This window comes from Salvelinus alpinus, chromosome 12 (assembly GCF_045679555.1).
Source record: "Salvelinus alpinus chromosome 12, SLU_Salpinus.1, whole genome shotgun sequence".
Lineage (NCBI taxonomy): Eukaryota > Metazoa > Chordata > Actinopteri > Salmoniformes > Salmonidae > Salvelinus > Salvelinus alpinus.
Window position 1 is genome coordinate 113,368 of NC_092097.1, and position 144,179 is coordinate 257,546.

General features: G+C 41.5%; 4 protein-coding genes across 6 annotated transcripts in view; 2 read left to right on the forward strand and 2 right to left on the reverse strand.

Moving 5' to 3' along the window:
* abraa (actin binding Rho activating protein a) overlaps positions 1–764 on the forward strand; it is a 6,569-nt gene extending 5,805 nt beyond the window's left edge. Inside the window, exon 2 of the mRNA XM_071334629.1 lies at positions 1–764. This exon is cut by the window's left edge and continues 1,362 nt beyond it. The gene's annotated coding sequence lies outside the window, so the exon portion shown is untranslated.
* A 3,629-nt stretch (positions 765–4,393) lies between these two features.
* Positions 4,394–54,995, reverse strand: rims4 (regulating synaptic membrane exocytosis 4). 2 transcript variants are annotated; one of them, XM_071334632.1, is made up of 6 exons: positions 54,317–54,995; positions 37,510–37,648; positions 10,548–10,660; positions 10,125–10,226; positions 9,691–9,830; positions 4,394–8,270 (listed from the first exon to the last, which is right to left on the reverse strand). In XM_071334632.1, exons 1-6 carry the CDS (start codon positions 54,453–54,455, stop codon positions 8,052–8,054), a joined length of 852 nt encoding a protein of 283 aa, XP_071190733.1. In that variant the 5' UTR covers positions 54,456–54,995; the 3' UTR covers positions 4,394–8,051. The 2 variants fall into 2 exon arrangements, with proteins under 2 accessions (XP_071190733.1, XP_071190732.1); XM_071334631.1 differs by having other exon boundaries at positions 54,302–54,995.
* Positions 54,996–99,347: 44,352 nt separating this feature from the next.
* LOC139535330 (14-3-3 protein beta/alpha-1-like) lies at positions 99,348–122,599 on the forward strand. Its single transcript, XM_071334636.1, has 6 exons — positions 99,348–99,527; positions 118,834–119,134; positions 119,470–119,593; positions 119,927–120,090; positions 120,391–120,486; positions 120,617–122,599. Exons 2-6 carry the CDS (start codon positions 118,841–118,843, stop codon positions 120,671–120,673), a joined length of 735 nt encoding a protein of 244 aa, XP_071190737.1. The 5' UTR covers positions 99,348–99,527; positions 118,834–118,840; the 3' UTR covers positions 120,674–122,599.
* A 7,056-nt stretch (positions 122,600–129,655) lies between these two features.
* Positions 129,656–140,093, reverse strand: tomm34 (translocase of outer mitochondrial membrane 34). 2 transcript variants are annotated; one of them, XM_071334637.1, is made up of 8 exons: positions 139,989–140,093; positions 139,437–139,576; positions 132,229–132,328; positions 131,609–131,761; positions 131,317–131,471; positions 131,036–131,183; positions 130,733–130,859; positions 129,656–130,645 (listed from the first exon to the last, which is right to left on the reverse strand). In XM_071334637.1, the coding sequence occupies exons 2-8, from the start codon at positions 139,564–139,566 to the stop codon at positions 130,544–130,546; spliced, it is 915 nt and encodes a 304-aa protein (XP_071190738.1). In that variant the 5' UTR covers positions 139,567–139,576; positions 139,989–140,093; the 3' UTR covers positions 129,656–130,543. The 2 variants fall into 2 exon arrangements, with proteins under 2 accessions (XP_071190738.1, XP_071190739.1); XM_071334638.1 differs by having other exon boundaries at positions 139,832–140,003.
* Between the last annotated feature and the right edge of the window lie 4,086 nt (positions 140,094–144,179).

Here is a 144,179-nt window from a genome sequence, read left to right on the forward strand (position 1 = left end):
GATCCCTGGCTCTGACCCCACTCTCAGGTGGAGTAGGATACGCAAAAAACAAATGTCCAATTCACAAGTGTGAAATAGGAAAAATGCAAGTGTACATTTTGATTTCTTTCTTTCAGCATCTTGAAAGAATGTGAATGTGCAGTTAGTGACCGACCTTCTGTAGAGGTGCTATTTTTATCAGCATCATAAAAGCTGATGCTATTTCAACCACATAAAATGTGGCTCCAAGCAGAACTGAAATCTTATCAGTGTCAAATGACCAAATCTTATTTGGTCATTTTCACAGCTTTCTATTTCCTTACGAGCGTGCAATGGCTAAGAACATACTTCCATTTTATTGCATTTTCTAGATTGTAGCCTTCATTCTATCGATGTATTACATCATTCTTGTCACGCCCTGATCTGTTTCACCTGTTCTTGTGATTGTCTCCACCTCCTCCAGGTGTCGCTTATTTTCCCTAGTGCATTTATCCCTGTGTTTCCTGTCTCTCTGTGCCAGTGTGTCTTGTATGTTTTCAAGTCAACCAGCGTGTTTTTCCTGTGCTCCTGTTCTCCATTCTCTTTTTCTTGTCTTCCCGGTTTTGACCCTTGCCTGTTTTTTCTGGACTTCGTACCTGCCTCCCTGACCCTTCTGCCTGCCCTGACATCGAGCCTGTCTTCCACTCTTTACCTCTTGGACTCAGAATCTGGTTTTTACCTTTTGACTGTCCACGGCCATTCCCTTACCTACTCCTTTTGGATGAAATAAACAACAAAGACTCTAACCATCTGCCTCCTGTGTCTGCATCTGGGTCTCGCCTTGTGCCCTTATAATTCTGGTCCACAAAGGTTAATTTTGTCTTCTAAGGCAACATATTATAACAGGAGAGATGCTGCATGTATCTAGTTACAGACAAGTTGACTAACAAATAGTCAAAAAATCGTTCTGCCGTCTCTGACTAGCCTACAGCGCATTTTCAATATTTCCTGGTTAGAGTCAGGTGCGGTCAGATTTTCACTTCGTCACATATAGTTGGGTGGTTGCGGAGGTTTAATAGCAAATGCGGGCGGGTGCAGGTGAACAAACAGCTGACACCACTAGAACACACGCTTGAACAAGTCACATCTGAAAAATGTCACGTGGATATTTTGTTTACATGAGTAAGATATGGTTTTCCGGGGTTTCACATGGATTTTCACATGTACATTTGTTTGTACATGTACATTTGTTTGTACACAAATAATCATTTGCAAAATGTTAACTATGCAAGCCATTGGCAAATGGATACAGTTCTTCATCATGCAATAATGATAGCCATTGAACATGAGTAGAAAAATCAAGGGAAAGTCAAGTCTGAAATTTCAAAGTGGAAATTACAAACTTCAGAAGCCTTTTTAATCCTTTAATACGCTACAAGTAAAGAAATTCCTGCATTGCATGAAAGTGCTCCTGCAACATGGTGATCAAATTAAGATCCTACATCTGTATTGGACATGAGTAAAGGACACTTGTGGTGTTCCACAAGCTAACAGTGGTGGTTGCAGTTCCTGAGTTTCGATTACCATTTATGCTAGAAGCTGGTTTTAAATAGAGCCTAACGATGCTCTATTAGATAAGGGAGGCAATCTTGAGTATGCTGAACATGATATGCTAAACATTTAAAACAGTATAAGATCATGTTACTGGAACGTACAATAAGCTATCAGCAATCAGTGTAGTTTTTTCATTCCATGATTGAAATATGATATTCAAGAAACAGCTCACATCTTTATATTGACAGGGATAGTTGCTTAACGTGAACATTTATTTCAAAATTAAAGCATGTAAGTCTTCTTACAGTAAGTCAATTTGTACATTTTCAGATTTGTATACAGTGATACAGGTTATTTATTTGTTTGTTCTTGACTGTATTATATTTCCCCCAAACAGCTGTATTTATAATGAAAATATTTTTCTGTTATTGGAAATATGTTTTTGGTGGGGAAATGTTGATTTTCCTCTCTTTGATCATCTTTGACTTGTGGGTGACTGGTCTTTGGTTGTGAGCCAAAAGCCCCTTTATCTAAGAATTGTGTGTGTGTGTGTGTGTGTGTGTGGGTGGGTGGGTGCATGTCTCTATGTACATACAGTACCAGTCAAAAGTTTGGACACGCCTACTCATTCCAAGGGTTACTATTTTCTACATTGTAGAATAATAGTGAAGACATCAAAACTATGAAATAACACATATGGAATCAAGTAGTAACCAAAAAAGTGTTAAACAAATCAAAATATATTTTATATTTGAGATTGTTCCAATAGCCACCCTTTGCCTTGATGACAGCTTTGCACACTCTTGGTATTCTCTCAACCAGCTTCATGAGGTCACCTGGAATGAATTTCAATTAACAGGTATGCCTTGTGAAATGTTTTTCCTAAATGTGTTTGAGCCAATCAGTTTTGTTGTGACAAGATAGGGGTGGTATACTGAAGATAGCCCTATTTGTCCATATTATGGCAAGAACAGCTCAAATAAGCAAAGACAAATGACAGTCCATCATTACTTTAAGGCATGAAGGTCAGTCAATCCGGAAAATTTCAAGAACTAATATTTTGTCAAGTGCAGTCGCAAAAATCATCAAGCACTATGATGAAACTGGCTCTCATGAGGACTGCCACAAGAACGGAAGACACAGATTTACCTCTGCTGCAGAGGATAAGTTCGTTAGAGTTACCAGCCTCAGAAATTGCAGCCCAAATAAATGCTTCACAGAGTTCAAGCAACAGACACATCTCAACATCAACTGTGCAGAGGAGACTGCATGAATCAGGCCTTCATGGTCAAATTGCTGCAAAGAAACCACTACTAAAGTACACCAAAAAGAAGAGACCTTCTTAGGCCAAGAAACACGAGCAATGGACATTAGACCGGTGGAAATCTGTCCTTTGGTCTGATGAGTCCAAATTTTAGGGTTTGGGTTCCAACCGCCATGTCTTTGTGAGATGCAGAGTAGGTGAACGGATTATCTCCTTATGTTTGGTTCCCACCGTGCAGCATGGAGGAGGAGGTGTGATGGTGTGGGGGTGCTTTGCTGGTGACACTGTCGGTGATTTATTTAGAATTCCAGGCACACTTAACCAGCATGGCTACCACGGCATTCTGCAGCGATACGCCATCCCATCTGGTTTGCGCTTAGTGGGACTGTCATTTGTTTTTCAACAGGACAATGACCCAACACACCTCCAGGCTGTGTAAGGGCTATTTGACCAAGAAGAAGAGTGATGGAGAGCTGCATCAGATGACCTGGCCTCCACAATCACCTGATCTCAACCCAATTTAGATGGTTTGGGATGAGTTGGACCGCAGAGTGAAGGAAAAGCAACCAACAAGTGCTCAGCATATATGGGAACTCCTTCAAGACTGTTTGAAAAGCATTCCAGGTGAAGCTGGTTGAGAGAATGCCAAGCGTGTGCAAAGCTGTCATAAAGAGGAAATATATTTTGATTTGTTAAACACTTTTTTGGTTACTACATGATTTCATATGTGTTATTTCATAGTTTTGATTTCTTCACCATTATTCAACAATGTAGAAAATACTCAAATAAAGAAAAACCCTTGAATGAGTAGGTGTGTCCAAACTTTTGACTGGTACTCTATATGAGGTGTGTATAGTCAGGTGTGTGGATGAGTGTGACCTTACTGTACTACACACTAATCTAATCAGAGGAAGTTGAAGCGGATCATAAAAGAGAGGGAGAGCCCAGAGGCTGCCAGACACAAGCAGAAGTCTGTTGTGTTGACATTCACACGAAAAAGGACGAGAGGCCGAATTATACCGTGACCTTCGGAGGTCTATTCAAACAATTCAAACAAATCAATTCAAAAAGTAAGTTACTCCAAAGTAATTCCAGCATCCAAACTGCACTGTGCACTCGCGGCATTTGATTTACTGTGTAACAGCTCAAAAAGTGTAATGACATTCAGCAATTGTCTTTGGGTTTACACTCTTGTAGCCTGAAATAATTGATGTGTCTTGCTGACAAAAGGATATTTTTTGTTGAAAGAAAAGTTGGGACACCTGAAGAGGGGCTGAGATACTGTACTGGGATGACATGTGCAGCCACATGGAATTCATTTTTTAAAACCATGACACAGAGTAATGTGCACTCTGCAAAGGACAACCAACAACCAGGCTGTGCTCTGTCTATGACCGCCATGGAGTGCCCTATACAGTCTACAAATGCTGTAGGTAACTTTATTCTACGGCCAAGACACTGAAAATGCAGAAAATATGACTTTAGGCTAGGTTGCATTGTTTACATAATCCGTTCATAAATAATTAACATTACTGTATCGGTATAGATTTTATTGCTTACCATAATCTGTTGATTTCATGTTGTCTGTCAAAGATACACACAGCAATGTTCACAACATGTTGTTACAAATAGGACTAAACGATTTTATTGACAGTTGGAATAGAATAATAATTCACCAAATTGTGCATTACTCAACAATTAGTTTGAAAGAATTTCAAATATTCATGTTATAAATTATTGTGAATAAACCAAGGATCCACATGCTTAACAGCATCAGAAAGGATGTGCTCCCCATTTCATCCCACACCTCTGCACAAGAAAATGATATGCTCTGGGTCTAGTTGAAACACACCCATGTATTTTATGAACATAAAACAGTGCTTTCCTCTTTTAAATACCCAAACCCGCATAGCAACAGAGACGCCAACATGGGGCAAATGAAACTGTGAAAAAATAAGCATTGGACAAAATTGAATTCAAAATAAGTTGAGACATGGGAGAGAAAAAAACTGTTCACATTTTCACACTTTTTTTGCTCCTTGAATTACATTTTAGGATTGTTAAGTCATCTGGTATGATTCTTGTGTTTTTAAGGCCTCTACTTGCATCACAATTGATGGTAATGAATTTAGATGTGCATGACAGATACGAGTAAAACAAAAGGGATAGGGATTCTGATGACAGCATATTTTTGTGTTTTTGACATTCTCCACCATTTAACCATATTGAAACATCTCATTATAACAAACTCAAAGTCACACACCACTGCATCAGACCCATTAATTAAACTGTTGGATAGGCGATATCATACCTCTATGGCTGAGATATATGAAACAACCACAAGTTAAATTTGAAATCGGGTTGCACTTGTAAGTAGTTACATGGTTAATATTTTGAGCATTCTTCAAACATTTCCTACAATACCAATGTGTTTCATTCAATCATAACATTTATTTTTTATTATATCACAGTTGGTCAATTTTACAATAAACCATGTTCCTTTCATTTTGGAAATCCAAAATGGTACACTGAAGTACTAAAGTAGGTGAATGACAACCATGCAATGTCAATATTATTTGATTTGATTAATTTTTCATATAGCTACTTTAAATTGATTTTGAAAGTAATGGTATAAGGAACAGAAGCCTGGGAGGTATTATCTTTAATTGATAAAGGTTATTCCTCAAACTAAAACCTTCCATCAGTTTTAAAATGGAGATAGATTATTTAATGCCATGTGTATCTTTCAGTTTACATGGTACTAAATAATATCAGTTATTTTTGAAAACATAGATTTTTCCCAAAAGGTTTGTTTTACATATAAAAAGAAAATACTTTGGCACAAAGAAATAACAAATACAAAAACATTCCAGTTAAGATAAGTAGATTGATTTGATCTATACATTTGATCAAAATATTTTTTTTCATGTGTGAAATTTACAAAATACAATCGTACAGTACAATGCACTTTTTACAAATGTTTTAAATCCTTAACTAGTTTTTCCAATATTCTTTAATAATATGGCATCTTTCTTTTCATGTCTATTCTATATAACATGTTCAGGCTAGTAAAGGTTCAATCCAAATGTTTTCTTTTTTGATTGTAAACTTGTTACAATGTGGTAAATGAGTTTTCTGGTCAGACTGTGAGTGAAACTGATTCTCATACTATCACCAACTCTGTTTAATCTTGTCCTATTGTACCACCCTAATGATGTAGCATTTGTCAGTTCATACACTTATACACTCACACACATGTGCGTGGTGCGTACGCGTATAAGTGTATAAGTGTATGCATATGTTTGAACTGACAAATGCATGCATACATACATACAGTACATACATACTTTACACAGGTGCTAAACTTATTGTCTACACTGGATTGCATATAAATTACTTACAGGTTGTATTAGCTTAATTATAGTTTTAGCCTTATACATCACACTTCGAGGGACAAAACATGGAGGTTTGTTGTGGATTGTTGTGGATGGGTGCTGCTACTTATTGCTTTACAAAATGAAGATATTGGTTGGAAAAATACATGTTTCAAAACAGTAAGTTTTAGTATCATATTCCTGTACCAGTGCTACCTGCTCTAGTGAGCTCTAATCTTTACCACTTTGATGCTGTGCCTACAATTTAATGTTCATCTTAAGACTTGAATTTAGTCTTCAAGTTAATTCAGCATTTTCAAAATGTTGTCTCCATATTTTATATATATTTTTTTACATTTCATAAAAATGTTGACTTAATGCATTATACACAACGTGTAGGCTCATTCTAGCTAGATCCAGGTGTTCTGTATAGTACTTAAACGGACCAAATACACTTGTTTCTTAATATTTAATACAGCTATTCTGTTTTCGACAGTAGCACATAAGTCAGAATTGCAATAATCTTCATAAATCTGAATTTAACTGCTACATGTTAAGGATAATACACAATGTTCCAGTGAATGGTTAAAAGCCATGGGTGTCCATCCTATCCCCTCTGACCAGAACATTGGCCATAATCTTCTGTTTATTTCCCGACCATTCTACGTTGAACCACTTTTAACTGTTCGTTGGCACTGTGTGTGTTTTGTCGTTTAGCTCCTCAATCAATGTACAATTTAGTTTTAACCAACTTGTGCTGTTTCACATTCCCTTGTAATATCTCATGCTTACTATTATTCTTTTGTGATAAGCTAATACGGTATTGTGTCATGCAGATGCTACCACCTAATGCTACAACCTTACTATGCTACCAAGTTCTGCATCTCTGCCCTTTGAACATGAATCAAATAAATCAAAAAACACACTTTGGCTCACTCAAGACTAACATTCATAAAAAAAACATCTATAATAAAGTGGCCAAATAAAATACATGTTATTTTCATTACCCTACAGCTCTACAATTTTCTGTAAATTCATTTGATTTAATTATATATCTGTCATATTTCCTCTCAGACCTTTGTTGATGATGAAAAAATATATTTCAAGCTTTCCTCACTGCTTCACTTGTGGAGTTGTGTTAATCACTACCTGCTTTGACAGTGTCATAATGATGATTGTAATTTAAAAAAGGGCAGCTCTAACTGAAGCTTCAGTGCCTCTGTCACGAGCTGTAATCAGATGTTTCCGTTCCAAAATTACCCTTTTGAACAATGGCACAAGCCACAAAGTCAAGACACTTACTGGTAAATTGGCACAGTTGAAACTGTTAGAATGTTAGCCAAGCTTCAAAGACAATCTTAAATCTATTCAAACAACACTTAAGCTCAATTTAAATTTGAATTCTCAGCTTGGCTTATTTTATTGTAGAGATAATCTGCTTCCCTTGGTGGTAGATGTCTAGAACTTGTGTTGGCTTGTTTGCTTCTGTACCAGCTACATTATAACCATGATATTGCACATTCCCCTCTGTGTTGCAACCTTCAGCTTCAGACCCAATGGCTGCCACCAGAACACAGGAATGAAACCTCCCCAGAAGAGGTTTGCAAACTTCTCTCTTGCTCCCATGACACGCACTGACATATTATCTGGGGCCATGTAAAAAAAAAACAGCCCAAGTCAAGAGTAAGAATAAGGAAATCCTATTCTCAAAGTCTTTCTAGACCTATGGTGCCCCCTTTATCTGCTGTTTTCTTCTGAAAAACAGTGCAAGGCCAGTGTCACTAACCATCTCAGAGCAGTACACTACGGTCAGTATATGTCCCTCTGAAGGGGTAGTGCATTTCTTTTGGGTGGCACACAAAGGGAAGGGTGTGTTCAAAAAGAGCCAGTAAGCAAAGTTCTTAAGAGCGCTCAAAGGATGGGCCCACGGTGCTCTCCAAGGACAGTTGGGAAGAGTGCCGGATCAACGGTGCCATCGTGGGGTCCACCATGGACGAGGTGGGGAAAAGCTTGTACCAGCCAATCACCATGCTCGTCAAATCCAGCTCCTCCAATAAGATGCGGGCGACACCCATGAAACATTTACGATCCATGCGTCCGTAGTTTCCCCAAACAATCACCTGTTGGAGAAATAAAATGGGAATGTCAGTGAGACAAACAGAGATGCTATTTACTGCAGGACAAAATAATCAATGACCATAATTGATTTCCTCTGGGACTCAGTAGACAAATCACCTCTACTGATTTCTCTCAATCTTTGGAATGAAAGATTGTTTCCCTGCCTCGGCATCCATTACAAATATGGTTCCTCCTCAACCTCAGGTTTCCAGAGGACATTTTGCAGAGGGGCTGGGTTCTGTTTAAGCCTTTAATGCTTGTTATGACAGAAAGGAGTAAATGTTCTCCTCTGAAAATGTTATTTCAGATGAATGTTCAACATCCCCTTTCCTCTCTAATACCAGAAAACCAGGCAGTTTATCCCTGTGTTCCCATGCCAAGTCTCCTAGAGGCAGAAATGTGTCTGAACAGAATGATAAGGAGGGAGGTGCAAAGATCTAATTATGCAGTGATAGGACACCAAATCATTGCTGGGATTATTCACAAGCTGTCGAGTAAACAGTGACTGTTTTGAAAGGCTATTAACCTCTCTGTTCTGTTCTAACTGCTAGGGCATGACTTTAGTTAGCCATATCCATGCAGAGCCCTTTTGAGGCTTCAATAGAGAAACTAAACTTGGGATATATAGAGCCTGGCTCAAATGGATAAGGCTATCAAAATATGAAAATAGGGCAGTCACTATACTTTATTCTTTCTTTGGCACAGTCACTAATGTATGTCGGTGGAGTAAACTCAGCATGCCTTCAGTCCTTCCATTGTGCTTGTTCTCATAGCCGAGTGGGCCAGCCTGATCCCATACTAATAGAAACCGATTTTGTGTGTCTGTACGGCCACAGGTGTGTGTGTGAGAAGTAAACAGGAAGAAGGTGTGAGAGGGAGCAGGGAGGAAAGAATGAGTGGAAAAAAATCTCCTGTGGACTTGTATATCAGGCTTCCTGGAGCAATCGTACAAATGAGCACTTTCCATCATCTGATTGCACCTTTGGGGCAAGGAATTTGTTCCACTGGTAATGGTAGATGGTAGATGACTCTACACTTATAGATATACTTTACATGATGTTGTCTTTACATCTTCATAGGCTAGTCTACATAATTAGAAAACAACACTAGTTAACATTAGCCCGGTGTCCTGCATTTGAGGTTTTAATGAGTATTTAAGGAGTAAATATTCAGAGATATCTTTGATTGCCGCAGTCACTGCCGTTGTAATTATCGTAGAGACCGCCAGGGCCATGTTCATTGGGCACCAAGCGGAAGAAAACAGATGGAAAAGGGGAAGGACTACCTGGACCTGGATGCTCATGATCATTTTCTGTTTCAAAACATTTTTAAACGTTTTCAAATGCGTGCCCTTATGAACATGAAACTGATGAACATCTACGTATATGGAGTGAATGGTGACTAAAGTCTGTTTTTACTTACCTGAACGACTTTCGCCTGTGGACTCTCCGAGAACACCAGCACTTGGTTATACAGAGGGTCCAGGGATTTCCTAACCGACTTTGTCTTCTTTTTTGCAACACAGATCCCCTTTTCAAGTAGGTACACTTTAATGTAAGCCGCTGGCAACAAGAGAAGACAGGTATTATTGCATTGTGTGTCTCTAGGGAACGCATAATACCTCAAAGCAATCAGATCACACAGATACGCTTTTCATCCCCCATTTCAGATTACAAGATTAAAGATTAGACTTTGACATCTTGAAATCTACCATGAGGAACAAGGTTTACAGTGTCTCAAAAATTGTTTTGTTTCTTCCCCCACTGTAGCAATATATGGTTTGTTTTGAGTACTGATTGGATATCATCTCCCAGAGTACTAAAGGGATTAGATGATGGTTGCAGCTCCTTGCTCACCTGGAGGTCCTTTGGATCCAGGTTTCTGTGTGAGTCCTCTGGCCTGCACAATCTCCACCTCCAAACCACCATTTCGCTCCAGCAGGCCTATTTCAACATCACCTGGATAATTATAAACATATCTATGACTATAGTCACTCACACTCACAAACTTTACTACTATTGAATGTTGGCTGTATGGTTCATACACATTACATCATTTTAATGCATTTCCTAACTCATGAAACCACAGAAATCTTTTTACTTTAAGACAAACAATATATATTTTGAGCATGTGGTGAGGTGTGGCCCCTTCTGTCCATTACTGCACAATATATCTGTCCAGTTAAATAAAGGTTGAATAAATAAATCAAATCAAATCAAATTTAAGGGACCTCTTTTGGCTCCAGAGCTATCTCAAGCACAGCGTTTAGTAACTCTCACCCAATGATGTTGTGGCTAATGTCTGTCGCCCAACAAACTGTGCAGGGCCCATCCCATCTAGGAAGTCACTGAATTGGGCGTCAGAGGCAAGGCACATCCCACTGTAATTTAGACTGGCAAAAAGGAGAAAGAAAAATAAATGGGAGAAACTGTTAGCTTTGCTTCTCTAAAGAGCAATCCTAGTTAGGCTTTATTTAATAACGCTTGGTTTTACAGCTCTCTGCCAGGTAGTTATGTAGGAATTACATAGTTAAAGCAGTAATTACCTAATAATTGTATAGGAATTACATTTTGGTTTCTTTGAGATTCAGTGAAACAACTTTTGTTGAATTCTTAGTTAATACTTTGTAAATAAAAGATAAGTATGAGTAACCACCAGTGTTACCCTTTATTTTACAAATTGTTACCATTTATTTTACAGTACTGTTTCAGTAAGAATTTGCTTGGTGTTTATTAAAGACCTCTTAAGGATCAGACCTTTTTTTCAATTTTTGCCTAAAATGACATACCCAAATCTAACTGCCTGTAGCTCAGGACCTGAAGCAAGGATATGCATATTCTTACCACCATTTGAAAATAACCACTTTGAAGTTTGTGGAATTGTGAAATTAATGTAGGAGAGTATAACACATTAGTAAAAGATAATACAAAAAATATCTCTGGGACCCACAGGATGACAAATAAGAGCTAGATTACTGAATGTAAGTACATTATTTACCTTCAGAGGTGAATGTATCAAACCAGTTGCCGTGATAACAGTTTTTTGTTGTTGTGTACTCTCCTCAAACAATAGCATGTTATGTTTTACTGTAATAGCTACTGTAAATTGGACAGTGCAGTTAGCTTAACAATAATTGAAGCTTCCTGCCCATATAAGACATGTCTATGTCCTGGGAAATGTTCTTGTTACTTACAAGGTCATGCTAATCACATTAGCGCACAATAGCTCAACCGTCCTGGTGGAGGGACATCGATCCCATAGAGGTTAAGACATCTACTTTGTGCATGACACAAGTCATTTTTCCAACAATTGTTTACAGACAGATTATTTCACTAAAATTCACTGTATCACAATTCCAGTGGGTCAGAAGTTTACACACACTAAGTTGACTGTGCCTTTAAACAGCTTGGAAAATTCCAGAAATTATGTCATGGCTTTAGAAGCTTCTGATAGGCTAATTGACATAATTTGAGTCAATCGGAGGTGTACCTGTGGATGTATTTCAAGGCCTACCTTCAAACTCAGTGCCTCTTTGCTTGACATCATGGGAAAATCAAAAGAAATGAGCCAAGCCCTCTGAAAAAAATTCTAGACCTCCACAAGTCTGGTTCATCTTTGGGAGCAATTTCCAAACGCCTGACGGTACCACGTTCATCTGTACAAACAATAGTACGCAAGTATAAACACCATGGGACCACGCAGCCATCATACCGCTCAGGAAGGAGACGCGTTCTGTCTCCTAGAGATTAACTTGTTATGGCTGCAGGGGGCGTATTGAAAAACTGGAAAAAGGTGCCCATTTTCAAACGGCCTCTTACTCAATTCTTGCTCGTACAATATGCATATTATTATTACTATTGGATAGAAAACAGTCTCTAGTTTCTAAAACCGTTTGAATTATTTCTCTAAATGGAACAGAACTCTTTTTACAGCCCATTTCCTATCCGGAAGTGAGATTTCCAAAATCGATGTCTCTCTTCAAGAGCTTGTCTATAAAAGGGCATGTCACTTAGGACTGTAGAAACACGTCATACGCCTTCCCCTGGGTGTCATGCAGAAGTGAGAGCAGAAATGACTTGATTATCTCGTCCTGGGATTGAACACAACCTCATGGAGTGAGATGTGCACACTTTATTTTTTTTCCTGGGCGCGAAGTTGGACCTGGACTCGGCTCCTGGAAAACCCTCGTTAAAGGTGAATATGATCTCTGGCTTCGATTTTATTTGATACATGTCACAATATCATCCTAAAGTATGTTTTTTCAATATAGTTTAATTATATTATTGACATTTATTCTGGACTTTAGACGTGATGCGACGCAAGAATTTTGTCAAGAAGGAGAGGTTAGCGCCGCACGGCCAGTGTGCTTGCTAATTCAAGAGGGAAATCGTTCGTTCTGGATCCAAATAAAGACGGTTCTGAACAAAGGACCCCTTGGAGAACATTCTGATGGAAGATCAACAAAGATAAGGACCCAATTTGGGATGCTTTTTCATATATCTGTCGAACTGTGCTATCGCTACCGTTTGACTAGAATCAATGCTGCTGTGTGCTAGCTATTGTAGTAAGCTAATATAACGATATATTGTGTTTTTGCTGTAAAACACTTCAAAAATCGGAAATATTGGCTGTATTCACAAGATCTTTGTCTTTCATTAGCTATCCACCATATATTTTTCTGAAATGTTTTATGATGTGTAATTAGTAGTTGACGTTGGTGTCTGTATTTTCTCTGGCTACTCCCGTGCGATTTCTGACTGTAGCTATGATGGTAGCAGTAATGTAAAACTGATTTATAGCTAAAATATGCACATTTTTTTAACAAAACATAGATTTATTGTGTAACATGTTATAGGACTGTCATCTGAGGTAGTTTTTTCTAGGTTATTTAGGTTGGTTCTAGGTTAGTTAGGTTGGCTTGTGCATGCTACTTGCATCCTACTTGTGCTGTGAAAAATGTCTGTCCTCTTTTTTATTTGGTGGTGAGCTAACATAAATATATGTGGTGTTTTCTCTGTAAAACATTAAAAAAATCGGACATGTTGGCTGGATTCACAAGATGTTTATCTTTCAAATGCTGTATTGGACTTGTTAATGTGTGAAAGTTAAATATAAAAAAAAAATAGATTTTGAATTTCGCGCCCTGCACTTGAGCTGGATGTTGTCATAGGTGTACCGGTGTCGGGCTGCAGCCATAACTTAATGTACTCTGGTGCGAAAAGTGCAAAACAATCCCAGAACAACAGCAAAAGACCTTGTGAAGATGCTGGAGGAAACGGGTATAAAAGTATCTATTTCCACAGTAAAACGAGATCTATATCGACATAACCTGAAAGGCCGCTCAGCAAGGAAGAAGCCACTGCTCGAAAACTGACATAAAAAAGCCAGACTACGGTTTGCGATTGCACATGAGGACAAAGATTGTAATTTTTGGAGAAATGGCCTCTCGTCTGACGAAACAAAAATAGAACTGTTTGGCCATAATGACCATCGTTATGTTTGGAGGAAAAAGGGGGAGGCTTGCAAGCCAAAGAACACCATCCCAACCGTGAAGCACGGGGGTGGCAGCATCATGCTGTGGGGGTGCTTTGCTGCAGGAGGGAATGGTGCACTTCACAAAATAGATGGCATCATGAGGGAGAAAATGATGTGGATATATTGAAGCAACATCTCAAGACATCAGTCAGGAAGTTAAAGCTTGGGCGCAAATGGGTCTTCCAAATGGACAATGACCCCAAGCATACTTTCAAAGCTGTGGCAAAATGGCTAAAGGACAACAAAGTCAAGGTATTGGAGTGGCCACCACAAAGCCCTGATCTCAATCCCATAGAAAATTTGTGGGCAGAACTGAAAAAGCGTGTGTGAGCAAGGAGGGCTACAAACCTGACTCAGCTACACCAGCTCTCTCAGGAGGAATGGGCCAAAATACACCCAACTTATTGTGGAAAGGTTGTGGAAATCTACCTGAAACGTTTGACCCAAGTTAAACAATTTAAAAGCAATGCTACCAAATACTAATTGAGTGTATGTAAACTTCTGACCCACTGGGAATGTGATGAAAGAAATAAAAGCTGAAATAAATCATTCTCTGTACTATTATTCTGACATTTCACATTCTTAAAATAAAGTGGTGATCCTAACTGACCTAAGACAGGGAATGTTTACTAAGATTAAATGTCAGGAATTGTGAAAAACTGAGTTTAAATGTATTTGGCTAAGGTGTATGTAAACTTCCGACTTCAACTGTAAAATGTCTGTTAAAAAGCATATGATAATTAGCTTTGAATAAAATGACTATATTTTTCCTCCTTCACCCCCCCCCTCACTCAACCACAGCGATTGGAGAGGCACCTGAGCTCTTGTACTCAGCTCATCCCCTTTTCCTTTGTATTTTATTCCGTCAGAGAGAAAATGCTGCCAAAAATCACACATCAAGTAATTCCCTTAATTCTGCCTCCAGGCTGGTGGTTTAGCTGCTCCTCAGTGCTGGCCTGCCGCCAGAGGACCACTCTGTGCTGCTTCCTGCCATAGACAGGCCGCCCAAACTCCAGCCTCATTGTCAGACACCATTAAGCCAAAGCTGCCGCTATTATATAAGAGCACTGAGTTCCACTGCACCAATACAGTGGCAGTTCTCTATCGAATGTTTCATTGACATGAACCCACAGGGGTTTGCCTTGAATATTGGAGGGGGTAAGGCTGATGTTGTGTTGAAGGGAGGTGTATGAGGAGGGCATTTGTTACCGCTTTACTAGGGGTGGCCATTGCTATGTTTAGATGTTGTCATTGAATAACTCAGTCCATTACAGGACATGGCAACTAACATACTGTAATAAAGTGTAATGCAGTGTGTGTTGTTGTGGCTCCCAGGTCAGTGTTACAGACTGCTGACATTGTGACTGCATATACAATTATTGTTCTAGGTTCACAAGTGCATTTGATTTTACTGTGGTATTTACATTTCACTATATGTACACCTTTGCAGCTTTGAAATCTATTAAAACATGTACCATCCCAAACATTGGTACCCAGTTTGTTTTTGTTGAAGTACCAGAAATGTGATGAATTGTTACCACTTAATGAGTTGGACGCAAAGGATATAATTTTGCCCCCAGACAAGGCCCAAATCCCCGTCATTCACATGAAGAAAATAAGAAAATACAGGGGGAGGAGATCAGGGTGCTTTGTGAGAATTCGTCGGCGAGTGGGTAACCGCCTCTACCATCCGTTCTATTATCCAACGTGCAATCACTGGAGAATAAACTGGATGAGCTCCATTCGAGACTATCCTACTGTCATGACATTACAATCATTCATCTGATGACTGTTATTTATTTTATCAACTAACTATGTTTAATTGATGCTCTATTCAATTAAACATAAACACACATACACACATGGTATAGGTTATCGATTACTAACGTGATACAATGAAAACAGGTCCCTAGTGGACTAACAAAAGCATGACCGTTTGCTTACACAAAGGGAAACGAGGGGTAGGTAAGGAGAGGGAGAGACAAAGTGAGTCAACTTATTGTACATACACCACCGTTCAAAAGTTTGGGGTCACTTAGAAACGTACTTGTTTTTGTAAGAAAAGCACATTTCATGTCCATTAAAATAACATCAAATTGATCAAAAATACAGTGTAGACATTGTTAATGTTGTAAATGACTATTGTATCTGGAAACGGCAGATTTGTAATGGAATATCTACACAGGCGTACAGAGGCCCACTATCAGCAACCATCACTCATGTGGTCATCACTCATAGCGATCATACACTGTTTACCAGGGGGCAGGGCTACCGACGTTAAGGCTAATCTGAAGATGGTGCTGGCTAAAGCTAAAACTGGCGAGTGTAGAGAGTATAGAGATATTGTTATCCACGTCGGCACCAACGATGTTAGGATGAAACAGTCAGAGGTCACCAAGCGCAACATAGCTTCAGCGTGTAAATCAGCTAGAAAGATGTGTCGGCATCGAGTAACTGTCTCTGGCCCCCTCCCAGTTAGGGGGAGTGATGAGCTCTACAGCAGAGTCTCACAACTCAATCACTGGTTGAAAACTGTTTTCTGCCCCTCCCAAAAGATAGAATTTGTAGATAATTGGCCCTCTTTCTGGGACTCACCCACAAACAGGACCAAGCCTGACCTGCTGAGGAGTGACGGACTCCATCCTAGCTGGAGGGGTGCTCTCATCTTATCTACCAACATAGACAGGGCTCTAACTCCTCTAGCTCCACAATGAAATAGGGTGCAGGCCAGGCAGCAGGCTGTTAGCCAACCTGCCAGCTTAGTGGAGTCTGCCACTAGCATAGTCAGTGTAGTCAGCTCAGCTATCCCCATTGAGTCTGTGCCTCGACCTAGGTTGGGCAAAACTAAACATGGCGGTGTTCGCCTTAGCAATCTCACTAGGATAAAGACCTCCTCCATTCCTGCCATTATTGAAAGAGATCGTGATACCTCACATCTCAACATAGGGCTACTTAATGTTAGATCCCTCACTTCAAAGGCAGTTATAGTCAATGAACTAATCACTGATCATAATCTTGATGTGATTGGCCTGACTGAAACATGGCTTAAGCCTGATGAATTTACTGTGTTACATGAGGCCTCTCCTCCTGGTTACACTAGTGACCATATCCCCTGGGCATCCCGCAAAGGCTGAGGTGTTGCTAACATTTACAATAGAAAAATGACTGCGTTTTCGTCTTTTGAGCTTCTAGTCATGAAATCTATGCAGCCTACTCAATCACTTTTTATAGCTACTGTTTACAGGCCTCCTGGGCCATATACAGCGTTCCTCACTGAGTTCCCTGAATTCCTATCGGACCTTGTAGTCATAGCAGATAATATTCGAATTTTTGGTGATTTTAATATTCATATGGAAAAGTCCACAGACCCACTCCAAAAGGCTTTTGGAGCCATCATCGACTCAGTGGGTTTTGTCCAACATGTCTCTGGACCTACTCACTGGCACAGTCATACTCTGGACCTAGTTTTGTCCCATGGAATAAATGTTGTAGGTCTTAATGTTTTTCCTCATAATCCTGGACTATCGGACCACCATTTTATTACGTTTGCAATCGCAACAAATAATCTGCTCAGACCCCAACCAAGGAGCATCAAAAGTCGTGCTATAAATTCTCAGACAACACAAAGATTCCTTGATGCCCTTCCAGACTCCTTCTGCCTACCCAAGGACGTCAGAGGACAAAAATCAGCCACCTAACTGAGGAACTCAATTTAACCTTGCGCAATACCCTAGATGCAGTTGCACCTCTAAAAACTAAAAACATTTGTCATAAGAAACTAGCTCCCTGGTATACAGAAAATACCCGAGCTCTGAAGCAAGCTTCCAGAAAATTGGAACGGAAATGGCGCCACACCAAACTGGAAGTCTTCCGACTAGCTTGGAAAGACAGTACCGTGCAGTATCGAAGAGCCCTCACTGCTGCTCGATCATCCTACTTTTCCAACTTAATTGAGGAAAATAAGAACAATCCAAAATTTATTTTTGATACTGTTGCAAAGCTAACTAAAAAGCAGCATTCCCCAAGTGAGGATGGCTTTCACTTCAGCAGTAATAAATTCATGAACTTCTTTGAGGAAAAGATCATGATCATTAGAAAGCAAATTACGGACTCCTCTTTAAATCTGCGTATTCCTCCAAAGCTTAGCTGTCCTGAGTCTGCACAACTCTGCCAGGACCTAGGATCAAGAGAGACACTTAAGTGTTTTAATACTATATCTCTTGACACAATGATGAAAATAATCATGGCCTCTAAACCTTCAAGCTGCATACTGGATCCTATTCCAACTAAACTACTGAAAGAGTTGCTTCATGTGCTTGGCCCTCCTATGTTGAACATAATAAACGGCTCTCTATCCACCGGATGTGTACCAAACTCACTAAAAGTGGCAGTAATAAAGCCTCTCTAGAACAAGCCAAACCTTGACCCAGAAAATATAAAAACTATCGGCCTATATCCAATCTTCCATTCCTCTCAAAAATGTTAGAAAAAGCTGTTGCGCTGCAACTCACTGCCTTCCTGAAGACAAACAATGTATACGAAATGCTTCAGTCTGGTTTTAGACCCCATCATAGCACTGAGACTGCACTTGTGAAGGTGGTAAATGACCTTTTAATGGCGTCAGACCGAGGCTCTGCATCTGTCCTCGTGCTACTAGACCTTAGTGCTGCCTTTGATACCATCGATCACCACATTATTTTGGAGAGACTGGAAACCCAAATTGGTCTACACGGACAAGTTCTGGCCTGGTTTAGATCTTATCTGTCGGAAAGATATCAGTTTGTCTCTGTGAATGGTTTGTCCTCTGACAAATCAACTGTACATTTCGGTGTTCCTCAAGGTTCCAATTTAGGACCACTATTGTTTTCACTATATATTTTACCTCTTGGGGATGTCATTCGAAAACATAATGTTAACTTTCACTGCTATGCGGATGACACACAGCTGTACATTTCAATGAAACATGGTGAAGCCCCCAAATTGCCCTCGCTAGAAGCCTGTGTTTCAGACATAAGGAAGTGGATGGCTGAAAACGTTCTACTTTTAAACCCGGACAAAACAGAGACGCTTGTTCTAGGTCCAAAGAAACAAAGAGATCTTCTGTTAAATCTGACAATTAATCTTGATGGTTGGAAAGTCGTTTCAAATAAAACTGTGAAGAACCTCGGCGTTACTCTGGACCCTGATCTCTCTTTTGACGAACATATCAAGACTGTTTCAAGGACAGCTTTTTTCCATCTACGTAACATTGCAAAAATCAGAAACTTTCTGTCCAAAAATGATGCAGAAAAATTAATCCATGCTTTTGTTACTTCTAGGTTAGACTACTGCAATGCTCTACTTTCCGGCTACCCGGATAAAGCACTAAATAAACTTCAGTTAGTGCTAAATACGGCTGCTAGAATCCTGACTAGAACCAAGAAATTTGATCATATTACTCCAGTGCTAGCTTCCCTACACTGTCTTCCTGTTAAGGCAAGGGCTGATTTCAAGGTTTTACTGTTAACCTATAAAGCGTTACATGGGCTTGCTCCTACCTATCTTTCCGAGTTGGTCCTGCCGTACATACCTACACGTACGCTACGGTCACAAGACGCAGGCCTCCTAATTGTCCCTAGAATTTCTAAGCAAACAGCTGGAGGCAGGGCTTTCTCCTATAGATCTCAATTTTTATGGAATGGTCTGCCTACCCATGTGAGAGACGCAGACTCGGTCTCAACCTTTAAGTCTTTACTGAAGACTTATCTCTTCAGTAGGTCATATGATTGAGTGTAGTCTGGCCTAGGAGTGTGAAGGTGAACGGAAAGGCTCTGGAGCAATGAACCGCCCTTGCTGTCTCTGCCTGGCCGGTTCCCCTCTCTCCACTGGGATTCTCTACCTCTAACCCTATTACAGGGGCTGAGTCACTGGCTTACTGGTGCTCTTTCATGCCGTCCCTAGGAGGGGTGCGTCACTTGAGTGGGTTGAGTTACTGACATGATCTTCCTGTCTGGGTTGGCGCCCCCCCTTGGTTTGTGCTGTGGTGGAGATCTTTGTGGGCTATACTCGGCCTTGTCTCAGGATTGTAAGTTGGTGGTTGAAGATATCCCTCTAGTGGTGCGGGGGCTGTGCTTTGGCAAAGTGGGTGGGGTTATATCCTTCCTGTTTGGCCCTGTCCGGGGGTATCATCGAATGGGGCCACAGTGTCTCCTGACCCCTCCTGTCTCAGCCTCCAGTATTTATGCTGCAGTAGTTTATGTGTCGGGGGGCTGGGGTTAGTTGGTTATATCTGGAGTACTTCTCCTGTCTTATCCGGTGTCCTGTGTGAATTTAAGTATGCTCTCTCTAATTCTCTCCTTCTCTCTTTCTTTCTCTCTCCCGGAGGACCTGAGCCCTAGGACCATGCGTCAGGACTACCGGGCATGATGACTCCTTGCTGTCCCCAGTCCACCTGGCCTTGCTGCTGGTCCATTTTCAACTGTTCTGCCTGCGGCTATGGAACCCTGACCTGTCCACCGGACGTGCTACCTGTCCCAGACCTGCTGTTTTCAACTCTCTAGAGACCGCAGGAGCGGTAGAGATACTCTTAATGATCGGCTATGAAAAGCCAACTGACATTTACTCCTGATTATTATTTGACCATGCTGGTCATTTATGAACATTTGAACATCTTGGCCATGTTCTGTTATAATCTCCACCCGGCACAGCCAGAAGAGGACTGGCCACCCCTCATAGCCTGGTTCCTCTCTAGGTTTCTTCCTAGGTTTTGGCCTTTCTAGGGAGTTTTTCCTAGCCACCGTGCTTCTACACCTGCATTGCTAGCTTTTTGGGGTTTTAGGCTGGGTTTCTGTACAGCACTTCGAGATATTAGCTAATGTACGAAGGGCTATATAAAATAAACTTGATTTGATTTGATTCCAATGGCACGTTGTGTTAGCTAATCCAAGTTTAGCATTTTAAAAGGCAAATTGATCATTAGAAAGCCCTTTTGCAATTATATTAGCACAGCTGAAAACTGTTGTTCTGGCCTTCTTAAGACTAGTTGAGTATCTGGAGCATGGGATAGATAAAGGCTCAAAATGGCCAGAAACAAAGAACTTTCTTCTGAAACTCATCAGTCTATTCTTGTTCTGAGAAATGAAGGCTATTCCATGTGAGAAATTGCCAAGAAACTGAAGATCTGGTACAACGCTGTGTACTACTCCCTTCACAGAACAGTGCAAACTGGCTCTAACCAGAAATGAAAGAGGGTTGGGAGGCCCCAGTGCCAAACTGAGCAAGAGGACAAGTACATTATAGTGCCTAGTTTGAGAAACAGACGCCTCACAAATCCTCAACTGCCAGCTTCATTAAATAGTACCTGCAAAACACCAGTCTCAACGTCAACAGTGAAGAGGTGACTCTGGGATGCTGCCCTTCTAGGCAGCATTGCAAAGAAAAAGCTATATCTCAGACAGGCCAATATAAATAAAAGATTGAGATGGGCAAAAGAACACAGACACTGGACTTAGGAACTCTGCCTAGAAGGCCAGCATCCTGGAGTCTTCACTGTTTTGAGATATTGCTTGCCTGAGGTAGAGTACCTCATGTTAAGCTGTAGACCACACTATCTACCAAGAGATTTTTCACCAGTGGTGTAAAGTACTTAAGTTTTTTGGGGTATCTGCACATTAATTTACTATTTATATTTTTGGAAACTTTTACTTTACCTTCACTACATTCCTAAAGACAATAATGCACTTTTTACTCCATACATTTTCCCTGACACCCAAAGTACTCGTTACATTTTGACAGGAAAATGGTCCAATTCACACACTTATAAAGAGAACATCCCTGGTCGTCCCTACGGCCTCTGATCTGGCAGACGCACTATACACAAATGCTTCGTTTGTGAATTATGTCTGAGTGTTGGAGTGTGCCCCTGGCTAACCATCAATAATAAAAAGCAAGAAAATTGTGCTGTCTGGTTTGCTTAATATAAGGAACATTTACTTTAGATACTTAAGTACATTTTAGTAATTCCATTTACTTTTGATAATTAAGTATATTTAAAATCATATACTTTTAGACTTTTACTCAAGTAATATTTTACTGGGTGACTTTCTCTTTTACTTGAGTCATTTTCTATTAATTTTGTAAAAACTTTTACTAAAGTATGACAATTGAATAATTTTTCCACCACTGGTTTTCATCTATATTTTTTGTAGCCGTCTATTTACCACCACAAACTGGGACTAAGACCGCACTCAGCGAGTTGTATAAGGCCATAAACAAACAAGAAAATTCTCATCTAGAAGCGGCGCTCCTAGTGTAGAGTGTTTAACACAAAATCTGGGGAGGGGTCAGCTGAGTTTAAGACTGCATCATCTGCATATAAATGTATAAAAGAGCTTCCTACTGCCTGAGCTATGTAAATTGAGAAGAGCGTGGGCCTAGGATCGAGCCTTGAGGTATGTAGATGTTCTGACATTATACACTGCACTCTTTGAGAGAGGTCAAATCAAATCAAATCACATTTTATTTGTCACATACACATGGTTAGCAGATGTTAATGCGAGTGTAGCGAAATGCTTGTGCTTCTAGTTCCGACAATGCAGTAATAACCAACGAGTAATCTAACCTAACAATTACACAACTACTACCTTATACACACAAGTGTAGGTGTAGGTGTTAGCAAACCAGGCCAAAGACCCCTCAGAGACACCAATACTCCTTGTTCGACACACAATAATGGAATGGTCTACAGTATCAAAATCTTTGGCCAAGTCATTAAAAATAGCAGCAAAACATTGCTTAGAATAAAGGGCAATGGTGACATCATTGAGGACATTTAAGGTTGCAGTGACACATCCATAACCTGAGCAGAAACCAGATTGCATACCAGAGAGAATACTATAGACATAAAAAAAGCCAGTCAGTTGATTATTGAAAAGTTTTTCCAACATTTTTGATAAACAGGGCAAAATAGAAATAGGCCTATAACAGTTAGGATCAGCTTGATCTCCCCCTTTAAATAAAGGACGAACAGTGACTGCCTTCCAAGCAATGGGAACCCCCCAGAGAGAAGAGCCAGGTTAAGAAGGTCAGAGATAGGCTTGGCGATTATAGGGGCAGCAACCTTAAAGAGGAAAGGGTCTAAACCATCTGACCCAGATGTTTTTTGGGGGGTCAAGTTTAAGGAGCTCCTTTAGCACCTCGGACTCAGTGACCGCCTGCAGGGAGAAACTTTGTAGCGGAGCAGGGGAAAAAGAGGGAGGAGCATCGGGGTTTGTCACATTAGAAGGGTGGGAGATGAGGAAATGTTGGACAGGCAAGGGGGCATGGCTGAGTAAAATAGGAATCCTGACATAATGAAGTGGTGATTTAAAAGCTCAGCCATGTGCTTCATGTCAGTAACATCAACATCACAACTTTAAGGGACATGGGCAGCTATAAGGAGGAGGGTTTATTCTCCAGGTCTTCTACTGTTTTCCAGAACTTCTTTGGGTTAGAACCCCAGAGAGAGAACTGCTCCTTAAAGTCACTAACTTTGGCCTTCCAGGTAGCCCAAGTGCACTTATTTCTCATTTGCTTGAACGAGAGCCAGTCAGACTGAGTATGCGTGTGCCGAGCATTTCGAGAATTTGCAATTCTTGAGGTGGAGTAACTCTGCAAGAACACGGTCGAACCAAGGGCTGAAGCTGTTTTTAATTCTCATGTTCTTTATGGGGGTGTGTTTGTTAACAATATCACTGAAAATATCCAAAAATAATTTACAGAGGCCAGGTCATGAAGGAAGGCTTGCTCATTTAAAAAACATTGCAATCCCACAAGGTACAAATCAGGACAGGTCGTTTCAGCCATTATGAACACAGGCTGTAAAACAGTGATCACTAAGGTCATTACAGAAAATACCAGACTGATACCTATCAGGATTATTTGTGAGGATAACATCGAGGAGAGTAGCCCTTTCTTGGTGTTTGGAGTCGTACCTTGTGGGATTGGTATTAATCTGAGAAAGATTTAGGGAGTCCCATTGCTTTAGGACTTGGTCAGGTGGTTTAAGCATGTCCCGGTGTAGGTTACCTAGCAGGACAAATTCAGGCATAGTGTAAGGGGCCAGGAGAGAGCTTAGGGCAGGTAGGGTACAGGCCGGTGCTGATGGAGGACAATAACACCCAGCAACATCAACAAAGAGCTTTTTTAAAGTTTAATGCTTAAAACTAACAAATCAAATTGTTTCGGGACAGACTTGAAGAGTCTGAAGGAGACAACTGAGCACTTAAGGTGATCCTTGGTAAAGATTGCCACTCCCCCACCTTTGGAAGATCTGTCTTGCCGAAAAAGGTTATAACCAGAAAGGTTTAACATCAGTATTCAAAACACTCTTTCTTAATAACCACGTCTCAGTAATGATCAACACATCTGGATTGTAGCTGTGAACCCACACTTTCAATTGATCCATTTTAGGTAATAAGCTTCTAGTGTTAACGTGCAGAAAACCCAGGGTTTTACGAGAGCAGAAATGAGTGAAACAGATATCAGAGCACAAATCAGAATTGAAGTTAGCAACAGAAGATGAGGCCAGGGTGTACTTGCACATTTCCAGATATCATCAACAGTAATACAATCAATGCACGGCAGAGGACAGGGAGAGCTCTGCAGTGTTGATTTATGACATTTGAATGTGCATTAGATGGCAACAAGATCATATTATACAGCAATTTCATCAGGTAACATGAATACAAAGCTGGCGAGAGGTGGATAGAAGAGGCCAAGAGTCCGTGTAACCAATATAGAGTCACCGGCTCTGACGCTCGTCAGATATGGCAGGACTTGCAAACTATAACGGACTACAAAGGGAAATCCAGCCATGAGCTGCCCAGTGACGCGAGCCTACCAGATGGGCTAAATGCCTTTTTTGCTCACTTCGAGGCAAGCAACACTGAAGCATGCATGAGAGCACCAGCTGTTGTGATCACACACGACTGTGTGATCACGCTCTCTGTAGCTGATGTGAGCAAGAACATTCACAACAACGCAGGACCAGAGGGATTACCAGCACGTGTACTCAGAGCATGCGTGGACCAATTGGCAAGTGTCTTCACTGACATTTTCAACCTCTCCCTGACCGAGTCTGTAATACCTACATGTTTCAAGCAGACCACCATATTCCCTGTGCCCAAGGAAGTGAAGGTAACCTGTCTAAATGACTACCGCCCCGTAGCACTCACGTCGGTAGCCATGAAGTACTTTGAAAGGCTGGGCTTGCCTCACATCAACACCATCATCCCAGAAACCCTAGACCCACTACAATTCGCAAACCGCGCCAACAGTTCCACAGATGATGCAATCTCAATCGCACTCCACACTGCCCTTTCCCAGATGCTGGACTTCCTGGAGGGCCGCCCCCAGGTGGTAAGGGTAGGCAACAACACATCTGCCATGCTTATCCTCAACACGGGGGCCTCTCAGGGTGCGTGCTTAGTCCCCTCCTGTACTCCCTGTTCACCCACGACTGCATGGCCAAGCACGACTCCAAAACCATCATTAAGTTTGCAGACGACACAACGGTGGTAGGCCTGATCATCGACAACGACGAGACAGCCTCGTTGTCAGAGACCTGGCAGTGTGGTGCCAGGTTAACAACCTCCGATGAGACAGCCTCAGAGGTCAGAGACCTGGCAGTGTGGTGCCAGGATAACAACCTCCCTTAACGTGAGCAAGACAAAGATGATGATCATGAACTACAGGAAAAGGAAGACCAAACACGCCCCCATTCACATCAACGGTGCTGTAGTAGAGCAGGCCGAGAGTTTCAAGTTCCTTGGTGTCCACATCACCAACAAACTATCATGGTCCAAACACATCAAGAAGGTCATGAAGAGGGCACAACAAAACCATCACAAATTTTTACAGATGCACAATTGAAAGCATCCTGTTGGGCTGTATCACCGCCTGGTACGGGAAATGCACCGCCCACAACCGCAAGGCTCTCCAGAGGGTAGTGCAGTCTGCCCAACGCATTACCGGAGGCAAGCTAGGACACCTACAGCACCCGATGTCACAGGTAGGCCAAAAAGATCATCAAGGACATTAACCACCCGAGCCACTGCCTGTTCACCCGCTATCATCCAGAAGGCGAGGTCAGTACAGGTGCATCAAAGCTGGGACCGAGAAACTGAAAAACAGCTTTTATCTCAAGGCCAACAGACTGTTAAACTTCCATCACTAGCACATTAAAGGCTGATGCCTATAGGCATATACTAGGAATTACTGGCCACTTTAAGGAATTGGAACAGTAGTCACTTTAATAATGTTTATATATCTGGCATGACACATCTCATATGTACAGTGGGGAGAACAAGTATTTGATACACTGCCGATTTTGCAGGTTTTCCTACGTACAAAGCATGTAGAGGTCTGTAATATTTATCATAGGTACACTTCAACTGTGAGAGACGGAATCTAAAACAAAAATCCAGAAAATCACATTGTATGATTTTTAAGTAATTAATTTGCATTTTATTGCATGACATAAGTATTTGATACATCAGAAAAGCAGAACTTAATATTTGGTACAGAAACCTTTGTTTGCAATTACAGAGATCATACGTTTCCTGGAGTTCTTGACCAGGTTTGCACACACTGCAGCAGGGATTTTGTCCCACTCCTCCATACAGACCTTCTCCAGATCCTTCAGGTTTCGGGGCTGTCGCTGGGCAATACGGACTTTCAGCGCCCTCCAAAGATTTTCTATTGGGTTCAGGTCTGGAGACTGGCTAGGCCACTCCAGGACCTTGAGATGCTTCTTACGGAGCCACTCCTTAGTTTCCCTGGCTGTGTGTTTCGGGTCGTTGTCATGCTGGAAGACCCAGCCACGACCCATCTTCAATGCTCTTACTGAGGGAAGGAGGTTGTTGGCCAAGATCTCGCGATACATGGCCCCATCCATCCTCCCCTCAATACGGTGCAGTCGTCCTGTCCCCTTTGCAGAAAAGCATCCCCAAAGAATGATGTTTCCACCTCCATGCTTCACGGTTGGGATGGTGTTCTTGGGGTTGTACTCATCCTTCTTCTTCCTCCAAACACGTCGAGTGGAGTTTAGACCAAAAAGCTCAATTTTTGTCTCATCAGACCACATGACCTTCTCCCATTCTTCCTCTGGATCATCCAGATGGTCATTGGCAAACTTCAGACGGGCCTGGACATGCCCTGGCTTGAGCAGGGGGACCTTGCGTGCGCTGCAGTATTTTAATCCATGACGGCATAGTGTGTTACTAATGGTTTTCTTTGAGACTGTGGTCCCAGCTCTCTTCAGGTCATTGACCAGGTCCTGCCGTGTAGTTCTGGGCTGATCCCTCACCTTCCTCATGATCATTGATGCCCCACGAGGTGAGATCTTGCATGGAGCCCCAGACCGAGGATGATTGACCGTCATCTTGAACTTCTTCCATTTTCTAATAATTGCGCCAACAGTTGTTTCCTTCTCACCAAGCTGCTTGCCTATTGTCCTGTAGCCCATCCCAGCCTTGTGCAGGTCTACAATTTTATCCCTGATGTCCTTACACAGCTCTCTGGTCTTGGCCATTGTGGAGAGGTTGGAGTCTGTTTGATTGAGTGTGTGGACAGGTGTCTTTTATACAGGTAACGAGTTCAAACAGGTGCAGTTAATACAGGTAATGAGTGGAGAACAGGAGGGCTTCTTAAAGAAAAACTAACAGGTCTGTGAGAGCCGGAATTCTTAATGGTTGGAAGGTGAGAGAAATACTTATGTCTTGCAATAAAATGCAAATTAATTACTTAAAAATCATACAATGTGATTTTCTGGATTTTTGTGTATATACTGTATTCTATACTATTCTACGGTATCTTAGTCACTTAATAATGTTTACATATCTTGCATTGCTCATCTCAAATGTGTATACTTTATTCTATACTATTCTACGGTATCTTTGTAACTTAATGTTTACATATCTGGCAATACTCATCTCATGTGCATATACTGTTTTCTATACTATTCTATGGTATCTCATTCACCTAATAATGTTTACATAACTTGCATTACTCATCTCATATGTATATACTGTTTTCTATACCATTCTACTGTATCTTAGTCCGTTCTGCTCTGACATCGCTCATCCATATGTATATAGTCTTAATTCATTCCTACTTAGATTTGTGTGTATTGGGTATATGTTGTGTAATTTGTTAGATATTACTTGTTAGATATTACTGCACTGTCGGCGCTAGAAGCACAAGCATTTCGCTACACCCGCAATAACATCTGCTAATCACGTGTATGTGACCAATAACATTTGATATGATTAGATCAGATTTTTCCACCTCAGGAGACTGAAAATATTTGGCATGGGTCCCCAGATCCTCAAAAAGTTATACAGCCGCACCATCAAGCGCATCCTGACTGGTTGCATTCACCGCCTGGTATGGCGGTGAGTAAGCATTTCATGGTGGTCTACACTTGTTGCATTCGGCGCATGTGACAAATAAATGTGATTTGATTTGAATTATGGCCTTGATTATGATGAAGCAGCTTGACAGGAGGTTGGTGGCACCTTAATTGGGGAGAACGGACTCGTGGTAATTGCTGGAGCAGAATCAGTGTAGTGGTATCAAATACATCAAACATGGTTTCCATGTGTTTGATGGTATTCCATTTCCTCCGTTCCAGCCATTATTATGAGCCGTCCTCCCCTCAGTAGCCGGCTATATAGCGGCTATACGACTGAGCTGATTAATGATTAATTTCTACTCATTAGCGGGTAATCCAGGACTCACTTTCTATAATTAGGAACGCTGTAGTTACTTATTGTTAGATAATAGGGACATTTTGATGGTACATGTGTCCAATTAATTCAGTACAAACAATTAAAGCCACAATCTGTCATTTCAACTGGCTGACCCTGCCACAATGTTTAGTAAGTAGAGGGATGGGGGTGTGGTAATGTAACCACTCTCAAATTGATTGCTATGGGTCACTGAGTATAAATCATAACCTGATAGTACAAAGATGTAATGTGCCTTCAAAAAGAAAGTAAAATGTTCCACATTTTGTTGTGTTACAAATTGGGATTAAAATGGATTACTTTTTTTAAATATTTTTTTTTACAATCTATACAAAATACTCTAATGTCAAAGTGGAAGAAAATAAACTATTAATGAAAAATAAAACACTAATATATCTTCATTAGATAAGTTTTCAACCCCCTGAGTCATTACATATTAGAATCACCTTTGGCATTAGAGCTGTAAGTCTTTTGGAGTAAGTGTCTAAGAGCTTTGCACACCTGGATTGTACAATATTTGCCCAATATTGTTTTTTAAACTCTTTAAGCTCTGTCAAGTTGGTTGTTGATCATTGCCCAGACAGCCATTTTCAAGTCTTGCCATAGATGTTCAAGCCGCTTTAAGTCAAAACTGTAACTAGGCCACTCAGGAACATTCAATGTCGTCTTAGTAAGCAACTCCAGTCTATATTTGGCCTTGAGTATTAGGTTAAAGTCCTGCTGAAGGTGGATTTGTCTCCCAGTGTTTGTTGGAAAGCAGACTGAAACAGGTTGTCCTCTAGGATTTTGCCTGTGCTTAACTCTATTCTGTTTATTTTTATGGTTAAAAAAAAAACATAGACCTTGCCGATGATGAGCATATCCATAGCATGATGCAACCACCACTATGTTTGAAAATATGAAAAGTAATATTCATTGATGTGTTGGATTTGACCCAAACATAATGCGTTGTACTCAGTACAAAAAGTCAATTTCTTTGCGACTTTTTTTGCAGGATTACTTTAGTGCCTTGTTGCAAACATATGCATGTTTTGGAATATTTTTTATTTTGTACAGTCTTCCTTCTTTCACTCTGTCTTTGTGGAGTAACTACAATGTTCTTGATCCATCCTCAGTTTTCTCCTATCACAGCCATTAAACTCTGTAACTGTTTTAAAATCACCATTCGGTCTCATGGTGAAATCACTGAGCAGTTTCCTTCCTCTCCGGCAACTGAGTTAGGAACGACGCCTGTATCTTTGTAGTGACTGGGTGTAATGAAACACCTTCCAAAGCGTAATTAATAACTCCACCATGCTCAAAGGGATATTCAGTGTCTGTTTTTTACCCATCTACCAATAGATGCCCTTCTTTGCGATGCATTGGAAAACCTCCTTGGTCTGTGTGAATTTTTTCAAAAATCTAAATTTCACTTTGACATTGTGGGTTATTGTGTGTAGATCAGTGGCACAAAATCAAAATTGAATACATTTTAAATTCAGGCTGTAGCAAAAAAATGTGGAGAAAAAAAATTAAGGGGTGTGAATACTTTCGGAAGGCACTTTCTGAATATTCAAATGAAAACAAAAGCACTAGAACAAGCAACACCCCCCCCCCCCCCCCCCCCCACCCCCCCCCCACCCCCCACCCCCCCACCCCACCCCACCCCACCCCACCCCTGTACCGACCTTGTTCATTGAGCTGAACATAGGTGCTGAAGACTCATAATGAATTTCCTCCCTGTGTTAAAGTTATGACCTCGATTCCTCGTTTTTTTCCCCTTCTCTCTGGTTCTTCGCTGATCTATTTTTAAAGCACTTCAGGGACAGTCCAAACCAGCTGCCACACATTTGGACAGGCAGTCTTGGGAGATTTCTCACCCTATCTCATCTATCTTCTGCCATCACTCTCGACTCAGGTTCACTGTTTCTTTATCAAATGTGCTTGAAGAAACACGGCCATTCTGGGTAATGAGCGGGATAACAAAATACAGACTGACCCAATAACTATTTTGCTCTCTGTTGCTATTATGCATTACATCCTGTTCCACTGAAATTAAAGTTTTACTCTTGATAAATGAAAATGATTACCCCTAATGTACCGTATATTCTAATAGGCAATGTATGAACACAAAATATATTATAATTTGACTAACAGGTCTATTTTCATGCATTAATAATGATCCTGTGCCCATTACCTTATTAAAATACACATGCTCAATCATCATGCTTCATTACTTTGCCAGCTGAAATATGCAGAGGTACACTACATGACCAAAATTATGTGGAAACCTGCTCGTCAAACATCTCATTGCAAAATCATGGGCATTAAAATGGAGTTGATCCCCCTTTACTGCTATAACAGCCTCCACTCTTCTGGGAAGGCTTTCCACTAGATGTTGGAACATTGCTGCGGGGACTTGCTTCCATTCAGCCGCAAGAGCATTAGTGAGGTTAGGCACTGATGTTGGGCGATTAGGCCTGGCTCGCAGTCTGCATTCCAATTCATTCCAAAGGTGTTCGATGGAGTTGAGGTCAGGGCTCTGTGCACACCAGTCAAGTTCTTCCACACCGGTCTCGACAAACCATTTCTGTATGGACCTTGCTTTGTGCACAGGGGCATTGTCATGCTGAAACAGGAAAGGTCCTTCCCCAAACTGTTGCCACAAAGTTGGAAGCATAGAATCGTCTAGAATGTCATTGATGCTGTAGCTTTAAGATTTCTCTTCACTGGAACTAAGGAGCCTGAACCATGAAAAACAGCCCCAAACCAGTATTTGTCCTCCACCAAACTTTACAGTCGCACTATTAATTTGTTCTGTGAGCTTGTGTGGCCTACCACTTCACAGCTGAGACATTGTTTCTCCTAGATGTTTCCACTTCACAATAACAGCACTTACAGTTGCCCGGGGCAGCTCTAGCAGGGCAGAAATGACTTTTTGGAAAGGTGGTATCCTATGACGGTGCCACGTTTAAAGTCAATGAGCTCTTAAGTAAGGCCATTCTACTGCCAATGTTTGTCTATGGAGATTGACTGGCTGTGTGCTCGATTTTATACACCTGTCATCAACAGGTGTGGCTGAAATTAACGAATCCACTCATTTGAAGGGGTGTCCACATACTCAATCACATTTTAGACTTCCATGTTTGTTTGTTGTGACAAAATCTAAGTCAACATATTTCAGCGACACTGAAACAAATACTATGGTCAAATCCTGCGATGTGTATCTTAATGTTGTACGTCAGGCATGGGTATGTTTTGGGATTATGTACATATTTTTGAGAAAACGAGAGCCAATCTCACGCAACCTATGGTATATAAAATAGCTTTTGAAATTAGATTGGGTGAGTTGACTGAGAATACATTCTCATTTGCAACAACGACCTGGGGAAGGTTACAAAACATAGGCTTAGTTACATACAAGATCTAAGCAAGCAAAAAAACACAACACAATACAAAATAAAAAAATCTTAAGATCTAATCATAGAAATATAAAAAACAAACGCATTATTCCTTAAAAAGGTCCTCACATAGCTGTCTGACTGCATCAGAGGCACCAATTCATGACATTTAAACCATTCCACAAGCAACGTGCAAAATAGATAAAGACAGATTTACCCAACTCTGTCGAGATCGAAGGAACCTCTAGAGTTTACCGTTCCTGAGATCTTGTCTGATAGCTTGTATCTCTATAGGTTACCAGAGAAGTCAGGTAGGGTGGTAGTTTACACAAGAGGGCTTTATAGACAAAAAGAGCTCAATGCATAGATCTGCGAGACTTCGAATAGGGCCAGCCTACTTTCTCATACAGAGTACATTGATGTGTGCTGAACCTACAGCCCGTAATGAAGCATTATGCACTATTATATACAGTGTCCAGTGGCTTCAATACAGTGGCAGCTGCATTTATATAAATTATATTGCCATAGTCTAAAATCGGAATGAATATCGACTGAATTATTTGTTTTCTGCTATTTACCGTAAGGTAGAGTCTATTCCTGTAAAAGAAGCCAATTTTTATACTTAACTTTTTAACAACTCATCAACATGTGTTTTGAATGAAAGCCTATTGTCAATCGGGATGCCCAGATATTTATACTTCGTTTAACTTGCATTAAACACTAACTTCAGTTCAACAAAGGCCCTCTGCAGGGCAATAAAGACAGACTGAAAGATTCGAAAGAGCCTGGTCAGCCGTGGGGGCAATAGCATACACAAAAGTATCGTCTGCATACAGGTGAAGGTTGAACGCTTTTACAGATGAACCAATATTGTTCATATAAATCCTGAAAAGAACCAACCAAGACTTTAACCTTGTGGGACACCTTCTGTTATGTCCACAAAACACGATTTAACACCATCAGTAAATACACAGTGTTCTGTCCTATGAATAATTTTCAAACCAGAAACATGCAGCCTGGTTCAGGCCAATTATTGGAAGTCTCTGAATAAGTTATTGAGTGTTGACAGTGTTGAAAGCCTTAGACAGGTCAATAAAAAGGGCCACACAATGTTTCTTCCTATCCAAACAATTAAAAACGTAATTTAGCAGAAGCAGATATGGTGGTGTACATTTAGAATACATCTTATGGTTAAAAAGGATCTAAGTTGAGTATTTACCAAAGATTCTAAAATGTTTGCTAGGGAAAAGGGCTGGTAATTATTTTGGTCACAAGGGTCACCACCTATGTGAAGGGGTATATGTGCTGCCTTCCAGACCGTGGGGATGATACCAGAAGTAATCGTAAGGGTACAAATATGTGTTAAAGATTCTGCAATCAGAGCAGCAGAAAGCTGCAGCAAGAAGGGATCACGTAAATCTGCCTCAGTGGATTGTTTTTACATCAATCTTCAGCAAGGCATATAGCACATGACAAGTAGAAAGTTGTTGAAATGAAAACAAAGATTCACCAGAAGTTGCCTGATCCTCCATCAAGCCAACCGGGGGCTGGGAGAGGGAGGAGCCATCTACTGACTGACCAGGGTCAGCTAAACCAACATTTCTTTCAAATTAAAATTGTACTGAGATAAAATCATGATTAAAAGCATCACTTATTTAATTTTTCCCAGTAATGATGCCAGAGTCTGACAGAATTTGCTTAGGCAGGGAAGGAGGGGAATTCCCACGCTTCATTGCATTTACTGTTTAAATTTTTTTGGACGGATCACTAACAGTCAGAAATAGAACTTAGAAAGTAGCTGGATTCAGCTTTCTAAATTGAGGAAGTACATTTATTTCTCAATTGTCTGAAAAGCTGCCAATCAGCTAACAAGTCTCTTTTTTTGTCTTTGCTCAGGCCTGATTTCTCATCATAATGAGATCTGAAAGTTCTATAGAGAATCATGTATTAGCTATATTTGTTACTCTAAGGTGTTTAAAGGGGGCGTTTGTCTCCCTGAGATATAGAAAGAGATGAGAAAATACCTGCTATAAACAAGTAACCAGAAATTCAAAACTTTTCGGGAATAGTGACACTTAGGGAACATGATGCTACAAGAGTCAATTTCCCATACAGTACCAGTCAAACGTTTGGACACACCTACTCATTCAAGGGTTTTACTTTGTTTTTACTATTTTCTACACTGTAGAATAATAGTGAAGGCATCAAACTATGAAATAACACATATGGAATCATGTATTAACCAAAAAAAGTGTTAAACAAATATATTTTTGATTCTTCAAAGTTTTGCATTGACAGCTTTGCACACTCTTGGCATTCTCTCAACCAGCTTCACCTGGAATGCTTTTCCAACAGTTTTGAAAGAGTTCCCTCTTATGCTGAGCACTTGTTAGCTGCTTTTCCTTCAGTCTGCGGGTCCAACTCATCCCAAACCATCTCAATTGAGTCCTCATCTGAACCGGAGCAGAGGAGGATAGTCTTGTTTGGATTGTATAATGCACTAAGAAATTGCACCCATTTCTTTGCCTTTCAAGCATGAACTTTCAGGGAGAAAACCAAATCAAGGTAATAGCCCATTTTTCCCCCGCCGGTCGGCCCCAAATCTTTCGACGGCTTGTTTATGTAAAGATGTTATGTATTCTGTTCATGAGATCCAATAAAATATGGTGAACCATCCTCTGTGCCAAAAAAGTAATCCCGACTGTTCAATTCCCTGTAATCCAGCTTCAATGAGGTTGATTTCCCTCCCTGATGCTGTTTCCCCTGTCGGAGTGGCCACAGATGTTACATAACACTACAGTGTGCATGCAGTGGTCATCCCTGGTCCTTTGATGATGGCTCACTTTGCAGAGTACAGAGCTGGCTCACGTTTAGTAGTGCCTGGTAGGCGGCTGTCAACAAGGGAAACTTCCATAGAGGAAAGAAATACTGTATTTTCCTCTTACTCGTAATAAAATGAAAGCAAAAAAGGGCACCGATACTGCCACCCTTTTTTCACTTCTTTGATGTAATGTGTGTAAGCATTGTTCTTTTAATAACACCACAGGACTAGGACGCTGTTACACCAGCTACCATCGGTGCTAGTCTGAGCCAGCCAATCCACATGTTTTGTGTGGTATACATCAAAATCACACTGCACCTATCCACATTACATTCCCTATGCTTTTGAAAAAGAACAGCAACATTGGATACACAAAGGCTTAGCAGAGGCCGTTTGCATTCTGACTCTGGATTAGTACTTGTAAGTGCAAATAACTTGTATTGAAATCACACAGTCGGTTCATAACAATTCTTCAGGAATATTTATATTATAATGCCATAAGCCACAAAAATGTTTTATGTTTTCTTAATTTTAGGCATGAAAGAAGAAAATCATCCAGTGACATGACACTTTATGTTCTGCTTGTTTGTATTTTTATTTATTTTCAAATTGTTTTTGGGATGTTTGTAAATCGAAGCAACCATGATGTCACAATGTAGGCCTGAAATCCAGAATCTGTTTTGTGCTGACATTTCACTCCTCTTACCCCGTGTCATTGCCAAATAGTCTGGCCTTTCTGCAATCTCAACGTTCAATATGCAGCTGGATTTTGTGCACGATCCCTGATTGGTTGTTAAACATAACATAAATAATTCCATGACAATCACTGCACCAAATACCCTAGTTTCAGTCTCCTAACTAGTCTTTCACCTCTGAAGACTAGATACTTCTATGCCAACTTTGGTGTTTTATCTCTGAACACTCAAAGCTTGTTTCTCCACCGACTGTTGGTGGGGAAGTATGGGGTATTAACAACGTTCGGTGGAGACTAGAGATCCTGACCGCCAATGTGTCTAGGCTGAGACATGCCATGTACTGTAGATATCACCACATTCACACCTGACCATTGTTACGGCCCCCATCTCCCTTTATGGTCACAGCCCCCCACCTCTCCCTTTAATGCCCCCCACCACCACCATACACTAATTCTGTCATCAATTCAAGGAAAAGTCACGTGTTTACTATTTAAACATTTAAACATGCTTTTTTTTGGTCAAAAACGAAGAACAAGTGTTCAAAAGTCAGATGATAAAATACAGCATCTTTAATTAAATAAACATTTCAAAAAAATAAGTGTACAAGGAAAGCGAAGAAAAAAATTATCCCAAACCCCCTTCCAAAAAAAGAAGTAATGAAATAACAAATAACTGTCAGCTCATAATGGTGCAATACACATTTATAATAAAAGCAATACACATTTATAATAAAAATGCACAATATTAAGACATTTCTCAAAAAAACAATAAGGAGTAAATAGTAAAAAGGGTAATGTTCTGTGTGTGTGTGTGGTGTATACATTATATATATATATAAAAAAATATATATATATATATATATTAGTTTGGATACACCTATTCATTCAAGGGTTTTCCTTTATTTTTACTATTTTCTAATTGTGTAGATACCAAACTATGAAATAACACATATGGAATCATTTAGTGACCAAAAAAGTGTTTCCAAATTCGCCTACAGTTTCCAAATTTGCCTACAATTTAATTAGGAACTATGTTTTTCATTTTTGAATGTTGGATGCTTGGGAATATTAAAATTGTAATGTGAGTTCCGCAACCTACAAGACAGGTCGGTTGAGGGATGAGTGGTGACGCTCATGAGGAGTGACGCCACCTGTCGGAAGACAATGCTATTCTCCTCGTTCATTAATGATATGTTTATATTGGAAGATTGCAGAAAGGCCAGTCTGTTTGGCATGACAACGAGTGGCAAAGGGTGAAATGATAGCGGAAACAAATTGGTACCCAGGCTAGGCCTTTCTCGGCCAATTTTGAAACTGTAGAATGATTTCCCAAAGTCATATCTGCTTCTATTCCATTATGCGCTGTAATTTAAATGCATCATAATGGATGCATCATAATACTTTTGGTAAAAACCTCAATGATCAAACTATCGCAGGTGTTGGAGGTATAATGTGTCCACTCCCAAATCAACAACTGCATTTCATGGCCTATAGCTGCTCTGTTTTACCCTCTAATCCTTACTAATAAAGCAAGGTTCAAAATATAGACATCAAACGTGAGCTAGTAGATTAGTCAGCCCACACTGGGGAGAGGGAAGTTTGACACATTGCATTTCCAAGAGAAAGACAGTGCCATGATTCCACAGGATTTATGGGAGTTTTTTCAATGATCCGGAGTTGAGCTTATCAGCGGCATATCCAGACACCAAAAAGCTGAACAGATAAACAGATTTTTGAGGAGGGGGGAATTGCATTGAATCAAATGATTAATTACCAATGATTTACCGCCCGTAGGGGCGGGTGCCACTAGTAACAATATACTTCACTATACTATACTTCACCTCACTTAGCAGATGGTTTTATCTAGAGGGACGTACAGTACAGTAAATGCATACACTTTTAGTATGTTTATGTGATTTGCGCTGGAGTGGACCCACAAGCTTGGCTTTGTTAGCGCCACACGCACACTAACTGATCCACACAGAACCACTGTGAATCAGTGGGCGCCCCAAGTGCTAATGGTGCTAGTTGTGTTTCTGTACTCACTTGCCCTCTGAGCCGTAGCTGTTCATGCTGTCTTCAATGGACTCGTGGCTGGCCTGGCGTACAGTGCGGCTGGGCATCTCTACAGCCAGTCCCGTCTCAGTGCTCCTTTGGATCCCCTTTAGCCTTCTACCCTCAGCATCTACAATTCACACAGGGAATAGACATGTTTGGTAAACAGAGGTAACACTTTACTGGCTAACTCTAGAGGTCCCGTTGATCTCTAGAGAATTAAGTAAATCTGCATTCAGTTTTTTGGCGCCCCGTAAATGGAATGATCTGCGGAGTTCTCTGCACCTTGACACTCTGGTGCATCTAGGGCAGTTCAAGCTATTAATGAAGTACCTCATTGTTAAGGAATGTGTTTGTTTCTTAAAGGTCAACTGCCCCTTAGAACCAATCTCTCTGGTTTTAAACAGCCAATGTGGCATTGACATGAGTCAGAAACATTCATTATAGTGTAAAAATGTACTACAAACGTGTAAATAGGATCATTTTGTTTATACAGTCAGCCTCGTCCAAAACAGATTTTGGTAACTGACTTACCTGAGGGTTTGGTTTGGATTACAATTATGTCATCAATTTATGCTCCCTTTTACCTATTAATATGTGGTGGCACCGTGTTTTCTGGGAAAAGCCTGGGAGATTTCGATTTGCATGGCCGCAGAGCTCTCCTTAGGAGAACCAATGGAATGGTTGAAATGGAGCAAACCCCGCCCACCCAGCTTGATTTGCAATGCACATATTGATCGGGAAATAGCTACTCTAGTGAAAATGGGATTCCGTAAAGTTCAACAATCAGATGGCCAGGATATGGATTACATCCAACGCTAGATACAAGTTCTGCGGGCTGTCAACCGTCAAGCTTGAGACTATACGTGGTGTTGTTGGTGATGGTCAGTTGGTTACGCATGTCTTGTGGGGTATGCATGGGTGTCTGAGCTGTGTGCTAGTAGTTTAAAAAGACACCTCGGTACATTCAGCATGTCAACACTTCTTACAAAAACATGTAGCGATGAAGTCAACCTCTCCTCCACTTTGAGCCATGAGAGATTTACATGCACATTATTAATGTTAGCTCTCCGTGTACATTTAAGGGCCAGCCATGCTGCCCTGTTCTGAGCCAATTGTAATTTTCCACGGTGACTCTTTGTGGCACCTGACCACCCACGACTGATGGTGTGACAAAACTAAGGCCTGTAGGACCTGCCTTGTTGATAGTGTTGTAAAAAGGCAGAGCAGCGCTTCATCATGAACAAACTTCTCCCCATCTTAGCTACTGTTGTATCAACATGTTTTGACTATGATAGTTCCAGGGTTACTCCAAGCAGTTTAGTCATCTCAACTTGCTCAATTTTCATATTATTTATTACAAGATTTAGTGTTGAGTCATCTGCATACATAGACACACTGGCTTTCTCAAAGTTAGTGGCGTGTCATTAGTAAAGATTGAAATTAGTTAAGACCTGGATTATGTTGGAGAGGCTTCTATAAAGAACAACCTCTCTTTATCCACAATATAGCAGGGGGTGTAAAGCCTAACACATACGTTTTCCCAGCAGCAGACTATGAACGATAATGTCAAAACCCACACTGAAGTCGAACAAAACAGCTCCCACTATATTTTTATCATAAATTTCTCTCAGCTAATCATCAGTAATTTGTGTAAGTGCTGTGCTTGTTGAATGTCTTTCCCTATAAGCGTGCTGAAAGTCTGTTGTCTGTTGTCTATTTTTAGTTGAATCCTGGAATTTAAACAATAGCTATTGATGACTTCCCAGATGCTATATAGGCCTAAATAGCAATATTGATGATATATGATTGAAAAAGTATGGTTACATTTCATTTGCTCTGTTAAATCTAACCTTTGGAATGACTTCGATAGCAACGGTAAATCTATTAAATGGAGATCTCTCAACAATCAATCTCAGGATTGCACATTGATAATAGTCAGTTATAAATATGAAAGCTAAGCAGTGCTGGGCTTGGTTAAAACCCTGGACGGGAGACCAAGGGGATAGCTATAGACAGATCAACTCTCCAGTAGAAGGTGCAGCCCAGCCTATTGTTTTCTTGCTTATAGTGGATATTATGTTGAAGATCTGTTGTTTCAAAGGTACAAATTCAAGTTATAGAGACAAAGGTAGATGTTTTTTTCTATTTCCAATTCTCAGTAAATACAGCACATATAATCAGATGTTCACAGTAGTAGCCTCGCCTACCTAACATTTCTCATTCTAAGCAAGAGACACTTTTTTATGGAGTGCTCCAACAGGCTTGATAAAAAGTCTTTGACATCGTCAATCTATTATTAAGGACAGGAAAATGTCCCATTTTTACAGCCTGATGGAGCAGACAGAGTGCAATATCAGTTTCAGGTCATCCTAGTCTATGCCTTCATGTTAACTTTGTACTGTGCCATTGTCTCACAGCCATGCAGTACAGTCCTGAACACTATAAACACCTTGCCCAAAGATACAGAGAATTGGTCCATAGTCTTCTGTGCAATAATCATACTATTGAGATTTGATCATTTGCTGCGTGTAAAATAACTGTGATATCTGTACATGGCCCAGTCTTTCATAGCAACTCCAGTAGGGGGTGTCAGGGATTAGGTTTTTAATATTGCTCAGATGTGACCCAGAACATTGCTATTTTCATGCTGTTCACTGGGAAATTAAACATAGGCATATTGGGGTTACTCAAAGACTGGTTTCAAATAATTGTGCATTGATACGCATCCTGTCTGCAGGTAACCGAATTCCACTCATTAAGAATGGGAATACAATCATGTTCAGCATTCAAATGCTGAATCTTAGACACATTTTATATACTACCTGTTCATGCTGTCTGAAACCATATCAACCCGAGTGTATTATATAAAAGCAATGAGCAGCATGCTGTCCTAACAACTTCTCTAAAGCTATGTCTGAAAAAGGACATTCCGCCACAAGAATTACGAAAAGGATGTTGTTGCTATGGGAGACCACACCAAAGACATTCTGGAAGTGTGTCCCGTGGCTTTGAAAATGTTTTAACCCTGTTAACATTTTAGAGAAGGATCATTATGTCTTACTTATATTCTCTTAGAGTGTAACACTATTTCACCTTTCCAGCAAGATCCAGCTGAACAATAGTGTTATGCACAGCAGGTAGGACTATAATGGTTCTTGCAAGGTTGAGACAGATGTACAGTACAAATGGAATAAGAATTCATATACCATAGAAAGGGACAATAAACGTTCAATAAACCCTGAACACAGAGACCTGTTCTGTTGCAAATAGTATAATAAATGACTTGCCATTAAAAACAGTGCTGTAACCTGAAGTAAAATACACAGGCTCATTGATTTCTCATCATAAAAAACATTATTGGTACAATTTTATATGTGCTCTAGTCTATGAACATTCAATTATCTGGCAACAGCTCTGTTGGACAGTCCTGCAATCAGCATGTCAATTGCACACTCCCTTAAAAGTTTAAATATCTGTGGCATTGTGTTTTGTGACAAAACTGCACATTTTAGAGTGTCCTTTTATGGTCCCCAGCACAAGGTGCACCTCTGTAGTGATCATGATGTATAATCAACTTCTTGATATGCCACACCTGTCAGGATGATGGATTATCTTGGAAAAGGAGAAACGCTCACTAACAGGGATATAAACAAATTTGTGCACAGAATTTGAGAGAAATTCCTGGGATCTTTTATTTCAGCTCATGAAACATGGGACCAACACTTTACATTTAGTGTTTATATTTTTGTTTAGTATAGCAGTAATATAACACATTGATCATGTATACCGTATTTAAAGACATTTCCATTCTCTGTAACAAATATACACTAAAAAACAGACTCAGAAAGCAATGCTTTTCAGCTGATTACCTTGTTTTGTCATTTCAACATAGGTTTGTTTTCAAGCATCTGCTTTTTTTTTTACATGAAAAGAGACTTTGTCTTTACTTAGAGGCCTCTAGGAAACCACCAATCTACAATGTTTGCGTATGAAGACAAGAATCGGGACCGTATGACACACATACCTTCCCATCAATGTGAACCAGATTGATAACTTTGGTGTCCAGTCTAATGTAGCACATGCACAAGTAGGTCTCATTACAGAGGTCCCTCGTGTGGGGATATAAATGAAATAGAGCACATTGATTAAGTTGGCTGAATTCATTTAGCACATAAATTTGAAACAGGGAAAGGGAGAGAAGGGGTATTTTTAAAGCACCTGCTGATCACTTTGCTTATTAAATGGTTCACAAGATAGCAGTAGCGGTACATGGGTAAAATCACTGCTGTGAAGCCAAGCCAAGCCTATGTTGTGATAATTGCATTGTTTGCTCTTTAACCCATACGTTCATACGCCACCATGATATACAATAAGGCCAAGACAAGAAAAAGACAACAGTCACACAGTGGCGGTTTTGTGTTTCATTACAAAACCCGGAGAGCAACATCTGTCCAGTGAAGTCCACAAAGCAAATATCTCATGGTCGAGCAACTTAATGTTTTCGACAGTTTACTAAACAACTACTGATTTAGAACAACGAAGTTACTGCAAGTCAGCACAAAGAACACTGCCGCAGCTATTCCAGCACCATTTCAACTTAAAAATCATCAAATCAACAAGGCTTTATATGCTTAATTTAATACAGTGAAAACAAACTTAAAGATACTGAAAACTATTTAGTCCAATCAATGTTCCTAAATATTATGTGGCTGTCCATGGTACTGATTTACCTGTGTGTGTGTGTGTGTGTGTGTGTGTGTGTGTGTGTGTGTGTGTGTGTGTGTGTGTGTGTGTGTGTGTGTGTGTGTGTGTGTGTGTGTGTGTGTGTGTGTGTGTGTGTGTGTGTGTGTGTGTGTGTGTGTGTGTGTGTGTGTGTGTGTGTGTGTGTGTGTGTGTGTGTGTGTGTGTAGACTACTTGTAGACTAGTTGAACACCAATGCCATCCTCCTCACTTTCAGGTTGGCAAAACGGTCTATGGCTCTGTCATACAGTACACTTTTAGTTTTTGTTGTCATAGGCTACCTAGCTTAAATGCTTGCAAGCGTAACTTCCTCGCATGGGAAACAATGAACCATCTAAGTTAGCTAGCTAGGTAGGCTACATCTAGGCTACATATTGAACATATCGTCTCAGGCCAGTGGCACAATATATGATTCAGGCACTTGTGAATTGAAGGAAAATTATCCAAACAGTCTTTTGTCTGCAATGTATTTTTCGTTATGTGTCGGACCCCAGTAAGACTAGCAGTCACTAATAAGGATCCTAATAAAAACATATAAAATATATACATTATTTTATCATCTTTATTTTTTATTTGTCAAATATTTGGGGATATTTGGGGCTTTCCTTGGCATCCTTGAACACACGTCACTGCAAAACAGGCACAGGCCTTGTAAATGCCTTTGGTGTGATAATCCCATTGATTGAAGAAATACATTCTAGTTTTTTAAGTTGACGAAACTGAAAATTGTATTTCTTATCTTCAAAATCTCATGCATCAGAAACAACATGTTTTATCACTATCTCTATCAACATCTGTATCTGCTTCTCCTCCCATAGAGAATGGCTTGTGAAAGGGATATTTTCTAATGTTTTAATATAATTAAATGTACCATTCCTATCACCTGGGGTGTTATCGATCCCAAACCCCAGTCGTCAATGCTCTTTTTAATTCTGATCATTGATTGGGCCATCATATAGCACGTCATTACTCACTCTGCCATTAATTAACCATTAAGCAGGTGATGGATTGGTGGTACCTGTAACTCATCAATCCCTAATGATTTCAAGGAATGGTCTGCCAGAGATAAGGGTATTGCTGTAGACCACTCTGCCTCTGGGGTGTCTTCTGTGTTAGATGGTTTGATCAGATGACCCAGGTCATGAGGTTTGAAAGTCACTGAACAGAATATGCAATCCTACATCTGATGAAGGATATACACAGGGTTTCAGATGTCTGTGATGAAACAGACTCTGATCCTTTGTTGGGAACTCCTCCATACACAATATTACAATTTCCCAACCTGTGCAACTCTATTTTGTTGTAACTTGTCTGACTTGATATAGTCATGCTGGTCAATGGCATCTAAATCAAATACCACGAGTAATAACATCCCATAATACACTAGAAATGAAACTTGACATTGATGTGGAGGATACAGATGCCCTAATAACAATGCTGCAGTAAGGCCAATGGGTTTGGAATGGGCTCATTGTGTTAAGCCCTAAGTAGTCCCATTTTGCAAAGCCGATAAGAGCATGTTATGTAAATGCCTAAAACAAAACAAGCAGCCATCCTAATAGACATCCAAGAGAAACATATGATTTAGGTCTGTCACACAATCCTGGGCCACATTCAGTAGGCAAACGTGGAACATTGAAGATAGAAATGTCATGAATAGGGCCAATATGATTCCTCATTCCACATGTAAGAGAGGCATGTTTGTTCTACATCATATATTTATATCTGAATGTTCCACAGCTCCTGTTATAGGCTAGCTCCGAATGGGGAGGTGTAGCTGTAGCACACATTTGCTTAAAGGTCAGATCAGTGCTTGTTCTGTACAGACCTTGCTTTCATAGAACACATGTTTGTGCATATCCACAGCACTGTATTAGCAGGAACAAAGCAAGCAAAGAAAGGAGGACGAGGTGGAGGGGTTGAGGCAGGCAAGCTGCATGAATGGGCTTTACATGGCCAACAAGAGAACATCAATAGATTGCTAACAGGGTTACTTCATCTCATCTATCTCATGTTTGTGTAAATCAAATATGGATTTGCCATTTTTAGAGGATTGCTCTAGGATGAAATCTCATACATAGTGACAGATTATATAAATCATGGAGGGATTATACACTTGATAAAGCCTAAAAAAGTCACATTGCCACTGAGTAACTTCAGATACACATATTTTTTAATTCAAAGTCCATTAGGTACTAAGGGATATTTACCCCCTACACACACATGACAACTTGACAACTTTAATTCCTCATTGTTTAATACAATGCAGACTGCAAGTGCATGGGTATGGGAACTCCATTTCTCGAGACACTCTCTCTCTCGTTCTCTCTATTTCTCTCTCTCTCAGTCTCAATAATATTTTGAGAGGCAACATCAAACCAGGCTTGACAGTGAGGGACTGGTAAGAAGCATAGGAAGTTCTGAGATTTTTTTCAATAGATCCCAGTTCCTCTCCTGGAGGCGCTAGAAAACAGGCTTGGCATATAGATCCTCAGTAGTGCGTCAATACGAGTGGTAAACACGAACATTTGAAGCAAAAGATGATACTTTAAATACATTGGGAGAAGGTTGTGCGGTGGGTTGGATCTGAAGACACATTTCTTACATGTAGTCCATTATGGGACCCTATGAACACAGCTTAGACACTGACCTTGTGAAAGGTAATAGATACTTGACCTTTGAGGCGTTGGTTGAGCTGAGGACCCAATAGAGAGGTATGCATTCATGCCATGAGGCTATGAAGTGAACATGGAGATAACTGTAAACTGACCCAGAAAAGACAATGCATTTCTGAATCGGGATGACAGTACTTCTAGGTCTCAGGATGGCAGTAGTGATGCACTTAGCCATCAACCACACTTTGGCCTCATCCAGCAGCAACCCCAACAGCAAGATGAAACCCGACTGTGTGATTTGAGTCAAGTGCAACAGGGCATGAACTCACAACCTTTCGCACCGTAACATAACATACCCAAGAAGCACCATTACATTTACATTTAAGTCATTTAGCAGACGCTCTTATCCAGAGCGACTTACAAATTGGTGCATTCACCTTATGATATCCAGTGGAACAACCACTTTACAATAGTACATCTAACTCTTTTAAGGGGGGGGGGGGGTTAGAAGGATTACTTTATCCTATCCTAGGTATTCCTTAAAGAGGTGGGGTTTCAGGTGTCTCCGGAAGGTGGTGATTGACTCCGCTGACCTGGCGTCGTGAGGGAGTTTGTTCCACCATTGGGGTGCCAGAGCAGCGAACAGTTTTGACTGGGCTGAGCGGGAACTGTACTTCCTCAGAGGTAGGGAGGCGAGCAGGCCAGAGGTGGATGAACGCAGTGCCCTTGTTTGGGTGTAGGGCCTGATCAGAGCCACCATCAATATCACTGACCCCGAAAAGCCAAGGCATTTCTGTTACCGCAACAACAGTACTTCTAGGTGTCATGAAGGCAGTAGTGATGCACTTAGCCATCTGCTGCATAACCAGAGGCGCCTGAGCAATGGAGCCAATGGAGCAGCTGCACTTCCACTTTCAAAATAAGGGTGCAAATGTATTGTTTTGCAGATTATCATACTCCATTGGGAAATCTGTCATTTTTAAAAATGTGTAATGTTTTGAGCTATTCTGTAATACTATAGATATGACAATTTTATATATGATATAAAAATTTACAGATTCCATTTTTGCACCCCCTCCCCCAATGGACTCAAGATGAATGGTTTTGGGCACTGGAAAGTTTTGCTTCCCTCCTGTGTGCCACTGTTTTAGTTTAGTTAGAAAGGGGTGGCAGGTAGCCTACTGGTTAGAACGTTGAGCCAGTAACCAAAAAGTTGCTAGGCCGAATCCCCGAGATGACAAGGTAAAAATCTGCCTTCCTGCCCATGAACAAGGCATTTAACCCACTGTTCCTAGGCCGTCATTGTAAATAAGAATTTGTTCTTAACTGACTTGCCTGGTTAAAAAAAATGCACTAGTTGCACCACTGGTATTTATAATGAAAAGGCACCTGCAAAATAAAATGGTTTATAAATTTTTTTGTGCTGTTGTTACATTTTTATTGATGGTGTTGGTCCAATGGTGCTGTTACATATAATTTGAGCTGCGTGCACCACCAGCAAATTCATTGTATCGTTTCACTTTGCCTGTTAGAACCAGACAGACTCTGACTCTGAGTAGCCTTCCATCAGCCTATCAAAGGTTGCACCTGAGCAGAAAACTGCCTGTCCGGTAGCTCGCAGGCTGTCAATGAGTAGCTCGCAAGTAGATAGTGATATTAGGCCTAATATTACATAATTAAATCAGTTAAATAATTTTCCTCCCAAGCTGTTTACAGGTATTTAACAGCATTCTGCATTTTTGCCATCTACTGATGATTATTTTAATGATTTTCATGATTATGATGTTTCTTCAGCATTTGTTAACAGATATGTAGCCTACTCACGGTGGTTATTGTTCAAGAGGCCACTATTAAACAGAACGACAATTTAACAATCATTTGAAAATCATTGATAGTAGCCTTGTCCTGCAGGGACTATTCAAACCAGTTTGTTCTCTCTTAAAAAGGCAAGATTCGCAATGTCGGCTACAGTAGAATGATTTTTGTAAAAAATGTGTGGTTTTAAGAACCAAAATGCAATTAAGTTATGAATGTTCTTTGTTTTTAGTCATCAAATTTGGCCTACACAATAACAAAATATGCAAGCTGTATATGATTAGCTTGCGAAAACATGTTTTAGTATGAAGTAGCTTTTATGAAACAAAAGGTTGGAGAACCCTGCTCTAGCCCAAACTGTTCAAATATGACCCATATTACCGGAGCAACATTTTATTATTTCTATTGCAGATTCATGGGCCGCAAGTTATGGATATTTATATAGTTGCCCCAAAAAATGCTAATTGGATAATAAAAAACGTATAATATCTTTGCAATATTATTTTTATGTGAACATAATCAATTACCAAATTTAAATGCAAAACCACAGTTTGCATTTTCAAGTTGACAGTTCTTGTTCAATGCCCTCACATGTTACACTACCTTATTTAGAAAGAAAATTTAAAAAAGTTTTTTCTTAACCTACCATGGACAACATTCTAATTCAAATCCATTTTGGGTAAAACAATATTATTCCTCCCATTTACTATTTAATTTTTTCAATGACATGCATTATCCTGGCAACATTCTTAATAGTTTGGCCTGTCATAGATCACTGTAAGTGGGATTGTCAGGGGAGGACCAGGATATTTGTGAGAGTCACAGAGTTGGTAGGGTGTCAGACCTGTCAATCGATCACTATGGGTGAGATATTCAGGGAAGGGTGTAGATTAGTAACCTAGTCAAAACACTTTTTCAATATAATTTTTTTGTGGGAAAATCTAAGAAATATTGTTGTGCTCTGTTCATAAATATGGATTCCCCCTGTTTACACTCATGGAAATTGTGCTAAATAAAAATGTTTCTTAAAGAAGAAATATGAAATGCATATAGAAAAGATGGCGCTGACAGAGAGGGCTGCCTCGCTTTTAGTCCTTAGGAAACTTTGCAGCATTTAGTTTTTTTATGTATTACAAGCATTTCGCTACACTCACAATAACATCTGCTAACCATGTGTATGTGACCAATAAAATTTGATTTGATGCATAACCATGGTAGCTATTGAAAGGGAACAGTTTCGAGATTATGGGGACACAACAGTTCACCTGACACAAGACTGAATCCAAACATTGCGCTGTTGATTTGATGTGCATTTCACATTTACTATACTTTTGTTGGTAGCGAAATCTAAAAGTACTCTGGATACATTTAGTAATATGATAAGAATGTTCCTGGAAAATGTGGGGTAGGTGCAACATAAGACCAAAACATTTCAAGGGGTTGAGTAAGAGGACTAACTGGGGTCTTCAAGTGGCCACACACCTCTCCAATGTGTGTACAGTTCTTAAGTTCCTAAATAATCCTAGCTGTACCGTTGAGGACCTAGAGCAAGCACACGTGTAGCTGTTTTGTTTGGAACACAAGCCTGCATCCCTGCCCTCACACAATTACTGTTGTTGTTTACAAAATCCAAAAACGGTCCATGATATATTGCAGTCTGGGTCAGGTGGGCGTAATTTGAAAGGCTTCTATATTGTCAACATGACTATCTGAGTTATAAAATACGATAATAAAGTGATATTAAGGCTTTCACAATTCAATTAATGAAAACAGAAAGGAGTCATGGATGCATTTAGGTGCGTGTGCCATGGCAAATTTTCTTCATAATAGTGATCATAAACGTTGAGTTTTATGATATGGAAATGTGAAGTGCACATCTGGACTCACGGGTGTTTGGCTTGCTTGTATGACATCAAAGCAGTATTTATTATAATTCTCAACGTCTCATCTTTCGAAATACATGGGGCCCTCTTAATTTATGGCATTTCCCTCACTCAGACAATAATCATTTGCAGAAGTTGCTCAAATAGCGGGAGGGATGGGGGCAACTTCTTGTCATGCGAGGTGCTCAAGTTCAGAATGGCTGTCAGTCAAAACCCATACAGTGTTGTGAAGTGCAGAGCCAGAGCTCTTAACCATGACAAGGTAACTGGGTATGTGGCTGAATACAAACAGTGTAGTTATTCCCTCCGTAAGGCAATCAAACAGGCAAAACGTCAGTACAGAGACAAAGTGGAGTCGCAATTCAACGGCTCAGACACAAGGGTCTACAGACAATCACGGACTACAAAGGGAAAACCAGCCATGTCGCGGACACCGATGTCTTGCTTGCGGACAAGCTAAACACCTTCTTTGCCCGCTTTGAGGATAACACAGTGCCAACAACGTGGCCCGCTACCAAGAACTGTGGGCTTTCCTTCTCCGTGGCCGACAATTAAGCGTGTTAACCCTTGCAAAGTTGCCAGCCCAGACGGCATCCCTTGCGGCGTCCTCAGAGCATGCACAGACCAGCTGGCTGGAGTGTTTACGGACAAATCTCTTCAATCTTCAATCTCTCCCTATCCCAGTCTGCTGTCCACGCTTCAAAACGTCCACCATTGTTCCTGTACCCAAGAAAGCAAAGATAACTGATCTAAATGACTATTGCCCCGTAGCACTCGCTTCGGTCATCATGAAGTGCTTTGAGAGGCTAGTTAAGGTTCATATCACCTCTATCATATCACCTCTACCTTACCTGACACCCTAGACCCATTTCAATTTGCATACCGCCCCAATAGATCCACAGACGATGCAATCGCCATCGCACTGCACACTGCCTTATCCCATCTGGACAAGAGGAATACCTACAGTATGCAAGAATGCTGTGCATTGACTAGAGCTCAGCATTCAAGACCATAGTACCCTCCAAGCTCATCATTAAGCTCAGGGCCCTGGGTCTTAACCCGCCCTGTGCAACTGGGTCCTGGACTTCCTGACGGGCCGCCCCCAGGTGATGAAGGTAGGAAACAACACCTCCACTTCGCTGATCCTCAACACAGGGACTCCACAAGGGTGCGTGCTCAACCCCCTCCTGTACTCCCTGTTCACCCATGACTGCGTGGCCATACACGCCTCCAACTCAATCATCAAGTTTGCAGACGACACAACAGCAGTAGGCCTGATTACCAACAATGACGAGACAGCCTACAGGGAGGAGGTGAGGGCCCTGGGAGAGTGGTGCCAGGAAAATAACATCTCACTCAATGTCAACTAAACAAAGAAGCTGATCATGGAGTTCAGGAAACAGCAGAGGGAGCACGCCCCTATCCACATCGACAGGACCGCAGTGGAGAAGGTGGAAAGCTTCAAGTTCCTCGGCGTACACATCACTGACTATCTGAAATGGTCCACCCACACAGACAGTGTGGTGATGAAGTCGCAACAGCGCCTCTTCAACCTCAGGAGGCTGAAGAAATTTGGCTTGGCCCCTAAAACCCTCACAAACCTTTACAGATGCACAATTCAGAGCATCCTGTTGGGCTGTATCACCGCATGGTACGGCAACTGCACCGCCCGCAACCCCAGGGCTCTCCAGAGGGTGGTGCAGTCTGCCAAACGCATCACCAGAGGCAAACTACCTGCCCTCCAGGACACCTACAGCACCCGATGACACTGGAAGGCCAAAAAGATCAAGGACATCAACCACCCGAGCCACGGCCTGTTCACCCATTATAATCCAGAAGGCGAGGTCAGTACGGGTGCATCAAAGCTGGGACCAAGAGACTGAAAAACAGCTTCCATCTCAAGGCCATCAGACTGTTAAATAGCCATCACTAGCCGGCTTCCACCTGGTTACGCAACCGTGCACCTTAGAGGCTGCTGCCCTATATACTTGGAATCACTGGCCACTTTAATAATGGAACACTAGTCACTTTAATAATAACTTTAATAACATACTGCTCTGCTCATCTCATATGTATATACTGTATTCTATGCTACTGTATTTTAGTCAATGCTACTCTGACATTGCTCAATCTAATATTGATATATTTCTTAATTACATTATTTTACTTTTAGATTTGTGTGTATTGTTGTGAATTGTTAGATACTACTGCACTGTTGGAGCTAGGAACACAAGCATTTCTCTACACCCGCAATAACATCTGCTTAATCTGTGTATGTGACCAATCAAATTTAATTTAATTTGATGTATAGCATGTTACTGTACAGCTTCTGCATTCCAATTTAGGCATTTATCAGTGCCCAAATCTGCCATTTTCAACCCGTATACTGGAATGAGTCTAAAGGGTTAAGAAAAACAGTGTAGAAAAAACATTTAAAATGCAAAAATAGTCTGGGTGCACCACCAAGCGTTTTCACCCCCACTTTCAGACAGTCAGGCGCCCATGTGCAAAACACAATGTTAATAATGTTAGTACTGTTACATTTTTAAGCCCACCCTTAAGGAAATCAACTCTACTAACACTGAAAAACGATGCAATGCAAAATATCACAGGAATCGGTAGATATAATGTACAGTATGTTCTTCAATGGATTGCCTCTTTTCACCACTGACTAGACCTACTTTTCTGCAAATAAACTTTTTATTGGTGACTTTTCTGGGTTGTTTCTCCAACATGGCCACCAAGGGAACCTTTTTTCCTCCATGTTCTAGCCCTGTCTAAAACATAGACCTGACTGATTGAACAACATAAAATGTTCAGTTTCCTCTGGATATAACTGATGTGTAATTAATAGCTTTGTCATTACCTGCACATTTATAGATCACCAGAACCAATACAACAGTCGTTTCATTTTTTCATAAATGTGTTTTGTTTCTATATTGTGCCCAATTTCTCCTCTTAGAAATTGATTTATGTTAGGTATTAGTAGGAGGGTGCCCTGGGGTTATTTCCTTAATTAGTCCAATGTTGTTGGTTTTTGCTGTTGTTTCATCCAATGTTCTGTTAGAAACGTCACAGCGTTCTTCAACTCCTGTTTTAGGTTAGTTTGTAGATATTTAGAAATGCTGTTTTACTTTTCTGTCAAACCAAATTTGACAGATTTGGTGGATTTAGAAGCATCCCTCATCCATATGAAATGGCTTATAGTACTGCATCTATATGACAGTATCAAATATTATGAAACAGGATTCTTTCTATGACCTTTTAATTTCCCCCGTCACTCTGTTTTTATTTGTTCCCCATTTTCCTCACTTTTGGCATTAAAATGCTGCTCGTAACAATTGGGCCCCAAATATAATCCCAAATACAGTATATTCATATTTATTCACTTCTTCCCCTGGCTGAGACATGGTGACAGGGGTCAGCGATGGTTTTCAAGCTGTAATCAAGGCTGAGTGCCAGTACATGTCTCAACAGGCAATAATCCTCCCCTCTGGCTCCCAGCACCACTAGGTCCGCTACACTATAGCCACAGCAATGCATTCTGCCAGCATTAGCTTCACAGTAGCATCACTACCATATGCTCACCTGCTGCATTCTATTCCGGTGATTCTTACAGTACACGCAAGAAAATGACCATGATGAAAAGTCTATGTCTGCTGTCTGACAAGATTAAGTCTAATGAGATGCGAGTTATGGAAAGCTGATGAGATCCTGAGATAGAGATACATATAATACATGTAGGCTACATACGTAGATCAGTGACCATGGGTTTTAACTATACATGAAAGGATTCAATCATATAATAAAACGTCTGCCGTTTAATCGAGTGTAATGACATACTAGCATGGAAGGGCTGATGATAAAATCCAGAGATTTCTATCTGTGATAGATCTGTGACAACGGGCTGCTGTGTGTGACTCTTCTGACTGTACGTAGAGCTAGAGCTTGACGGGGAGGTGCAGTCTGATGTGCTGTTCCTGTTGGCGGTGAGGTTTAGCTGGGGAGATGTGATGTCTGGCCTGGTAGCACTTTGTCTCACATGCAGATCCCCACAGGCTGACAGTCAGAGAGGGGAGAGGATATGGAGACATACAGATACTGTATACCTGTACAATGCCTTCAGAAAGAATTTACACCCCTTGACACATTTTGTTGTGTCTTTAAAATGGAAAAAATGTAGATTTTGTGTCATCAAAACATCAAAGTGGAATTATGTTAGATTTTTGGGGGGGAAATTAATATAAAAGGAAAAGCTGAAATGTATTCAACCCCTTTGTTATGGCAAGCCTAAATAAATTCAGGCGTACAAATGTGCTTAACAAGTCACATAATAAGTTGTGTGGACTCAATCTCAATAATAGTGTTTAACATGATTTTTGAATTCATCTCTGTATCCCACACATACAATTATCTATAAGGTCCCTCAGTCAAGCAATGAATTTCAAACACAGATTCAACCTCAAAGACCACAGAGGTTTTTAGATTCCTCGTAAAGATAAAAAATAGCAATTTAATAAATGTTGAATCCAGGCTGTAACAGAACAAAATGTGGAAAAAGTCAAGGCGTATGAATACCTTCTGAAGGCACTGCATACAGTGAAAGAGAGGGGGAGGTAGAGACATACAACCGGGGAGATTATGGAGATTGAGATATACAATGAAAGAGAATGGGAGAGAAGGAGATGGAGACAGTGAAAGAGAGGGGGAGATGGAGAGTGAAAGAGGGGGAGATGGAGTCATGGGGGAGATGGAGAAAGTGAAAGAGAGGGGGAGATGGAGAGAGTGAAAAAGAGGGGGAGACGGCGACAATGAAAGAGAGGGGAGATGGAGACAGAGCACACACAGCGAAAAGAGAGGAGAGATGAGATAAAATAGCGACAGTAGTGATCTCACAATCAATTCTCTCTACCTTCACACTTTTGGCTGGCAATGTGCACCAGGGAGAGTCCAAATCAGCCTAAATATAATGACAGCGATAGATTGAATGAGAAGTGAAATGATGAGGGCATATTTGTGGCTCAACTCAACAGAGGAGAAATTAACCTGTAATCAGTGGGTGTTGAACTTGAGAAGTGTAGTTTGTCAAATCGCAAAGGAATTAGCATTTCAATTGCGCATTCAGACACAGACCTACTACTCTCTTTTCCATGCGTCCGTCTGATTACAGTAGTTAAAGTAGCCAAATTTTGTGTGTGTGTTGGCAGCAGTCATGGGAATAGTTGGGCTTATGCATCCAGCCATTTATAATGAGATTGGGGTGGATAAATAATTTCTCAGTCAGAGAGAGATTGAATTTCTTTGTGCTCAAAGCACCACATTAAAATGGCAGTTCTAATATTTGCAATGCATCAAGTTGGATGACACCTATAATATTCCTTTTGGAGCTGTTAACAGTCACCCATCAGCCATTTGCAAATGTATTACACACTTACATGGTGGCAACATTTGATCAGAAGCTATGTTCACTATACGTCAAAATATCTGCCCAAATGGTTTATTAGACATGTAAACCACCACTAAACCATAAGACTCACAAATACACTTGAATTGAGTTCAAGAGAGGGATACCGACATGCATAACCATGCTCCTCTCACAAACTTTCACAACCTTGTCTACCAACCTGTCACAACAACTATGAACTACTACGAGAAGCCCACGAGCAGCGAAGATGGAAATGATGGAAGTAGTGAATGAGGAGGCCCGTGGAGGCTGCTGCTAGCACCTTTAGGCTGCTTACCGACATCGTCCTCATCAAAAGAGTTCATGCAGGGGAAGTAGATGGCCAGGGCCTCGAAGGAGGCCGACAGGCTGATCCGACTCTGCGAGCGCTCCATGTAGAGCCCAGGTGTTGGTGCTGGCTCAGCCGGCTTGGCCATCCTCGCCTGGGCATTCTTCACGCGGAGCACGGCACGCGGCGTCTTGACAGACTTTCACAGACCCACCAGAAGAGAGAAAAATCCCCAAATCCCCTCTTTCTCTCCCCAAATGTCACTCTCTCTCTGCACTGGAAGGCCACCGTATATCCGGCCGTATAGATAGGCTTCTCTCCAAAGTTGATAGGTTTCCACAACTTTTGTTTGGTCAGACTGGGGTGTCCTGGTGTGTTGTGGGAGTGTCTGCTCCGAGGGTAGTCGCTGAGGAGAGGAACAATGCTGTCCTAGAATGAGAAAATAGAATAATTCTGGGGAGAATTGAAAGGAAAAACAGACTCTCAGTTCAGTGGAGTCTGTTGTTTTGTTGAAGAGAAGGTATATTCCTACGTAGCATGCTCTATTGATGTAGCTTCACCCAGGGTAGGGTTCTCCTGTGCACTGCAATGGCGTCGGTGTCTGTCTGGTTGCTCTGGGTGATAAAGATCGGAGGAGAGAGGCTTTTACTATTTCAACAGCTTGTGCTTGACTCAGTTCATTCACTGGTAAGTCCTTTGTGGAGAAAGAGAGGGGAGGAGAGAGAGCAGGCTGTTGCTGGGATTTTGCGGATCAGCCAATAGGAAAGCCGATGTGGGAAACTGGGTGTGGTTTAGTGCTGTCAGCAGAACTCCCCCGGCACAATGGGGCTGCGCAAGTTTATTACATCCCCTATCCATCTTTCGCTCTCACTGGCTCTCTTTTTTTTCTCTCTCTCTCTCTGCATCTGTCTGTCTTTCTCTCTCACTCACCTTCTCTCTCTCTCTTTTCTGGACTTCCATTTGTGTCTCCTTCTCTCTCTCTTGCTCTGTCTCTCCTCTTTCTCTCTGTTACTATTTTTTAGTACCTCTATCTCCATCCGTCATTGTTCAGCCCAGTGTTGCTCAACCACCTCCATGTCAACATTCAAACACCGCGCCTTCACTTTCAAAATGTTTGCTCCGCCGAATAGCATACCACATCCAATCATCCGCCTAGCGTTGGCTCTTCCAGCAGCAGCCTAACGTGTCACATGTACAGTCCATTTGGAAAGTATTCAGACCCCTTGACTTTTTCCACATTGTTACGTTGCAGCCTTGTTCTAAAATTGATAAATAAAACAATTTCTACATCAATCTACACACAACACCCCATAATGACAAAGTGAAAACAGAAAAACCTTATTTACATAAGTATTCAGACCCTTTGCTATGAGACTCAAAATTGAGCTCAGGTACATCCTGTTTCCATTGATCATCCTTGAGATGTTTCTACAACTTGATTGGAGTCCACCTGTGGTAAATTCAATTTATTGGACATGATTTGGAAAGGCACACACCTGTCCATATAAGGTCCCACAGTTGACAGTGCATGTCAGAGCAAAAACCAAGCCATGCGGTTGATGGAATTGTCCGGAGAGCTCTGAGACATGATTTTGTTGAGGCACAGATCTGGGGAATGGCAACAAAACATTTCTGCAGCATTGAAGGTCCCCAAGAACACTGTGGCCTCCATCATTCTTAAATGGAAGAAGTTTGGAACCACCAAGACTCTTCCTAGAGCTGGCCGCCCAGCCCAACTGAGCAATCGGGGGAGAAGGGCCTTGGTCAAGGAGGTGACCAAGAACCTGATGGTCACTCTGACAGAGCTCCAGAGTTCGTGTGTGGGGATGGGAGAACCTTCCAGATGGACAATCATTTCTGCAGCACTCCACCAATCAGGCCTTTAAGCCACTCCTCAGTAAAATGCACATGACAGCCCATTTGGAATTTGCCAAAAAGCGCCTGAAGGACTCTCAGACTATGAGAAACAAGATTCTCTGGTCTGATTAAACCAATATTAATATTTTTGGCCTGAATGCCAAGCGTCACATCTGGAGGAAACCTGACACCATCCCTACGGTGAAGCATGGTGCTGGCAGCATCATGCTATGGGGATGTTTTTCAGAGGCAGGAACTGGGAGACTAGTCAGGATCGAGGGAAAGATGAAGGGAGCAAAGTACAGAGAGTTCCTTGATTAAAACCTGCTAGGACTGTCTGGGAGTGGTCTGAATGGGGAGGGGAAAACATAAAATGTGCTGTTTTTGACAGAGAGGTTAGGAACTCTTTCTTATTGGTCTATTAACTTATTTAATAGACCAATAGACCAGTCTTTTCAAACAGCTCTACACTAAAATTGTATTTTAGTGTGTAAATATACACTGAGTGTTCAAAACAGTAAGGACACCTTCTCTTTCCATAACATACACTGACCAGGTGAATCCAGGTGAAAGCTATGATAGCTAATTGATTTGTAATTTGTTTTATCCACTTCTATCAGTTTACTGTAGATGAAGGCGAGGAGAAGGCTTTTTAAGCCTTGAGACCATTGAGACATGGATTGTGTGTGCCATTCAGTGTGTGAATAGGTAAAACAAAATATTTAAGTGCCTTTTAATGGGGTATGGTGGCAGATGCCAGGCGCACCTGTTTGTGTCAAGAACTGCAATGCTGCTGGGTTACTCACGCTCAACAGTTTCCTGTGTGTATCAAACACAGCAGGGGTTCAGACTGTGGATCCCAGTTCCTACATTTAAATATAAAAATCGATTTTATCACACAAAACTATGCTACATTTTATCTCTGTGACCCTCAGGATGACAAATCAGAGCAAGATTACTGAATGTAAGTACATTATTTACCTTCAGATGGGATTGTATCAAACCAGTTGCCATGATAAAAGTGTTTAGTGCACTCTCCTCAAACAATAGCATGGTATTTTACTGTAATAGCTACTGGAAACTTCAGTTAGATTAACACGAGCTTTTAACGACTGAGGTTGTGATGTGACAGTTTGTGGGCAACTGATGAGCAAATGACCATCTGTGAAGTCCAGGGGAAAATGGGTTCGTATTGACATACCTTGCATAATGGAGAAGATCTGATATCCTTCTTTCCAAAGTCCCAAAATACTTTATTTTCAAGGGGAGCCATATACTTAACAAAGATTTGATTTTGACACGGATGCTGGCTCATTTTGACCAACTACTGTCTGACGCCAGCATCTGCAGTGCAGTTGTGCTATGGCACAGTGTCACTCATACCAATGCAGAATCCAATTAAAGGATTAGGTGAACATTGTGTCCGTTCACTGGCAAATCCTCCAAACAGATTTTTCTGTAGTAACAGCAGACCAGGAGCTTTTGGATTACTCCTGGCCTATGTACCTGGTTACCAGCAGGTCCCTTTCATCCTCCCAATGAAATTTCAATGGGACTCCGTAGAGCGAGTGGAGTAGAGGAAACTCAGCTAAGATTTACAATGTGCAGGTCCATTGTCTGATCCAAGTCTTTAAGGGCCTCTCCAAAACCACAGAATGCTCAGTTCATCAGCCAACACTGCCCCTGTTTAGCCTGTGGGGATTATGCAATGAAATGTTTGTTATTTCCAAGTAATCCCGACTCTGTCGGTATTAACATTCCAACTGTTATATGTATGTAAAGCAGTTCAACAGTTTTTTTTGCAACATTGGGAAATGGTAACCTGCAGGCTTACTGCAATGTTTGGTTCAGTACAAGATTGTTATTGTGTATGTACAGTGTAGTATGTTAAAAAAGTGCCATTTTGGGTGGCACAACACGATGCGATTGGCTACATATGCAATTTTCAAATTCCTCTAACATTGCAAGACAGTCAAGTAAGTTTTGATACAAGTTGCAAAATGCAAGGAATGTACTGTAGAACATCTGCATTTCCATTGGGGACAACATTTAGGGTAACACATGAAGGGTAACAAATAGAGCAGGGCAACTGTAGGCTAGCATTTCAATAGGATCTTGCAAACTCACTTAGATTCTTGACATTTGGCCCAAACATGAAATTGGATACGTCAAAACTGGCACAAATGTGAAATTGCGAGGCTGTCAAATGTTTGTGCACGAAAGAGGATGCAAGATCCTCAAATAAGGTTAGGCAAAAACCCCTAAATGGCTAAGTTATGGTACTCTTAAACCTGCAAGCCAGGTTTCTAGAAAACAAATCTGCTACAACAAGGTGCTCGGCCACCCTCTCACGGACGAACTGCCTCTTCGTGTCCCTACAATACGTAAAACGACCTTAAAACATCTAAAAACGCAGTTTAAAGTTCAGAGACTAGGATTTGCATTGGCCTGCGCAATTGTTATTCAAGGGGGACCACATCAACACAAATGCTAGTTACACCATCTACATTTTTTAAGGTTTAGTTTATTGTCATGGTCAACAACATTGGCGGCTAGGAGCTGCATTATTATTTTTTGCCCATGCTACAAACGGCTATATCGGTCTGCTAATAATTCGAGTAATATTTTTTTTCATTATTATTATTAAAAAAATTCGGGGGGTGCTGCAGCATGCTCAGCATCCCTACTTCCCGCGGCTATTTATTTGATTTTATTTCACCGATATTTAACCAGGTAGGCTAGTTGAGAACAAGTTCTCATTTGCAACTGCGACCTGGCCAAGATAAACGCATAGCAATTCGACACATACAACAACACAGAGTTACACATGGAATAAACAAAACATAGTCAATAATACAGTAGAACAAAAGAACACAAAGTCTATATACAGTGAGTGCAAATGAGGTAAGATAAGGGAGTTAAAGCAATAAATAGGCCATGGTGGCGAAGTAATTACAATATAGCAATTAAACACTGGAATGGTAGATGTGCAGAAGATGAATGTGCAGGTAGAGATACTGGGGTGCAAAGGAGCAAGATAAATAAATAAATACAGTATGAGGATGAGGAAGATAGATAGATGGGCTGTTTACAGATGGGCTATGTACAGGTGCAGTGATCTGTGAGCTGCTCTGATAGCTGGCGCTTAAAGCTAGTGAGGGAGATATGAGTCTCTAGCTTCAGAGATTTTTGCAGTTCGTTCCAGTCATTGGCAGCAGAGAACTGGAAGGAAAGACGACCAAAGGAGGAATTGGCTTTGGGGGTGACCAGTGAGATATACCTGCTGGAGCGCGTGCTACGAGTGGGTGCTGCTATGCAAGGCACTTTATACAGCAGCACACTTTACCATACGCAGCATTTACTGTGAATGCAATATCTGCAAACATTGTGGAAAAGGGTGACTGCACTTCCTGATTTGGCCTCGTTTTAGATTTGGTTCATTAAGAAATTCTAGCGGCCATGACTGAATTCAAACGTGAGTTGGTTTTGGGGTGTGGTCTGATGTGGGTGACTCGTGTGTGTGTTCGCACGTGGGAAGAGTTAGCCCAATTATTTAGCCAATTAGCTTTAGCCGGCTGGTGTGCGATCGTGGCAAAGTTGGCTTAACTTTGGATAGCCTATCTCCGGGGCTAGTTAGGGACCATCAATAAATTATTTATTTATTCATTTTACCTTCATTTAACTAGGAAAGTCACAATGTAAATTAGACAATATTTTCATGTTGCACACCTTTTTGTTTTCTCATTAATAAACGCTTTCAATATTTGTATATGAATTTCTACAATTTATAGATGGTTTGATGTTTTTAAGTCATTGAAATTTGGAGCTATTGTAATTTTGACATGTTGTCCCATGAACATTAGTTCCAACCTTCATTTAAATTGTGACATACTCATGTATTTTTTTAAATTGTATTTAACCTTATTTAATTAGGCAAGTCACAATTAAGAATAAATTCTTATTTACAATGACGGCTTACCCCGGCCAAACCCTAACAGCGCTGGGCCAATTATGCGCCGTCCTATGGGAATCACGGCCAGTTGTGATAAAGCCTGGAATTTAACCAGGGTCTGTAGTGACGTCTCTAGCACTGAGATGCAGTGCCTTAGACTGCTGCGCCACTCGGGAGCCCTATAAAAACTAATCTCAGACGAGACTAACTTTAATGACCAAAATGATCCTATTAACACTTTGTAGTAAATAGTTACAATAGAATGAATGTTTCTGACTCATATCGATGAGCCTATACATTTTCTAAATGACAAGTTTGTCTTTAGGGGCAGTTGCTCTTTAAAAGGTGCAATGTTGACTGTCTAGTGCACTGCTCCAGAATGTTCCTTAGATTGAATCCCGGCCTTGATAAATTAAACTGAGTGACGACTGTGTGATTAATTAAATGTAAAATAATAACAAAAAGGCTAGTATGCACCAGAGGAGGCTGGTGTGAGGAGCTAGATGAGGACAGGCTCATTGTAATGGCTGGAATGGAATTAATAGAACTTGTGGTTTCCATGTTTGATGTTTTTGATACCGTTCCATTTAATTCAATTTCAACCATTACAATGCGCAAGTCCTCCTATAGCTCCTCCCGCCAGCCTCCTCTGGTATGCACCATACTTCGCCCCCTGCAGGTAACAACGTCCTGAAATTAATTCATTGAGAGAGTAGCGTTTGTCCTTCTTTAAGGACGAGCCTTCAGTGGTTTATTGTTCAAATGCCAGGCATGTTTGACATTTTGGCTAGGCAGTTACGTAGTTTTTTTATGTTGGTTCTCGCTGTGCTCAGTGACTCAGCCATGGTTACAGGCCTCAGGTAAATTCTACCCAGTATTCTTCCTTTAGATGCTGTTTGACATCTGAGACAGGCTTTAATTCTGGAATCATAGCTGACTCTATGCTTTGTCACAGTAGCTGCAAAACAACCCTGTCATTGTTGCATAAATCCTCCAGCCGACTTGTGCTGAGTGTCACCTGTGTATAAAAATGAATGGCATCATATAATATTCCACTACTTTTTAATAACTTTTTCATTAGTAAATGCTGTCCATGTGCGTGTTTGTATTTCTAAGCATCCTTTCATTCTTGGAAGGGTTTCTATTTTTTTGGGGTAAATTATGTGAATAATACTTATGTAACAGCTACTGGCATTCACAACCATTACTAAATCAAGGAGTACTTAATCCGGAACTACTGGTTTGCCCCGATTTTGAATATTCTAATTTGTTGTTTTAGAATATCTGCTGTTGGTGAGACATGCAGAGCTTTATGGGGGGCAAAGTTGTAATCATATTTCTGTGGCGCCATTTCTCAGGGATGTTTTACCTGTCCTGTTTAGTATGGCAATTAACACTGTCAGGGACGAGTCACATTTCAATAATGTCATTGAAATGTGAAAATCATAGATCATTCATTGACAGGACAGTTGTAGACCACTCCACAATACCCAGAGAAAGCAAGCAGCCACAGACATCCTGTATTTTCCAAGCTACATTTTTTAAACTGAAGTCTGCCCATACTGTAAAGAGCTCTGTAGAAAACCATTTTGGACCTCAGTGAACTTATAGTCTCTGTTGCATCAACAATAGCTTAAGTAAAACCCTGCTAATGTCCAAGCCACAGGAGAATCGTACTTGCCGACGCAGTACATCACAAATCTCACAATAGACAAGATTAGAACATAGATACACAGAGTCCTTTAATCTAACCACCATGTTTCAGTCTAGTCAGTCCTTTCATGTGACCAGTGTTGCACCTCTTGCCAAATGGAGACATAATTTTGGCAACTCCATTGAATCATTTGGGAAGTTGTCCAAGAGTGAACAGCACCAATAATTAGAAAGTACAGTATGTACAGTGTACTCCTGCCCCACACTCTCAATCAACAGAGCAGCCCATGAGGGTATTGAGATTATGGTGTCTACTAAAAGTAGTGCAATAAATAGAGAATAGGGTGTTATTTGGGACACAGTATCTATCTCCTGGTGGTTAGGTGAAGGAAAAAAGGGTGAATGTGGAAGGAGGGGTGGTACATAATCAAATCATGATAGATCAGTGGTTTAAGGACCAGTCGCACAAAACTAGCATCTCTGGTCATTCCTGCAAGAATCTGCCTCAAATGCATGGCTTCACAGCAGTGCCTCTGCTCGAGAGTATGTGACTCGACTGCATAGGCTCCAGTGCAGTGGTGGTGGGAAAAGTAACCAGGTGTCATACTTGAGTAAAAGTATAGATACTTATTTAACTTTCTATTAAGGTAAAAGTGAAAATCACCCAGTAAAATACTTGAGTAAAAGTCAAAAAAATTTGGGTTCTAAATATACTTTAGTATCAAAAGTAAATGTAATTACTAAAAAATACTTTAGTATCAAAAGTAAAAATAATAAAAAATTCCTTATTATGCAACCCAGATGGCACCAATTTCTTGTTTTGGAAATGTACGTATATCCAGGAGCACACTCCAACACTGAGACATAATTGACAAACGATGCATTTGTGTTTTGTGAGTCAGAGGCAGTAGGGATGACCACGTGTTCTCCTGATAAGTGCGTGAATTGGACGATTTTCCTGTCCAGCTAAGCATTAAAAATGTAACAAATACTTGTGTGCCAGGGAAAATGTATGGAGCAAAAAGTACATTATTTTTGGGGGGAATGTAGTGAAATAAATGTAAAAGTTGTCAAAACTAAAGTACAACTACCCCCAAAAAAACTACTTTAGTACATTAAAGTATTTTCACTTAAGTACTTTACCCCACTGCTCCAGTATGCACTCCTCTTCAGTTTACCTGGCTCTACCTCAGCACTGAAAACAAAAATGCATTTTATGACAGCAGCCCATATGTATTTAGTTTCAATTGGGATGATAATATGCAATTTGCATTGTTGTATTTTGATTACTGCATTATGATTTTTTTTCTTCTTCATATACAGTACCAGTTAAAAGGATGGACACACCTACTCATTCAAGGGTTTTTCTTTACTTTGACTATTTTCTACATTGTAGAATAATAGTGAAGACATCCAAACTATGAAATAACACACGGAATCATGTAGTAACCAACAAAGTGTTAAACAAGTAAAAATATATGTTTGCCTTGATGACAGCTTTGAACACTCTTGGCATTCTCTCAACCAGCTTTATGAGGTAGTCACCTGGAATGCATTTAAATAAACAGGTATGCCTTGTTAAAAGTACATTTGTGGCATTTCTTTCCTTCTTAATGCGTTTGAGCCAAACAGTGTCAAGGCTCGGGAGAAGACCCAGATGCAGACAGTTGAGGTATCAAAAGTTTATTACAAAAACAGAGGGGCAAGCAAACAACAGGTCAAGGGCAGGCAGAGGTCAGTAGTTCAGAGCAGAGTCCAAAAGGTACAGAATGGCAGGCAGGCTTAGGGCAGGCAGAGGTCAGTAATCCAGGGTGGTGTTACAAGGTACACCTGGCGTCCTACCTGGTTGACCAGGGTGCCAGCGTTGGAACTCAGCGATGAGGCCTGGGTCCAGGATGTCCATAAACCTGGCCATAACCCTGCCAGTCAAGCAGGTACTGGAATCCCCTGCCCCGCGGTCGAACCTTCAGGTGGCGCTTCACCGTGAACGGCGGTTGGCCATCGATGAGACGGGGAAGAGGGGGGGGCCTAGAAACGGGAGAGAAAAGGTTGTGAGATAGGTTAAATCCTAGACACGTGAAAAGTGGGATGTATGCAGAGGGTACGGGGCAAAAGAAGACGAACAGCAGAGGGACTAATAACTTGAGATGGGGAAAGGGGTGAAAAAAAGAGGGGAAAGTTTGCGGGACTCCACCCCGAGGTGCAGGTCTCGAGTGGACAGCCATACCCTCTGCCCAAGACGATACCAGGGAGCTGGGGTCCGGTGGCGGTCCTCTTGTCATTGATACCTGCAGGTGGTCTTGAGATAGGCCTGCCCGGGCTCTCTTCCAGGTACGGCAACAGCGGCGGACAAACATCTGGGCCGAGGGTATGCCAACCTCTTCTTCTTGCTCCGGGTAGAGCGGGGACTGATATCCCAGGGAACAGAGCAGGAGAGTGAGTTGCGGGTGTATTTAACCCACACGAGTTACTGGCTCCAAGTGGTGAGTTGGCAGAGACAAGGCAGCAAAGAGTCATCTCCAGGTCTTGATTGGCTCGCTTCGACTGGCCATTGGACTGAGGATGTTACCCGTAGGACAGGTTGGCCAACAACCCAATGAACATGCAGAACGTCTTCCAGTACCGGGACGAGAACTGAGGACCCGGTCAGAGACCATGTCCACCGGGAGTCCATGGATCCGGAAGGCATGCTGCACCATGAGCTGGGCCATCTCTTTGGCAGAGAGTAGCTTGGAGAGGAGAATGAGGTGGACGGCTTTGGAAAACCGGTCCACTACTGTCAGGATGGCAGTGTTGCCATCAGACAGGGGAAGACCCGTGACGAAGTCCAGGGATATGCGAGACCAGGGATGGTGAGGGACAGGCAGTGGTTGTAGGAGACCAGCCAGAGATTGCAGAGGAGTCTTGTTCTGCGCACAGACGGCGATGAAAGTGGAGATGTCTGGGACCATGGTCGTCCACCAAAAGCTTTACCGCACAAAGGCCAGGGTCCAACGGAAGCCCGGGTGGCAGGCAAGCCTGGAGGATGTCTGACCAAGCTCTCATTGAAATTACAGCGAGATATGGATGAGTTTTCACTTCCTACGGCTTCCACTAGATGTCAACAGTCAATAGAACTTTGTCTGATGACTCTGCTGTGAAGGGGGGCCAAAGGAGACAGGAATGAGTAACCAAAGCCATGAGGTGACCACGCTCGTTCACGTGGGAGGCAGCTCCGTTCCATCGCTCAACTGAAGTCAATCTAATTCTCCGGTTGGAACGTTAATCAAGATGTATGTTAACAACATTCTAAAGATTGATTCAGTACATCGTTTGACATGTTTCTACTGAATACGGAACTTTTGGACATTTCGTCACGTTATAGTGGACGCGCTTTGTGACTTTGGAATTGTTTACCAAACGCGCTAACCAAAGTAGCTAATTGGACATAAATAACGGACATTATCGAACAAATCAAGCATTTATTATTCCTAGGACTGCATTCTGATGAAGTTCATCAAAGTTAAGGAAACATTTATCATGTATTTTCTGGTTTCTGTTGAATCCAACATTGCGGCTAATTTTACCATTATTGCATGGTTTGCTTTTTCCGTAAAGTTATTTTGAAATCTGACACAGCGGTTGCATTAAGGAGAGGTATATCTATAATTCCATGTGTATATCTACATTTATGATGAGTATTTCTGTTGAAACGATGTGGCTATGCACTATCACTGGATGTTTTTGGAACTAGTGAATGTAACGCGCCAATGTAAACTCAATTTTTTTATATAAATATGACCTTTATCAAACAAAATATGAATGTATTGTGTAACATGAAGTCCTATGAGTGTCATCTGATGAAGATCAAAAGTTAGAGATAAAATGTATCACTATTTGTGCTATTTGTGGCTCCTCTCTTTGGCTGGAAAAATGGCTGAATTTTTCTTTGAGTTGGTGGTGACCTAACATAATCGTTTGTGGTGCTTTTGCTGAAAAGCCTATTTGAAATCGGACACTTTGGTGGGATTAACAACAAGATTACCTTTAAAATGGTATAAGACACATGTATGTTTGAGGAATTTTAATTATGAGATTTCTGTTGTTTGAATTTGGCGCCCTGCACTTCAATTCTGCCAGACCTCTGACTCATTCCCCTCTCATTCGGCCCCACTTCACAGTAGAAGCATCAAACAAGGTTCTAAAGACTGTTGACATCTAGTGGAAGCCTTAGGAAGTGCAATATGACCCCAAAGACACTGTATATTCGATAGGCGAGGAGTTACAAACCTCAGATTTCCCACTTCCTGGTTGGATTTCTCTCAGGTTTTCGCCTGCCATATGAGTTCTGTTATACACATCATTCAAACGGTTTTAGAAACTTCAGAGTGTTTTCCATCCAAATCTACTAATAATATGCATATATTAGCAACTGGGCCTGAGTAGCAGGCAGTTTACTCTGGGCACGCTTTTCATCCAAACGTGAAAATGCTGCCCCCTATCCCAAAGAAGTTAACCAGCAAAGCTACCAGAGCATTCTGCAGCGATACACCATCCCATCTGGTTTTCCGTGAGTGGGACTATCATTTGTTTTTCAACAGGACAATGACCCAACACACCTCCAGGCTGTGTAAGGGCTATTTGACCAAGAGGGAGCGTGAGGGAGTGCTGCATCAGATGACTTGGCCTCCACAATCACCCAACCTCAACCCAATTGAGATGGTTTGGGATGAGTTGAACTGCAGAGTGAAGGAAAAGCAGCCAACAAGTGCTCAGCATATGTGGGAACTCCTTCAAGACTGTTGGAAAATAATTCCAGGTGAATCTGGTTGAGAGAATGTCAAGAGTGTGCAAAGTTGTCAAGGCAAACTGTGGCTACTTTGAAGAATCTCAAATATAAAACATTTTTTGGTTACTACATGATTCCATGTGTTATTTCATAGTTTTGATGTCTATACTATTATTCCACAATGTAGAAAACAGCAAAAATAAAGAAAAACCCTTGAATGAGTATTGTATAAAATTGAAATATCACATTTACATAAGTATTCAGACTCTTTACTCAGTACTTTGTTGAAGCACTTTTGGCAGCGATTACAGACTTGAGTCATCTTGATTATAACGCTACAAGCTTGGCACACCTGGATTTGGAGAGTTTCTCAAATTCTTCTCTGCAGACCCACAAGCTCTGTCAGGTTGGATGGGGAGCGTCACGGCACAGTTATTTTCAGGTCTCTCCAGAGATGTTCGATCGGGTTCAAGTCCGGGCTTTGGCTGGGCCACTCAATGACAGAGACTTTACCCAAAGCCACTCCTGTGATGTCTTGGCTGTGTGCTTAGAGTCATTGTCATGTTGGGAAGTGAACCATCACCGCATTCTGAGGTCCTGAGCACTCTGGAGCAGGTTTTATTCAAGGATCTCTCTGTACTTTGCTCCGTTCATCTTTCTCTCGATCCTGACTGGTCTCTCAGTTCCTGCTGCTAAAAAGCATCCCCACAGCATGATGCTGCCACCACCATGCTTCACCGTAGGGATGGTGCCAGGTTTCCTCCAGACATGACGCTTGGCATTCAGGCCAAAGAATTCAATCTTGGTTTCATCAGACCAGAGAATCTTGTTTTTCATGTCTGAGAGTCCTTTAGGTGCCTTTTGGCAAACTCCAAGCGGGCTGTCATGTTCCTTTTACTGAAGAGTGGCTTCTGTCTGGCCAGTGTACAATAAAGGATCTTGGTCACCTCCCTGACCAAGGTCCTTCTCCTCCGATTGCTCAGTTTGGCCGGGCGGCCTGCTCTAGGAAAAGTCTTGGTGGATCCAAACTTCCAAACAGACGGAGGCCACTTCGCATACAGACGAACAGACGGAGGCCACTGTGTTCTTGGGACCTTCAATGCTGCAGAAATGTTTTGTTACCCTTCCCCCAGATCTGTGCCTTGACACAATCCTGTCTCAGATGTCTATGGACAAATCCTTCAACCTCTTGGCTTGTCAACTGCATTGCATGCACTGTGGGACCTTATTTCGGCAGGTGTCTGCCTTTCCAAATCATGTCCAATCAATTGTATTTACCACAGGTGGACTTCAGTCAAGTTGTAGAAACATCTCAAGGATTGTCAATGGAAACAGGATGCACCTGAGCTCAAGTTTGAGTCTCGTAGCAAAGGGTCTGAATACTTATGTAAATAAGGCATTTCTGTTTGGGTTTATTTGGTTTGTTCATTGAAACTATCACTACAGTATGGTACCATCTGGTACCACATAGTTAGTTAAATTAGGATTATAAAATAACTTACCTCATACTGATACCAAATGTTATGTAGTGCAGCTTGTTACAGTGAATCCCAGATGAACTGAAACACAATTGTTTGGTAAATATTACAACCTCTTAATAAACACCAGGTAAAATGTGACAATAAAATAAAACATAACCCGTATTTCTCCCACTAATTTAGAATACCATACAAGTAAGTCGCTCTGGATAAGAGCGTCTGCTAAATGACTTAAATGTAAATGTAATCCCATTGTATTATAACTGAAGGGTGAGCCTTTACAGTATTTCTGAACCTATGTTTATGCTGTGTCCTCCTCCTTGGGGATACACCATGATTAATTCTGCACGTTTGTAGCATCACTCAAGCAGCTTGTGTATCAACAGCATGACATGGCATAGAGAGCACACGACACCATTCATTTTTTTCTCCATCGTGGCCATCCAAACATCACTGGGCTCCTTCACCCCAACAATGAGAGACATGGCGAGGGGAGGTGTCTTCGCAAAGTAATTAAACACATTCACGCATTCAAACATGACCCTTTGCAGCAGTGGTCCTACATTATGTTAAAACATATTGTTCTTTGTTGTGACTGTCAGCTACAGAACTGCCACACTGTGTGGTAGACCTGGATTCAATGGAACCATTAGAATATTGGCACACGTGCAAACTTCGCCCATCTGGCACCACAGGCAGGCTAAAGCAAATGCTAAAAGTATTTTATAAGATTTCAAATAGTATTTGAACCCAGGTCTTCTGTGTAGCATACTGTATAGTCTCTAAGCTGTTCTCTCAATGCTTGTTAGCTGCTGAGGTTTTGAGATTCGGTCATAATGTACCATAAATCATATTTGAGTCATTTGTGTTTACTTGTTCCAGCTGCAATAAAGGTTGTTAGCTGCATTGTTCGGTTTTGGGGACTGTTGGAAGCCTATGAGCAAGGGAATGGGTTCGTATTTTTGCATGCACGTGATTAGAGCAGCTTCTGTGCAGCCCTCCTCTGTAGCAGGTTGACGTTTACTGTCATGAATCTTGCCATGAAGTCCGAACTGAGCAATTTCCGCTTGCTGGACCAGCTGCAAAATCAAAATTTGCTATATCGTAAAAACGTATGAAAACTTAAAAATTAGCTTTTTGGTCTTAAAATGTAAGGTTAGGGTTAGGCATTAGGGTTAGAAGGGTGGTTAAGTTTTGGGTTAAGCTTAAAATCAGATTTTATGAATTTGTGGCTTTGCCAGCTGGTGACCACCCTGCAGAGCTGCTTCCAGGGTAAGATTCATTACAATAAATGCCAACCTGCTCCTCAGTAGAACAGGACCTGTATGACATTGATTTGCCTTTGACAGCTGCTCTCTCCACGGTAGCCCCCTCCTCCTATTCTCCCTCTCCTTCCTGGTCCAGGGAGGTAGCTGCAGGCATCTGCTCCGTTCCATGTCTGACATAGCCTGGTCTCATAGACATAGACATAGCAAACATTAATCTAGGACACTCAAATTGGTATGATACAGTGCCTTCAGTATTCATACCCCTTGACCTATGTCACATTTTGTTGTGTTCACAAGCCAGAATTCAAAATGGATTAAATAAAAACAATTTTTAGCCATCTACATAATGACAAAGTGAAAACATGTTTTTAGACATTTTTGCTAATTTACTGTATTCAGGATTGGCCTGAGGGATGCACTCCTGTTGGACTGGAAAACATAGAGACCTTTGGTCAGTGGTGGGGCTTTTTCAATGCCGTAGCAACATCTTTATCTGGACAGAAAATGCATTGTTTATAACACAAACCCACCTTGGATAAGTGGTCCCTCAACACTCAATCCTCATGCCTCATTGTTTGTTCTTGTTTCCCAATTAACAGCTACTTCTCTGATGAGTGGGTCTTGGAGATGTACAAGTGCACAGCAAGTCTGAACCAGCACATTACTATATCAACGCAGATGAGGTGGGATGAATCTCAGGTTGTTGGTTTTTTCCATCTTTTAGTCGAGCATTTACCCTCTCAACATGGATCTTGTTTCTCGCAATGTCTTTCATGAGATGCATCTCACTCTCTGTGAACCTTCTGTGTTTCAGGAATGGAAGAATATTCACAGTGACTCCTGCAGGCATCAAGCTCTGGAACAACAAGCCTTTGTATGCCAACATCATGTCTCCAGACGTGGAGATTATCTCAAACCCCAACTTCTGGACAATGGCTTTGTATGACAGAGATCCTTGATACAGATCACTGCAGTATGTTATCACCACATTAGGTGCAACTCTCAGGAGTAGTTTGAAGGAGTGCATTGAACAGTAGGTTCTCTTCTGCAGACTTGGAGTAGCAACTTCTATGTCATTACAGTTCATGATCATCATGCAGTTTCTGCTGGACCCCTGAAAAGACGCAGGCAGGCACGTTTGGTTATTCTTCCGACTTAGAACAATCTTCATGATGCTAATTAAACTAAGCTTGTGGATCACGTGAATGAAATAGATGGTAACATTGCTGACAGTGCTTGCACTACAACGGAATAGTTGAGCCAGGTGCAAGATAGCGTAGCTGTGACGCAACTTCATAAGTGCCATGAACACTTGATCCTCAAATGACAGCATCTCAACCCTCCACCTGGCAAAGTAGGCAACGCAGTCCTTCCAAGTTATTGTCTGGAAATCCTGTTTCCATCCTAAATACTATCTGTGATGCTGAACACCTCTTGTGGGTATACAGCTGATTCTCCTGTAGAACCTTCAACTGTGCTAACAGTTCAACTGTCACTAGAGACACCCTGGTTCGATTCCAGGCTGTATCACAACCGGCCGAGTCCCATACGGCGGCGCACAATTGGCCCAGCAGCTTCCGAGTTTGGCCGGTGTAGTCCGTCATTGTAAATGAGAATTTGTTCTTAACGGTCTTGCCTAGTTAAAAAAAGGTTCAATTTGTAACAATTGAATTTATTTGTATTCTGCCATGGTGGATGTGCCACCTTTTCTGGTAAATACATGGGCCATTTCTCTTCCCCACCGGAAAATGGCAGCTGCAGATCCGAGTGTTGTCACTGGGGTTCCGGTCCACCCGTCTGAAAGACCAAAAAAATGAACATTTAACTAGATAGCTAGGTTGATTACTATAGATTACTAAAGACTTGAATATATTAACTGTAAAATGGACTGGGCCATGATTTCTACCAGCCCGGGCAAAATTCAGGTCCTAAATCTGTGGCATGCAATGTTTGTTAAGGAAGATTTCATTGCTGTGTCAGGCTAGTTTAGCAGCTTGTCTCCTAGCCCAGTCTGAAAAGTGCCTTTTCCCTGTCGGGAAAGTCTGACTACACCACAGTGAGATGCAGTTCAACGTCAGCTAGCTAACGTTAGCTAATGTAGCCAACTAGCTAACCAAGGTGCTTAACTAGATAGCCCACCAGGTGATATTTAGCTAGCTAGCTAGAAACATTAGCTCACCATTGATGTAACGTTAGTCAGACTTTTCTAAGTGGTGGCATGCTAGCTAACCAACTAATGTAACGTTATCCTTGCCATGGTGCCAGCCTAACGTTAACTAGCAAGTCTGACTACACGAACAGTGAGTTAACGTTAACTGGTTAGCTAAATATCCCTTCTCTGGTGGGCTAATACTAGCTAGCATATTACCACATGAAAAATTATAACTACACAGACCGTGAGCTAAGGTCAACTAACTGGCTAGCTCACTAAAGACTTGTCAATAAAAAGGTCACAACAGTCATTATGCTGACTTTCTTTTTACTTGTAATGAAGGTAAAATGCATTGTACACGTAAGTACCTAGCTAACCACAGATATTTGACCTAACCAAAATAACTTGTTAGCAGCTAGAAAACATGGCTTACATTTAACACATGGCTCCAACGATGCATCCCGATTACAGAGGTCGGAAAACGATAATATCGGAGTAACGTTAGTGGTTACCACCCTTGCTTCTGATCGACGGACAGACTGACCTAAGGTTGGTTAGTTAGTTACAAAGGCCAGTGTAATTCCCAAAATTCTAGTAATAAAAACATGCTAAGGTAGCTAATTGGAAAGATGCCAAACAACAATAGACAATTTCAATCATGTAAATGAGAAACTACAAAAAGGCTATAATATCTACTTGGTACTTGCTAGATTCCTTGCTACTTGTTGCTGAGAGTTTGCGTCAAGAAATTGAGTTTTTTCCAACACTGCCTTGAGTGATGACGTCAAAGCTTGCGACAGGATGTGTAGTTCTGTATGATAGCCACATTAGTGGCTAATTAGCATTTCATTTTGGGGGGGTAATTACAGGCAAATATATTGATAAAAGTTACCTTGTCAGAGAGAGATTTTTGCGGTTATCAAAATGTCACGCTAGGGTAAGCCTAAACGGAACACAGACCTTATATGAAGTAGTTCTAAAATCACCCGTGGAAAAACGATTGGACCCATTTCCGGGTATTACCGCCAGGTTTTATGGGTATGAGTCATGCTGTGGTACTCAATTGCAAATAGGATGCATGTTTTAGAATATTTTTATTCTGTACAGGCTTCCTTCTTTTCACTCTGTCATTTAGGTTAGTATTGTGGAGTGTTATTGTTATTGAGCCATCCTCAGTTTTCTCCTACGACAGCCATTTAAACTTCTTAGGGCTGAGATCCTGTTAACGGGATCGATATGACAACAGCCAGCGAAAGTGCAGGGTGCCAAATTCAAAACAACAGAAATCCCATAATTAAAATTCCTCAAACATACATGTATTTCACACCATTTTAAAGATACACTTCTTGTTAATCCCACCACAGTGTCCGATTTCAAATAGGCTTTACGGCGAAAGCACCACAAACAATTATGTTAGGTCAGAGCCAAGTCACAGAAAAACAGCAATTTTTCCAGCCAAAGAGAGGAGTCACAAAAAGCAGAAATAGAGATAGAATTAATCACTAACCTTTGATGATCTTCATCAGTTGACATTCATAGGACTTCATGTTACACAATACATGTATGTTTTGTTCGATAAAGTTCATATTTATATAAAAAAATCTCAGGATACATTGGCGCGTTATGTTCAGTAGTTCCAAAAACATCTGGTGATTTTGCAGAGAGCCACATCAATTTACAGAAATAGTCATCATAAATGTTGATGAAAATACAAGTGTTATACATGGAACTTTAGATACACTTCTCCTTAATGCAACCGCTGTGTCAGATTTCAAAAAAGCTTTACGGAAAAAGCAAACCATGCAATCATCTGAGTACAGCGCTCAGAGACCAAACAAGCCAAAAAGATATCCACCATATTGTGCAGTCAACAGAAGTCAGAAATAACATTATAAATATTCACTTACCTTTGATGATCTTCATCAGAATGCACTCCCAGGAATCCCAGTTCCACAATAAATGTTTGTTTTGTTCGATAATGTCCATCATTTATGTCAAAATAGCTACTTTTGTTAGCGCGTTTGGTAAACAAATCCAAACTCACGAAGCGCGTTCACTAGGAGCAGACGAAATGTCAAAAGTTCCGTTACAGTCCCTAGAAACATGTGAAATTAAGTATCGAATCAATCTTTAGGATGTTTTTAACATAAATCTTCAATAATGTTCAAACTAGAGAATTCCTTTGTCTGTAGAAAAGCAATGGAACAGAGCTCGCTCTCACGTGAACGAGCGTCACGAGCTCAAGGCATTCTGCCAGACCTCTGACTCATTCCCCTCTCATTCGCCTCCACTTCCCAGTAGAAGCATCAAACAAGGTTCTAAAGACTGTTGACATCTAGTGGAAGCCTTAGGAAGTGCAACATGACGAATATCCCACTGTATAGGATATTGAATAGGGTATGAGCCTCAAAAACGACCAACCTCAGATTTCCCACTTCCTGGTTGGATTTCTTCTCAGGTGTTTGCCTGCCATATGAGTTCTGTTATACTCACAGACATCATTCAAACAGTTTTAGAAACTTCAGAGTGTTTTCTATCCAAATATACTAATAATATGCATATATTAGCAACTGGGACTGAGTAGCAGGCAGTTTACTCTGGGCACCTCTGGGAACCTTATTCATCCAAGCTACTCAATAATGCCCCCAGCCATAACTCACAGCCATTAAACTGTTTTAAAGTCAGCATTGGCTTCATTGTAAAATCCCTGAGTGGTTACCTTTCTCTCCGGCAACTGAGTTAGGAAGGATGCCTGTATTTTTGAAGTGACTGGATGTATTGATACACCATCCAAAGAGTAATTCTTAACTTCACCACGCTCAAAGGGATATTCAAATAATGCTTTGTTTTTTTACCCATGTACCAATAAGTGCCCTTCTTTGCGAGGCATTGGAAAACCTCCCTGGTCTTTGTGGTTGAATCTGTGTTTAAAATTCACTGTTCGACTGAGGGACCTTACAGAAAATTGTCTGTGCGGGGTACAGAGATGAGGTAGACATAAGAAAATAATGTTAAACACTATTATTGCATACAGAGTGAATCGACGCAACTTATTATGTGACTCCGGAATTATTTAGGCTTGCCATAACAAAGGGGTTTAATACTTATTCACTGAAGGCATTTCGGCTTTTTATATTTTTATTAATTTGTTTAAAAAAAAATCTAAAAACATAATTCCACTTTGACGTCATAAGGTATTGTGTGTAGCATTTCATGTGTGTAGCATGTACATTTCCCTGACACCCAAAAGTACTTGTTATATTTTGAATGCTTAGCAGGACAGGAAAATGGTCTAATTCACACACTTATCAAGAGAGCATTCCTGGTTAATCCCTACTGCCCCTGATCTGGCGAACTCACTAAGCACATGCTTCATTTTAAATTATGTCTGAGAGTTGGAGCGTGCCACTGGCTGTCGGTAAATAAATAAATACTAGAAAATGCTTAAAATAAGGAATTCAAAATGATTTATACTTCTATTTTACTTTTGATACTTTAGTACATTTTAGCAATTACATTTACTTTTGATACTTAAGTATATTTAAAACCAAATACTTTTAGAATTGTATTCAAGTAGTATTTAACTGGGCACTTGAGTCATTTTCAATTAGTGTATCTTTACTTTTACTCAAGTATAGCAATTGGGTACTTTTCCTACCACTGATTATGACACTACCATAGATACCTGCTATGCTTATGAGGTAACATAACATAACCCTATAAATACCTTCTATGCTGATGAGTGAGATAGGAAGCGATGTGAATTATGTGTTTACTAGATGATGAAAAAAGTGACGAGCCATTCAGACCAGCCTTTCTGATTGAACTTTCGTAAACTACATATTCTTTAGCTACTTTGCAACTACTTAGCATGTTAGCGAACCCTCTAACCTAACTCTTAACCCTAACCTTAAACCTTGGGTTGTCTTAAGGGTAAAAAATGACCCTCAATGTTTAACAGCAGAGAAAACCACCTAAATTATATTTTTTCAACTTGAAATCTGATGACTTTTCCTAGTGTGACTCCAACATTAGAAAAAGTGAAACATCGCTGTAAAAAAAAGCTGTACACCACCAGGGTACAAAGATTGAAATCATTTACGCACCACAAAAAACACAAAGACACACACACAATGAGAAATTGAGAATATGTGTGCTACTGATTGAACTCAGCCAGCAGCTCCTGAAGAGGAAGAACACCATGGTTGACACAGTTAGAAAGAACAAGCCTGAGCTGCCCTCTGCACTCCTCGCAGCAAGGGGGAGAGAGGCCTTCTCATCAAAGTTTGCCTTCACCCCCACCACCACTCTAGTTTCTTACCTCCCAAAGAGGAACAAGAATGTGGTCCTCCTGAGCACACTGCATAAAACAGCTGAGATCAGTGATCGTGAGGACAGGAAGCCAGCCATCATCCTGGACTACAACCACAACAAAGGAGGCGTGGACAACATGTACAAGGTGATTGGAACTTACAGATGCAGGAGGATGACTGCCCACTCGTCCCTGGTCATCTTCCATAACATCATTGATGTGTCCTCATACAATGCCTTCATGATATGGAACAAGATCAACCCTACCTGGATCCCTGATAAGCGGAACAAGAGGAGGGTGTTCCTGGAGCAGCTGGGAAAGGCTTTGTAACCCCACACATTCAAAGAAGGGAGCACCTCCTTGGCACAGCAGCCTCTGCAGCGCTTGTGAAGGCTGTTCAGTGGGCTGTGTGAAAGCTGTTCAGTTGGCTGATTTTTGTCCTGATCCACCTGAGGCTGCAGCTGGGGCAGGCAAGAGGAGGAGATGCCAATTCTGTCTCCCAAAGAAGGACTGTAAAACAAATACAATGTGCTGTACATGTGAGATATACATCTGCAAGTCCATGCACACACACTTGCATACTGTCCTACATGTGCTAATTAGAGTTGATTGATTTATGTTCTTCACGTTTTTGTTTTGTATCTATGATCTTATTTTATTCTTATTGTTGTTGTTTATACACCTTGTGGGTGGGGGCAATGGTTTAAAAAATGGGAGAAGACTAGTATTTGTAGTAGAGGTCGACCGATTAATCGGAATGGCCGATTAATCGGGGCCGATTTCAAGTTTTCATAACAATCGGAAATCGGTATTTTTGGGCGCCGATTTGCCGATTAAAAAAAATAAAAATTTACTAGGCAAGTCAGTTAAGAACACATTCTTATTTTCAATGACGGCCTAGGAACGTTTTGCCTCGTTTAGGGGCAGAACGACAGATTTTTAACCTTGTCAGCTCCGGGGATCCAATCTTGCATTGATTACATTGCACTCCACGAGGGGCCTGCCTGTTAGCGAATGCAGTAAGCTAAGGTAAGTTGCTAGCTAGCATTAAACTTATCTTATAAAAAACAATCAATCAATGACTGTCATTGATCCAATGTGTACTTAACCATAAACATCAATGCCTTTCTTAAAATCAATACACAAGTATATATTTTTAAACCTGCATATTTAGCTAAAAGAAATCCAGGTTAGCAGGCAATATTAACCAGGTGAAATTGTGTCATTTCTCTTACGTTCATTGCACGCAGAGTCAGGGTATATGCAACAGTTTGGGCCGCCTGGCTGTTTGCGAACTAATTTGCCAGAACTTTACGTAATTATGACAACATTGAAGGTTGTGCAATGTAACAGGAATATTTAGACTCATGGATGCCACCCGTTAGATAAAATACGGAACGGAATAAACGTTTTGTTTTCGAGGTGATAGTTTCCGGATTAGTCAAAGGTTTATGGTTTAGAGAGAAATAGTCGACGCGTTATAATTCCTGTAATAACTTGCGGCTGAATTTGAAAGGGGTTCCTTCGTTATTTTACCGTTCATGTCTTCCATAGAGAATGTCTTGATCTACTTCAAATAAGGTCTGTGTTATGGCTGCAGGGGGCGTATTGGAAAAACTGGAAAATATGTGCCAATTTTCAAACGGCCTCTTAATCAATTTTTGCTCTTACAATATGCATATTAATATTAATATTGGATAGAAAACAATCTCTAGTTTCTAAAACCGTTCTAATTTTTTCTCTGAGTGGTACAGAAGTCATTTGGCAGCACTTTCCCTGACCAAGAAGTAGAATGTCAGAAATCTATGCTCGCTTCAACGTTATGCCTATACATGGTCATTATACGTAAGACCCTACGTACACTCCGTACGCCTTGCTCTGGGTGTCAAGAGGGTATGAGAGAAGAAATTTAGTGAATATCTTGTTCAGAGGTTGAATAAGAGCTATTTCTTTGACGTGACCGACCACTTCCGGAAGTCTGAAGCGCGCGTCTTGGGAGTGATATTGTGTTCTGTTTTGCTGCTGTTTTGGACGGGAACAATCTCCGGCTGGGTTTTTATTTGATAAATGAGACCATATCATCGTAATGTATGTTTTTTCAATATAGTTTAATCAGATTATTTGAATTTTTTTCGGGAGTTTTGCCGTGTTTCGGTCTCTGATTTTTTTAACGTTGGACAAATCCGTGCCAGTCGACCAGTGCCAATGCTAAGTGAGAAGGGACAGTTGCCATCCTGACTCCAAACAACGACTCATCTGGACAAAGGACACCCTGATCAACATTCTGATGAAAGATCAGCCAAAGTAAGACCCAATTTATAATGTTATTTCATATATCTGTCGTGCATGTCAACTGGTCGTGCGCGCCCAAGTGTGTCTGGCTATTGTGGCTATGCTAACATAGCGCTACATTTTGTTTTCGCTGTAAAACATTTAATAAATCGGAAATATTGTCTGGAATCACAAGAATCCTGTCTTTCAATTGCTGCACAGTATGTATTTCTCAGATATGTTTTATGATGAGTAATTAGGTATTTGACGTTGGTGTCTGTAAATGTTATGGCTGCTTTCGGTGCAATTTCTGATTGTAGCTGAAATGTAATTTATGATTTATACCATAAATATGCACATTTTTCAAAAAAAACATATGCTATACAATTAATATGTTATCAGACTGTCATCTTATGAAGTGGTTTCTTGGTTAGTGGCTATATATACTTTATTTGGTCGAATTAGTGATAGCTAGTGACGGAGTAAAAAACTGATGGAGTTAGAAAAGTGCTCTCTTTTGCTGACGTGGTTAGCTAATAGATTTACATATTTTGTCTTCCCTGTAAAACATTTTAAAAATCGGACATGTTGGCTTGATTCACAAGATGTCTACCTTTCATATGCTGTATTGGACTTGTTAATGTGTGAAAGTTAAATATTTAAAAAAAATAGATTTTGAATTACGCGCCCTGCACTTGAAATGGCAGTTGTCATAGGTGTACCTGTGTGGGGATTGCAGCCCAAACAGGTTAAACCGCCTCGACGTTTTGATACCCGTGTAAATCTCACTAGGATAAGGTAACGTTTGTCAACATATTTTCATAAATCCACTCTACAATTTTTTTTATCTTCGCTTATATTTAGCCAATATTGATCAGAGTTACCTTGTCCTATGGATATCTACACAGTTATAAAATTGGCATGGTGATGTAAGCCTACACGAAACACAGACCTTATTTTAAGTGAATCTAAAAATATCCTATGGAACAAATGAAGGAACCGCTTTTCAGATTTTGCTAGGTGTCATGGGAATTATGACTCGCACTTTGGTTGTCAATTCTTACCATGCCCATTATTAAAATAGGATTTCCTGCATATAGAAATTAAAGTTTTTGTTTTCAACATTCATCACAGGTAACTTAAACTCTATTTTTATTCAAACAGTTGAGAGTATTTGTCTCCTAAGCAGACTCTTCAGTATCATTGTCACTTCAGAGCTGTGTGCGTGTGTGTATTTATGTATTATATTAAGTTAAAATAAAAGTGTTCATTCAGTATTGTTGCAATTGTCATTATTACAAAAATGTGTGTGTGTGTATGATATATATATATATATATATATATATTATATATTTTTTTTAAAATGTTTTTTTTTAAATAAATCGGCCGATTAATCGGTATTGGCTTTTTTTGTCCTCCAATAATCGGTATCGGTATCGGCATTGAAAAATCATAATCGGTCGACCTCTAATTTGTAGTTCCTCATTGTACAGTAAATAAGAATATCACTATGTTGCCAATAAAGTTCAAGATTGTTATTGTTTCCCTTCAATTAAATGCATTCCAAACTACTTTCTGCACATTTCTTCTACTTTCTTAGGCTATACAAGTGCTATCTCTTGCAAAAAAAATGTTTTTTCCACCTATGCAGTGCCTTTAGCAATAATAATAAACCTGTACTTTAGTAAAGAAAACAATTATGACAGGTGTGTTGTGATGAATGACAGGTTGTTTCTTCATGCAAAATAGATTTGGGGTTTAAAATTCAATTAAGCTGCTTTATTTTAGGGGTTTAGTGAAAGAGGGTAATTTTTTACTCTTAGGACAAGGGGAGTATACAGAATGTTAAGACTACACAACGGTTAACCCTAATGTTAGCGTTAGCCACCTAGCTAAAGTTAGCCACAACAAATTGGAATTCGTAACATATCATATGTGTTGAAAATTCGTAACATTTTGTAATAATTGTCATTTGTAGTATATCATACGAATTCTAATTTCTAACATATCAAATGAAATGGATGATGGACATCCACAAATGAATACATACCATATGAAATGTAACATATCATACTAAATAGAGGGAGCAGTGTTGTATTACTCAAGACAAGTCTCGGCCTCTAGTCTGGTCTCGAAACCACATTTCGAGTGTGTGGGTCATGTCTTGGTGTCTGATACATTTGTACTCGGTCTTGACTCGGTCTCAGACAGTGAGGACTCAAATGACTTAAAAAACTCATAATTATCAGCTTCCATTCAGTCAGCTCATAAAACCGTTCCACCAAGCCAAATACATTCACTCCTTTCTTGAAACATTAATATCTTAACAGCCTTTATATCTATTATATACATGTTTGCGCAGTGGCGAACCTATAGTCCTTCAGTGTGTGACAGATTCGTGATTCTGAAAGGACAGCAACCGAAATACCAGCGCACTGATGTAGGAGAGTGCACTTTTACAACATTTACAACTGCGACCTGGCCAAGTTAAAGCAAAGCACACAAACAACAACACAGAGTTAAAAATGGAATAAACAAGCGCACGTCAATAGAACAATAGAAAAAAAGAAAGTCTATATACAGTGTATGCAAATGGCGTGAGGAGGTAAGGAAATAAATAGGCCATAGTAGCAAGTAATTACAATTTAGCAAATTAACACTGGAATGATAGATGTGCAGATGATGATGTGCAAGTAGAAATACTGGTGTGCAAAAGAGCAGAAAAGTAAATAAAAACAATATGGGGACGAGGTAGGTAGATTGGATGGGCTACTTACAGATGGGCTATGTACAGCTGCAGCGATCGGTGAGTGTCATGAGGTGCAGGTGCGCAAGACGATGGTTGCAGGTGTGCGGGATAATCAGCAGACTGACGACCTAGAGCCCGGAGAGGGAGTATATGTGACAGAGAGGCTACCTTATCTGGTTTCAGAGCTGGTCATGGGTGCACCTCAGCCACGCTCAAGGTCCTAAACGACATCTTAACCGCCATCAATAAGAAACAATACTGTGCAGCCATATTCATTGACCTGGCCAAGGCTTTCGACTCTGTCAATCACCACATCCTCATCGGCAGACTCGACAGCCTTGGTTTCTCAAATGATTGCCTCGCCTGGTTCACCAACTACTTCTCTGATAGAGTTCAGTGTGTCAAATCGGAGGGTCTGTTGTCCGGGCTTCTGGCAGTCTCTATGGGGGTGCCACAGGGTTCAATTCTTGGACCGACTCTCTTCTCTGTATACATCAATGATGTCGCTCTTGCTGCTGGTGAGTCTCTGATCCACCTCTACGCAGACGACACCATTCTGTATACTTCTGGCCCTTCTTTGGACACTGTGTTAACAACCCTCCAGGCGAGCTTCAATGCCATACAACTCTCCTTCTGTGGCCTCCAATTGCTCTTAAATACGAGTAAAACTAAATGCATGCTCTTCAACCGATCGCTGCCTGCACCTGCCCGCCTGTCCAACATTACTACTCTGGACGGCTCTGACTTAGAATATGTGGACAACTACAAATACCTAGGGGTCTGGTTAGACTGTAAACTCTCCTTCCAGACTCACATCAAACATCTCCAATCCAAAGTTAAATCTAGAATTGGCTTCCTATTCCGCAACAAAGCATCCTTCACTCATGCTGCCAAACATACCCTTGTAAAACTGACCATCCTACCAATCCTCGACTTCGGTGTTGTCATTTACAAAATAGCCTCCAATACCCTACTCAATAAATTGGATGTCTATCACAGTGCCATCCGTTTTGTCACCAAAGCCCCATATACTACCCACCACTGCGACCTGTACGCTCTCGTTGGCTGGCCCTCGCTTCATACTCGTCGCCAAACCCACTGGCTCCAGGTCATCTACAAGACCCTGCTAGGTAAAGTCCCCCCTTATCTCAGCTCGCTGGTCACCATAGCAGCACCCACCTGTAGCACACGCTCCAGCAGGTATATCTCTCTGGTCACCCCCAAAACCAATTCTTCCTTTGGCCGCCTCTCCTTCCAGTTCTCTGCTGCCAATGACTGGAACGAACTACAAAAATCTCTGAAACTGGAATCACTTATCTCCCTCACTAGCTTTAAGCACCAGCTGTCAGAGCAGCTCACAGATTACTGCACCTGTACATAGCCCATCTATAATTTAGCCCAAACAACTACCTCTTTCCCTACTGTATTTATTTATTTATTTATTTTGCTCCTTTGCACCCCATTATTTCTATCTCTACTTTGCACATTCTTCCACTGCAAATCAACCATTCCAGTGTTTTACTTGCTATATTGTATCTACTTTGCCACCATGGCCTTTTTTTTGCCTTCACCTCCCTTATCTCACCTCACTTGCTCACATTGTATATATACTTATTTTTCTACTGTATTATTGACTGTATGTTTTGTTTTACTCCATGTGTAACTCTGTGTTGTTGTATGTGTCGAACTGCTTTGCTTTATCTTGGCCAGGTCGCAATTGTAAATGAGAACTTGTTCTCAACTTGCCTACCTGGTTAAATAAAGGTGAAATAAAAAATAAATGAAATAAACCTTTTCGTGGTTGTTTGATCAATAGGACTGTAAAGTTCCCAAATGAAAGTGGTGTTTGTGTTTACATATTTGCAGAAATCCATTCAGGTGTATTTTGTGGCTTTTGGCAAATGCGTTCTAATGATCTAAAGTCGCTGTTGTTACTGCCTGTAAACACACAGTCCAGTTCCAAGTGAAAGATGGCAGGCCCGAATGTCAAATGACTTGTTTGTATAAGGGTCTACTGTAGCTATGATTGGCTGTAGCGCACTTGTCTGTGTAGACTCAGGTCCTGGACAAGACAGATGTTTTTATTTGGTTTTATTTCCTGCAGTGTCTATTAATTGTCCAAACGCACAGTCACTTTCCCACTCTATATTGCTATAGAATGTTCACAAATGCGTTAGTATACGTACTTCCAAAACATTCTAAGAATTTATGAAAATTACTATATCTCCTGTAAGTGGTCGCTTGTCAGAATTGTTTCATATTCTTTCTGGGGGTGTATATGAACAGATTTCATGTTGCTAAAATGCTGTCAGTTCCACTTTAAATGCAACAATGTTTCATACACATACTGTAAGTTATTTTCAAAGAGAAGGCTAACAACAGCAAGCGCAATGTAATAAAAAACACAGTTTCACTCACCAGATGATGATAATTTGAAACTTAACTTCTTGTTGAAAGTTATTCCTGAAAGGAATTTGATAACATTCGCTGCAGCCGTTGCAAACTAGCCGACAACAAAGGCAGAAGTTTCCATACATTTTTGTAAAAACAGTCCTACTCATTAAGTCAAAATGTGATTGGTTGATTCCACTGTCACTCCAAAATGTTGCCCTAATACAGTTGAATGGCAGATGCCTTTATCTAGCTTCTGATGGCCTACAGTAGCCAATGGCTGACTTAGCTAGCTAGATTTATCTCCCCAGAGACCAGCAAAAAGAAATCCTGCTTGCATCTTTTTTTTCTCTTCAGTGTTATTCCTTTCCTTTTCAATAAAAACTGAAGAGATTAAATCAGAACATCATTGAAAATAATAATATAATTATCATCAATTGTCTCTCCATCTCATTCTGTCTGTTATTCCATTGTATTATAATCATTATTTTATATATACTTAGTCTTTCTCTGAAAGCCTAGAAGGCCCATTATTCCCCACTGTGTTTGTTTTACTAATAATTTGTAGAGTGGCTCTATTTTCCTTCAGCATGCATTTTTTTCACTATTCTGAATGTCTAAAAATCCTTATGTTTTTCTGAAATATGAACACAGAAATACTGGACATTTTGAACTCTTATAATGGTGGTGATTTTTCTGGTCTCGGTCTTGACTTGGTCTCGCCCCCCCCGGTCTTGGTCTTGACTCGGACTCAGTTTTCTCCGGTCTTGGTCTTGAATCAGTCCCGCTTTAGATGGTTTCGAACACAACACTGAGAGGGAGATTGATTTACATTTACTATGTTACATCTACCCCTGATTCCAGGTTGCCTGATGTAGAGTAATTAGCACCATGCTCTCTCTCTCCCTCTCTCTATCTTTCTCTCTCTCTCCCCCACTCTCTGTTTCTCATCTGAAACATGCACTGTATCAGCCTGACCTAGAAACAAGGGACGAGTTTCTTGCTGCATCGACAAGAGCTTGGGAAAATATTTATCTTGGTGCTTGGTGCTCCCAGCATTCAAACTCAGATACATGTAATATGTACATCAATTTCATGACGGTCTGCGTGTGCAAGCTTTTCTTTGACAGAGTGAATCTCTACAGGCCTGTCACACCCACTACTGATAAACAATATGTCTGTGATTTCACATACTGTATGATTTATGTCCTATGCTGAATTTACTATATACTCCGTGTGAACAGGGCTGATTATTTCTTTGTGTATTATAATAATAACCAACCAGACATGAGGAGAGTTTGCATTAATAGTGCAAGGGAATATAATCAGCACCATCAATTCAACATTTTCACCAGACAGTTTGACATTGCCCATGATGTGACAGAGACAAATTGTGCTGAAAATCACTGCAACCTTTCCTTGCGGGGACACAGTCATTTACAAAAATGTTGTTGTGAAATGTAATTTGTTTGAACACCTGGAGTGAGTGATCTGAAAATGTTAAGATATCGCAAAACAAACATTGCTCTAAACCCTTGATGATTTTTCCAAGATGGCGTAGCAGTCGGACGTGTGTTTGTCTTGTCTTGTCCCGTGTAAATAGTCCTCGTATTTTTCGTATACATTTCGTATATATTTTAATTTCACTTTCCATCTAGGAACTGAATATACATTCCTACATTCCGCCTCACCCAATGTGGTACGGACCTGCTATTTTTTATACTTTAGAACCGTAACCCCAATCAGAAGCTAGCCAGATAACTAGCTACTAGCTAGTAGTCAGTTAGGCACTGCTGCGGTCTTCACCCTTAACTCGGACACAGCCAGCTTCAGCTCGGGCCAATACCTGCCAGTCTGCAAGCGCGATATCAACCCAGAGCATATAGGACTGCTTTTTCTCTACCACATCACCGGATTCCTGACGCAAGCTCTGGACAATTACACCGTATCATCACAGCTAGCTAGCTGCAACAGAGTGGCTACTACTGGCTAACACCTCTGTCCCGAAGCAAGCACCAGTTAGCCTTGAGCTAGCCTCGAGCTAGGCCCATCTGCCGGCTAGCCGAAGAGGTCTACCAGCGAATTCTTGGGCTACAATACCTCTTTTGCCAATTGGACTGGACCTTTTTTTGCCGACACAGAGCCCTGCCAATCCATCACAACTGGTCTAAATCAGCTACAAGCTAATTTAGCAATTTTTTTGCCGCTGCTAGTAGCTTTTACCTTCTGCACAGACACCAGCCCTGTTATTAGCCTGGATATTACTCACCAATTTACCAGCATCGGACTGTCTCTCGACAACAACGCCGGATTCCTGCCGTAATCCCTGAGCCACTACTTCTGATCCTCACAGCTAGCTTGCAGCTAGCGCAGCTAGCGCCACTGCCACGAAGCTAGCACCAGTTAGCAAACACAATTCTACAATTCACAACCTCTCTTTCGCCATCGCCATCCGGCCTGGATTCTCTGTCGACACGACCACGTCTGAGCAGACCCCCTCCGTCTGAGCAGACCACCCCCCGGGCTACTAACTTTAAACGCCGCGTGCTAGCTTAGTGGAGGCCTCCCTGCTCCATCTACGGCTGCCCCCTGGACACTATGATCACTTGGCTACATAGCTGATGCCTGCTTGACTGTCCATTAATTCACGGTACTCCATTCTGTTTATTTGTGTTTTATCTGTCGGCTCTGTGCTTTAACTCAGGATCTGTGTGTAGTTAATCCGACCCTCTCTGCCTAGTCGTCGCCATTTTTACCTGTTGTTGCTGTGTTAGACTAGCACCCTGTTATTGCTGCTGTTATCTTACCTGTTGTTTTAGCTAGCTCTCCCAATCAAGACCTGCAATCACTTTATGCCTTATTGTATGTCTCTCTCAAATATCAATATGCCTTGCATACTGTTGTTCAGGCTAGTTATCATTATCATTGTTTTGGTTTGCAATGGACCCCGTAGTTCCACTCTCCGTACCTCTGATACCTCCTTTGTCCCACCCCCCACACATGCGGTGACCTCACCCATTGAGACCAGCATGTCCAGAGATACAACCTCTCTTATCATCACCCAGTGCCTGGGCTTGCCTCCGCTGTACCCGCGCCCCACCATACCCCTGTCTGCACATTATGCCCAGAATCTATTCTACCACGCCCATAAATCTGCTCCTTTTATTCTTTGTCCCCAACGCTCTAGGCGACCAGTTTTGATAGCCTTTAGCCGCACCCTCATCCTACTACTCCTCTGTTCCTCGGGTGATGTGGAGGTAAACCCAGGCCCTGCATGTCCCCAGTCACCCTCATTTGTTGACTTCTGTGATCGAAAAAGCCTTGGCCTCATGCATGTCAACATCAGAAGCCTCCTCCCTAAGTTTGCCTTACTCACCGCTTTAGCACACTCTGCCAACCCTGATGTCCTTGCCGTGTCCGAATCCTGGCTTAGGAAGGCCACCAAAAATTCTGGGATTTCTATACCCAACTATAACACTTTCCGTCAAGATAGAACTGCCAAAGGGGGAGGAGTTGCAATCTACTGCAGAGATAGCCTGCAAAGTTCTGTCATACTTTCCAGGTCTATGCCCAAACAGTTCGAACTTCTAATTTTAAAAATTAATCTCTCCAGAAATAAGTCTCTCACTGTTGCCGCCTGCTACCGACCCCCCTCAGCTCCCAGCTGTGCCCTGGACACCATCTGTGAATTGATCGCTCCCCATCTAGCTTCAGAGTTTGTTCTGTTAGGTGACCTAAACTGGGATATGCTTAACACCCCGGCAGTCCTACAATCCAAGCTTGATGCCCTCAATCTCACACAAATCATCAAGGAACCCACCAGGTACAACCCTAAATCCATAAACATGGGCACCCTAATAGACATTATCCTGACCAACCTGCCCTCCAAATACACCTCTGCTGTCTTCAATCAAGATCTCAGCGATCACTGCCTCATTGCCTGTATCCGCCACGGGTCCGCGGTCAAACGACCACCCCTCATCACTGTCAAACGCTCCCTAAAACACTTCTGCGAGCAGGCCTTTCTAATCGACCTGGCCCGGGTACCCTGGAAGGATATTGACCTCATCCCGTCAGTTGAGGATGCCTGGTCATTCTTTAAAAGTTACTTCCTCACCATATTAGACAAGCATGCTCCGTTCAAAAAATGCAGAACCAAGAACAGATATAGCCCTTGGTTCACTCCAGACCTGACTGCCCTCGACCAGCACAAAAACATCCTGTGGCGAACTGCAATAGCATCGAAGAGCCCCCGCGATATGCAACTGTTCAGGGAAGTCAGGAACCAATACACGCAGTCAGTCAGGAAAGCAAAGGCCAGTTTTTTCAAGCAGAAATTTGCATCCTGTAGCTCTAACTCCAAAAAGTTCTGGGATACTGTAAAGTCCATGGAGAACAAGAGCACCTCCTCCCAGCTGCCCACTGCACTGAGGCTAGGTAACACGGTCACCACCGATAAATCCGTGATAATCGAAGACTTCAACAAGCATTTCTCAATGGCTGGCCATGCCTTCCTCCTGGCGACTCCAACCTTGGCCAACAGCCCCGCCCCCCCCGCTGCTACTCGCCCAAGCCTCCCCAGCTTCTCCTTTACCCAAATCCAGATAGCAGATGTTCTGAAAGAGCTGGAAAACCTGGACACATACAAATCAGCTGGGCTTGACAATCTGGACCCCCTATTTCTGAAACTGTCCGCCGCCATTGTCGCACCCCCTATTACCAGCCTGTTCAACCTCTCCTTCGTATCATCTGAGATCCCCAAGGATTGGAAAGCTGCCGCGGTCATCCCCCTCTTCAAAGGGGGAGACACCCTGGACCCAAACTGTTACAGACCTATATCCATCTTGCCCTGCCTATCTAAGGTCTTCGAAAGCCAAGTCAACAAACAGATCACTGACCATCTCGAATCCCACCGTACCTTCTCCGCTGTGCAATCCGGTTTCCGAGCCGGTCACGGGTGCACCTCAGCCACGCTCAAGGTACTAAACGATATCATAACCGCCATCGATAAAAGACATTACTGTGCAGCCGTCTTCATCGACCTGGCCAAGGCTTTCGACTCTGTCAATCACCATATTCTTATCGGCAGACTCAGTAGCCTCGGTTTTTCTAATGACTGCCTTGCCTGGTTCACCAACTACTTTGCAGACAGAGTTCAGTGTGTCAAATCGGAGGGCATGTTGTCCGGTCCTCTGGCAGTCTCTATGGGGGTACCACAGGGTTCAATTCTCGGGCCGACTCTTTTCTCTGTATACATCAATGATGTTGCTCTTGCTGCGGGCGATTCCCTGATCCACCTCTACGCAGACGACACCATTCTATATACTTCCGGCCCTTCCTTGGACACTGTGCTATCTAACCTCCAAACGAGCTTCAATGCCATACAACACTCCTTCCGTGGCCTCCAACTGCTCTTAAACGCTAGTAAAACCAAATGCATGCTTTTCAACCGTTCGCTGCCTGCACCCGCACGCCCGACTAGCATCACCACCCTGGACGGTTCCGACCTAGAATATGTGGACATCTATAAGTACCTAGGTGTCTGGCTAGACTGCAAACTCTCCTTCCAGACTCATATCAAACATCTCCAATCCAAAATCAAATCAAGAATCGGCTTTCTATTCCGCAACAAAGCCTCCTTCACTCACGCCGCCAAACTTACCCTAGTAAAACTGACTATCCTACCGATCCTCGACTTCGGCGATGTCATCTACAAAATAGCTTCCAATACTCTACTCAGCAAACTGGATGCAGTTTATCACAGTGCCATTCGTTTTGTTACTAAAGCACCTTATACGACCCACCACTGCGACCTGTATGCCCTAGTCGGCTGGCCCTCGCTACATGTTCGTCGTCAGACCCACTGGCTCCAGGTCATCTACAAGGCTATGCTAGGTAAAGTGCCGCCTTATCTCAGTTCACTGGTCACGATGGCTACACCCACCCGCAGCACGCGCTCCAGCAGGTGTATCTCACTGATCATCCCTAAAGCCAAAACCTCATTTGGACGCCTTTCCTTCCAGTTCTCTGCTGCCTGCGACTGGAACGAATTGCAAAAATCTCTGAAGTTGGAGACTTTTATCTCCCTCAACAACTTTAAAAATCTGCTATCCGAGCAGCTAACCGATCGCTGCAGCTGTACATAGTCCATCTGTAAACTACCCACCCAATTTACCTACCTCACCCCCCATACTGCTTTTATTTATTTACTTTTCTGCTCTTTTGCACACCAGTATCTCTTCTTGCACATGATCATCTGATGATTTATCACTCCAGTGTTAATCTGCTAAATTGTAATTATTCGATTTATTGCCTACCTCATGCCTTTTGCACACATTGTATATAGATTCTCTTTTTTTTCTACCATGTTATTGACTTGTTTATTGTTTACTCCATGTGTAACTCTGTGTTGTCTGTTCACACTGCTATGCTTTATCTTGGCCAGGTCGCAGTTGCAAATGAGAACTTGTTCTCAACTAGCCTACCTGGTTAAATAAAGGTGAAATAAAAAAAATAAAAAATAAAAATAAAAATAGGGGACAATGGGACTTGACACAGACAGAACACTTAATAGTTAATCGCTGTATCCGGTCTCTCGTTCATGATTCTATTTAACTTGCTCTGCCTCTGTTATCCTATAATGTCATATTGCGAATCCAAGGACACAGATGTCCACTGACTGTTCAATTTACTGCAGGGATCTTGGTAAGGCTCATGGAGAAATTTAGCAGACAGCTGTTTTTCCCTCCCTAGGCTGAGTACCTGGAGAGAGAGAATCACATTTGCCAGGGAATTGCATGCTCCAGCACACTTGCCATAATGTGGTTCAGAGGCAGGGGCAGGCAATTGCCTTAGACCTTTCACAACATATTGTAAAGAGGGGGTGGGGGGGGCCTGACATTTTATATAGGTAAGCAGTGACACTATTGCAGCGACATATTTGGTATTTATTAGGATCCCCATTAGCCGCTGCAAAAGCATCAGATACACTTCCTGAGGTCCACATGAAACATGACATAATAGATAGTACAGAGCATTATTAGTCAAGGACTGAAATACATACATTTAAAACATCACACATAGCCTACATATCAGTACATACACACAATGTCTAGGTCTAATACATAGTGCAGTGCAAATTACAATACAATATATACAGTATAAAATGGCTGTCTCTTCACAGTCCCCTTTGTGCAGTAAGGTGTTCTTTTATCTGTTTTTTTAAAACTGGTTTTATTGCTAGCTTGAGATACCTGGGGTGGCAGTATTCCATATAGTCATGACTCTATGTTATACTATGCCTTTCCCAGGCTCTGTTCTGGACCTGGGAACTGTGAAGAGACCTCTGGTTGCATGTCTTATGTTGTACAGATGAGTGTCCGAACTGTGTGCCAACTGCTTGAACAGGAGGTTCGGTACCTTCAAACACAAGGATTTGCAAAGGATTTGCAACCAAGTTTTTTAAAACATTTGACCCACTAAAATTGGGGGGCTATGTATAAAAATGGTTGTAATGCCTACACGGTTCATACAATAATTTTGACAAAACCGTTAACTTAAAGATGAAAGTCTACACTTAAAGCACATCTTGATTGTTTCCTTTCAAATCCATTGTGGTGGCTTACAGAGCCAAAATGATGCCAATTGTGTCACTGTCCAAATACTTATGGACCTGACTGTATACATATTCAGCCCCCTTGACTTTCTCCACATTTTCTTACATTACAGCCTTATTCAAAGATGTATTAAATTGTTGTTTTCCCTCATCAGTCTACACACAATACCCCATAATAACAAAGAAAAAACAGATTTTTATTTATTTTTGCTCATATATAAAGAAACTAAAATATTACATTTACATAAGTATTCAGACACTTTACTCAGTACTTTGTTGAAACACCTTTGGCAGCGATTACAAACCTGTTTTCGCTTTGTCATTATGGGTTATTTTGTGTAGATTGATGATAACCTTTTTTTTAATAAGGCTGTAATGTAACAAAATGTTTGAAAAAGTCAAGGGGTCTGAATACTTTCCGAATGCACTGTATGTATACATTTTTTTTTTTATAAAATGTTTTTATTTAGATAGGGTTTAATATTGCAGACACATTGTGGCTTCCATCAATGTAATTGTCTGTATCATTTCCTATACCCCATATGTTATTTATAAATATATTTTCAACTTACTACCACCCCTGATTGGAGAAAACTAATTGACAACAACACTTAGGTTTCATTTTAAGGACACAGTATATTTTACAATAGTTACATTTTGTTTGTTTTTAGTCCAGGTAAATGTTGCAATTCTTCATCCATTCCTTAACCTGCAACCAAAAACAAGCTACATATGGACAATACCAGAACAAATGATCTAATAATTCTGTCTCTTCGCAGCAGAATCTGCAGAGCTGGGATGGTCGTATCCCCCATATATATAACATTCTATTGGTTGCAGAAATTGTGTATAATAATTTAAATTGAAAAACTCAAGTTGTGAATACAAGTGTCGTTTTCTGTATCAGTTCATAAACCATGTGCCATGGAATCGGTACATCGAAAATCTCTTCCCAACTATTTTACAATCTATATGGCACAGCTGACAATTTTTTGGCTGTCAACTTGTAAAGTTTTTTATTTAACACAATTTTCATTAACCAATTTTGGTCTTTAATGCAAGGCCGAAAGACAAGTTCCTTACTTTCTACCCCTTCCACTTGCCTCTTCCATTTTTGTGGTAATGCTGTAATTAGTTGCTTGTAATTTTGGATAGAGCAGACATTTCCATATATTTTTGTTAGCTGCATGTGTGACATAACTCCTTCATTAGAACAGTGAGCCATCGTATTCATGCATAAAATAACAAATAATGAAAGAAAAGCATTGCAAGTTTGAATTTTGTAAAGTAAGTGTGGGAGAGTTGGACAAATGATTGTTATTGATCAATAATGACAAACCTCCTGGCATTGAATATTTAGATGGAAAGCTACTGAGGATGGTAGCTGACTCTATAGTCAATCATATATGTAATATCTTTAATCTGAACCTAGAGGAAAGTCTTTGTACTCAGGCCTGGATGGAAGCCAAAGTTATTTCGCTACCCAAGAGTGGTAAAGCGGCCTTTACTGATTCTAACATTATACATGCAGTGGGGCAAAAAAGTATTTAGTCAGCCACCAATTGTGCAGGTTCTCCCACTTAAAAAGATGAGACAGGCCTGTAATTTTCATCATAGGTACACTTCAACTATGACAGACAAAATGAGAAAAAAAATTCCAGAAAATCACATTGTAGGATTTTTTATTAATTTATTTGCAAATTATGGTGGAAAATAAGTATTTTCCCCTTTGTCATGTTTAATAAAAGACAATAAACTGAACACTTCCAAAATACAAAACAACAAACGTGAAAACCGAAACAGTTCTATCTGGTGCAGACACACAAAGACTGAAGACAACCACCCACAAAACCCAACACAAAACAGGCTACCTAAATATGGTTCCCAATCAGAGACAACACAAAACACCTGCCTCTGATTGAGAACCATATCAGGCCAAACACAGAAATAGGAAAACATAGAAATACAAACATAGACTGCCCACCCCAACTCATGCCCTGACCATACTAAATAAAGACAAAAGAAAGGAAATAAAGGTCAGAACGTGACATACGTGCACTGCTACATTACACCAAGTCCTAAAAGTAGCATCCAAAATAAAGCGGAAATATAATAATCCCTATTTTGTCATGCTTGAAAAATGTATATGTGTTGCCAAACAGAGGAAGAACTAGAACACTGTTCCAATTGCAGGATAGGATCAATGCAACATTCTTTGAACATAGTGTAAGATGAAACCCCCTGCCAAGAAGTCTGGACATCTGTGGCACAAGTGGTAGTTTATTTGCCCTGTCTCCAGGGTTGAAGCACCAATCTTAGCAGAGATACATTTTTGCTATGCAGTGGGAGGGGGTAACTTAAATGAAGCTTCTGTGGTGGTTACTCCACTATGAGTCAATAAAGATGAAATTGCATCGATGCAAAATTAATCAGATGATCCAATGACTTTACAGAGTCATAGAAGGTGAGTGATGCCCTATAGTATTCTCACTGTCTAGATATGGAATAGAGTTCAGTGTATATGAGTCCAGTGTTTCAATGGAGTGTATCTGACCTCCTCAGGCTGTGGATGAAATGAATGGGAAGGATCTGAATGTAATGTGGGCCTAGCCCAGAAGGAGAGCGCCAGACGGAGCCGATACACAAGTTTGAGCAGACGAAGCAGGACAACATGACCATATACCAGGGCGTCGATCTATATGTGAAAAATCTGGATGATCACTGGGAAGATGACCATCTTCGCAAGGAGTTTTTCTGTTTTGGAACAATCACGAGTGCAATAATGATGATGACAGAGGTCGGCCGCAACAAGGACTTAGTCTTTGTCTCAACGGAAGAGTGGGTATATCTGATGATGCAGCCCCCAAAACATTAATGATCCCATAACATTTACCTTAAACTGTAGTTGGAAAAATGCGTTAGTGATGATGGGCTGTAATCACATTTTTAATAAAGGTGAAATAAAAATAATTGTGAATATCTTCTCCTCAGCCTTGCAGTGCAAGTACACAGGCAGTGTACACAACACACCATATCATATGACTGCCGTGCCATAATCCCCCCTGCAACAGCCTGCTGTCCATGGCCAAGGCCAAGAGTCTTTGAATGCCTCCATGCTGGCAACTGCTTCTCCTCAGTAACAGAAGCAGATGACTGAAGAAAAAAGATAATTAAATATTAAAAAACATAAAACTCAATATATAGGTCTATAGAGACAATTTGTAGTGTTTTTTGTTTAGACTGTCCTGTCTTGACTGGCATTAGTTAGGGCTGACCCCAGTCAAACCTATGTCTGTCAAACCGCTCTGCCAAATTACAATATTGTGAAGGACACTCAATTGATTGCCAATAGTAAAAATGTTAGGCGACTGTAAAGACTGAGTTATTACATTATGTACTGATTACTTATTGAAAGAATGGTAAAGACTAATCACTCGTTCAATCGATTATTGAAGATGTCGATTAAATGCAAACCATAGAACAGATCAATATGGTATTTGATTTATAACTCTTCATTTAGCATATAATAACAGTTGACATTGTGCTCATAATGCCCTCAATTCTATATCAGTGATACTGATACCTTCATTATAAGGTTGGTTTTATTTTTTGAACAATATCAAAATGTGAAAGTTATCGTCTTGAAAAATGATCCTATTAGCAGCATTTTGTAAGGCAGGCCAGTTAATCATGAAAAAAAAACATATGTAGGACTATCCATCCAATAGCATAGTCTCCACTACACCCTGCTGGCTGCTTCAAAGCATCACTTCACCACAGTCAGGTGCACCCTTATAAAATACCTCTGAGGACTAGCCTTATAGGGGTCATCTTAACCCTAACATTAACCACACTGCTAACCTTGTGTCTAACCCTAACCTTAAATGAAGAGGAAAAAGCATTTTTTTTTTTTTAACGATATACAGTGCCATGCAAAAGTATTCATCCCCCTTGGCTTTTTCCTATTATGTTGCATTACAACCTGTAATTTAAATAGATTTTTATTTGGATTCCATTTAATGGACATACACAAAATAGGCCAAATTGGTGAAGTGAAATGAAAAAAATAACTTGTTTAAAAAAATACAACGGAAAAGTGGTACGTGCATATGTATTCATCCCCTTTGCTATGAAGCCCCTAAATAAGTTCTGGTGCAACCAATTACCTTCAGAAGTCACATAATGAGTTAAATAAAGTCCACCTGTGTGCAATCTAAGTGTCACATGATCTCAGTATATATACACCTGTTCCGAACGGCCCCAGATTCTGCAACATCATTAAGCAAAGGGCACCACCAAGCAAGCGGCACCATGAAGACCAAGGAGCTGTCACGTCCTGACCATAGTGCTTATGTGTTTTGCTTGTTTTAGTGTTGGTCAGGACGTGAGCTGGGTGGGCATTCTATGTTGTGTGTCTAGTTTGTCTGTTTCTGTGTTCAGCCTAATATGGTTCTCAATCAGAGGCAGCTGTCAATCGTTGTCCCTGATTGAGAATCATATATAGGTGGCTTGTTTGTGTTGGGATTTTGTGGGTGGTTGTTTCCTGTGTCAGTGTTTGTGCCACACGGGACTGTGACGGTTGGTTCGTTTGTTGTTTTGTATTTTGTCTAGTTTTCGTGTTATTAAATCATGGAAACTTACCACGCTGTACATTGGTCCTCCGATCCTTCTCGCCTCTCCTCGTCTGAGGAGGACGACTTAGACTGCCGTTACAGGAGCTCTCCAAACAGGTCAAGGACAAAGTTGTGGAGAAGTACAGATCAGGGTTGGGTTGTATAAAAAAAAGGAATCTTTGAACATTCCACGGAGCAACATTAAATCCATTATAAAAGAATGGAAAGAATATGGCACCACAACAAACCTGCCAAGAGAGGGCCGCCCACCAAAACTCACGGACCAGCAAGGAGGGCATTAATTAGAGGCAACAATGAGACCAAAGATAACCCTGAAGGAGCTGAAAAGCTCCACAGCAGAGATTGGAGTATCTGTCCATAGGACCACTTTTATCCGTACACTCCACAGAGTTGGGCTTTACGGAAGAGTGGTCATAAAAAAGTTATTGCTTAATTGGGGATAGGTGAGGACACAAGCCGACAACATCCGGTGAAATTGGAGGGCGCCTAATTCAAATAAATATGCCTAATATTAAACATTCATGAACATACAAGTGTCTTATATCATTTAAAAGCTTAACTTCTTGTTAATCTAACTGCATTGTCCGATTTCAAAAAGGCTCTATGGTGAAAGCATACCATACGATTGTCTGAGGATGGCGCCCCACATCAACCTATTTTTCAACCAGCACAGGCTTCACAAAATCACAAATCGTGATTAAATAAATCACTTACTTTTGAAGATCTACCTCTGTTAGCAATCCCAAGGGTCCCAGCTACAACATGATTGGTCGTTTTGTTTGATAAAATCCTTATTTTTATCCCAAAAAGTCAGTTTAGTTGGCGCCATCGATTTCAGTAATCCACTCGTTCAACATGCAGACAAAGGAGTCCAAAAAGCTACCGCTAAACTTTGTCCAAACTAGTCAAATGACGTTTCTATTTAATCCTCAGGTACTCGAAAATGTAAATAAACTATAATATTTCATATGGAATGTAGTATGTTCAATAGGAAAGGAAAATTCGTAAGTGCGCGACCTCTCCCTCGGGCGCCGAAAGACTGATTTTCTTCAGGTGGTCTCCTAACAAAAACTCTAAATAATTGTTTGTTTTTCAAAAAAGAAGCCTGAAACCTTGAATAAAGACTGTTGAGATCTAGTGGAAGCCATAAGAATTGCAATCTGGGAGACGGATTTACATAGAAACAATAGGTTTCCATAATAAGAGCCTGGGAGCTAAAAAAACAAAAACATTCTGGTTGGATTTTCTTTGGACTTTCGCCTGCCATATCAATTCTGTTATAGTCTCAGACATAATTTTAACAGTTTTAGAAACTTCAAAGTGTTTTCTATCAATGTTACCCAATTATATGCATATCCTGGCTTCTGGGCCTGAGTAACAGGCAGTTTACTTTAGGCACGTCAGTCAGGCAGAAATTCAGGAAACTAGACCCTATCCTAGAGAGGTTTAAAAGACAGAAATAAGCAAACACGTTTGGTGTTCGCCAAAAGGCATGTGGGAGACTCCCCAAAAATATAGAAGAAGGTACTCTGGTCAGATGAGACTAAAACTTATATTTTTGGCCATCAAAGAAAACGTTATGTCTGGCGCAAATCCAACACCTTTCATCACCCGAGAACACCATCCCCACAGTGAAGCATGGTGGTGGCAGCATCATGATGTGGGGATGTTTTTCATCGACAGGGACTGGGAAACTGGTCAAAATTGAAGGAATGATGGATGGCGCTAAATACAGGGAAATTCTTGAGGGAAACCTTTCACTCTTCCAGAAATTTGAGATTGGGATGGAGATTCACCTTCCAGCAGGACAATGACCCAAAGCATACTGCTAAAGTAACACTCGAGTGGTTTAAGAGGAAACATTTAAATGTCTTGGAATTTGCTAGTCAAAGCCCACGCCTCAATCCAATTGAGAATCTGTGGTAAGAGTTAAAGATTGCTGTACACCAGCGGAACCCATCCAACTTTAAGGAGCTGGAGCATTTTCGCCTTGAAGAATGGGCAAAAATCCCAGTGGCTAGATGTGCTAAGCTTATAGAGACGTACCCAAAGAGACTTGCAGCTGTATTTGCTGCAAAAGGTGGCTCTACAAAGTATTGACTTTGGGGGGGTGAATAATTACGCACGTTTTCAGTTTTTTGTGTTATTTCTTGTTTCACAATAAAACATATTTTGCATCTTCAAAGTGATAGGCATGTTGTGTAAATCAAATGATACAAATCCCCCCAAAAATCCAGTTTGTAAAGCAACAAAATAGGAAAAATGCCAAGGTGGGTGAATACTTTCGCAAGCCACTATAGACAATTTTGACTTCGCAGCTTGGCCATGTAGTGGGAACCCCTCATAGGTCATGGATACGAGTACATTGCAAACACTGGTGTTAAACATTTGTACCCATGACTTGAGACGTACTATTCTTGACTCCTGTGAATGATTAAGAGAGGCCTAGATTTCCTTTTGTTTTATTTCTCCGTCTCTCTCTTATTTTTCTTATTTTCTTTTTTACATAAATGCATACATTTTTCCATAATTCCATAATACCAACAGTAATTTATTTGGTCTTCTTGCTTAAATAACAAACCTGAATATGATGCAAACTGGTGACACCACTTCAGGGGTGCTTAGTTAAAGTTCAAGATGGGGTTCAGCTTGTTTCTGAGATTTTCTTTGGGCGTTTGTGGTACTGCCTTGAGCTGCAGTGCAGACGCACTCTTCAGTTAGTGACCAAAGTTCAGCAGTAATAACGCCTTGGTCAAACACAATTTCTAGAGGCAGTAGTGAAAGAATATGCTTTATGCTGGTATGTAACCTAAAACGAAACTGGGGAGCTAGGAGTTTTTCCCTTAAAAGGGTTTTATTGCAGACAGAATACTCCTCAGTTTCATCAGCTGTCCGGCTGGCTGGTCTCAGACGATCCCGCAGGTGAAGAAGCCGGATCCCGCAGGTGAAGAAGCCGGATGAGGAAGTCCTGGGCTGGCGTGGTTACACATGGTCTGTGGTTGTAAGGCCGGTTGGACGTACTGCCAAATTCTATAAAACGACGTTGGAGGCAGCTTATGGTAGAGAAATTAACATTAAATTCTCTGGCAACAGATATGGTGGACATTCCTGCAGTCAGCATGCCAATTGCACGCTCCCTCAAAACATGAGACACCTGTGCCATTGTGTTGTGTGACAAAACTGCACATTTTAGAGTGGCCTTTTATTGTCCCCAGCACAACTTATACCTGTGTAATGATCATGCTGTTTAATCAGCTTCTTGATATGCCACACCTGTCAAGTCGAAAGATTAACTTGGAAAATGAGAAATGCTCACTAACAGGGATGTAAACAAATTTGTGCACACATTTTAGAGAAATGGGCTTTTTGTACATGTGGAACATTTCTGGGATCTTTTATTTCAGCTCATGGAACATGGGACCAACACTTTAGACATTGCCTTTATATTTTTGTTCAGTATACATTGAACTCTTTTGTGGGTGAAAGAGTTATTCTACCAAGTCCCATAATGGGTTCTTCTGCTGGAGTAACTTTTTTTAAGAGCAGTGTTTTTTCTAAGAGCAGTGTTGTTAGTATTATGGTAGCAATATTTTTTTTAAATCATATGCATGCAATCATATTCATGCAAGCTGTCATTTCATAAGACATGATCAGTGCTTGACTTGGACAGGAGCTCACAGGAGCTGATTACTGGCAAATGTTCTACTGCTTGAGCTCCTGTTCCTCTTATATAATATTAGCTCAAAAGTATTGTGACGCGCCTGCAACTTTATATAAACGGTACAGCCAGACTATCCTGTCTCAACATCTGTGGTCTATGATTTACACTTTACATGGGACTGTAAGCATTTGCTTGGAGACGGTAACTATGGTGACCACTTACGTCATCGCATAGTGGCTCGCATACTCTTTATGACGTCAACTACCCTGCAAAATGCTTAGGAAACCCCGGAGTGCTGTTACCATAGATACTGGCGGGGGGAGGGGGGAGTTTAGAGGAAGCGGAAGTGTTAGCGCAGGCGGAAGTGGTACTGCCCTGAAAATCCCGAGCAGCGAACGGAGGACAGCTTGGTACTCCCATCGTTTAGAGAAAAAGCAGGATTCAAAATACAAGCTAAATGTGAGTTCACTTGCATAAGTTTGATTATATTATTATCTCCTGGGTCAGAGCGGTAATTGTGGGTTCATAATAACCCAACAATGTCTCCAATCGCTATCTGTGGCGGAAGGTGGTTTGGGGCTGGGTACAAGGATTTAGGCCGAGACGTGTGATTGAATAGCGAGCTAGAGCTCACAAGCTAGCTAGGAATTAGGTTATTGTAAACCACGTATCTCAGATCTGCCCTAGGAAATATGAATCAAAATCCAAAATTGTACCGTAATGCTGATGTATATATCCACACTAGACTATGATAATTTTTTTGCAAGGCTAATGTTCCCTGCCTGGTCGTCGTGAAATCAAGACTTACAGTAGCTACCTTACCAGCGCTAGCAAGCTAATGCTAACATGACGCTATCTCCAGCTAATTTTACAAGTGAATGGACTGCAATGCACAGGTTTTTGCGATGACACTGGTGTTTAATAGCTACGAATTAAATGATATTTTCGTATATCCAACTCATTGGTAGCATTCAATTACTATAACTTGCTAGATAACGTTAGCTGGTTTGCTAACGGCAGCTTTCATATTAAAATTCCGCAAGGGAATGCGACAGAGAGGGCGTTACTAGCTCTCCAGCTCCATCTTCAATGCCGGACTGGAATCTAGCAAGCTAACGCTTTAGCGATTAGGTTGGCTACCGATTTTATAGCGCAATGCTGCAGTATTTCCGCCATGGACGTTAAATTTGACATCCGTGATCATAACTAGTTAGCGAGTATTTGCTAACGGTTGAAAGATGGTTATGTTGGAGGAAATTGTATCGATAGTAAAACACAGTGACAATTAAGACATAGCCTTGGTAATGTAGGATACCATACTGTCATAGTATACCAGGTTTTTAAAATAAACTGATCTCAACTGGCGCAAGTGACACAGCCATTGTGAGCAAATCTGACTTTATCATAGTCGAAATTGACTTGAGATATTATGGCCACGTATAGTTATACGGCTCGTGGCCATGTTATCTCAAGTCAATTTCGACTATGATAAAGTCAGATTTGCTCACAATGGCTGTGTCACTTGCGCCAGTTGAGATCAGTTTATTTTAAAAACCTGGTATACTATGACAGTACAATAATAATACATTGGTTAAACAATAAAGCTAAGATCACCTGCTGCGTTGTCACTACTTCACGTTATTTTTTAGGGATGTATGTCCTTTGAAAACATGCCTTGCGTCTAGAGCTGGGTTTCACGTAAAAGTTATATGGTTAATTTCTTATAATGGTTGTTTAGAAGAAGAAAGTCTTCTGATTATGGCTTAAACTTTCTAGAGCCCCAATGGGGACAAATCGATATTTCTAAGAATGTTGTGTTTTCAAGATAAATTATCAGAACCACAATATTGGAATTTGTTTAGTTGTGGCCAATCATAATGGCCAATTTTCTCAAATATAATACCTAACATTTACCAAGCTGATCTTATATTGTCCTATGTCAGCATTATTTAGCCGTTCCGGTGTGGACAAGATTTTCTTTATAACATTGAATTTGTGTTACTGTCCCAGAGAAAGGGGTTCCTTGCCTCTCACCGTAGAAAAATGCTGAAAGTGTTAAAAGGTATATTTATACTGTGTTTTTGTTTTATTTTTAATGGCCTTTATTTAGCTAGGCAAGTCAGTTAAGAACAAATTCTTATTTACAATGATGGCCTGTATGGCATTCCTTGAATCTTAAAATTAGGGCCAGGCAATATATCAAATTAATTAAATCAATGCCTGTATCACAAGAATCACGTTATTTTTGTATTTTTTCATAAGCGTTTGTTCTCATGTTGTCGTTTTGTGTCTTGGCTCCTTGTGTGCTGTGCACCTTCCCATTTACACACATACACCAAGCCCTCCCCCTTGCCACTCCCAACCACAAAGATGAGATCACTTCTTTCTCTCCTTTCTTTAAGACATGAAGGTCGTCAATACAGAACATTTCAAGAACTTTGAAAGTTTATTCAAGTGCAATCGCAAGAACCATCAAGCGATATGATTAAGCTGGCTTTCATGAGGACCGCCACAGCGAAAGAAGACCCGGAGTTACTTCTGCTCCAGAGGATAAGTTCATTGGAGTTACCAGCTTCAGAAATTGCAGCCCAAATAAATGCTTCAGAGTTCAAGTAACAGACACATCTCAACATCAACTGTTCAGAGGAGACTGCGTGAATCAGACCTTAATGGTCGAATTGCTGCGAAGAAACCACTACTAAAGGAAACCAATAATAAGAAGAGACTTGCTTGGGCCAAGAAACACGAGTAACGTACATTACACCGGTGGAAATCTGTCCTTTTTGATCTGATCTGAGTCCAAATGTGAGAATTTTGGTTCCAACTGCTGTGGCTTTGTGAGACGCAGAGTGGGTGAACGGATGATCTCCGCATGTGTGGTTACCACCGTGAAGCATGGAGGAGGTGGTGCGGGGGTGCTTTGCTGGTGACACTGTTGGTGATTTATTTAGAATTCATCTGTAACAGATGACATTCATATTCTGTTCACTTAGATAATATATTTGATGATACAGTGGTAGCAATACATGGTTATAACATCTACCGAAAAGACAAATGCCAACGGAGGTGGTGTTGCTGTCTATATTCAGAACCACATTCCTGTAAACCTTAGAGGATCTAATGTTAACTACTGTTGAAGTAATATGGCTACAATTCCTCTGCCTCACCTAAAGCCCATTCTTGTGGGAAGCTGCTATAGACCACCAAGTGCTAACAGTCAGTATCTGGATAATATGTGTGAAATGCGTGATAATGTAAACTCAGCAAAAAAAGAAATGTCCTCACTGTCAACTGTTTATTTTCAGCAAACTAAACATGTGTAAATATTTGTATGAACATAAGATTCAACAACTGCGACATAAACAGAACTAGTTCCACAGATATGTGATCCACAGATATGTGATTAACAGAAATGAAATAATGTGTCCCTGAACAAAGGGGGGGTCAAAAGTAACAGTCAGTATCTGGTGTGGCCACCAGCTGCATTATATACTGCAGTGCATCTCCTCATGGACTGCACCAGATTGGCCAGTTCTTGCTGTGAGATGTTACCCCACTCTTCCACCAAGGTACCTGCATGTTCCCGGACATTTCTGGGGGGAATCGCCCTAGCCCTCACCCTCCGATCCAACAGGTCCCCGTTCTAGCGAAACCCCGTTCCCAGACAGGTTAAGTGTTCCTTGAATTCTAAATAAATCACTGACAGTGTCACCAGCAAAGCACCCCCACACCATTCTGTGCCTTGTCACACCACCCTGGATTGCTGACCTCTGCCTGCCCTGAGCCTGCCTGCCATTCTATACCTTTCGGACTCTGCTCTGGATTACTGACCTACTGTTCCGCTAGCGGAACCCCAGTCCTAGACAGGTTAACGACCATTCCACAGGTGCATATTCATGAATTGTTTATGGTTCATTGAACAAGCACAGTGTTTAAAACCTTTACAGTGAAGATCTGTGAAGATATTTGGATTTTTGCGAATTATCTTTGAAAGACAGGGTCCTGAAAAAGGGACGTTTGGTTTTTTGCTGAGTTTGTGATATGAACAGAGAAATGTATTTTCTGGGTGATTTTAAATATTGACTGGCTCTCATCAAGCTGCCCACTCAGGAAAAAACTTAAAACTGTAACCAGTGCCTGCAACTTGCATCAGTCAGTCAACCTACCAGGGTAGTTACAAACAGCACAGGAATTAAATCATCAACATGTGTTGATCACATTTTGCAGATATTTGCTTTAAAGCAGTATCCAAATCCATAGGATGTAGTGATCACAATATAGTAGCCATATCTAGGGAAACCAAAGTTCCAAAGGCTGGGCCTAATATAGTGTATAAGAGGTCATACAATTAGTTTTGTAGTTTTTCATATGTTGATGTAAAGAATATTTGCTGGTCTGTGGTGTGTAATGAGAAACCAGACACTGCACTTGACGCATTTATGAAACTACTTATTCCAGTTACTAATAAGCACGCACCCATTAAGAAAATGACTGTTAAAACTGTTAAATCCCCGTGAATTGATGAGGAATTAAAAATGTGTATGGTTGAGAGGGATGAGGGAAAAGGTATGGCAATTAAGTATGAAACAATGATAAATTATATAAAAAATGATAGTAAAAAGCTTTGGGTCGCCTTAAATGAAATTTTTTGGGGAAAAGTGGCTCCATTTATTGAAACAGATGGCTCATTCATCACGAAGCCCACTGATATTGCAAACTACTTTAATGACTTTCATTGGCAAGATAAGCAAACTTAGGGATGACATGCCAGCAACAAACGCTGACACTACACATCCAAGTATATCGGACCATATTATGAAAGACAAGAATTGTACTTTAGAATTCCGTAAAGTCAGAGTGGAAGAGGTGAAAAAAATTGTTGTCTATCAACAATGACAAGCCACCAGGGTCTGACAATCTAGATGGAAAATTACTGACTATATTGCCACTCCTATTTGCCACATCTTCAATTTAAGCTTACTAGAGAGTGTGTGCCCTCAGGCCTGGAGGGAAGCTAAAGTCATTCCGCTACCCTAGAATAGTAAAGCCCCCTTTACTGGCTCAAATAACCAACCAATCAGCCAGTTACCAACCCTTAGTAAACCGCTGGATTTTTTTTGTTGACCAGATATAATGCTATTTTACAGTAAACAAATTAACAACAGAATTTAGGGAAGGACACACAGCATGCTTATTGGGAAGGACACTCAACAAGCACAGCACTTACACAAATGACTGAATTGGCTGAGAGAAATTTATGATAAAATGATTGTGGGGGCTGTCTTGCTAGACTCCGTGCATATTTTGACATTATTGATCATGGTCTACTGCCGGAAAAACGTATGTGTTATGGCTTTACACCCCCTGCTATAATGTGGATAAAGAGTTACTTGTCTAACAGAACACAGAGGGTGTTCTTTATTGGAAGCCTATCAAATATAATAGGAATTCCTCAGAGTAGCTGTTTAGGCCCCTTGTTTTTTCAATTTTTACTTACGACATGCCACTGACTTGAAGTAAAGCCAGAGTTTCTATGTATGCGGATGACTCAACATGATACATGTCAGTTACTACAGCGACTGAAATGACTGCAACACTCAACAAAGAGCTGCAGTTAGTTTGAGTGGGTATTTCTAATACTAAAAGCATTGTATTTGGGTCAAATCATTAACTAAACCTCAACTAAATCTTGTAATAATTAATGTGGAAATTTAGCAAATTGAGGTGACTAAACTGCTTGGAGTAACACTATATTGTAAACTGTCATGGTCAAAACATATTGATGCAGTAGTAGCTAAGATGGGGAGAAGTCTGTCTGTAATAAAGTGATGCTCTGCCTTAACCTCTCTAGGGTATGTGGGACGGTAGCGTCCCACCTCGTCAACAGCCAGTGAAACTGCATGGCGCCAAATTCAAAACAACAGAAATCCCATAATTTAAATTCCTCAAACATACATGTGTCTTATACCATTTTAAAGGTAATCTTGTTGTTAATCCCACCAAAGTGTCCGATTTCAAATAGGCTTTTCAGCGAAAGCACCACAAACGATTATGTTAGGTCACCGCAAAATCACAGACAAACAGTCATTTTTCCAGCCAAAGACAGGAGTCAAAAAACCCGAAATAGAGATAAAATTAATCATTAACCGTTGATCTTCATCAGATGACACTCATAGGACTTCATGTTACACAATACATATATGTTTTGTTCAATAAAGTTAATATTTATATCCAAAAACCTCAGTTTACATTGGCGCCATGTTCAGAAATGCATCCAAAATATCCGGAGAAATTGCAGAGAGCCACGTCAAATAACATAAATACTCATCATAAACTTTGATGAAAGATACATGTTTTACATAGAATTAAAGATACACTTGTTCTTAATGCAACCGCTGTGTCAGATTTCAAAAAGCTTTACGGCAAAACACAATATTCAATAATCTGATAAACAGCGTTCAGCCACAAAAGCAAGCCATACAGTAACCCGACTTCTACTGTATATCGGGATATGAGATTTTGGCCATATCGCCCAGCCCTAGTTCGCCCATTTTGAATTTTATTTTGTGTTTTTGCATCTCTGATTTGATGTTCAATCTATTCCCTGGGTCATTTCATGTGTGTCTGAGTTATTGGCGTTCGCTTAGGCCGGTATGACGTAGCACGGTGATAGTCACTCTCAACTACACTGGAAGTCAAAAGGAATTCGTCTTTTAGATTGCGAAAACGTTCGTCATACATGTCAGATTAAAATACTGGCAGATGTCATAACTCGGGAGGATGTCTTCTCTCGAATGAGCCATTGATCTTATTTTTGCGATAATCTTACCTCAAATGTGTAATTTAATGGAGGGTGTCGCACATTTTTCCTATTTGTCTGCCTCTAGTGCATGGTGAATTTGCCAAAGATATACACTGCTCAAAAAAATAAAGGGAACACTAAAATAACACATCCTAGATCTGAATGAATGAAATATTCTTATTAAATACTTTTTTCTTTACATAGTTGAATGTGCTGACAACAAAATCACACAAAAATTATCAATGGAAATCAAATTTATCAACCCATGGAGGTCTGGATTTGGAGTCACACTCAAAATTAAAGTGGAAAACCACACTACAGGCTGATCCAACTTTGATGTAATGTCCTTAAAACAAGTCAAGATGAGGCTCAGTAGTGTGTGTGGCCTCCACGTGCCTGTATGACCTCCCTACAACGCCTGGGCATGCTCCTGATGAGGTGGCGGATGGTCTCCTGAGGGATCTCCTGGACTAAAGCATCCGCCAACTCCTGGACAGTCTGTGGTGCAACGTGGCGTTGGTGGATGGAGCGAGACATGATGTCCCAGATGTGCTCAATTGGATTCAGGTCTGGGGAACGGGCGGGCCAGTCCATAGCATCAATGCCTTCCTCTTGCAGGAACTGCTGACACACTCCAGCCACATGAGGTCTAGCATTGTCTTGCATTAGGAGGAACCCAGGGCCAACCGCACCAGCATATGGTCTCACAAGGGGTCTGAGGATCTCATCTCGGTACCTAATGGCAGTCAGGCTACCTCTGGCGAGCACATCTCGGAGGGCTGTGCGGCCCCCCAAAGAAATGCCACCCAACACCATGACTGACCCACCGCCAAACCGGTCATGCTGGAGGATGTTGCAGGCAGCAGAACGTTCTCCACGGCGTCTCCAGACTCTGTCACGTCTGTCACATGTGCTCAGTGTGAACCTGCTTTCATCTGTGAAGAGCACAGGGCGCCAGTGGCGAATTTGCCAATCTTGGTGTTCTCTGGCAAATGCCAAACGTCCTGCACGGTGTTGGGCTGTAAGCACAACCCCCACCTGTGGACGTCGGGCCCTCATACCACCCTCATGGAGTCTGTTTCTGACCGTTTGAGCAGACACATGCACATTTGTGGCCTGCTGGAGGTCATTTTGCAGGGCTCTGGCAGTGCTCCTCCTTGCACAAAGGCGGAGGTAGCGGTCCTGCTGCTGGGTTGTTGCCCTCCTACGGCCTCCTCCACGTCTCCTGATGTACTGGCCTGTCTCCTGGTAGCGCCTCCATGCTCTGGACACTACGCTGACAGACACAGCAAACCTTCCATCCTGGATGAGCTGCACTACCTGAGGCACTTGTGTGGGTCGTAGACTCCGTCTCATGCTACCACTAGAGTGAAAGCACCGCCAGCATTCAAAAGTGACCAAAACATCATCCAGGAAGCATAGGAACTGAGAAGTGGTCTGTGGTCACCACCTGCAGAACCACTCCTTTATTGGGGGTGTCTTGCTAATTGCCTATAATTTCCACCTGTTGTCTATTCCATTTGCACAACAGCATGTGAAATTTATTGTCAATCAGTGTTGCTTACTAAGTGGACAGTTTGATTTCACAGAAGTGTGATTGACTTGGAGTTACATTGTGTTGTTTAAGTGTTCCCTTTATTTTTTGGAGCAGTGTATTATAGAAAGAAGATAGGAATCCAACGAATGAAGGAACGTGTAACGACCCACCCAGCAGACTGTCGACCAATCGCGTTCACGTTGTCAGTCAGTGTATATGTTGAGAAACGTGCCTATTTTCCTCAAAAGTACGTAATGTCACCATTCCAAAGCTATACGATACTATAGATAGCGAGTACTTTTCTCATATCTCGGTAAAGATTTGTAATTTTGTATTCTTGTTGCCAAAATGTGTGCTAATGTTGGGTTTTTGAGCTAATAACCAATAGATTCCCATTCACTGCTTGAAGGAGAGTGCTTCTTGTCCCAGAATTGCCCAGAATGCACTGCGCAGCCCGTTGACGTAGCATGGGCAACGTTTCCCATCTCCTCAAAAGTATATCTACCATTGTGAATGTTAGACCACTCTGTAAGGCACATCGATCTGCTGTTTGAACATGGTGAGATTGTAGACTCCTAAATTGATAGCTGTAAAATTGCCTAAAACTACACTAACTGATATTGTCTTTGGTATTATTTTGTGTAGTTACGTTTGATAGCTACCTAGCCAGCCAGCCCATAGAGAGAGCATTTGCATTGTGGATTTTGTTGTCGACTTGAGCTTCAACAGATTTCAAAAAGCGATTTTCCATGTTGCTACCAACCTTATTATAACGCCAAAATGAAACATTTGTTCACAAAAAATATTGTTCTCACAGCTTTGGGCCAGTCCCTGAGCTGACAAGGTAAAAATCTGTCATTCTGCCCCTGAGCAAGGCAGTTAGCCCACTGTTCCCTGAGCGCCGAAGACGTGGATGTCGATTAAGGCAGCACTCCGCACATCTGATTCAGAGGGGTTGGGGTTAAATGCGGAAGACACATTTCAGTTGAATGCATTCAGACATTCAACTGACTAGGTATCCCCCTTTCCCATTTTCTTTTAACACTGTAAATTAAAGGAATGGGTGGTTTTGAGTGGATTTTTACTTTAAGTTGTTTGGCAAATGCACATGTTTTAGAAACCTTAACCTGCTCTTTTCTGGTTAGGAAATCAAAAAGTTTTCCTGCATGAAGACTTATATGAAAAAGTTGCTTTTTGGTAAGCTGAAGCTTTCCCTTTGTCAGTTACCCACACTGCGCTGTAGTCTCTTCAATCACAAGGCAGTTAATACTATTGTCACCCATCAGAATATTGTAACTGTAATCTGGTCTTTAGGCTACATCTATTATTAGTACATCTATGTGTGAAATTAGTTTTGATATAGTTTAGGTCAGGTGTCACTAACCGTCTCAAGATCACTTTCTGAGTCAAAATGCAACCCGAGATCTACTGCTCAGATTTTATTTTAACGTGACTTAAAACATTTAAGTCTATGCAACACTAACCTATTAAAAACAGTACTGTAGCAATGAGGTTTGTGCAGTGGGCTATAGGCCTAATACGTTATCACCGCGCATTGTCTTTGCTTGAATTGCCCTCCCAATGCATTGTCCCCCACCCCCAAAAAAGTAAATTTAAAACTGTGAGTTATATGATCACAGCGGTAATAGATCAGTCATTGTATTACTTGTGAGTCACAGCTGATTGAGCATACATTTAAATAATTTGCTTATTTTTATTTTGCTGGGCTGATGGTGCCTGCATCTGATGGTCAGTCTCAGCGGATGGAGAGAGCAGCTGACTGAGGGTCTGCCTCAACGTCCTGCCGCTCTCTCTTTCCTCTGCTGACACTAACCAAAAAGGGACACCGTCTTCCAGCTGATGACAACTCACGCACCACAAATTCATGTTGTGAACAGAAAGTGAAATATTCCTGGATATTAAAAAAGAACCAAGCCGCTAATAAAATGCAAGCCTATCAATACACTTTCCTACTCATTCGTTACAGCACGAGTGGAAGTAGGAAGAACGTGCATTTTATGGCTTATAAAGGTGTTGAATAAAAAGAGTTGACAGTGCTGAGTAAGGACTTACATTAACTCACTCATAAAAACAGCAGCTCTCTCTAATCATGGTTAAAAATGTAAAAAAAATCTCGCAGTATCGGCTTTACTGTAGCTTTTTTTAAATTCCTGCTACATTACTGCAGACACGGTAAACTGAGCCACACGATTGGCCAGCGGTAGACCTTTAGTGCACTTGATTTACTCTCCGGGTCTGCCTGGAAGGCAGAGTTCGTAACTTCAGACGCATGTTTCAAAATGCAAACTCTTTGCCTGCTCAGCGCTCAGGGCAGCTAAATCGGGTGCACCTACCGCCAATCGGCTTTTTTACAGAAATGTTTGGCGATCGACTGAAAACGACCTGTTGGACCACTGGTTAGGGGGTAGTTTCTATCTATTTTAATTTAACTAGGCAAGTCAGTTAAGAACAAATTCTTATTTTACAATGATGGCCTAACCCGGACGACACTGGGCCAATTGTGCTATGGGACTCCTGATCACGTCCGGTTGTAATACAGTCCGGGATCGAACCTAGTGATGCCTAGCAATGAGATGCAGTGCATTAGATCGCTGTGCCACTCGGGAGCCATGGGACATTGTCAGATGGCAGCCAAGTGCAAGGGGGGAAAATTGCATGTCCTCAAAACTGCTTATAACAAACTTTGATAGTGAAATTCTAACAACCACAGTGTTTTGAATATACTTATTTAAGAAAAGTCAAGGATGGGGGGGCATGACTTTGAAAATGGCAGAATAATTAAAATCTTAAATTCATATGACCTCTAAATGATGCTCTCTAAGTTTAGTTGTCTATGATTAGTCTCTCCTCGGTCATCTTTCAAATACCCACGTGATGTTGTATGCTCCTGCAAACCAATGAGTAGATGGGAGAGGTGGGACTTCCAGCGTGTCAAGTGTCTCAAAAATAGACAAGTTGTATTTTATCGTTTGGCTACTGTAACGGTTTTGACTTGAGGTTATTTATAGGGGTGCCAGGTAGGTTGTGCCTACCAGAGAAAGCATGGGTTTCTCCTTTTAGTTTGGGAGGGAATGAGTCCCATCTGGTCCGTCAAGTCACACCAATACAAAGGACTTATATAAAAGTCAAGATGGAAATATACTTTTCATAAACCCCTTAAAACATTGGAAAGAACTTCAAACAAGTGTATTCTTTTGCGTAGTTGTATTAACAACATAAATGATCACACACCCCCACACACAATATAACAAATCAATGCACTTATGTTCATTTAGAAATGTCCTGTACCTCGGGCATAAAAAGAGTCCAGCCCGGTAAATAAGTTCAGTGACTCAAGTGACCTTAGTCACGCAACGTTTGTCCGTAGCGTAAACCCAGTATATTCATACACTCAAAATTACACTTATTTTGCAACACAACTATAAAGCGTATCAAAGACTAATCAAAGAATAATACGTCTTAACAACTAGATAAATCACAGTATACATCACCCCAAACAAATGAAATACCGTGTACAAAAAGTTGTAGTCAGTCGGTCAGTCAGATAATCCGCCAACAGATCTCCAGCGGAGAAAAGGCCACGAAAACCAACGGAGAGTTGTAGTCCACAGACGCACAGAGTGGATCCAATCCTGGGTAAACTCACACTGTAAGACAACAAACAAACGTAATAGCGAAGCTTCATGACCTGAAGGTAGTACACATCCTCATTCATGTCTCAATCACAACTTTTTTTTTTTCGCAGCTGATGCTGGCTATTTAATGGGGAATTAAAGGGGAAGCGCCCTATTAGAAGGAGAAGCACTGAGACGGTTCAGAAATATTCAGGGCCGTCACACACCCCCTCCCCTGGAAAAAGCCGACCATTGCCCGGGAAGGCACATCTTGGTCGGGGAAACCGAAAAAGGCCTCCTCATCACTTTCCTCTACAAAAATATTCATTACTTTTTGGCGCTCACGCTCCTCAGCTGAGGGGTCACAGGAATTAAGGCGTGAGACTTCTGGGTCTGGGAATCCGAGAAAAGTCTCCTCACTTTCCTCTTCAAAGATATCAAGGACCTTGCGGCGCTCAATCTCCTCCAATTCCTCAGCCGAGGGGTAACAGGCCTTAAGGCGTGAGACATGGACAACGCGCATATCTTCACCTGTGTCCTCTTTCACCACTCGGTAGTTCAAAGGGCCCATCTGCTCCACAATCCTATATGGTCCTTGCCATTTAGGAGCGAGCTTGGCCGAGAAGAATTGTTCAGCTTTCGAGTAAGGATGAGAGCGAAGCCACACCCGATCACGAAGCTGGTACTGCATGTCTCGTCTGTTCTTATCATAGTTTCTCTTCTGCTTGAGTCGAGCCTGGATCATGTTCTTCGAGACAAGAGCTCTCAAGTCGTGGAGATGGACTACCTGGTCATAGCAAGCAGCGTCTGGAGTAAGCTGCTGGGGCTGTAGCACCATATCCAAGGGTCCTCGGAGGGGACGACTTAGGTTCAGCTCTGCAGGTGTGACTCCAGTGGACTCTTGCACAGCAGAATTCAGGGCAAATCGAAACTCGTGAAGGTGCTTGTCCCAGTGTTTGTGCTGGGTCCCTACATAGGAAGCAACCATTGTCTTCAAGGTTCGATTTACTCTCTCAGTGAGGTTGGTCTGTGGGTGATAGGCCGTGGTCAACTTCTGTCTCAGGTTCCATCTTTGGCAGGTCTCCTCAAAGAGATCAGAGACAAATTGGGAACCTCGATCAGACAGGATGTAATCAGGCACTCCCCAGCGAGTCAGGATCTCTTTCGTAAGGATGTTAGAGACGGTCCTCGCTGTGGCCTGACGCAGGGCAAAGAGCTCCACCCACTTGGAATAGTAATCAACAAAAACAAGCATGTACACATTCTGATTGGAGCTTCTAGGAAATGGACCCATCAAATCCACTCCTAACATTTCCCAAGGTCGGGTAACCACAGTTTGCTGCAACTTGCCAGCAGGTTTTCTACCTTCTGGTTTGTACATTTGACAAACCTGACAGTTTCGGATATGTGACTTCACATCCATGCTCAGATGGGGCCAGTACAGTAATGCTTGCAAACGCTTGTAGGTTTTGAACCTGCCCAAATGACCAGCTAATGGGTCTTCATGGAAATGTTGAAGCAGTTGAAGGCGTAGAGTTTCAGGTATGTACATTTGGTAGAGTGTTCTGTGAGGTAGTTGTACAACTCGGTAGACTTTGTCTTCAATGATGGTCAGCTTTGTGGTAGGGTTGACCATCTTTTCTCCATCTTCCAGGATAGTCTGGTACAAAGCCTGTACTTCTGGATCATCCTGTTGGGCTTTCCAAATGACCTCATCAGAGATGGGAAAGTCAGTTTTGGGTGAGTCTCGACTGCTAGACAGGACAGTAGCACATGTAAGATGAGGGCCACCTTTACCACAAGCAGGAGCTCTGGATAATGCATCTGGAACAGTGTTGTATTTTCCTTTCCTGTATTCTACTGCAAAGGTGAACTCTTGCAACCGTAGAGCCCATCTGATGAGCCTGGTGCTTGGTTTGTTGGTCTTGAACACCCACACAAGGGAGGAATGGTCAGTGACCACAGTGAAGTGTCTTCCCTCCAGGTAGTACCTCCACTTTTCCAAAGCCCAGACAACTGCAAGGCACTCTTGCTCGGTTGTGGAGTAGTTCCGTTCTGCTCCATTCAATGTCCGACTGGCGAACGCTAGCACTTCTTCAGTACCAAGTCCAGTCTGTTGGACTAGGACAGCACCAAGTCCAACATCACTTGCATCAGTGTAAACAACAAAAGGGCAATCAAAGTTGGGATGACCCAAAATGGGAGGTGTGACGAGGTGTCGTTTCAGGGTTTCAAAGGAGGTCTGGCACTCTGCCGTCCATCGGAATTTCGCTCCTTTTTGCTTCAACGCGTTGAGGGGTTCTGCCACCTGGGAGAAGTTCCACACAAACCGATGGTACCATCCAGCCATCCCAAGGAACCGTTGAAGGGCCTTGAGTGTGGTTGGCACAGGGAAGTCTTGTACAGCCTTGGTCTTTTCAGGATCCACATGAATGCCGTCAAAAGACACAATATGGCCAAGGAACTTCAGGGAGGTTTGGCAGAAGTTGCTCTTCTTCATATTCAATGTCAGACCAGCTTCTCTTAGCTTGTCCAACACTGCTTGAAGATCTTGAAAGTGTTGCTCTCTGTTCTGGGAGTAGATAATTATATCGTCCAGGTAGACGAAACATATCTTCCCTTTGAGCTCACCTAACGCAATCTCCATGAGTCTTTGGAAAGTGGCAGGTGCATTCTTTAATCCAAAAGGCATCACCTTAAATGAAAACAAGCCCTCAGCACAGACAAAAGCAGTCTTGTCCTTGCTTTCCTGGTCCATCTCAACCTGCCAATAGCCACTATTGAGGTCAAGGGTAGTGAACACAACAGCGCCAGACAATGACTCCAGGATCTCGTGGATGGTGGGAAGAGGATAGGCATCAGTCTGGGAAACATTGTTGGTCTTCCTATAGTCCACACAAAATCTAAGACCACCGGTCTTTTTTGGAATGAGGACAACAGGAGCAGCCCAGGGAGAGGAGGAACGTTCTATTATATCTTGTGTCAACATATCATTAATGAGTCCCTTTTGGATGATTAGCTTCGCTGGGGACAAACGATATGGCTTTTGCTTGATCGGCATTTCCTGTGTAAGGAATATTTTGTGCTTCAGGAGTCCGGTGCGTCCTAGCTTTGAAGTACACACATCAGAGCATTATTCTGCAGCTGTTCCAACAGCCTTAACTCCTCTGGCTGTTCCAGCTGAGCTCTTCTTACAGCCTGTAAAAGGAGATCATCAGAAGGATTACCCAGGGTTAGTGGTACCGGAGCAACGGCAGAGAAGACTGCCACACATCTTTCCAGATCCATTAGCGGATCAGGACTGTCATCCTTTTTCCCAAAGGTGGGAAATTGCAATTTAATGGGCATCGCTCCCACATGACGTCTACTCAAATCACCATGAACAAAAGAGTTAGGAGGGATTGATGAAGTAGAGGGTGAAGGAGTTATCGGACCATGAAAATGAACACCAGGATGCATGGTGGATTGCATCCTGCAAGGGGTGGCTGCAGCATAGCCTTGTCTTGGCTGTTCTGAGGTGCCAGCTTGGCCCTCAGTGGTCTGAACAGAAGTGGACACCAGAGAAGCTCTGTGCAAGGAGTGGTGCCTAATGGAGGCCATGTCAACAGACACATCATCCAACATTTTAACACAATTAGAGAGCGCTGTCTGCAAGTGGTCTACAGTGTTTACCAGGGGAGAAAAAACAGAATTGACGTCCTTGAAGACCTCAGTGTGATGATGTTGCAGGCGCCACTGGAGAGTGGCAGTGAGTTGGCTTTGTTGGTAGTCAAACTGCTTGTCCATGGCACCAGCAACATCCCGTCTTCCACTCTCACTGAGCTCTGTCAGAGTGTGGGTTAGAGTACTCAGTGAGTTTCTGAATTCCATGGCACTCTGTTGTTGCTCTTCACTCAGACATTTGAATTTATTGTGGATTAGAGTTTGGAGGTGTTGTTGAGTCCGACGAATATCAAGGATGTCACCTTGAAGTTGTAAGACTACAACCTCTGGAGATAAACCAGACAATGGAGGAAGGTTGGGCGTCAGAGGAAGGGCTAGCTCAGTACTTCCACACAGATCCATGTCAATAAGTGAGTTACTAGTTAGACCTCCTGTGGCCTGTGGTCCAGACCGACCATTCAGATTCCCAGGGCTCTGGCCCAAATCAACTCCATTATTTCTATTCACATTATGATTTGTATTGTTGGCTCGGTGGTCAGAATGGCCCTGTGTATTCCCATTGACAGGTAGAATATGGATGAGCACATTTTCTTGGGGTGAATCCATTGTTTTAATTCCACACAAAAGATTTGCTTGGGTTAGTTCTCAATGTTGAGGTCCCATCTGGGGTGCCATTTTTTATGTAACGGTTTTGACTTGAGGTTATTTATAGGGGTGCCAGGTAGGTTGTGCCTACCAGAGAAAGCATGGGTTTCTCCTTTTAGTTTGGGAGGGAATGAGTCCCATCTGGTCCGTCAAGTCACACCAATACAAAGGACTTATATAAAAGTCAAGATGGAAATATACTTTTCATAAACCCCTTAAAACATTGGAAAGAACTTCAAACAAGTGTATTCTTTTGCGTAGTTGTATTAACAACATAAATGATCACACACCCCCACACACAATATAACAAATCAATGCACTTATGTTCATTTAGAAATGTCCTGTACCTCGGGCATAAAAAGAGTCCAGCCCGGTAAATAAGTTCAGTGACTCAAGTGACCTTAGTCACGCAACGTTTGTCCGTAGCGTAAACCCAGTATATTCATACACTCAAAATTACACTTATTTTGCAACACAACTATAAAGCGTATCAAAGACTAATCAAAGAATAATACGTCTTAACAACTAGATAAATCACAGTATACATCACCCCAAACAAATGAAATACCGTGTACAAAAAGTTGTAGTCAGTCGGTCAGTCAGATAATCCGCCAACAGATCTCCAGCGGAGAAAAGGCCACGAAAACCAACGGAGAGTTGTAGTCCACAGACGCACAGAGTGGATCCAATCCTGGGTAAACTCACACTGTAAGACAACAAACAAACGTAATAGCGAAGCTTCATGACCTGAAGGTAGTACACATCCTCATTCATGTCTCAATCACAACTTTTTTTTTTTCGCAGCTGATGCTGGCTATTTAATGGGGAATTAAAGGGGAAGCGCCCTATTAGAAGGAGAAGCACTGAGACGGTTCAGAAATATTCAGGGCCGTCACACTACGCATACGCTCGTTCAGGCCTGTGAGCGGTGTGGGTGAAATGGCTGAATAACATGTACACTACCAGTCAAAAGTTTGGACACACATACTCATTCAAGGGTTTTTCTTAATTGTTATTATTTTCTACATTGTAGAATAATAGTGAAGACATCAAAACTATGAAATAACACATTAAATCCTGTAGTAACCAAAAAAGTGTTCAACAAATCCAAATATATTTTAGATAATTCAAAGTAGCCACCCTTTGCCTTGATGACAGTTTTGCACAATCTTGGCATTCTCTCAACCAGCTTCCCCTGGAATACTTTTCCAACAGTCTTGAAGGAGTTCCCACATATGCTGAGCACTTGTTGGCTGCTTTTCCTTCACTCTGCGGTCCAACTCATCCCAAACCATCTCAATTGGGTTGAGGTCGGGTGATTGTGGAGGCCAGGGCATGCATCTGATGCAGCACTCCGTCACTTTTTTTCTTGGTCAAATAGCCCTTATACAGCCTGGAGGTGTGTTCGGTCATTGCCCTGTTGGAAAACAAATGACAGTCCCACGAAGCGCAAATTAGATGGGATGGCATATCACTGCAGAATGCTGTGGTAGCCATGCTGATTAAGTGTGCCTTGAATTCTAAATAAATTAAGAATATTGTCACCAGCAAAGCACCATCACAGCACCACCTCAATGCTTCATGGTGGAAACCACACATGTGGAGATCATCCGTTCACCTACTCTGCGTCTCAGAAAGACACGGTGGTTAGAAACAAAAATCTCTAATTTGGACACATCAGGCCAAAGGAGATTTTCACCTGTCTATTGTCCATTTGCTCTCTTATTATTGGTGTCCTTTAGTAGTGGTTTCTTTGCAGCAATTCGACCATGAAGGCCTGATTCACGCAGTCTCCTCTGAACAGTTGATGTTGAGATGTCTGTTACTTGAACTCCGTGAAGCATTTATTTGGGCTGCAATTTCTGAGGCTGGTAACTCTAATGAACTTATCCTCTGCAGCAGAGGTAACTCTGGGTCTTGATGGAAGATGGGTTTTTGCGACTGCACTTGAAGAAATGTTCCGTATTAACTGACCTTTACCAAATAGAGCTATCTTCTGTATATCACCCCTACCTTGTCACAACATAAATGCTTGGCTCAAATGTATTAAGGAAGAAAGAAATTCCACAAATTGACTTAACAAGGCACACCTGTTAATTGAAATGCATTCCAGGTGACTACTTCATGAAGCTGGTTGAGAGAATGCCAAGAGTGTGCAAAGCTGTCATCAAGACAAAGGGTGGCTACTTTGAAGAATCTTAAATAAAAAATATATTTGGATTTGTTCAACACTTTTTTGGTTACTACATGTGTGTTATTTCATAGTTTTGATGTCTTCACTATTATTCTACAATTCTAGAAAATAGTACAAATGTGGCCTCCCGAGTGGCGCAGTGGTCTAAGGCACTGCATCGCAGTTGCTAGCTGTGCCACTAGAGATCCTGGTTCGAGTGCAAGCCTTGTTGCAGCCGGCCGCGACCGGGAGACCCATGGGGCGGCGCACAATTGGCCCAGCGTCATCCGGGTTAGGCAAGGGTTTGGCTGGCAGGGATGTCCTTGTTCCATCGCGCTCTAGTGACTCCTGTGGCTGACGCGGTACAGTGTTTCCTCCGACACATTGTTGTGGCTGGTTCCGGGTTAAGCGGGCATTGTATCAAGAAGCAGTTTGGTTTGGTCTCGACCTACGCCTTTCCCAAGTCCGTACGGGAGTTGCAACGATGAGACAAGACTGTAACTACCAATTGGACACCACGAAATTGGGGAGAAAAAGGGTTAAAAGTAAAAACAAAAAATCAAGATAAATCCTCGAATGAGTAGGTGTGTCCAAACTTTTGACTGGTACATTTATTTTGCAACGCTCGTGCACGGAATGTGGCCGCTGTGGTTTGCATGTAAGGGAATAGTTCCTGACTGGTATCTGAAAAGTTATGATGCTTATTAATCAATTTGATCATGTAGCCTATTGAATACTCAGTGATTTTCCATTTGAAGAACACTTGCAGGTTTTGGGTCAGTTCCATTTCAATTCAGTCTTGCTTGCTTTTCAGTTTACTTCCAGAATTAACTGAATTGAAATGGAATTGACCCCAACCCGGACACACAGACATCTCTGGACATGCTATCGGGTTGTCTTTATATCCGTATATTAATGCATATTTAAAAATCCTAATCATTATCAGTCAGAAATGAGGCACTCCCTTAGCTGAGAGAGACATCTGTGCTAATAGGCTATTGGTTTGTTAGACATTTTATTACGCCTAATTACTGAGTATTCAATAGGCTACATGATAAAACGGATTAATAAAATCAGAACATTAAAAAACTTTTCAGGACCCACAGAGGTGCACATTAATGTTCTAGCCCAGCACAAGCACACCAGATGCATCTAATCGGGTCTGTTAGTATATGACTAGATAAAAAAAATTCATCCCCTTGGGTCCACAGTACTAGGGTTGTAGAATGGGTAACCTCATACTTTCTAACATTACTAATAACTGTTGCTTGGTGTGACTATGACCACAATAACTCTGTGCCATTTCACAGCCTCGACATGGACAAGAACGACCTGGTACAGAAGGCTAAGCTGGCCGAGCAGGCCGAACGCTATGACGATATGGCGGCGGCGATGAAAGCGGTGACGGAGCAGGGCGGCGAGCTCTCCAACGAGGAGCGCAACCTGCTGTCGGTGGCCTACAAGAATGTGGTGGGGGCGCGTCGCTCCTCCTGGCGCGTCATCTCCAGCATCGAGCAGAAGACCGAGGGCAACGAGAAGAAGCAGCAGATGGCCCGTGAATACCGCGAGAAGATTGAGGCCGAGCTGCAGGACATCTGCAAGGATGTGCTGGTGAGAGAGCGAGAGCTTGCTAGTCTGTGCCATCGCTTTTAAAGGAGTCCCTTGATGCTATGGGGACGGGGTGATATAATGTGACACTGGGGCTAGAGTTAGATTCATTTAGAGTCCAGGCAATTTGGGAATGTGGTTGGAAGTGGAAATTGTACAGGGAAAATGCCCTATTTACACAACAAGCATTTTTCATTTAGCGTGAATGTGAGCTGGAATGAATTTGACACCAAAGCAAGGTTGCAGAGCATCTATTTTTGGTTAATCTTTTGTTTGGTCCTGTGTGTTGAAAGAGTGGAGTTGACTGACACCCAATCAACCCCTTTTCTTGGTTTTAGGCACTCCTCGACAATTACCTCATTGCCAATGCGACTCAGGCAGAAAGCAAGGTGTTCTACCTTAAAATGAAAGGTGACTACTACAGATATCTGTCTGAGGTGGCATCTGGAGACTCAAAGAAGAGTAAGTAGATCTCTGTTCTGTGAGGAAGCTTCCGAGTCACACTGTTGCCAAGAACCCATGATCGTTAATTGGCCACTTTTCCTCAGCGTCTGATTATCATGGAAATAAGCAAAACCTATATTTTTATAATCTGCTGCTTGCAGTGCTTTTTAAGGCTTAAGTGGTATCATCACTGGCCTGATTTGATGTCCACAGTACATAATATCTAGACAATGTTCAATCAGTATCCATTATACAGGAGATGCTCTGTGAAATGAAACATTAATTCTCTTCAACAAAAGCATGATGAGTGAATGGTGTTAATTCATTGGGCCTCTTCTCTCACCATCACAGCCACAGTGGAGAACTCCCAGCAGGCCTACCAGGAGGCATTTGACATCAGCAAGAAGGACATGCAGCCGACACACCCCATCAGGCTGGGCCTCGCTCTCAACTTTTCCGTCTTCTATTATGAGATCCTCAACTCCCCCGAGCAGGCCTGCAGTTTGGCGAAGGCGGTGGGGCACCGTTATACTCTCACACACGTTCCATCATCACACTGCAGTGCCTGCGTGATACAGACACGCCCCTCCTGCTCAGATTTTTTACACAAACCTGCTCTTTAACACCGGTGCTTGTGCTGTTGGCGTTTGCCAAATATTTAAATGAAAAATAGACTGTTGTGATGGTGCTTTGTCATCTGGAGTACCAAGCTTTGTCAATTGGTAAAGTGTTTTGGAGGCATTTTATTTAGTGGTATTCTGGGCCTTATAAAACTTTTTTTTTTACCCCCTTCCATATACCTGTTTTCCCTATAGGCTTTCGACGAAGCGATCGCCGAGCTTGACACCTTGAACGAGGACTCTTACAAAGACAGCACCTTGATCATGCAGCTACTAAGGGACAATCTCACTGTAAGTACTTACAGCCAATATGCGCCTTGCCAATGTCATGCCATTCAAATGCATTATCGTTCGATAAACTTGGAACTGAATGCCTCGAGTGTATGAATCCAATGTTTTTTTTGTTTTTTTCCCTCTGCAGCTGTGGACATCAGAAAACCAGGGTGACGAGGGGGATGGCGGCGAAGGGGAGAACTAAAGGCGTTGCACATCACTGTTAATCCACCCACACTCTTCTTTCTTTCTTTTACACATATACAGCCCATACATCCCTGCTCCATCCAGCCCCCTCCCTTTCTGTATGACAAGCAGCATGAATTGTACCTGACCTACCAGTTGTGCCCTTTCTCAGATATGCTCAGTTGTTAACAAGCAGAGTATTGTTTTGTGAGGATAAAATAAAAATACATTTACCTGGTTGAGTGGCAAGGCCATTCGCCCCCCCCCCCCCCCCCCCTTTGATTCTCTCCTAACATTTCATAAAGATATGTTCTTTCACCTAGCAAGATATGCATTGATAGTATCCTTTTTTGCTTTGCTAGTGTACTGGCGATTGCTGGTTTTTATTCAAAAAGGTCATTAAACTGTCCGTTTATTTTCAACAAACACTGTGATGCTTAGTTTTTCTCCACATAATCACAAATTCTGGTCGCTAAAATTCAGTACTGTATGTAGCAGTGCAATTCTGCTGTGGCCTCATAGAGAATGGTAGAAGAGGTTGTATTGTGACACTGACTAACATGCATATTGCTGTGTATTGTAAATTTTATTTTGGATCTGGAACTAAAATTAATACAAGGGACTCTAGGTTTTGCCATTCAATGTATGTCCAGCTGAAAAGGAAAAAAAACATTCCATTAGAACCTAACATTTAAAGGTAGACTCAGTGAAATAACGTTGCCACACGCAGCACTGCAGATATTGAGATGAGCAAGACTTTGGTCTTACACGGTCACACAGTATCTGTGCATGCGCACAGGTTTGCTTCACATTGTTAGTGTGGTAGGTACGAGACCAAAACAGAGTAAAAGTTGAGCTCCCACTTCAGCGCTCTTAGTTGCAGAAATAGACCCACTATGCTGTTAACTTTCTGCATCGATGTCATTTCGCTGAGTCTACCTTCAAGATGTTATAAATTTTTGTTGAACAGACCGGAGCATTCTCCTAATGTTATGTACTAGAACATTTGACATAAAGGTGCTGTTTGACATTAGTATAATGATACTATTTTGTTCTTAAATGTTACTTTTTTGCTTTGCGTAATAGTGACTCGCACATTGGTTCAAAACTGTAAATTGTAAACCCTTTTAAAGTACATTTAAATCTCTTAAATTGTGGTGTTAACCTGCTTGCAAAGAAACACCTTAAAGCTGTTTTACGTTGAACTTTTATATATTGGTTATTAAAGCCTATCTTGAGGGCCTTATGCTGACAGTCCCAACTGACCAGTCAAAAGTTAGATATCATTTCATAAAGGAAACGATATCTAAGAGAATTCATGCTCTTGCCCACGAAGAGTGTGTAAGCAAGTCCCCTAATGTAAGTTGTCATAGTCGGAGATGGCATTGATGCTTTAGTTTCGTGTATCTCCAGACTGGAGTCTATCAGAGGAGACCATATTGTAGTGGAATGCGGTCAGTGGATGGGTTAGATTCTGGAGTAGTGCAAGGAACTTGAAGAAGTAGCTGAATTCACTCAGTGTCACAATACTTTGTCATCACCATAACATTCCACTTAGGTGTTGAATTCATCTGGTTCAGTCTTGCTGAAGACAATGTTTCATGCACTGAAGAAAAATCTCCCCGTTAGCTGAATAAATGGCAGTTATTCTACGCTTAATTTAAAAAATGCAGTAGTGAATGTGGAACCGAGCCTGTCTGTATATCTGGTATCTCCAATTGCTTTGTTTTTACTGACCAGTATTCTGCCTAAAGTTTGCTTCTGTGATGGTTTATATTGCTTAGATTTAGAATAGCATTAAAACAAAAATACACAAAAAAAACAACCCCTGGTTATTGACGTAATACTAGATTTGTATGTCTTTTAAAACAGTTCTAGTTTCACCCTACATGTTATCAGGAAAGTGTAAAAGACAATTTAAAGTGAAATAAAAGTTTTATCAGTTCCAAATTGTCCTGTTTTGTTTTTGTAACGAGTGGTTTGTCTGACAGAGTTAAACACTCCCGCATACATTTTTACTTAGTCTGATAAGCATTATTTAATGTTCAATTAAAACAGGCTACTTATTTAGTTGACAGAAATTGCACGACACCTCAAAGGCTGCATTTTCACTGGCACTTACAGCTAAATTCTGATATTTTTTTCACTGATTGGTCAAAAGAACAATTAGTGGAAAAAATGTCAAATGGGCTGCCTGTGTAAATGCAGCCAAAGAAGATTCAATCAGATCAAGCATTAACCGGATAGCCAACACCCACATAGCTGATGTTTTGGCAGTGTCGAATGTGTAACTGCATTGGAGCTGTCAAATTGGTGAGAAGCTGCTCTTGATCCTTGTCATTAAGCCACACCTTCCTGCTCGCATTAGATGTTCAGAATGAGAAAGTGTAGGCTATATACACTGCTCAAAAAAATTAAGGGAACACTTAAACAACACAATGTAACTCCAAGTCAATCACACTTCTGTGAAATCAAACTGTCCACTTAGGAAGCAACACTGATTGACAATAAATTTCACATGCTGTTGTGCAAATGGAATAGACAACAGGTGGAAATTATAGGCAATTAGCAAGACACCCCCAATAAAGGAGTGGTTCTGCAGGTGGTGACCACAGACCACTTCTCAGTTCCTATGCTTCCTGGCTGGTGTTTTGGTCACTTTTGAATGCTGGCGGTGCTTTCACTTTAGTGGTAGCATGGCGGCGGCGATGCACATTTGTGGCCTGCTGGAGGTCATTTTGCAGGGCTCTGGCAGTGCTCCTCCTTGCACAAAGGCGGAGGTAGCGGTCCTGCTGCTGGGTTGTTGCCCTCCTACGGCCTCCTCCACGTCTCCTGATGTACTGGCCTGTCTCCTGGTAGCGCCTCCATGCTCTGGACACTACGCTGACAGACACAGCAAACCTTCTTGCCACAGCTCGCATTGATGTGCCATCCTGGATGAGCTGCACTACCTGAGCCACTTGTGTGGGTTGTAGACTCCGTCTCATGCTACCACTAGAGTGAAAGCACCGCCAGCATTCAAAAGTGACCAAAACATCAGCCAGGAAGCATAGGAACTGAGAAGTGGTCTGTGGTCACCACCTGCAAACCACTCCTTTATTGGGGGTGTCTTGCTAATTGCCTATAATTTCCACCTTTTGTCTATCCCATTTTCACAACAGCATGTGAAATTTATTGTCAATCAGTGTTGCTTCCTAAGTGGACAGTTTGATTTCACAGAAGTGTGATTGACTTGGAGTTACATTGTGTTGTTTAAGTGTTCCCTTTATTTTTTTGAGCAGTGTAGAAATGACTCTTAAATTTGAAATGATGAACGAGGATTTCTATCAACCTAATTGAGGAGTAGATTAGGCCTACAAGTCGCATTCCACTGTTCGAACTTGTGAACAAGGCTGCATGGGATTGCTCTTAATGCGACTCCGTGCAGCCAATGGCAATGTCCACTTTAGGTATAATGCCAGGAGCTGCTTTTGGATTTGACAGCTCTAGCGCAGCTCACCTTTGACACTGCCAAAACAACCGCTATGCTGATGTCTGAAAGCGGATCTGATTGAATAGGGCACTTAATCTATTCCTCAGGCGTTCTATTTTCATTTGGTCCTTTCTATAATGGGCTCTTGAATTAGGCTACATAGTATTGCACACAACCTAGAAATTGAAATGAAGCATCAGGGCACTAGATACATCCTGAAGTGCAGTCATTGACCACAATGAAGATAAATGGGGGAAATTGTTATTTTGCTATACCAACAAAAGATTGCCAAATATCAAAATTGATTGAATAGCCCCAGGAATGGACCATCAGTTCTGAGGATGGGCTTCCCCTTGAGATTGAGTCATTTCTGTGGGGCTCCCTCTTTGAAGTCTGGTTACTCTCATGGATTTTTCCTATTTAGGGAGTTTTACCTTTCAACTCCCCAACACTGCTTATTTCCTATGGGATCATCATGGCACTTGCTTTCTCTTTAAAATTAAATGTTGTGATAGGCCAACCATGAACCCAGTATAGTATGTACCTTGCATTATTTGACAGCATTTTTTTTTTTTTAAGGTTTAAGGGGTTAGTTGGGGAAAACAGGGCAGTGGGTAATGAGATATGCAGTTGAAGATAAAATAAACAAAAATACAAAACACAGCTGAAAATAATTTAGTCAGCGAACCTAAAATTAAGAAAATCTGCATAGTTTCCCCGCAGTTAAGTGGCTTACAGTATTATTATATAGATTTTCAACTTCTGAGAACAAGAACCAATCAGCATAAAGTGGCTTGGCTGACCACTCTTGACAGTTACACTATCAAGCAACTTCAAATGGATAGCTTCAAATAAATAATGTATTTTCTCTCAATTTAATTCCTACTACTACATAGCCTATTTGATACATCTCATACATTATTCACATTAGCATGCATGTAGAAATGTTATGGCGTATACCCTTAGTGACCTGGAATTGGGTGAAATAGCCAGCCTATGATTGAACCTTAAAGTGCAACTCCACAACTTTTCAACATTATATTAGTTATCTCCAGCATCTACATACACCCTATATACAGAAGTATGTGGACACCCCTTCAAATTGGTGGATTCAGCTATATACAAAAGTATGTGGACACCCCTTCAAATTAGTGGATTCAGCTATTTCAGCCACAACCGTTGCTGACAGGTGTATAAAATCGAGCACACAGCCATGCAATCTCCATAGACAGCCATGCAATCTTCATTGTTTTATTTCACTGTAGAGCCCTCAGTCCTGCTCAAAATGCCTTAGATGGCTCTTTTGTCCCACCCCACACTCATGCGGAAACCTCACTTAGGTTAACTGACGCCTCCAGAGACAACCTCTCTTATCGTCACCCAACGCATAGGTTTACCTCCACTGTACTCACATCCTACCATACCCCTGTACAGTACATTATGCCTTGAATCTATTCTACCATGCCCAGAAATCTGCTCCTTTAATTCTCTGTTCCGAATGCACTAGACAAGCAGTTCTTATAGCCTTTAGCCGTACCCTTATCCGACTCCTCTGTTCCTCTGGTGATGTAGAGGTAAACCCAGGCCCTGTAGCCCCTAGTACTACACCTACTCCCCAGGCGCTATCATTTGTTGACTTCTGTAACCGTAAAAGCCTTGGTTTCTTGCATGTTAACATCAGAAGCCTCCTCCCTAAGTTTGTTCTATTCACTGCTTTAGCAAAGTCCGCCAACCCTGATGTCCTACCCGTGTCTGAATCCTGGCTTAGGAAGGCCACCAAGCTCAAGGTACTAAACAATATCATAACCACCATCGACAAAAGACAATACTGTGCAGCCGTCTTCATCGACCTGGCCAAGGCTTTCGACTCTGTCAATCACCGCAATCTTATCGGCAGCCTCAACAGCCTTGGTTTCTCAAATGACTGCCTCGCCTGGTTCAGAGAGTTCAGTGTGTCAAATCGGAGGGCCTGTTGTCCGGACCTCTGGCAGTCTCTATGGGGGTGCCCCAGGGTTCAATTTTCGGGACCACTTTTTTCTCTGTATACATCAATGATGTCACTCTTGCTGCTGGTGATTCTCTGATCCACCTCTACGCAGACGACACCATTCTGTATACTTCTGGCCCTTCTTTGGACACTGTGTTAACAAACCTCCAGAAAAGCTTCAATGCCATACAACTCTACTTCCGTGGCCTCCAACTGCTCTTAAATGCAAGTAAAACTAAGTGCTTGCTTTTCAACCGACTGCTTCCCGCATCCTCCCACCCGAGTAGCATCACTACTCTGGACGTTTCTGACTTAGAATATGTGGACAACTACAAATACCTAGGTGTCTGGTTAGACTGCAAACTCTCCTTCCAGACTCACATCAAGCATCTCCAATCCAAAATTAAATCTAGAATCGGCTTCCAATGTCGCAACAAAGCATCCTTCACTCATGCTGCTGCTCCAGTTTCAACTGTTCTGCCTGCGGCTATGGAACCCTGACCTGTTCACCGGACGTGCTACCTGTCCCAGACCTGCTGTTTTCAACTCTCTAGAGACAGCAGGAGCGGTAGAGATACTCTTAATGATCGGCTATGAAAAGCCAACTGACATTTACTCCTGAGGTGCTGACTTGCTGCACCCTCGACAACTACTGTGATTATTATTATTTGACCATGCTGCTCATTTATGAACATTTGAACATCTTGGCCATGTTCTGTTATAATCTCCACCCGGCACAGCCAGAAGAGGGCTGGACAGCCCTCATAGCCTGGTTCCTCTCTAGGTTTCTTCCTAGGTTTTGGCCTTTCTAGGGAGTTTTTCCTAGCCACCGTGCTTCTACACCTGCATTGCTTGCTGTTTGGGGTTTTAGGCTGGGTTTCTGTACAGCACTTTGAGATATCAGCTGATGTAAGAAGGGCTATATAAATAAATTTGATTTGATGCTGCCAAACATACCCTCGTAAAACTGACTATCCCTCCGATCCTTGACTTCGGCGATGTCATTTACAAAATAGCCTCCAACACTCTACTCAGCAAATTGGATGCAGTCTATCAAAGTGCCATCCATTTTGTCACCAAAGCCCCATATACCACCCACCACTGCAACCTGTATGCTCTCGTTGGCTGGCCCTCGCTTCATATTCGTCGCCAAACCCACTGGCTCCAGGTCATCTAAGTCTTTGCTAGGTAAAGCCCTGTCTTATCTCAGCTCACTGGTCACCATAGCAGCACCCACCCGTAGCACGCGCTCCAGCAGGTTTATTTCACTGGTCACCCCCAAAACCAACTCCCAAAGCCTTTCCTTCCAATTTTCTGCTGCCAATGACTGGAACAAATTGCAAAAATCACTGAAGCTGGAGACTCATATTGCTAGGTAAAGCCCCGTTTTATCTCAGCTCACTGGTCACCATTGCAGCACCCACCCGTAGCACGCGCTCCAGCAGGTATATTTCACTGGTCACCCCCCAAGCCAACTCCCAAAGCCTTTCCTTCCAATTCTCTGCTGCCAATGACTGGAACGAATTGCAAAAATCACTGAAGCTGGAGACTCCTATCTCCCTCACTAACTTTAAGCATCAGCTGTCAGAGCAGCTTACAGATCATTGCACCTGTACATAGCCCATTTGTAAATAGCCCACCCAACTACCTCATCCCCATATTGTTATTATTTTTGTTGTTGCGCCTTTGCACCCCAGTATCTCTACTTGCACATTCATCTTCTGCTCATCTATCACTCCCATGTTTAATTGCTAAATTGTAATTATTTCACCACTATGGCCTATTTATTGCCTTACCTCCCTAATCTTACTTCATTTGCACACACTGTATATAGACTTTTCTATTGTGTTATTGACTGTACGTTTGTTTATTCCATGTGTAACTCTGTGTTGTTTGTGTCGCACTGCTTTGCTTTATCTTGGCCAGTTCGCAGTTGTAAATGAGAACTTGTTCTCAACTGGCCTACTTGGTTAAATAAAGGTGAAATTAAAAAAATTTAAAGACACATTGGTAGTAGAATTGGTTGGTTATTACTGCATTGTCGGAACTAGAAGCACAAGCATTTCGCTACACTCGCATTAACATCTGCTAACCATGTGTATGTGACAAATAAAATTTGATTTGATTTAGAATGGCCTGTATTGAAGAACTCTGTGACCAACGTGGCACCGCCATAGGATGCCACCTTTCAAACAAGTCAGTTCCTCAAATTTCTACCCTGCTAGAGCTGCCCTGGTCAACTGTAAGTGCTGTTATTGTAAAGTGGAAACATTTAGGTGCAACAACGGCACAGCCGCGAAGTGGTAGGCCTCACAAACTCACAGAACAGGACAGCCGAATGCTAAAGCACGTAAAAATCATATGTTCTCGGTTGCAACACTCACTACAGAGTTCCAAACTGCCTCTGGAATAACGTCAAGAAGAACAAGAACTGTTCACCGGGAGCTTCATGAAATGGGTTTCCATGGCCGAGCAGCCGCACACAAGCCTATGATCACCATGCGCAATGTCAAGCGTCGGCTGGAGTGGTGTAAAGCTCGCCACCATTGGACTCTGGAGAAGTGGAAACGCGTTCTATGGAATGATTAATCACGCTTCACCATCTGGTAGTCGGATGAAAGAATCTGGGTTTGGTGGATGCCAGGAGAACACTACCTGCCCGAATGCATAGTGCCAACTGCAAAGTTTGGTGGAGGAGGAATAATGGTCTGGGGCTGTTTTTCATGGTTCGGGCTAGCCCCCTTAATTCCAGTGAAGGGGAATCTTAACGCTACAGCATACAATGACATTCAAGACAATTCTGTGCTTCCAACTTTGTGACAGTTTGGGGAAGGCTCTTTCCTGTTTCAGTATGACAATGCCCCTGAGTACAATGCGATGTCCACACAGAAATGGTTTGTCAAGATCAGTGTGGAAGAACTTGACTGGCCTACACAGAGCACTGATGTCAACCCCATCGAACACCTTTGGAATGGATTGCAACACCAACAGTGAGACAGGCCTAATCGCCCAACATCACTACCCGACCTCACTAATGCTTGTGTGGATGAATGGAAGCAAGTCCCTGCAGCAATGTTCCAACATCTAGTGGAAAGCCTTCCCAGAAGATGAATGGCTGTTATAGAAGCAAAGGGGGGACCAAATTCATATTAATGCTTATGATTTTGGAAAGAGATGTTAGACGAGCAGGTGTCCACATACATTGACCATGTAGGATACGTGCATTTGGAAAAAGATGTTCAAACATTCCGTAATTGAAGCAACAACTAGACAATGGAAAACAACTAGTTTCACAACTGGTATCATCCAACTCAGCCCCCATCAGGGAGGATGAGAGTTTGATTTGTTCCGTTTGTTTCCTGAATCCTAATTAGCGAAAAAAATGACATCTAAAGATTATGCATTACTGATAGAATTGTCAGCATGTTCGGTGATACAGGTGGTAATGATGTTTCAATATGGTCTTAAATTCACAATAATACGGTAACTATCTCTTTCTCTGGTATAGTGTTACTTTCCTCGACTCAATGAAAATACCCATAAAATGTTAAGATTTTTTTTATTTAACCTTTATTTAAACTAGGCAAGTCAGTTAAGAACAAATTCTTACTTACAATGACGGCCTACACCGGCCAAACCCGGACGACGCTGGGCCAATTGTGCGCCGCCCTATGGGACTCCCAATCACACAGTGCCTTAGATGCAGTGCCTTAGACCTCTGTGCCACTCGGAAGCCCAAGATAACTACGATCTTAAAGGGATAGTTTACCTATAGATGTATTAAAGATAATATAAATAGGTGCTTATATTAGAATTTTCATGCTTTATGTCCAAATCATCCTAAAGTATCTAAATATTGATTGTGTAACTCAAATAAGTTACTTAAAATGATTTGTACATTAAGTGCGAGAATGCCAATATAGGTACAATTGACTTGCATTGGATTTGTGCCATAAATGCTAAAAAGTTAGCATTTGAAATAGTGACCAGGTAAACAAAAAACAATGCATGAATTGCTGTCCTACCTCGTCCATAGAATGCTTACAGAGTAAGTCTGTAAGTAAACCAATGTAATTTTGTAATTTGGGTGAATTATATCTTCAACTACAACAGTATTTGATCGTGAAAATCTCTTATGCTAGTGGAAATACATACAAATGCATAGTCCTTGTGAAACAATGGTTGAATGCTATATTTTCAGTTTCATGCAGTGATTGCATGATGTATATGAAGGCTAAATATAAACTGCATTGACTGTGCTTCCTCTGTAGTAGTCAAAGCAATACTCCATCTTGAGTGGATTTAAGTTAAACAGGCCAGGAAATAGATTGGAAAACCAGCTTCTGTGAGTGAATACAGGCACTTCAGGCATGTACACCAGGTCAGCGTAGGCTCCTTCACATCCACAGGCAACCATCCGAATCACAAGCTCATTTCATCTTTTGCACTTCCAGCAGTAAATTCTGTCCGGCTGCGTTCTTTGGCTCAACTTTCAGCAAGCTGTTTAGATCTTCAATGCAAGCTTTGTAGTCCTGAAAGGCAAAATGAACACATCAAACAAAATGCAAAAACTCCATAGAATGTACTAACAATTTTTTGTTCATCAGCAAGGCTCTCACTTTCAGCTCCTTGTGTGCCTGTGCTCGTCTGTACAGTGCCTTGATATTAGCGGAGTCGAGTCGCAGGGCCTCTTCACAATCTTGCAGTGCTTCCTTGTACATCTTCACAGAGAGGTAGCAAAGTGCCCTATTTAGTACAAAAGGCACAAATTAGTCCCATATAGGAATTATGCACATCCCTTGTACAACAGGAGCTGGGCAATAACATTTCACAGAACTATATAACAATGCAGAGTTGGGAATACCACTCCCAAGGGTTTGTTGGCATTTGCCTACACACCAGATAGACATTATTAGTCTCACCTATTTGTGTAGGTTGTGATTTCTGAGGAATTGTGTTTGAGGCTCTGAGTGTATTTCTCTATGGCTTTCTTGTACTCTCCTTTTTTCACCTGCGCATTGCCTTCCTCTTTCAGGGTTAGGGCTTTTTTAATGGAAACCTCTCCTGGGACTGAATAAATGATACATCTTATTATTGACTGTACATCTGTTCCAGGTTGTACAAAGATGAGAATCCAATAGTAATAGCCAAATTATTAACAGCATTTTGTGTTTCTACTCATATTTGAGAGACTGAATCCTACCAGATTTCTTATTTTCTCTGGTGCCATTGTGTTGCGTTGTTTGTTGGCTTGTTGCCAGAGACAATTTTTCTTTGACGGCCATCGGAACAGTGGGAATAAGTGGGAGCTTCTCTCGCCATGAGAGTCCATCCACCTCTGTCAGACACTTCGTCATTCTAGAAGGAAAGAGGGTGAACAAGTTGTACATTCCACTATCTTGATTATGTCCCCTATATATGACAGAAGTTCTCAGAAGTTAAAGGACTTTAAAGGGTTTTTGTAAGTGAAAATGGATTTGTGCAACATGTTATACCTGCTGGTACCATCATGGGCTGCAGGTATGTTACAGTCGATCTGTAAGGCCGTCTTGTAGTCCACATAGGCTAATCTGTATCTCTCCAATGCTTCATACGCTGCAGCCCGGCGAAGGAGAGGCTTGATGCCAAACGGAACTAGGTCAAGAGATCTATAAAATAAAACATTTTTAGGTAGCAGTGTTGTTGCAGTAGTATGGACAAAGAAAACCGGGGAACCTATACAACAGACGAAGTAATGTGCTACTTGAGTATATTGGAAAAAGATTATTGTGATATGTTTTAGGTATGAGTGTTTCTGCAGTAGTATGGACAAGGAATGACAGAACAGAACCTAAGCAACACTGGACAAAGTAATGAGTTTCAAAGTAATGAGTTACAGTAAATTGGGGAAATGAAAGACAATCTAAGCAACACCGGACAAAGTAATGAGCTACAGTATATTGGGAAAAGATTATGTTGATATTGTAACGACCCTGGGTTTATAAGCGCGGCCAGTTTCATTCCAATATGTTTTAGGTAGGAGTGTTACTGCAGCAGTATGAACCAACTGTAGAGCCGAAGAAATAGGCCTTCATGGCCTACCACAAAACATATGTCCATAATGTAGGCTACTTACACTGTACAGTCCTTCACACACTCCCAACAATTTCCATCCTTCAGATAACTGGCTGCACGGTTAGAATACAGGATACTAAGATCCTCTGGATTCTTCTTTCCTGCAAATGAATTTACAGTGGTAATAATGTATCTGAACATGGAAAGCTTGTTCTGGTTTTAGAAGACTTCAATTACGCACAATATAAAACACATGTATATGGTGTTAGGTGACGTGACAAACAATGGACGCTATGCGAGAATTGTACCAAAAGAAACTCAATAAACACATCTGTGGTCGTCAAAATACAAAATAAATAACTTGAAAACGTTCATGTGGCAGTTGTTACCCATGTCTAAAAATCCCAATACTGTGCGATATTATATTTACGCGATATGAGCACAAATGTAAAGTCCCATGCTAAGAACCTTTTTGTGAAACCCACGAATTCTGTGTATTTACATTTGCGATGGCTATTCCTCAACACATCAGAGCAAGATCAATAGGGGAAAGTAGGGGGTGTTTCACTGTCATCAGACGTCTTTTGTCTGAAATATATAGTGAAATATTTTTCCTTCGCTTCTGTCATTTATGTTTTCAGAGACACGAAAAAAACATCATGTTACAAAGTAGAGTTTCGTTGCTATGTTTATGTATAGGTCGTCGGGGATTGGTCCGAATTCACGTGTCGCCATTCCCATTTCAATGATGAGCGCTAGCTTGTTAGCTGTGGGATATGAAACGTGTTTTGTGGGAGTGCGAGTGTCTGACGCAGTTCGTGGTAGTGCCTGTTTGCTGAGGCAACGAGCTGGGCGAGCGGCAGCACTGCGAGGCATTGACAGTATTTTGCCAGCTGCGAATTTTGTGATTGATGGTTTTATTATTTCAAGTAAAAAATACCAGAAATCAGTGGCTACAGCCCTACAATCGATATAAACATTGCTAAATAGCAGTTAATTGAACATGTGTCCCATCTATCTTTCTGTGCAGCTGGCTAGCTCCAGCCACCCAAGTCATAGACTGTTCTCTCTGCTACTGCACAGCAAGCGGTACCGATGTACCAAGTCTGGAACCAACAGGACACTGAACAGTTTCTACCCCCAATCCATACACTGGCTAGATGCACTGAAAGATACAAAGACGAATGGACTTTATTTGTTCTCTTTTCTTTTCTTACAGATTCATTAGCATATTAAATATCTAATTTGCATAAGATAGTACATAACGTTTTATTCTAATTTCATAAATTGTTAAACTCTCAGCTTTGCATAAAGTCTTGTTAATAATATGACTAGGTTACCTTCAATTATTGGGCTTAAAATATGTATTCCGTAATGCTTAATTTCAAATCAAATGTTATTAGTCACATGTTTAGTAAACAACATTTAACATTTACATTTAAGTCATTTAGCAGACGCTCTTATCCAGAGCGACTTACAAGTTGGTGCATTCACCTTATGATGTCCAGTGGAACAACCACTTTACAATAGTGCATCTAACTCTAAGGGTTAGGTGTAGGTGTAGGTGTAGACTAATAGTGAAATGCTTCCCAACAATGCAGATAAATAATAAAAAAGTAAAATGTAATAATAAAAGTAATAAATAATTAATAAATAAAGAACTTGTATATATACACACATACTAGGGTACCGAGTCAATGTGCAGGGGTATTAGGTAACTGAGGTAGATATGCAAATATAACTAGGAATAAAGTGACGGATAATGAACAGTAGCAGCAGCGTATGTGATGAGACAAAAAAGTCGGTGCAAAAAGGATCAATGCAGTTAGTTCGGGTAGCTATTTGGTTAACTATTTAATTAACTATTTAGCAGTCTTATGGCCGGGGTAGAAGCTGTTCAGCGTCCTGTTGGTTCTAGACTTGGTGCATCGCTTGCCTTGTAGTAGCAAAGAGAACAGTCTATGACTTGGGTGGCTGGAGTCTGACCATTTTTAGGGCCTTCCTCTGACACCGCCTGTTATAGAGGTCCTGGGTGGCAGGGAGCTCGGCCCACAATGATGTACTGGGCTATACCCACTACCCTCTGTAGCACCTTGCAGTCACCAAGCGGTGATTCAGCCAGTCAAGATGCTCTTATTAAATATGTAAATAAAAACCTTTACCATTACAAATGTAGACAGGACAAAGAATAGACGCCAAACTAAATATAATTTTAAAAGATAAAGATACAAATGTGTTAATTAGAAACAATGCAATTACAATTTTAAAAGCTTCTATAAAAATCTATATACACACTAAACAAAAAAAAATCTTTAGCTGAAATAAAAGATTGCAGAAATTTTCCATATGCACAAAAAGCTTGTTTCTCTAATATTTCGTCCACAAATGTGTTTACATCCCTGTTAGTGAGCATTTCTCCCGTGCCAAGATAATCCATCCACCTGACAGGTGTGGCATATCAAGAAGCTGATTAAACAGAATCATCATTACACAGGTGCACATTGTGCTGGGAAAAATAAAAGTCCATTAAAATGTGCAGTTGTGTCACACAACACAATGCCACAGATGTCTCAAGTTGAGGAAGTGTGCAAATTGGCATGCTGACTGCAGGAATGTCCACCAGAGCTGTTGCCAAATAATTGAATGTTAATTTCTACCATGGTAGTACGTCCAACCGGCCTCACAACCGCAGACCACGTAAAACCACTCCAGCCCAGGACCTCCACATCCGGCTTCATCACATGTGATATCATCTGAGACCAGCCACGCGGGCAGCTGTGGGTTTGCAAAACCGAAGATTTTCTGCACAAACTGTCAGAAACCGTCTCCGGGAAGCTCATCTGCGTGCTCCTCGTCCTCACCAGGGTCTTAACCTTACTGCAGTTCGCCGTCGTAACCGACTTCAGTGGGAAAATGCTCACCTTCGATGGCCAATGGCACGCTGAAGAAGTGTGCTTTTCATGGGTGAATCCCGGTTTCAACTGTACCGGGCAGATGGCAGACAGCATGTATGGCGTCGTGTGGGTGAGCGGTTCGCTGATATCAACGTTGCAAACAGAGTGCTCCATGGTGGAGGTGGGGTTATGGTATTGGGAGGCATAAACTACGGACAACGAACACCGTAGCATTTTATCGATGGCAATTTGAATGCTGAAACACCGTGACGAGATCATGATGTCCATTGTCGTGCCATTCATCCGCCGCCATCACTTCCTGTTTCAGCATGATAATGCATGGCCCCATGTCGCAAGGATCGGTACACAATTCCCGGAAGCTGAAAATGTCCCAGTTCTTCCATGGCCAGCATACTCATCAGATATGTCACCCATTGAGCAGGTTTGGGATGCTCTGGATCGACAAAGTGTTCCAGTTCCCGCTAATATCCAGCAACTTCACACTGGGATTGTGGACTGGGATTCCACAAGCCACAATCCACAATAGCCTAATCACCTGCTCATCGAACATCGCATTCCAAAATCATGGGCATTAATATGGAGTTGGTTCCCCGTTTCCACTAGATGTTGGAACATTGCTGCGTGGACTTGCTTCCATTCAGCCACAAGAGCATTAGTGAGGCCGGGCACTGATATTGGGCGATTAAGCCTGGCTCGCAGTCAGCGTTCCAATGTATCCCAAAGGTGTTCAATAGGTTGAGGTCAGGGCTTTGTATGCCAGTCAAGTTATTCCACACCGATCTCAACAAACCATTTCTGTCTGGACCTTGCTTTGTGCACGAGGGCATTGTCATTCTGAAACAGGAAAGGGCATGCCACAAAGTTGGAAGCACAGAATCGTATAGAATGTCACTGTATGCGTTTAAGATTCCCCTTCACTGGAACTAAGGGGCCTAGCTCAAACCATGAAAAACAGCCACAGATCATTATTGCTCTTCCAACACAGTTGGCACTATGCATTCAGGGCAGGTAGCGTTCTCCTGGCATCTGCCAAACCCAGATTTGTGAAGCGAAGAATGCGTTTCCACTACTCCAGAGTCCAATGGCGGCGAGCTTTACACCACTCCAGCCGATGCTTGGTATTGCGCAGGGTGATCTTAGGCTTGTGTGCGGCTGATCAGCCATGGAAACCCATTTCATGAATGGATGAATGGGTATTCAGACGGATTTTTCCCACATTTTGTTACGTTAGTCTTATTCTAAAATGGATTAAATAAATAAAAATCCTCAATCTACACACAATACTCCATAATGACAAAGCGAAAAACAGGTTGTTAGAAATGTTAGCAAAGTTATTACAAATAAAAAACAGAAATACCTTATTTACATAAGTATTAAGAGCCTTTGCTAAGACTCGAAATTGAGCTCAGGTGCCACTCTGGTACACTCAATTGATTGGACATGATTTGGAAAGGCACACACGTCTCTATATAAGGTCCCACAGCGCATGTCAGAGCAAAAACCAAGCCATGAGGTCAAAGGAATTGTCAGTAGAGCTCCGAGTCAGGATTGTGATGAGGCACAGATCTGGAGAAGGGTAACCACCAAGACTCTTCCTAGAGCTGGCCGCCCAGCCAAACTGAGCAATCAGGGGAGGCCTTGGTCAGGGAGGTGACCAAGAACGCAACGGTCCCTCTGACAGAGCTCCAGAGTTCCTCTGTGGAGATGGGAGGATCTTCCAGAAGGACAACCATCTCTGCAGCACTCCACCAATCATGCCATTATGGTAGAGTGGCCAGACAGAAGCCACTCTTCAGTAAAAGGCACGACAGCCCGCTTGGTTCACCAAAAAGCACCTAAAGGACTCTCCGACCATGAGAAACAAGATTCTCGGGTCTGATGAAACCAATATTGAACTCTTTGGCCTCAATGCCAAGCGTCACGTCTGGAGGAAGCCTGGCACCATTTCTACTTTGAGGCATGGTGGTGGTAGCATCATGCTGTGGGGATGTTTTCCAGCGGCAGGGACTAGGAGACTAGTCAGGATCGAGGGAAAGATGAATGGAGCAAAGTACAGAGAGATCCTTGATGAAAACCTGCTCCAGAGTGCTCAGGACCTCAGACTGGGGTGAAGGTTCCCCTTACAACAGGACAAGGACCCTAAACACACAGCCAAGACAATGCAGGAGTGGCTTCGGGACAAGTCTCTGAATGTCCTTGAGTGGCACAGCCAGAGCCTGGACTTGAACCTGATCAAACATCTCTGGAGAGACCTAAAAATAGCTGTTTTTGCTTTGTCATTATGAGGTCTTGTGTATAGATTGATGAGCGGGGGAAACTATTTAATACATTTTAGAATAAGCCTGTAACTTAACAAAATGTCTGGAAATCTTTCCAAATGCACTGTATATAGAGTATAGATTAATCAAAAATTGCTATTTTTGATATTTTTGGAATGGCTATTCCAGCTGAAATAATAAATGTGCTGATGCAAAAATATACACAAATAACACATTATCTGATTAAATTGCTTAAGAAAGGGGCAAAAGAAAGGCATGTCTTCTCTCTCTCCCTCCTGTTTGCACTGGCAACTGAATCTCTTGCTGAAAGAATTGAAAGAAAGAACAGGACCCAAGCGTAACAAGTATCAGTATTGGCAAACATTAATATAAACTAAACGCATTTGCAGATTATGTCCTGCTATACGTAACCAATATTGAAAAACAATGCCCCCCTTGCTAAAATTATTTTCAAAATACTAATAAAATTCACCATGAGGAAAAACAAAATAATGTCAATAGGAAGACTAATGATCTACAGCAATCTATTAAGTTGACCACAAACAATATCAAATACTTAGGATGCTTATTAGTGACCACAAACAACAAATATACGCTGAGTGTAAAAACCATTAAACAAGTGCTCTTTCCTTGACAGACTGACCAGGTGAATCGGGTGAAAGCTATGATCCCTTATTGATGTCACTTGTTAAATCCACTTCAAATCAGTGTAGATGAAGGGGAGGAGACAGTTTAAAGAAGGATTTTTAAACCTTGAGACATGGATTGTGTGTGTGCCATTCAGAGGATGAATGGGCAAGACAAAAGATTTAAGTACTTTTGACAAGGTATGGTAGTAGGTTCCAGGCACACCGGTTTGAGCGTATCAAGAACTGCAACGCTGCTGGATTTTTCACGCTCAACAGTTTCCCATGTGTATCAAGAATGACCCACTATGCAAAGGACATCCAGCCAACTTGACACAACTGTGGGAAGCATTGGGAGTGAACATGTGCCAGCATCCCTATGTAAAGCTTTTGACAACTTGTAGAGCACATGCCCTGACGATTTGAGGCTGTTCTGAGGGCAAAAGGGGGTGCAACTCAATATTAGTAAGGTGTTTCCAAGGTTTTGTACACAGTGTATAAAGATAACTTTATCCCATTACTCAAAAATATGAAAGCAGATCTAATTAAATGGAACAATCTTCCCATAAATCTTACAGGTAGAATAAACCTCTTCAGAATGGCATGGTTTTTATATAAATTTTTTATATTAATTTTCAGTAATACAAAGATATTCTTTTAAAAAGTATACTGAAAGTATACTCTGGTCATAAGACTTTATATGGGCAAATAAAACGGAATAAGGGTGTTTTTTTTACCTTCCAGACTTGGAATTGTATGAACTCGCATCAGTGACTGAGAAACAAAATGGTGCATGTGAAGGAGAGTGATGTGAAATCTTGAGATGGGGGTGAGAGCAGGTGGGTCTGGGAAGGTGAGGTCGTTGTCATTTGTATGTTTTGCATTGTTAAAAAAAAAGCTCTCAATGGCACAGCTGGATAACTTTTTGAGGATCTGAGGGCCCATACCAAATCTTTTCATTCTCCTGATGGGGAAGAGCCGGTCCTATCCTTTTCATGACCATTGTGTGTGTGGACCATGATAGATCCTTAGTGATTTGTATATTAAGTGCCTCATTTGCATAATATAACATTTAAATTTAATACATTTCACTTTAATCTGAATCCTCTGTGTTCTAAATCAGCCCATAAAATGGCATAACAATATGACCAACCTATCTTGAAAGATTGGACAAAATCTGTTGAATTTAAGAATCCAGGTATTTTGGTGCCATTATTGACTAGGGATTAACTTTGACCTGTCCACTGCCTTCTTGACCTTTTCCGGTAACTTGAAAATAAGATTTCAGCAATGGTAAATCCTATCCTCATGAAATAGTGCTATGTGTTCCTGAGAAGCTTCTCTATAACATGAAATACAAAGTATAACACCAGAACCAACGTTGAATGTAGTCCCCTACCATGTAGCCTGGTCACATTGTTGTGACTGACTTGTTAGCTAGCTGCCTACCTGACTTCTCCACTTCTTTGATAGCCTGGCTGTAAATAGAAGCAGCCTCCCCATACTGTCCAGTTTTAAAGAATTCGTTGCCTGCTTGTTTCAACTCTGTCCAAGACTGGGAACGACGCTTCTGTGACATCTTTGTTTTGCTGTAACACATGACAAAAACAGTTGCAAGATATCGTTAGTTGGCTAACGTTAGCTTTACGTTTGGCTAGCAAGCAAGCTAACTTTTACAGCAAACAAAAGTTATTGTTCATAGCTACTAAATTTAGCCAGCCAACTAACTTTAGCTTCTACATACTTCCCTTGAATAATCTGGCCAGCATAATTTTAGCTAATTCCTTAAAAATACAGTAGCTAACTAGCATAGTATTAGTGTATCCAGCTAGGTCTCAATTTACCAGTGACTGAATGAATATTGATATCCGGGCAAGCCGGTTGTGTAACTAGCTATAATCTACTGTACTCGTCCGCAAATCTTCTAGACAATCATGTTAGCTAGTAAAGCCAAAATCTTAAACAAGTTAGCTATAGAGGTGTAATACGTGTCTCGCTTACTAGCTAATCACGAGCAGCGATCAGTGGGTTTTCAGAATCACGTTAACTTCTGTTATTGGCAAGACCGCTGTGATCGAAAAAGGCAAGAACAAATAAGTACTTCCGGGTCACGGATTTGTGGAATCATTCAGAGTAAAAGTTCCGTCCTGTATACTTTGTAAATTAATAATGAAAATGTGCACAACTATCGACATATATATAATTTATACTAATTATCATACAAATAATAATTAAGAATATTTCCATATTATGTTATGTAATTTATTTTTTAATGTATATTTCTTCCAAGCCTAAATGGTCAACAATGTTTGTGTGTGTGTACTTCTATCACTTATTGCACCATACAAAATTATCTGTATGTTGTGTTGCAGTAAAAGGGCGGTCCATTCTACTCAGGAGCACTTCTAGTGTCCAAATCCACAGAGTTTACACCCAGAGGAGCATCTCTGCTCATTTGGCAGCCCTTATAGAGTGGGCCATCAACTTAAATCCAATGTTTTTTTTCATATTGGACATACGTATTGCACTGTACAAGATTATCTGTACGTTGTGTCACAGTAAAAGGGGGTCCATTCTACTCAGGAGCACTTGAGGTTTTCAAATCCGTAGAGTTTACACCCAGAGGAGTGTCGCTGCTCATTTAGCGGCCCTTATAGAGTGGCCCATCAACTTAAATAAAAAAAATCTTCATATTGGACATACATATTGCACTGTACAAAATTATCTATACCTTGTGCCGTTGTAAAAGGGAGGGTCCATTCTACTCAAGAGCACTTTTAATTTCCAAATCCACAGAGTTTACACCCCCAGTAGTTTCGCTGCTCATTTTGAGGCCATATTTCATGTCGGACATACATTTTGCACCATTTCTGTACATTGTGTTGCAGCAAAAGGGGGTCCATTTTACTCAGGAGCACCTGTAGTTTCCAAGTAAACAGAGTTTACAAGATATATAAGAAAATGAACATGATTAATAAAAGAGAAACATATTTATTAAAACATTTCACTTTGAACAACTACCCCATCTAGTGTGCTTTTAAAAGTCTGACTAATGACGGAAAATATCATTTTTTTGTAGCGTTCAGTGTTACATTGAACATATCAGAGGAGGCTGGTGGCAGGAGCTCATTTTAATGGCTGGGATGTAATCAATCGAACGGGGTTAAACACGTTGTTTCCATATGTTTGGTGTGTTTCAAGTCAAATCAAATATTATTGGTCACATTCACACACATATTTAGCAATGTTATTGTGGGTAGAGCGAAATGCTTGTGCTCCTAGCTCCAACAGTACAGTACTATCTAACAATTCACAACAATACACACAAATCTAAAGTAAAAGAAAGTAATTAAGAAATATATAAATATTGGGACGAGCAATGTCGGTGTGGCATTGACTAAAATACAGTAGAATAGAATACAGTATATACATATGAGGTAAGTAAAGCAGTAAACATTATTAATAAAGTGACTAGTGTGCCATATAGGGCAGCAGCCTCTAAGGTGCAGGGTTGAGTAACCAGGTGGTAGCCAGCTAGTGATGGCTATTTAAGTCTGATGGCCTTGAGATAGAAGCTGTTTTTCAGTCTCTCGGTCCCAGCTTTGATGCACCTGTACTGACCTTGCCTTCTGGATGGTAGCGGGGTGAACAGGCCGTAGCTCGCCTGGTTTATGTCCTTGATGATCTTTTTGGCCTTCCTGTGGCATAGGGTGCTGTAGGTGTCCTGGAGGGAAGGCAGTGTGCCCCAGTTGATGCATTGGGCAGATGCATCGCACCACCCTCTGGAGAGCCCTGCGGTGGTGGGCGGTGCAGTTTCCTTACCAGGCGGTGATACAGCCCAACAGGATGCTCTCAATTGTGCATCTGTAAAGGTTTGTGAGGGTCTTAGGGGCCAAGCCGAATTTCTTCAGCCTCCTGAGGCTGGGTATCATTCCATTGATTCCATTCCAGCAATAACAATGAGCCTGTCCTCCTCTGACCAGCCTCCTCTGGAACATACATATTGCACTGTACGCAATTTATACTATTATAGTGTCCCTTAATCTGTGGAAACGTTACAGAAAACTGATATTCAAGGCATAGAGCTGGTTATGCTCCTTAAGTGAGTTGCTGATGAATACGAATACAAAATAATGACAAATGGAAACAAAAATATGGTCAATGCTAGTTTTTATTTGTTGCTACTTTGAAATACTTATTTTCAAGAGGGAAGTGAAATAACAGATACCTACTAAAGCCAATGTTGGAGAAACTGAAAAATAACTCCCCTGATCGCTTTTAAGACAATGGAGCAAGCTCATGGAACTACACAAATCATTAACAATAACTAAACTATTTATACGGAAACATACTTTCAAATACATGTAAAAATAGTGACTTATTACAACAAAAACAACTATTTAATAGCCAAACCTACAATAATCAGACTTTGGAACTAGTACTTAATAATCATGATCCATGATCAGTCAGGTTTCAAGACTAGTCATTCAACTGAGACTGCTCTTCTCTGTGTCACGGAGGCCCTCCGCACTGCTAAAGCTAACTCTCTCTCCTCTGCTCTCATCCTTCTAGACCTATCGGCTGCCTTTGATACTGTGAACCATCAGATCCTCCTCTCCACCCTCTCCGAGCTGGGCATCTCCGGCGCGGCCCACGCTTGGATTGCGTCCTACCTGACAGGTCGCTCCTACCAGGTGGCGTGGCGAGAATCTGTCTCCGCACCACGTGCTCTCACCACTGGTGTCCCCCAGGGCTCTGTTCTAGGCCCTCTCCTATTCTCGCTATACACCAAGTCACTTGGCTCTGTCATATCCTCACATGGTCTCTCCTATCATTGCTATGCAGACGACACACAATTAATCTTCTCCTTTCCCCCCTCTGATAACCAGGTGGTGAATCGCATCTCTGCATGTCTGGCAGACATATCAGTGTGGATGACGGATCACCACCTCAAGCTGAACCTCGGCAAGACGGAGCTGCTCTTCCTCCCGGGGAAGGACTGCCCGTTCCATGATCTCGCCATCACGGTTGACAACTCCATTGTGTCCTCCTCCCAGAGTGCTAAGAACCTTGGCGTGATCCTGGACAACACCCTGTCGTTCTCAACTAACATCAAGGCGGTGACCCGTTCCTGTAGGTTCATGCTCTACAACATTCGCAGAGTACGACCCTGCCTCACGCAGGAAGCGGCGCAGGTCCTAATCCAGGCACTTGTCATCTCCCGTCTGGATTACTGCAACTCGCTGTTGGCTGGGCTCCCTGCCTGTGCCATTAAACCCCTACAACTCATCCAGAACGCCGCAGCCCGTCTGGTGTTCAACTTTCCCAAGTTCTCTCACGTCACCCCGCTCCTCCGCTCTCTCCACTGGCTTCCAGTTGAAGCTCGCATCCGTTACAAGACCATGGTGCTTGCCTACGGAGCTGTGAGGGGAACGGCACCTCCGTACCTTCAGGCTCTGATCAGGCCCTACACCCAAACAAGGGCACTGCGTTCATCCACCTCTGGCCTGCTCGCCTCCCTACCTCTGAGGAAGTACAGTTCCCGCTCAGCCCAGTCAAAACTGTTCGCTGCTCTGGCACCCCAATGGTGGAACAAACTCCCTCACGACGCCAGGTCAGCGGAGTCAATCACCACCTTCCGGAGACACCTGAAACCCCACCTCTTTAAGGAATACCTAGGATAGGATAAAGTAATCCTTCTAACCACCCCCCCCCTTAAAAGAGTTAGATGCACTATTGTAAAGTGGTTGTTCCACTGGATATCATAAGGTGAATGCACCAATTTGTAAGTCGCTCTGGATAAAAGCGTCTGCTAAATGACTTAAATGTAAATGTAATCAGGGCTCGTGCCTGCTCTTAAGGACCCACAGGTTGTGCAAGACTTTGTTCAAGCCCAGTTCTACCATACATGTTTCTACAAATGAGCTGATTAGTAGAATTAGGTGTGGTAGAACGGGGATTGAACATGAAGCCACCATCCCTGATACAAAATACTAACAAATCTCAAACTGCTGGGAAACACCCATACAAGGATGAGTCATTAGACAAGTACAAAAGCACAAAAGAATTAACAAAATGAAACAGAAAATAAGTCATACATTGACAACTGGCCTAAAATCTATGCTTTCAAACTTTTGGCTAATATAAATGTAATAAGTAATGCTTTTGAATTTAAACAATATATTTACAAGA

Bases quoted from the DNA above. Each gene is read 5' to 3' on its own strand.
- tomm34 (XM_071334637.1), bottom strand. From the start codon at position 139,566: ATGTCACAGAAGCGTCGTTCCCAGTCTTGGACAGAGTTGAAACAAGCA. The intron at 131,762-132,228 runs GTAAGTAGCCTA...TTTATTTTATAG, and splicing joins TGTGTGAAGGACTGTACAGT to ATCTCTTGACCTAGTTCCGT. The intron at 131,184-131,316 runs GTAGGATTCAGT...TCATTTATTCAG, and splicing joins CAGAGAAAATAAGAAATCTG to TCCCAGGAGAGGTTTCCATT.
- LOC139535330 (XM_071334636.1), top strand. From the start codon at position 118,841: ATGGACAAGAACGACCTGGTACAGAAGGCTAAGCTGGCCGAGCAGGCC. The intron at 119,135-119,469 runs GTGAGAGAGCGA...TCTTGGTTTTAG, and splicing joins ACATCTGCAAGGATGTGCTG to GCACTCCTCGACAATTACCT. The intron at 119,594-119,926 runs GTAAGTAGATCT...TCACCATCACAG, and splicing joins ATCTGGAGACTCAAAGAAGA to CCACAGTGGAGAACTCCCAG.
- rims4 (XM_071334631.1), bottom strand. From the start codon at position 54,455: ATGGCCAAGCCGGCTGAGCCAGCACCAACACCTGGGCTCTACATGGAG. The intron at 37,649-54,301 runs GTGCTAGCAGCA...TGTGAATTGTAG, and splicing joins TGTCGGTAAGCAGCCTAAAG to ATGCTGAGGGTAGAAGGCTA. The intron at 9,831-10,124 runs GTGAGCAAGGAG...TCTTGTTGCCAG, and splicing joins TGGATCCAAAGGACCTCCAG to CGGCTTACATTAAAGTGTAC.